A 143,460-nucleotide genomic window follows, 5' to 3' on the forward strand; every position below is an offset into this window, starting at 1 on the left:
TAATCTTTTTATTTATCAAATACAAAATAAAAAATTTATTTTTTTAAAAAATATAAATATCTCTTTGAAAAATTCTACAAAATCAAGTTTTAACGAGAGTAGATTCAATGAACTAATAAAAACATATATTGTGGAAAATAAAAAACAGTAGTAGTTTTAACTGAAATTTAATGAGGCGGAACTATTGGACACGTGTATTGTCTGATGATGGTGCGATTTGATGATCATTACTCATAAAATCCATGTACAAAGATTTATGTGAGGTAGAGGTGCAAAATTAAGAGGTTCATGATGTGTGCGTCTACCATTTTTTTTTTTTTTTTTGGTCATGGTGTGCGTCTATCTTATCCTTCAGCTCCCAATTCCACCGTTCACTCGTTTCCAAAGATTGGATGCCACAGCCCACAGCCCCACTAACACCAGCAGGTCCCCTTTACCAGGGCGCATGTGGTCCCTCTTGGACCCCTTCGTCCTTTACTCATAAATAAACAAAGATTATGTGTTCTTACCAAAAACAAAGATTATGTGTTGGTCACGTGATTTTTTCCTCACCCATTAATACGAGAAACAACCACACTTAATAATGATTAAGTGAGAGTGTTTAAATCAAAACCAACTTAAATTAAATCGTTTATTCAATTCAATTTAAATTGAAAATTGTTTAAAATTGTATTAGTTTAAATTTGATTGGATTTTATTTTTTACAAACCGTTAGATCAAATCAAATTTTGGATCTATTTTTCATAATCGATCTAATCTAATTTAAATCGCACAATGTATTATAATATTATTTTTATTATTATATTTATAATTTATAATTATATTTATAATATGTTTAATTTGTTATATGTTTTTATATTATTTATGTATTATTATTATTTAATAAATATTTTATGTTCAAAATGTTACTTATTTATTTATTTTAACTAATTTATAATTTTATTTCTATTGTTATGTTATCGTCGATTTTTTAAAATATTGTTGAGACTTATTAGGTCATGGTTGATTATTTAAAATTTGATTTTGAGACTTGTTATATGCATTTAATTTTTTTAATTTATAAAACTGCAAATCCAATCCAATCCAAACTGTTTGAAATTGAATCGAATCGGATTAATTTTTTTTTAAATCATCCAATTTAAACCACACTACAAGTAAAATTAGTATTCGAATCGAATGAATTTTTTATTTAAAACCGATTTAAACCGTATTGCAAACACCCTGTCACGGCCTTGGACACACTCCAACGCTACCGTGCCGGCACTCGGACTTACTCAACCTCTTGAGCTAAGACCAAGTCAGCCTAACCCTCAATACTTAGCAAGAAAGCTAAGAACACAAGAGAACACAAGAGAAAGGAAGCTTTGGTGGAAGAACACTTTATTGCTCAAGTGTGGTTACAAATGATTCACACACACCCAAACTCTAACTCTTACCCCTATTTATAGCCATCCACCTCCTCAATGGATGGTTAGGATTAAATCTAATCAACGGTCCAGATTAATCATCCAGAACCTTCTTTACAAATATCTATCCTACCACAACTCTCTAAATGTTTCTAGATTATTCCATACCACTCTTTATACTTCTATATACATCTACACTCTTCTAGAATATTCCATGATCTTCTAAAGTCTTCTAGAACCTTCTAGAGTATTCCAGAACCTTCTAGGACATTCTAGAACGTTCCGGAATCATCTAGAGTATTCTCAAACACTCCAGAAAACTATACAAACACTGTTAAATATAACCTTCTAAAAATTTACCGTGACAACCCGCTATAATTAAGTTTTAAGTATATGTTTGGCCGCTATTAGAAGCATGAATACCCGTTGAAAAATCTTGAAAATTGGACTAAATTAATTTAGATAATTTTTTTAATATAATTTTATTATTAAACGCTCGTCCATTTGAAGTACCATTTGGTGGTTTTTGTTTTTAATTTTTACTGTTGAAAATTAATTATAAAATTTATTTATTTAATTATTTTTTTATTTTTTTATATATACAATTATTTCTATTTTATTTTATAATTATTTATTTTATTTTTTTCATCTTTTATCTTCATTTTATTTTACTTTTTTTTGTGGCTTTTCTATTTTTTATTGTCTTTTCATAAAAAATGAACATTGTTCAAGATTTTATTCGAGATCAAATCTTAATTTACAGATCAAATCTATCAAATTTTAATATTTCTACAATTAAATTAATATTATATTTATATTCATATGATTGTAGTACATTGTTATGTTTTATGCACTTTATTGTTATTTTTATTTATTTTTATAAATTTGTTTATCTTTTATCATTATAGTTTATAATTATTAGACATGATCAATTATGTGCATATATATCTAATATTATGTATAATTCATTACAATAATAATATATTAATATTATATAAATGATAATATTAAATATTTAATATAACCTTTATCCTTTTGATAATTTCATATCTAAAAGTAATTCTAGTAATTGTTATTCAAATAATATTTTATCAATTATAATTATTTTTGAATTAAAGTAGTATTCAAACATATTAAAATAAATTCAATTTTAATCAAAATTAATTTTAATAGAATCAAATTAAACTCAATCTCAATTTACAAAAGTTAAACCAAACACATTGAAAAAATTAACTATGTTAGATATATATTAAAATTAATTACTAAAATAAAATACATGTTAAAATATAAATATACATTAAAAATAAATTAAATATACATACATTTATATATAAATATGTTGATAGCTGATTTCAATGTATAAATAACATTTTTGGAAAAGAAAATACTCCTGCTATTTAAATAGAAAAAGTTGGAAATAATGATGAGAAGGTGGGAGGGTCAGGGTATCTATGTTTCTTAGGTAGTGTTTGTTTTAAGGTACTGAGATGGAGACTGGGGCTTAATATTATATTTGTTGGTTCAGAGACTGGTACTAAAATTTCACTTTGTCTCCAAAATTTCAATATTTCAGTACTTCTAAAAAGTAGGAACACAGGGAATAAAATTTTTTAGGACGAAAATTGAAGTTTAACTAATAATTTTTTTCCGAAAACACTTTCAATCTAAATTTATAATTCCAAATTTACCCTCTCTGCAAAACTAATTAGGGCCCCTTCTCAGTTGCTCCTCTCTTCTCAAATGCTAGAACACCATTGAAGGGACTTTGCTAAAGCCTCTGTCATATCGCCGCCTCTAGGACGAACACTTCCTCCTCCTCATCGTCGTAGCCAATGTGACCAAGGTTAGTCGCCGTCACATCTTCATCTTCGTAGCTACTGTGTTTGCGTTTCTTCGTGTTATCATTTTCCATTCTTTCTTTGCTTGTCTTCTCTTCTCTTTTTTGTTTGTATTTCTATTGTCGATAATGGGTTATCTTCTCTTCGGGTTTATGGGCGCTCTCTCTTCTCATACTCTCTGTTAGAAACAAGAGACTAAACTGGATAAAGGATGGTGTATTATTGAGTGTGTCTCAAAGATACAATGTACAAGGGTATTTATAGGTGTTAGAAGAATCAAAACAATAAAAGCATACAATCCTATAATTAATATAAAGATATGCTATATAAATGTAAATGATACTAATTGATATAAATTTATTCTAACTTATACTCTAACATCCATCCTCAAACTCAAGTGGGAGTTAAGGATACCGTCTTGAGTTTGGATGCTAGAGTCCCCAAATGAGAAAGATGATGAGCCTTTGTGAAGATATCAGCAGTCTGATCCAGAGTTCAAACAGCGACGAGGCAAATAGCCTCAACAAGTAGACGTTATCAGACAAAGTGACAATCAATCTCAATGTGTTTAGTGCGTTCATGAAACACATCATTATGCGCAATCTGAATAGCATTACGGTTGTCACAAAAAATATCAGTTGGGGATGAATGAGGAGCACCTAAGTCTTCGATAAGCCAATGAATCGAGACAACCTCAGCAGTGGTGTCAACGAGAGCACGGTATTTAACTTCTGTGCTTGAGCGAGCAGTGAACGTTTGCTTCTTAGCTCGCCAAGAAATGAGAGTATCGCCAAGAAACAAACATTAACCATTAGTAGAACGACGATCAGTGGGATCACCAGCCCAATCAACATCTGAGTACGCCTAAAGAGATAAAGATGAATGGGAAGAAAAATAAAGGCTATGAAATAGGGTGCCTTTGATGTAGCAAAGAATGCGAAGAACTGCCGCATAGTGAGTAGTACGAGGAGCTGACAAGAACTAGCTAAGAACATGAACTGGATAGGTGATATCTAGTCGGGTGACAATTAAGTAGACGAGTCCTCCAACTAACTGTCAATAAAGAGTAAGATTATCCAAAACAGTGTCATCCATAGGGGATAAATCAAATATTAGGCTCAAGGGGTGTAGACTCAGTGCGACTATCTGTAATTCCGACTCGAGCAAGAAGATTCGAAGCATACTTAACTTGTGAGAGATAGATGCCGTCATCTGTGGATATGACTTCTAGATCAAGAAAATAATTGAGAGAATTAAGATTTTTCATCTCAAAAGTATGGTGAAGGGAGGCCTTGAGATCAAAGATACCATCAGCATCATCTCTAGTAATGATCATGCCATCAATATACAAGAGTAGAAGAACAACTCCTCGTTCACTTTTACGAATGAAGAGAGAATTATCATGAGAGTTGAAAGTGAAACCGAGATTGCATATAGTGGTGCTGAACTTTTCAAACTATATATTCACGAGGAGTTTGCTGAAGACCATAAAATGCTTTGCGAAGGAGACTGACTTTGTTAGAGAGACAAGGATATCATAGAGGTGGTTTCATATAGACCTTTTTTAAATCCCCATTAAAAAATGCATTCTTCACATCCATATGAGTGAGAGATATGTTTTTTACCGCAGTAATGGCAAGGAGAGCTCGAACAGATGTGAAACGAGCAACACGAGCAAAAGTTTCTTCATAATCAATACCATACTCTTGCATACAACCTTTAGCAACCAATTGTGTCTTATAACAGTCAATAGAACCATTAGAGTGAGTCTTCATCTTATACACCCATTTACTACCCACAACTTCTTGATTAGAAGGAGGATCAACTAAGTTCCAAGTGTATATTTTTTCAAGTGTCTTAATTTCTTCCTGCATTGTTTGCTGCTAACTTGAATTTGTGGAGGCTTCTTAGAATTGCTGGGGTTCATGATGATGAAGAATAGTAGAAGAACAATGATAATCTCATAATCAAGAAGATGAGGAGGTAGATTTCTTACTCTAGAAGAACGAGTGGAAGAAAGAGGCATGATAGCAGGAGCTGGAGCAACGTCCGATCCAGATTCATCGGAAGATGGAGAAAACGGAAGAGGAGAGGGCTCGAGGGATAGACTCAAGATTGAACCTGTAGTATCATCACTAGGAAAAAGATCAACATTGAGGTCAGTAAAAAACGGTGACTAAGTAGAAAGAATGGGCTCAAAAGAGGAAAAATTAGAGAACATGTGATGCTCTCGGAAGACACATAACGAGATATACGAATACGTCGAGAGATAGGATCCTAACAACGATAACCCTTTTGTTCAGTGCCATAACCAAGAAAACAATGCATACGAGTCCGAAACTAAAATTTATTATGTTCATGAGGCTAAAGAAGGACAAAACAAATACAACCAAAAACACGAAGAGAGCTGTAATTGGGAGAAGTATGATAAAAATGCTCAAAAGGAGTAGTGTTACCAAGGACAGAAGAAGGGAGTTGATTGATAACATGAACAACAGTGAGAACAGTTTCACCCCAAGTACGCTCAAGACAGGAAGAAGAAATAAGCATTGCATAAACAGAGTCAAGAATGTGACGGTGTTTGTGCTCAGCTTTGCCATTTTGGAGTCACGATATTTCATAGCATTATCGCGTCTTAAGATTTTAATGACCTTAGAAAAGTGAGTTCGAATCATAGTGGCAAAGTTAATATAAATATGAGGAAGCTTATGACGATTAGTCATCAAATAAACCACAGTAAAACGTGAATAATCATCAATAAAGACGATAAAGTATCGAGCCTCTCCCATAGAAACGGTGGGAGCGGGACTCAAAACATTAGAATATCTTTAAGATAGATCAAAAGGAGAGCAAGTAAGAGAGAAACTATTATAAAAAAGATAAGACATGTTATTTTGCAGTTTGACAAGAAATGCAATCAAAAGACTCATTTTAAATTTGACCTAAAACATCTGTAGACAAAAGAGGACGTAATTTTTCTAAAGAGCTGTGGGCAAGATAGCGGTTTTAAAAGTGAAGAGTAGATGGAGAAGAAACATCACTGAGATTTGACGTAGAGGGAATATGAAGGTTCTCGAGCTCAAATCGTTCGACCTTACATCCAGTCACCATGATCTTTTCCGTCCGACGATTCTGCACACGACAATCAGAAATAAAGAAATTTTATTCGAGTCTTTGTGAACATGAAAGAATTTATAGCAAGGAACTCATTCCAATCCTTATTTATGACCCACTCGTTATAAAAAGTAACTTCACATAAGCTTTTACATCATAAACAATAATAGAAATTTAAAGTATCTTTCTCTTCTTCATTAGGAGAAAATAAATTTAATCTTTATTATGGTCTCACTTAATTAATTAATTAAAATAATTAAAATTAATGTAGTTATTATTTTTTTATAATAATATTACTAAAATTTATAAATTAAAAAATAATTTATTATTAAAAAATATTAATATTAAAAAAATTAATAACTTTATAAATAAAAATAATATAAAATATATAATTCAACCTTAAATTGATTTATAAAATTATTTAAATTTGTTAGTATTTTTAATTTTATAAACAAAAACAAACAATTTACTTAAAAATTATTTTGTAATGTATAAAAATTAAATTTGTCTTTTTATGCAGACCAATTAAATTAATTATGATTTTTTTTGGTGACTAAACAAAAGGAAACAAAGAAAAAAAAGAGATTATCCTAAATCAACAAGTATAAGATGCTGAAGCTCATCACAAGGTTCCGACCAAATAACATGAGTTGGATTGGTCTTGACTGCATATCTCGCCAGCCAATCTGCCACAGCGTTAGCATCACGGGTAATCCATTCAAAATCCACAACCCAAGGTCTTGATAGAAACTCCTGTATCTTCTGAAGAATATCAACCACATCACAATTTAGCCCATTTGCCGAATTTTTTAAAATGTGCAAAATGTCAAGAGAATCTGTTTCGCACACAATATCTCTCAAGCCATAATCCCAAGCTAAAATCAAACCCCTCCAAACAGCAGCTACTAGAACAACCCGAAATCCAACGCCCATTAGAATCTCTAATAACACAACAAATTCCTGCTAGGTTCCAATCAGAAAATAGACTCGCATCACAATTAACTTTAAAAGTGTCACCTGTTGGAGGTTTTCACCTCCTTCGATCCTTGAAAGTTATACACTTGGTACTGGCAGACTTTCTTAAATCATTAGCAGTAATCCGAGCCATAGCAACAACTTTATAGTTTGACCACTGATCTCCATTATTGAAAATATCATTGCAACGATGTCTCCACACCCACCAAAGACCCGCCCCTACAATTGCCTCATTGCCCGGCATGACTTTCCGAATCCAAAATTCCAAGGGAATACCTTCAAATGAATCAATAAGCAAAGGATCCAACATTTGCCAAATGCATCTTGATTTCTCACAATCCCTAAGACAATGCTCCATTGTTTCCAGATCTGCATTGTATTTCGAACATCTGTCCAAATTAATTATGATTTAATATAATTAAACTTTGTTTTAAATAACTTGCACGCATGCCAAATTATTATTAGGTAATCTTAGGTTTTTGGCATTGATTAAAAATTTAAAACAACGCCCGTTGAGCTCCATTTCTTTTAAAAATAAAGCATGGCCCTGTTCGGGTTACGAAAGTTTATCAGGTCACCGACGTTTATGTAAACCGAGCCGGTTGGACCGGATTTTAACGGGTTTGATACGAAGGCGATTCGGAGGGTGACTGAATTTTTTTGTCAAACTGAATGAGTTGAGTGGAATTTGATAACAATGCAGTGTATCATTTATTAGTAACTATTCATTTATTTTAAAAGTAATGCTAGGTACTAAATTCTTAATATTAAATTTTAAATTATAAATCTAAACATTAACATTAACTAATGCTGACTAATTAAAAATTAATTTTTATATTTTTTATTTTAATCAATAAAATTAAGGTAGTATGTGATTAGATATAAAAATACTACTTGTATACTAAAATCAGTTATTAAAGTCAGCAATCAATATATTTATATATAAATACATATGTAGTTTAATTTATTTTCAATATATATTTATATTCTAACATATATTTTATACTGATAGCTAATTTTAATTATTGATTTTAGTTTACACATAGTATAACTTGATTAGGTAATACTGTAATAGGAAGTATAAATTAAACTCCCTAACACATTAGTTTCATATATATCAAATAATTATCTCATCATTATTATCCACCATTATTATCATTATTATTATTATTATTATTATTATTATTATTATTATTATTATTGTAGTACAGTAGTATACATACGAGGGGTATAAGTGTTATAATCTATTTGTTGACAAGACTGTATTTTCCACTCAATTTTGCTTTATATATACCTCCAAAGTGTCTTAAATATCGTTACAAGAAAAAGTGGGACTATTTCCTATTAAAAAATGGTGGAAGTTAGATTGCTCATTATCAGTGTTAGTTATTAAAGTTAAATTTTGATGGTATGGGATCCTTCAGATGTGAGGGTCCTGAATCCTGATTCTCTTTTTGTTTCTTTTTTTGTCTTTTTGTTTTTCTGTCTTCCCTAGTTCCAAAAAAAAAGTTATTGAAGTTAAATTTTTATTTGGATCAATAATTTAAGTTTAGCACGTTTCACCTAGTTAAATCTCTAGCTAGCCCATTATGAATGTATATATTTGGAAAGAAAATGTAATCACGGGTCCAAAGTAGAGGACAATATATATAATCAAACTTGCATATGCCGTGTGGTGGCTTTATTTCATAATAACGTTAATAATTATATTTATTTATTTATTATTTTTATTATTATTATATATATATATATAATTATATTATATGTACACTAAAATTAAATATTAAAATTAATTATTAATATTAAATATATATTAAAAATAAATTAAATTATATATATTTATATATAAATATATTGATTTCTGAATTTAGTTGTTGATTCTTCTGTACGGATAATATTTTTAATATATATTTATACAAAATTACAATGGCAAATACGAAGAGGACGGATGCAGCATGCTTGTTCCAAAAGAGTTGCTTTCAAGCGGGCTAACATTATTAATAGATGATTACATCTTATTTACAACCTCGACATCGAAAATAATCACATAGGAGAAAAAAATAATAATATATATAGACAAACAAAAATTAATTAAATATCCCTCATCATGCTGAAGATGGAAGTAATTGAATTGATAATAATGCATGTATGTCCAAACCAAATCAACGGTGCAAGGCTGGGTCAACGCCAACGGTCTTCAATGTCTCAGCTCTTCGAGGACTGCATGAACACATCAAATTAAAATTAAATAATTTCTTAATAAATAATAAAGTAACGCAGTGAAATGCAATGCAATTGATGTGATAGATACTAACGTGGTGAATGGGTTAGGGCGAACGGGATCATTGAGGGTGGTCTTGTTATCTTGAACGTGAGCGAGCTTCCTCAAGAAGGAGCCGTTGACGAACTTGTCGGCGGAGCTGATGGTGCGGTCAGGGTCAGACACTTCGGGCATTGTTTCCCTTCTGTGCTTATTCACGTGAACCGTTGGAGAACGCGCAAGCTGCTGAAACGCAGTGTGGGTTGCAATTGACACCGCCAAAACCACCATTCCCCCTACCATGTACATCGGTGCGAAATCTGCCTTCAGGGTGCTCATCCCAGAAGCCGATTGAGCACCGTGATCCACCGTAGCATGGCTGCCGGCCCCCGCCCTCAGTTTTGGAACGGTTGACGTCGCAAATGAACGACTTATCGCTGCCCTGAACAAAGCCATCTAATTTTATTTTGATGTAAACAATCAAATCAGATGCCAACAATGAAATGAAAATATGCATGCGGATATCCACTAATATACAGGGAACCATCTAGGTGCCGGAATATTTTACGGAGCTGACCTAGTTATTAAATCACAGAATAATTGTCGATAAATAATTTTAACGGTTGTTAGAGTAGTCTCGGTATAACCAGTGAATATGGATAAAAATACGCAATTCAATAGTTTGAATATCTCAATTTGTGCTAATTTCAGTACACAACTACACATCAAAGTATGGTGATCACAAATTTGCAGACTGTTATAAATATGTGTGTGTTGCGAAAGTAATTATATGTCAATAAAATATATTAAATATTATTGTTACCTACATCATGAACTTGATTGTCACATTGAGATAGCTAGGAAAAAGTTAGTTATTGAGTGTTGGAGCATTATTAAGCTAGCTAACCTGTGTGTTTATAAATTATAATTACTTCGCATATAAATTATTCATTATTTTAGGTGTATACTAAAATTAGATCACACGTATATTTATACATAAATATATTAATAGTTGATAATTATTTTGTCAATTTTTAGTAAATTAAAAGTAGTTTGATATCTAATATTGAGAGTAAAACATACTCCTTTTTGTGAGTACCAATTCTCTTAAAGTGTATTAAAGACCTTTCGATCAAACAAAAATTTAAGAAAATCTGAAAACATAAATAAAAGACTTTGAAAATAAATTCACTAAATTTAAAATGAATTGCATTGAATTTAAACAAAACAATAAAATATCTTCAATTAAATTAAAGGACTTTTAAAATTGAAAATAAAATACTGAAACATAAATTGAACAAAAAAATTAAATATTTTTTGAAAGATAAATTTATAAAAAAAAAAAGTTTACAGAAAATATAAATAAAAAAGTAAAAATAGCAAAAAAAATCTTATAAAAAGATAACTCAAATACAGATTTAAAAAATTGTTAGCTGAAATATAAGTGTGTTTGAGTATTTTTTAAAGCAAAATTCCAACTTTTATATATTCGAGCATTCTTTTATTTATAAAAATTATCGACCACTCAAATTAAAGTATAACTTTTACTTCATTAATTCATAAGTAACCGTTCTTGCTTCAATTATTTGACCAGCATAATGGCCAGAAGTAACTACTAAACATATTTGTTGACAAATCATGATAATCTGACTCTTGTTCGATATTTTTTGTCTAAGAACTCTTTTTCGATGTAGACCACTCTTTGAAGACAATCAAGACATAGACATACATTTACTGACTCTTGAATGCATTCTTTCTTTGAAATGAATTATTTTCGATTAATAATAATTTTAGTAAATTATTTTAATGTACGAAATAATATTTTTGATAAATTATATAAACAAGCTCTGAATAACGAAGCAGTGTGATTTCATTAAAAGGTTCTATGCGAATTATGGTTTGGGCGAATCCCATATGTTAATATTTGAGTATCTCCATTCATTTTCTACACGTGTCATGTTGTTAATGAACTTCCCTACATAATTTGTTCTCATTATAAGCTTCACTTTCTTATCGTTTTGAATTTAATTGATCGATCTTTTCTTCACATATATATATATATATATATATATATATATATATATATATATATATATATATAGTGACGGACCCAAAAAATTTTAAGAATGGGGATAAAAATATATCTTAAAATAAATTTCGTTAAACATTGTTAATTATATTAAAAATATAATAGAGATATAAAATTTAAAAAGAGTTAATGAACACTTTCATTCTTAAAATACTATTTATTATATATAATTTATAAAAAATATGTTTTTATTTCTAAAATTTAAACTTAAAACATTTTAATTAAATTATAAATAATTTGTCATCATAACTAATTTTATTTTTATGTATTTTTTATATACATTTAATAATAAAAAACTGAATCAATTGGCACGTTAGCGCCTATTAATACACTAGTATTTATAATTTGAAATTATAATTGTATATAAATACCATAAAAAAAACCTATATATGAAAAATATGTTTATAGCAAATAATAAAAAACCTTAATTTACAATTATTTTTCTCTCTTTCTTTTTGAAATAATTAATTTTTTATATATTTTTAATTTAATTTTAATATACTATTAGATTAAAAAATTTATACATCTATTTAATTATGTATTGTAATTTAAAAATATATTTTATATTTATCACGTAAATAATTATCTAAAGGAATAAATATAATCAAATAACTATGTAAAAAAAATATATTTTAATATATCAAAATTAACTTTCATGCTTTTAAACAATTGTTCTACTACTCATTATAATTTTCAAATATCAATTACCTCACGTTGAGTTAGGAAGTTTTTTTTTTTTATAATATTTATGATATAAGATACTTTTTAATCTAAAATAATTTTTACAAATAAGATTATTTAAAAGATAAAATTAAAAAATATTATATTATTTTAAAATAAAAGATATTAATTAAGAAATAAATACTTTTTTATCTCAACTAATTTTTTAAGACAAAAAATATTGATAATTTTACTTATATTTAAAAAATAAAGATTTAATTTGATAATTAACGAGTTGATTAGATTTAAAAAATTATATTATTACTGTTTATTAATTTTTTATTCAGTTAATATTTACTTATTTTTAATATTGATATTAAATCAAAATTAAAAATTAAATATTATTATACGTTAAATTTAATAAAAAAATATTTTTAACATGAATTTTAAAATAAAATTTTATTAATTTTTGTGGAACAAAAATAAATTACATTAAAACAAATATATTAATTTATATAGAATTGTTATTTTTTTTTCTTAAACCTAGTGGGGCAAGTGCCCCCTCCTCTAATGCCTAGGTTCGTCTCTATTATTTTGACGACGAGAGAAAACGATAGATCATTTTTTTTGTCAAGAAATATGATAAATGGTCTAATTTTTTCTTTTATTTACACTCATAAACATGTCATTATTTATTAATAGAACTGAAACGTGCTTCAATTTTTTATTTTATTTGGTTAAAAATATTATTTTGTGAAATTGATAGCCTTCATAAACACCAAAATTTGTGGCCACCGTAGACTACACCATATATATATATATATATATATATATATATATAGTCCATTATTAGAGCGAGTGGGCTATTTGATTGATAAACATAATTCATGGTAATAGTCCAATATTCCAGATTGAATACAGCAATGAGCTCCAGACCCAACAAAAGAATGATATATGTTGGGTTGACCCAACGGAAAGTGTTGCAGCATGTTCGGACAAAGCCCATGTAAATTTACCTATATAAATAAAAGAATAAATAATCATTTTCAATTATAAAAGGTTTAGATACCAATAAAATTAACTATAAAAGAATAAAATTAACGTTTTATCTGTAAAAGATGAATTATATTCGACAAAAATAAATAATTATTAATCTTGTTCAAGTTCGATCCGACCTAAAGCCCAAATCTAAATAGTTAGCCGACCCGACAGCTTCACGCAATCCGAATTGGGAGGCGACCCAAATGTCATTTCCCTCTTCACGGGGACAGCTGGGAAGGAAGTTTTTTTGAAAGTGGATCTGTCCATGTGGGACCCCTCCTAGACTATATTAGGGAAGGGCCCTACCCCTCTTCAGATGTATGACACCTATCCTTTACCTTGTTTGTCGCCTTTGTATGGATACTGACTTGAGTGTCGGAATCCTTTTGCAGGTGGTCCCCCTCATTCTAAGCCGTCAGCTCAGCGGGACCTCGCGCCTCTGCCTCACACCCTTCATGCTGGTTCGGGAGACCCTGACATGCGAAGGCGAACCGAATCCAGTTTCCCAACTACTTCCAGGCATCTAGCAAATCCGACCCGTTCAAGAGTCGAACTACCGAACAAATCTTTTATTAATTTTATTAAAAATTTAATTAAAACATCTAAATTAACTCCGCCTTATTATCTTCAACAATTTTGTTCTTTATTTTTGTAGCCACTCGCCATTGTTAACTATCTATCCTTTATCTATTTTTAATTATATTTTCACCTCTTTTATCCACATCTATCTTCTTTTTTCTTTTCCGGTCAGATTCCTTTTCTTTCTTCTCCATATCCTTTTTCTTTCTTCTTCACATACGGCGGAGATGCCGGCAATGGTGGCTTTGCCACGCTATCGCCTTTTCGTTCGTTTTTTCTCTTTTTTATTTTTCTATCTCCCTCTCTATTCGGTATGTTTTTCACTACGTTCTTTGTCGGCAACGACAACCTTTTGCCGGCAACCAGGCACGCTTAGCAATGGGGCACTTGCTCTTGCTCTCATTTTATTTTTTTAAACAAAAAAATATATACATATATAATATGTCCCAATTTTAAATTTTAAATAATCCAACTACAAATAAACTAAGTCCAATTATTAAAAGTTCCAACTTCATTTTATCTTTCTATCATTTTGACTATTAGTTAACATAATCAAATTAAGTCTTCTTCCATTCTCAAATTTCATCCGTTACTCATTTATTCTCTTAAATCCTCTTCTTAGTTTCATATTTTCAACCTTCTTTTCTATTCTTTGTCTAGTGGTCATCTTCTTTTCATCAATAGGTAAATTTTAAATTCTCTATTTTGTTTTATATAACTCTCTATGATTTTATGTATCTTTTAATTTCATTGTTTCTCTTTTTGATATTTTCAATTGAAATTTTAATTCAAACAATTATAGTTTAGGTATTAATCTATTTTTTATTCTCTTAATGAATTTATATATTTTATTTTATTCTCAATTTATTGATCCTTATTATTTATTTGTTTATTTTTTGTTCTATTCTATTAGATGTACTTATGTTGTATATAAATTTCTAAAGTAAATTGATCAATTTACTAATTTAGAAGAGAAGTACCTTCAAGATTTGAAGAGAAAAAAGTTAGCGACAAATTTATTTTTGGTTTTTTTATTCGAATAATTAATGTGCATTTTTATTTTTTAAATTTAAATTAATATATCTTTTGATAGTAATGTGTATTATTTTTGCCCCCAACATGAATTTTTTGGATCCGTCACTGCTGGCAACGCCTTCTTCTCCCTTTTCTCTTTATGTTTTTCCTTTTCCATTGATTTGGTTCAACAAGAACTAGTCCAAGTTGTGGTTTTGAACTATCGGAACGAGAAATCTGACTCTGAGAAGCTCGCTTACCTTCGATGCGCACTCAAGGAGACCCTTTGCCTCCACTCGTTGATCCCCTCCTCCTCCACGAAAAAACAAAAGAAACAACCATCAGAGGTGATTTTATCGCAAAGCGGGCGCACGTCATATCAACGTGTTGGCCATAGAAAGGGACCTGAGCAGCTTAGAAGAGCTGAGTTGTTCAAGCCTTGGCGGTTCTTGAAGGCTGGCATTCCAGACTTTAAGGGAAGCAACTTCGAGTTTATACCATTTAGACCGAGTCGAAGGTCTTGCTCAGTGATGCAGTTGAGGCTATATGCACTTGAGCTGGCGGTGGCCTATCTACTCCATTGCTTTACGTGGGAGCTTCTTGCTGGGATGAAGCTGAGCGAGATGGACTCGAGCGACGTCTTCAGACTCGCCGCTCCCAGAGCCACTCGTCTTGTTGGTGTTGTTGTTTATCTCCTTTTTTTTAAGTCTCATGTCTCTATTTGTTGTTGTGTTGTGTTGATGGTAGTGTTGGCAGTGGTGGTAGTTGTGGTATAATGATGGTGTTGGCAGTGATTGTAGTGATCATACAGTGATAGTGTTTAAAATTTGAAAAAAAAATGGATAGCAATTTTGTTATTAACAGAAAGTTTAAAAGGATGAAAATAACGAAAGAAGCGAGGATAGTTTAGATATTTTAGTTAATTTTTAATAGAATTAATAAAAAAATTAACGATTGGTCACTTTTGTCGAACATAATTCATTAAGGAATATTAGAGAGACATTAGAATTTATTGTTTTTAACTGTCAGTTAGCCATTAATATTTAAAAGTACGAGATAAAATATATTGTTAGATTACTAGACTATAGAAACTATACTAAAGAAATTGATTTGATAGCTAGGTAATGGTTAAAGACAATAAATTTTTATGGTTTCTAGTATTTCTCTAATTCATTTTTTATAAGTATAAAATTAGTTTTTCTTTTTTGATAGTTTTGTTTTTTTAAACAAAAAAACTCAACACAATAAAGTGGAGCAAATAATTATTTATTCTCAAAAAAAGAGCAAATTAATTTAAATTGATATAGCGATTAATTTATTAATTTACTTAAAGAAATATTAAAGATTTGAATTTTTTATTGTATTTACATTAATTAATTAATTTATGATAAAATTTTAAATAAAATTTTATTTTATAATAAATTAATTTTTAATCCGTAAAACTGAGAGATTTTGTGCGAAAAAAAATGATTTTCTAAGAAACAAAATAAAGAAATAAAGCACCCCTGAATTGAAGCAAGGCGATAGAGCTATCAAAGTAAATAAAGTAAACGAAATAAAACAAAGTCTAATGATTAGACACGCACCTTAGACAATCATAGTTATAATTAACTTTAAATTTCTTTGAGACAATCGATGGAGCATGTAGAATGACGGTTGCCGTTGATATACATATATATATACATATATCAAATACAGAACATATATACCCTACCCCAAGCACGACAATACTAGGGTCTCCGATATTACTATCAGTCTATCACCCACTCGTGAGTTTTGTCGCCATCTTATTAATTATTTTACCCTTCATCAAACATGTTTCGTCATATAAGCAGGTGTATGTGTACTTCGTCTAATCAATTAATATAATGTATTAAAAGGTACAAACTCAGGTCGAGTCGACTTCTCGTGAAATTGATAGTCGTTAAATAATTTGATTTATTCGACTAAATTTTCATCTAACGACTCTCAACTATCAACTTCACGTGAAATCGACTCCAATCGAATTTTCACCATTATATATATTATATGGAACATATCAAAACTAAGCTTCTTGACTTCTAAAATATATAGTTGCATCAAAGCAATGCCAAACTATTGCGTATTTATCTGCTTATTTAATTGTTTCATACAGCTAAAATTCAGCTTGATTAAACATATACAAGAGGACGATACATTTTTGTCCAAATTAAGAAAGATCCCATAGAAATTAAGATTGGTATTAGTTATCATTTCGGTTTGTAGTATAAGTTTAGTTAATTTTCTAAAGAAAAACTAGTGTTACTAGAAAATAATGATGATGTCAAAATGTCCCTTCCTTTTTTTTTTATTAAAAAAAGTCAGCAATTGGACATTCAATAACATATGAACAATGAATATATATATATACACGAGATACAGATTCATAAAATTTCATTGGATCTCCATTATATATATATTTTTCAATAATTTTAATTATTCATTTTCTATAATTGTCTTATTACTTATTAGTCAAAAAGTCTAAAAGATAACTTTTATGCTTATACGCGTTTAACCATTAATTTTAAATTTGTTTTCCACAATTTTTTTTTTTTAAATTAGTACCAACACATCATTTTTTGTAAAGAAATCTCTACCATGAATTAATAGGAGCGATGGTGATGCTGTTGTCAACCTTATGCGAGATTAATTAATAGTCTGTGTAATACTACTATTTCACTTACTTATTAATTGAGCATTATGAGAAAATTAGAAGGACATGACATATTATATAATCGAAAATCTTTGAAAGATAACAAAAACTAGTTCATTTCGATCTAAAGTTTTTTTATTTTATATTTATTAATTATTTTTGAAACAAATGTATTATATTAAATATAATAAGTATGTAATTTTGGATTTTATATACATAAAATTATAAATGTTAAGTTAAATAAGATAACTTTAGATTATTATTTCTCTATTATTATTCTATGATAGATTATTGTTTTCTTATTATTATTCTACGGTAATATTATATGATCAAGTTATTTTAGTAATTAAATTGATTCAATAACTTAAGAACTGATAACTAGAAAATTTAGTTAAAAAAAAATATCAAAAGAAAAAAGATTTAGTTAGATTTAATTACAAGAATAACTTGTTCGATCACTTAACATTTTTTATTATATATAATAATATCACAAATATAATTTAGACGAATTAAATGTAGTTATAGCATACAAGATAATAGAGAGATTGAATAAGATGTAAATTATATGATCCAAGTAAGTTGATCAAAATGGTGGAGTGCGTCTGGTTTTATATGTGACAAAAAAGTGTATTTAAAAGTTAAAGATAAATTCTATCGTACTAGTACTACTATCAGACCGGCTATGTTTTATAGTACAGAGTGTTGGACAACTAAAGGGGAGTACGAATATAAGCTAAGTGTGGCAGAGATGAAGATGTTGAGTGTAAACTCCGAGTAATTAGTGAATAATTAGTTAATAAATTAATTATTAATCAAATAAATTAAAAAATAAAATTTTATGATTTAGTGAGGTAGAACTAATTAAAACAAGAATTTTGATACTAATTTTAAAGAATTTGTCTCAAAATTGGGCCAAACGGACTGAACAAGTTGAACCGAGCCCATAATGGGCCTAAGACCCAACCATCAGCCCAACCACATATAACAAGAGCCAATTCTTTTCTTCCCCTTCAGCCAAGAACGCTGAAACCATCCAAGGTAAGGGAAGGAGAAAAAAAACCTAAGTTTCAATTCAATTCAACTTCAAATTTTTGTAACTTTTGATCTGGAACTCCGATTGACGAGCTGTTAGTGGTCACGCGTTTGGTTCGAAATTCTCTACAAAGCTCACTAACTAATTTGGTAAGAAATTCAATCTAGTACACCCAGATCTTCCCACTTCAGTTTCGAAATTCAATATGAATGCATGTTAAATTTTGTATGATTTCAGTATTTAGGTTCAAGTTAGCTTGTGAGTTTTTGTTGGATTTGACTCACTTGAGCTATGGGCAAGGTAAGAACCCTCCAACCCTTTGTGAGATGTTAATTTAGTGAACTCTATATTGATTATAGTGATAATTGTGATGTTAGATTGAAATTGGTTATCAGTTGGAGTTAATTTGAGAAATTGAAAGCTAGAGGATTAGCTTTGGAGGCCTGGTATCGTTGGTGAGGGAGCTAAAGTTGTAGAGCTTGTGGTTCGGAAACGCTTGAGGTATTCCGAGTTATCGGAAAATCGGCTAAGGTATGGTTTTGATTTCTCGTATTTAATATATAATGTCTTGTGAAAACTTAGGCTAGACGACCTAGGATAAGTTGAACTACAAGTTTGGGGCATATTTAGTGTTTTAGTTGACAATGTATGTAGAATTGATGATGCTTAATTAGATTTAATGAATCATGATGTGAATGTGGTTGTGGTTAGTGAACTAGATTGATGAATGGTGATTTTGATGGTGATGAATGAAAAAAATGAACCAAGAGTATATGAATATTGATAAAATGAGAATTATGTGTATAATTGGGATAAGTGTGATTAATTTAGGTATGCTTGGTTTTGATAGAATGTGGAGTTATGATACTGAATTGAAAGGTTGTGGTGCTGTTTGTATGTTTAGAGTATTAGTATTGAGTTGAGTTGGTGAAAGTAGAGGTTTATAAGCTTTTGTGAAGAATTTGAGTTTTAGCCGAATTTTAGCGAGACATAACTTGACTTCCTGACCCCTGAACAATTTCAAACTTATTTTATATGAAAATTGGGTCCGTGAAGTTTACGCCATTCGAAGAACGGATGAAAAATGTTTTAAAACGAAAGAGTTATGCCCGTCGAAAGTTTAGTGCAAAAAGTGAAGGATGGTCTAGAGTAACTGAATTAAGATGTTAATGATGAGATTAGGGATGATTGTGTGTCGCCAAAATGGTCGAGATGTGTGTGTGGCCAGAATGGTCGAGATGTGTGTCTGGCTAGAATGGTCGAGAGGGCAAGGTTTGGGTGCGATCCCGCTTGCTTGTTAACTTGAAAATATATTCGGATGACAAGCTGAGGACGGAAGTTCCCTCTTTTGTCGTGATGGGGATGTGGGAAAGGTGGAAAGACACTGTCCTTCTATTATTTTTCCCACATTCTTCTCTGGTTGCGAGGTGGAAAAGCACACTCATTCGATGTGGAAAGACACTCTTCTTCGTATATCCTCTAGGAGAAGATGGAAAGGCACGCTCCTTCGATGTGGAAAGGCACTCTCCTTTGTTTATGATCCTCCTGAAGATGCGCAACATAGAGACAAATGTCTGGGTTAGCTATCAGATGTATCGGGTTCTGGCGATATAATCGACACATGAGCTCACGGCCAGTAGGACAGGCATGCATCATGTTGCATTTGCTTGCTTTGTTTGGGTGTGCATAATTGTTTTGGTTTGTCTATCTGATAATTTCTGTTTAACTGATAACTGTGATACTTGCTGTAATTGTTCTTTAAATGTATTTGCCTTTTATTTGCTTGTGTTTGTGATTGTCTTTCTGTTTTGAGTATCTTGGTGGTGGACAAGTGATAATGTTGATTTGATTTGAAATGGGACAGATGTTGGGGTGAGTTTATTTGGGCCAGAGGCCGAGCTGATTTGATTTGGGCCATAGGCCGTGACTGGTTGGGTCAATGGTAAGGGTTGTTTAACAATGATCTAGTAGTAAGCGGTAAAATATATAGAATATTATGTTATTTGAAAGTGAAACCAATGGTTAGAGTTAAAGGAGACAGAAGTTAAACTGCAGAGTTAGGGTTATACTTTGACTTGGGTACCTTAGGGAGTTATAACCAAATTTATGGTTCAGTTTGTTCCTTTAGGTGTTATAATCTGAGTATCGAAATTCTAGGATTGCCTCTACTTTTCTCGGGACCTTATTTATTATACATATGGGCACCTTAACCATACTGAGAACTCCCGATTCTCATCCCATACATATTTTGTATTTTTCAGATGTAGGTTGAGAAGCACCATTCTGTATTATGGAGACTCTGATGAAGCGAAGAACTTTTGGGACTCAGAGACGTATTTTGTTTATATTTATGTATGTATATAGATTCTCCACCCTATATTTTATGATTGTCCTTCTTAGAGGTTGACTCAGAGAAATAGGCTACCTTTTCTGTTTTGGGTCATTTTGGGATTCTCTAATATATATGTATACATATACTTATATGCTTGGCCGGTTTATCTTTGCGAATCGAGTTGAAAACCTTGTTAATTGTATCTTTAACACTCCTTTTTTATTATTCCTATATATGTATCTTACGCTTCTTTTCATGCAAGTTTCCGTTTACATAAGTGTTACGACTTTTGTTTTAAATTTTTTTTAAAGGTTCCTAGATATAAAATTTTTTCAACTATTTTGTATGTATATTTTTATTTTTAGAGGTCGTAATATCTCACTATCTCAATTTTATGACTTAAGTATAAGACTCTATGTGGTAGGGTGTTATATTGAGATGGATGAGTGGTTATACGCGATTAGATAGAATAAACAATGAAGATATAAGAGAGAGAGTTGGAGTAGTATCTATTGTGGAAAAGATGGTAGAACCGCGTCTCAAGTGGTTCATAAATGTGAGAAAAAGACCGACAGAACACCCAATCAGGAGAGTGGATGAGATGGAAGATGGATAATGGGTGAAAAATAGAGGAAGACCCAAGAAGACCATCCTAAAAATGGTCAAATGAGATTTATATGTAAATGGTCTTTCTATTAACATAATACATGATAGAATTCAATAATATCGTTTGATTCATGTAATTGGTTATTCATATAATTGGCTCCATATAATATCGTTTGATTGTAATTAGTTATTCATGTAATTGACTCCACTTAGTGAGACAAAAACTTTGTTGTTGTTGTATAGGCTTCTGTAACTTAATTCCTATGAAAATAATCTGTTTTTAGTTTTTTACATTAACCTTACCATGTATAGTATAGTATAGTATAGACAATACTGCCAATACAGGGTTGAGTTTCTTTCCAACATGTTCAGACTTAAGAGTCAAAAGTGTATTCCATTTCATAAGTATGTGGGTGTCTAATAGTAATTTCTTTGCCGGAACAAGGAAAATGACAGAAACTATGTGCGATGGACATTTTTCAATGGTTGCTAGTGAAAAAATTCCAAATCCAAAGGGCAACTCCATATATATTTGTCCTTCTTTATATGGTCCCATACAATTAAGTACCCTCTGCCACAAAAATAACGACTCTCTCTCATTTATTTAAATATAACAAAAAATTGTACAGAACTTATTTATTTTATTTTTTAAACTTACTACTCAAGTTGAAAAAACAAAGTTATTGTTGGTATTTAAAAATATAAATTTAATGTTGATGTACACAAAACACACACATCCAATTATCAAACACAAAAGATGCTTGATTTGTCATGAACCAAACAAACCGTTACACTTAACAATGGTACCAATGCAAAAGCAAAGATCTTAATCTTAGCGTACATGGAAATGAAATTCATTTAATAAAATTTGTTGGACTAAGAATATACATTGGTTTTAAAAGGAAACAGAAAAACCAGGCTTTTAATATAACATAACATAACAGCCGCTCTCTCTATCTCTGTCTCTCAGAGATTGTTGTTTTGTTTTGTTCGTCCACCTCATTTTAGGGAACACCAGCGATTCCATCACCGCTGGTTTCAATTTGGGGTGGTCTGCATGCTGGCTTGGAATCGGTTTCACCCTTCAAAATCGCTCCTTTTTGCAACAATTCAGAACAAGGCAGAAACTGAACCCTCAATTTCAATGTAGCCTTCGTTCTCTTGGGCAACGTCTCTGAATTGGTGATGACAACAACTGCAAAACTTACTTTCTCTCTTGTTTCCAAACCCAAACAAACCCTTTGATTCCTCCAACACCTTAAAAGGTATCCATCTCACGCACCCTCTTTTATTTTTTGTTCAAAGAAAAAAGAAGTAAGGAAGAAAATTTTGGGTGGCCTAAAAAAAAGTCAATTTTCTCGCCTGTGGCTTCTGTTGCTATCTCTTATTTAGCGTAATTCTTAATCTGTTTTTATTTTGCTTTCTGTGGGGGTCCTTGCAAGTTTTTAGTTTTCCTTCATTGTTTGCTTGATTCTCTTAAAGGTTTGTACTTTCGAAGATACCTTTATTTATTTTCTTTTTTTTTTTTTATGTAATTTTTTCTGGATGGTTGGTCTTGGTCAGGAATAGTGCGAATTGGGTCGTTTTCTAATAAGTTTACTTTTTCTTATTCTGCTACTATTTCTTCATATTTAGAAGTCAATAGAATAAGTGGTTGGCCAGGAATGAGTTCTTGGTTTTAATCACGATGAGTCAGTTTTCTGGGCTTGAGTGTTCATACCAAAAGGGAAAAAAAATTCTAGGCCTTAAGGGTATATAAGAAGGGAGGTTCTACAATTGCCGTTATCATTTTCTCTTTAGAAAATATATGTTGTACACAAATATTTCAAATTCTTTTTTCTTTTTTGAAAATAATTCTGCTGTCTAAATAACTTAGTTGGTTGCCATCCTAGTTGTCGAAATTCGATAATTTAGGGTGTTGAAGATGGATTCGGATGGTGAGAATGGGAGGAGGAAACCAGAATGTGAAGCGGTAGGAGCTCTGAATTCAAAGATGAAGGGTACTGGAAACCAGAGCAGCAAAGACATGATCTTCAGAGCTGATAAAATTGATCTCAAGAGTTTGGATGCCCAGTTAGAAAAGCACCTGAGCAAGGTTTGGTCGAGAACGATGAGCCTCGACGTTAAAAGGCCAAAGGAGGAGTGGGAGATTGATTTGGCCAAATTGGATTTAAGGTATGCAGTTGCTCATGGCGCTTATGGAACTGTTTACAGGGGCACTTATGATTCACAAGATGTTGCAGGTATTTGCATCTCATTAACCTTTTTTTTTTTTATATGTTTTTCATTTGATGTTTTCAACATTTTTATTATTTAAACATTTGGCTAATGATATTACCTGCAAGAGAATATAGTCTCAAATCCTCAATGGAGTTTTCGAAATAACTTGTGATCTAATATCTCTTCTGGCATGTTTTCCAAGAAAAAGAAAAATGAAATTTGATTGAAAAGCCAAATTTCTTCCTTTTATCATCTTTGTGTTGGAAGGCACATCTGTTTTTTAATAATGAAGTGAAATTGCTTCTAATGGCAAGTGCTGGCTGCCTAAAACCTTGATGTTTTATATTACTTGAATTTATGTTGATTTTTATCAAACGAAAAGTAACTAATTCTAATTATAATAATACATTAATGACAAAAGAAAAGTGGCATTTGTCTTGTTTTGCTGAGAAAAGACAAAAGTGTTGGAATGGTATGCATATGTTGAATATAAAGGCATCATTCTAATTATAATATCCATTTGAGTCCGCAAGCATATTGCGGAATGAAAATATTGTTTTTATAACCACTATGCTGCCGTCTTGAATTTTTATAGTGAAAGTTTTGGACTGGGGTGAGGATGGTGTAGCTACTGCTGCTGAAACTGCCGCTTTACGTGCATCTTTTAGGCAGGAAGTCGCTGTTTGGCACAAACTTGACCATCCAAATGTCACCAAAGTAAAACCTCAAAGTCTTCTTCACTCTCACTTATTTTATTAATGATCATTATTTGACACATGACAATGTTGATAAAACATAGCATACTTCACAGAAAAGTTTGAACTTTGCTCTGATATTATCCACATGTTTAGTTTTCGTTTTTCGAGTATTTCTTTCCTTTCTCAGAGCGATATGAATTAGTTTCAAGATTATCAACTAAAATTTGCTTCTAGAAATAACTGCTCAGCTTAATAATGATGTCTGTATTAATTTCTGCAACAGTTTGTCGGAGCTTCAATGGGTACTTCAAATCTTAAGATTCCCCCGAAAAACCCTTCAAGTTTTGATAACAATCCTCCTCCCCCTTCAAGGGCATGTTGTGTCATTGTTGAGTTTCTCCCTGGCGGAACGCTAAAACAATACTTGATAAAGAATAGGAGGAGGAAACTTGCTTATAAGATTGTGGTACAGCTGGCTTTAGACCTTGCCAGGGGGTGAGTACTGTATTCTGTAATAATTCTATACTTAGAAATTTTAAATCTAATATTAAAATAAAATGCATTTTCCCCCTAAAATTTGCAGTCTTAGCTATCTACACTCAATGAGGATTGTTCATCGAGATGTTAAAACAGAGAACATGTTGCTAGATACCAGCCGGAAACTGAAAATAGCTGATTTTGGAGTTGCTCGTGTTGAAGCTTTGAATCCAAGTGACATGACGGGTGAAACCGGAACACTTGGATATATGGCGCCCGAGGTATTGAAGTGCTGATGCTTTTTTGAAAAATAATAAGCATCATATGAATCATGTTTTTCAAGATTGGAAACAAGAGGTGGCTTTAATCTTGGCATTATCATGTGTAGGTCCTGGATGGTAAACCTTACAACAGGAGATGTGATGTGTATAGCTTCGGCATCTGCTTGTGGGAAATTTATTGCTGCGACATGCCTTATCCAAATCTAAGCTTCGCTGATATATCGTCTGCAGTTGTTCGTCAGGTTAGTCATAAGACGAACTGTCTAAAGAGCAATTTACAACAGCATGTTTGCCTATGGCTATGATTCACGGATTTCCTGTTGTTTGTCAGAATTTACGACCAGATATTCCGAGATGTTGTCCAAGTGGCATGGCAAATATCATGAAAAGATGCTGGGATGCGAATCCAAACAAACGGCCGGAAATGAAGGACGTGGTGACAATGCTAGAAGCACTGGATACAAGCAGAGGTGGGGGAATGATACCTGAAGATGAGAGTCCAGGTTGCTTCTGTTTTGCACCAGCCAGAGGTCCCTAACTGAGTCCTTTTAATTATCCCATCTTTTCATGTCTTGTAAGAGATGGGGTGAGAAGCAGTGGAACTGGCAATTTGTGTTTTATGGTTGTTGCCAGTTTTCAACTCAACTTCCCTTCTTGATTGACTGAAAATAATGATGGTCAAGAGAGAAGGAAAAAAAAGGGAGGGATTTTTCGTTTTTTTTTTTTGAATTTTTGATTGAAGGGGTGAATTCATTGCTTCTTAGATATAGTCCTGAAAACTGGTTTCATCTGTGCATGGAAAAATGAAAGGGGGGTTTGATACATCTAATGAAAATTTCCCCTATTAACAATGGCGCCTTGTTACCTACACATTCATTCTTGTTTATAGTGAGAGTTGGTCAATTAATCAGAATTACATTTTTTACAAAAAGAAAATCAGAAATAACTAAGGTATTTGGATATAAAAGTATAGGAAACTTATCAGATGTTCTCCTGACAAAAAACGGAACACCATGTTCGGTAGGATCAGGTTCGGTAGGATCAGGTTGCTCAGATTTCTTTCGTCGTGTAGTGAGTCATGAAATGGCGAAGATATCCTTCATTACATGAGTGTTTTGCCGTAAATATCCGCTGAAATAAACAATTTGTAAGCTCCTGATTTAGATTTAGTTGGGTAAAATTTTTAAATTAGTTGGGTAAAATTTTTATTTTTAAAAAGTATGATATTTGTGTTGGATATATTAAATTAAAAATAATTTTAATAAACACAAACAACAATAATATTTAAATTTAAAATATTTATCATATTAATTAACCCGATGTTTATTATTATTATTATTATATATATTTAATTATAAAAAAGTATATTAATAGACACATTATATTAATATATTTATTAAGTTAATTGTAACACCTGTTACCCTTATCAAAGTTTAAATTTTAATTTTAAATAATAAACAACTTAAAAAATTGATTAAGAAAAAAAATGAGGAATTCAAATTTCAAATAAAAAAACCTAATAATAAATAAAATCATATTAATCAAATAGCGCCTTCGTTTAAATTTGAAAATTTAAAATAATCTAATCTTAGAAAAACTAGAACTATTTAGTTATTAGAGAAAAAATAAAAAATGAATTTAAAGCACATAAGCAAGTAAATTATTAATTATTTTATTAATTTTTATAATTTTTAATAAAAATTTTATAGTTTTAAAATTTGAAGTTGAATTCTTATATTAAATAAAAACGTATAATTAAATCTTTAGTAATCGTTATTTGTTTAAAAATATTAATTTTGAAATATTTATTTTGACAATTTCACAGAAATTAATTTATTTATGGAAGCTAAAAAGGTGATGTGCAACTATATTCTATCATGGTGAGTAATCCACAAATATGGAACTGCTAAAGTCAGTAACCTGCAAAACGCAGGTTACGTTTTGACTGAGCTGAAATAAAAAAAGCTGCATGCACTGCAAAACGCAGCTTGCGTTTGGCATGGGAGGAGAACGAAACTTTGAAACGTGTCCCTGCCCCTGCATGTTAACACCTCGAAACTCTAAAACGCAACATGTGTTTGGCAGGTGCACAAGCAAAACGCAACCTGCGTTTGACAGCCTCCCCACCTGCATGTGTGACACGTGTAAAGGAGAGTAGTGGAGCCGGCCTTCAAAACCAAAATGCAGGCCATGAGAGTTTCAGTTTCTCTTTCATTTTACTTGCTGTGAATGAGAGTTTTGAGAGTGAAAAGGTTGAGGTTAAGGGTGAAAGAGAATAAGTTTGTGAGGAGGAAGAATCAGTGAAGGTTTGGGGGTTCATTTAATGAAGAAGTAAAAATGGTTCGTAATTTTACTTTACCCGAAGAACACATTTAATGACACTCCGACGCTCTTGTCAGGGATCGTATAGGTGGCAGTGAAAGCAATGTGTTAGTGACGTACCTAGGGAGAGGGGTAGGGCCCTCCCTTTATATACTCTGTTAGTAGGGTGGGTCTCACGGGGTAGGCCTCTTTCTTGGAAGTTTCCTCGCCTAGCTGTCATGTGGCTGGCTTCTAGGGAGCGAGACTCCGTGCATTACCCGCAGTCCGGGCGGGCGAGCGTTGTCTGCCGGGTCGGCTACTCGGGTCGGAGCTCCTGGTCGCCTGGTCCGGGCTAGAATAGTGCCCCCTACGCGCGAGTGAGGCTCGTCGCTTTGAGGGAACGCCTTTTGTCACCTCGTTCTTCGCACCGAGCATTTAATGCTCTTAATGAGTGATTTGAACCCTGCGCGAAATGTCTACTTTGTCCTTGTCCTTCGTGCTTCCTATGCGTCAGTTACTACTCATCCCCCACCTTTTCGTTTCAGTTTTTCCAAACCATAACCACTCATCTCTCATTTCTCCTTCGCACATTCTGGAGTTTCCTGCTGCAAATCACCTATTTCGTCCAAATCTCCCTAAGGTTTTCCAGCTCTTTTCGGTCATCACCATCATTCTGGTAAGTTGCTTTTTCCTTCTCTACTCCTTTAGTTTTAGTTATGCTGCTTCTCTTCTGTTTTGGTTTTGTGCGTGTACTGTACATTTTGTTGGATTGCATGCTTGAATAATTCCAATATTAGGTAGACATTAGGGGGGTAACCATTCCAGGTTTTTGGTTTTTAGGCTTTGTTTTGACTATAGATTTAGCCCTTGCTTGATTGTAGATGTTGGATAGGCAAACTGTAGTCTTTGGTGTTAATATCGGTTTCCCGACCTCATAGACTGACTCTGAGTGGTGCCCCTACTGTAGGTATGGCCCAACGCCCCGTCGCGAGGGTTCCCGTCACGAGAGCACCCTACGACTGATATGCCTGGGTGACCTCGAATGTGAGGGACACCCCCAATCAGATGACCTTAGAGGAACTTACGGAGTTCCGACAAGCCGACTACCTCTGCGGGGGAGTCCCTGAGGAAGCTAACTCCCCGGGTTGCCGATTGGATCTTGATGTACAAGGCGATGTTCACCAACTTGGGGATACGCATTCCTTTCTCCCCCTTCCAAATGGTGCTGCTTAACCAGTGTGATGTAGCGCCGTCTCAACTGCATCCGAACAGCTGGGCCTCTATCCGCTTTTTTGAGATGGTCTGCGAGTTTTTAGAGTTACCGGCCTCAGTGGAGGTCTTCTTATTTCTTTTATCCTAACAAATCCTTCAAAGGAGGGAAGGGCCAAGAAGGGATTCATGTCGTTTTGGTCAGCCCAAGGTCGGAGGATCTTTGGTCTGTTCGAGGATTCCTATCACGACTTTAATGATAAATACTTTAAGGTTCGCCCCGTCGAAGGCCGGCATCCCTTCTGACTGACTCTGGAGGGGGAACGCTGCATCCCGACTTACTAGAGCTTAGGGGCAGGGGCCAATGCGTTCACGAAGGTGACGTATAAAGGCCTGACCCCTCAAAATAAAAAGATTGCCAACATCCTACTGGCTATTTTTGGTAGGAATAATGTCAACCCACACCTTCTCATGGGTGACCGCGAGATGGCAAGGGGTTATATATGTGAGTAGTCGTCTAGTCGCATGCTCGTTTTTGTTATTCCTTTGTTTACTTCAACTGATTTAATGACTAACGATCTTCCGTATTTTGTTTTATTATCAATGGCTGGCGAGCAAGTTGGGCTTGATGCTTTGTTCAATACTTTTCTCCTTGAGGGCAGCGACGACAGCTCTGCTACCTATACCAATGAGGCGTCGCCTTCTCCCATTGTTGAGGTACAATCCCAGCCCACCCAGGTGGTCGGGCTTAGCACTGGTCCAAGTCCCCGACCAGAGGTTGAAGTGGAGGGTGGAGGACCTGAGGTTGTCGTCGTTGACAACCTAAGGAAAAGGAAACCGACCTCCAGTGCTGAGGGGGCCCTCACGATGATGGAGAGAAACTTTGATGCTGGAAATTTTATCGATTCTCAACTCCTGCCTACGGGGGACTTCTTCCAAGGTGGGGATCTTGCTTCCCAAGCTAAGTGGGTGTACTGCACCCTTCTCCGGGAAGCAGCCATAACACAGAAGGCGGAGGCTATCTTGGTGGGGGCTCGGACCTTGGAAAATAAGCTTCAGTCATCCGTCAAAGCCAACGAGAAGTACAAGGTCAAGGTGAAGTCGCTGCAGACGCAGCTGGCCGCTGCCGAGGAGAAGGTCAAGACTTCTGACGCAGCGGTAGCGTGACTTACCGAGCGAGAACACTCCTTGGAGAGCAAACTTAGCGCTGCTCAAGGTCGGGTGAAGGAGCTCAAGAAAGAATAGGATGAAGCCTTCTCGTCGGCGACCGAAGCCAAAACTAAGGCCTCCGAGCTGAAGAAAAAGTACAAAGAAACTGTGAAGCAAGGTCGGAATACTATCATGTCAACCGAAGAGGCGATCAAGGCTCAAGTGAAGTTGTTGGCTCCCGACTTTGACATCTCAGCTGTCAGTGTTTTCAAAACCATTAAAGATGGCAAGATTGTTGATATCTCGAAGAAATGAATTCTTTGTACTCTTTTTTTTGTTGGTAGTTTGTAGGACAATATTTTCCGTTATACTGTTCTGACTTTTTGAAACCGTATTGAGGCTTTTGTGTATAATCTTTTAACTCTAAGACAATGTCATAACAAAAATGAAGCCGAGTTGTGGCTATTTTGCTTAAGCATTTGAAATTCGGCCTTATTTAGTAGCCGTTTGCTGTAGCGTTCGCAGCTTCGGTGGTTCCCGGTGTGATCAGCCCCGGGATACCGTTTTGTTATTGAACCAGTTAATTTTCCAGGTCGAACGATTTAAATAATGTGAACAGTGCATTAAAGTATAAAACGAGAAAGGAACAATTAGTGTAATCATTATATAATAATAAATTGCTATTCATGTAAACAACCAATGAGAAATAATATGAACATAAAGTAATACGAGTCTTACTAAATCGGGAGATCGCCTGCCCGCCGGGTGGGCTTCGGCTTCTAGGAGTAGAATCTTCTTAGGTTTCTCGCATTTGACGTTCTGGAAACTTCCCTCCCGTCCAGTCGTTCCAGCTTATAGGCACCACTGCCGACTACTTCCTTTACCCTGTACGGACCTTCCCAATTTGCTGTCAACTTTCCTTCCCTTGGTGTCGAGAGACCCACGTCGTTGCGTCGTAAAACTAGGTCATTTGGCTCAAAATCTCTCTTTAGCACTTTGGCGTTGTAATGCAGGGTCATTCTTTGTTTCAACGCCATCTCCGACAAGTGGGCCATTTCTCTAGTCTTGTCTACCAAGTCCTTTTCCACGGCTTCCTCAACTCCTCCCAAGAGTAGTCGTGGGCTCAGTTCCCTAATCTCTACGGGTATTATCGCGTCAACCCCATAGGTGAGTCGGAAGGGCATCTCCTCGGTAGGCGACTGATGCATCATGCGATAGGACCAGAGGACCAACGCTAGCTCGTTTGCCCAGGCTCCCTTCTTCTGGTCAAGTCACTTTTTAAGACCTTGTAGAATGACATTGTTCGCTGCTTCGACTTGGCCGTTGGTTTGGGGGTGCTCGACAGATGAGAACTTTTGCTTTATCCCTAAACTAGCGAGAAATTTCCCGAATTTATTATTGGCAAATTGTGTTCCGTTGTCCGAGATGATGATCTATGGGATTCCAAATCTGGATATTACTTACCTCCACATGAATTTTCGGCAGTTTGCCGAAGATATGCTGGCCAACAGCTCGGCCTCTACCCACTTGGTGTAGTAATCGATGGCGACAATTAGGTATTTGACCTGCCTTGGCCCGACCGGGAAGGGTCCTAACAGATCAACTCCCCATTGAGAGAATGGTTGGGTGGCGATCAATAGGCTTAGTTCAGCCGTTGGTGCTTTGTGAAGGTTGGCGTTTTCCTGGCATCTCCTACATTTCTTCATGAATTCTTTGGAATCTGACATCATTGAGGGCCAATAGTAGCCGGCCCTGACGAGCTTTCGGGCTAAGGCCTTTCCACCTATGTGATGGCCACAACACCCCTCGTGGATTTCGCTTAACACGTCGTCCGTTTGGTCGGGGTGTAGGCATTTTAATAGAGGTTGGTTCAGCTCCTTCTTAAATAGCTGGCCTTGTATTATTGTATACTTGGCCGCTTTTCTTCTCAGTGCTTTTGCCGTCTTGTAGTCATCAGAAAGTTTACCGTTTTCCAAGAAATCGATGATTGGATCCATCCATGAGGGGTAATCGGCTGCCTGTGTTATGTGCAGGGTCACTGTTGGTTCCTTCACTAATCCTTGAATCAAAGATCGGTTCCCCGTTCCTCGCTTTGTGCTTGCCAGTTTTGACAGGAGGTTGGCTCGGGCGTTCCTCTCTCTTGGAACATGTTGTACCGTGACCTCATCGAACTCCTCGCTCAGCCTTTTGACCCTCTCCAAGTATTTCTGCAACAGTGTGTCCCTGGCCTGATACGTTCCATTAATCTGTGATGTAGATCCCTTTTATTACTACGATATCTCTCCATCATCCTTTTTAATAGGTATATCGCTTTGGTTGTGGATCTTCCTAGCATAAATCCAAATTGGTTCTCTTTTACTTGTGTCTCTTTTCTCAACCTCTGTTCTATCACCATTTCTCATAACTTCATGGTATGGCTTATGAGCTTGATCCCTCTGTAGTTTTTGCAACTTTGTATATCCCCCTTATTCTTGTAGATAGGTACCAAGGTGCTTTTTCTCCACTCATCAGGCATCTTCTTTGACCTTAGAATCTCATTAAAAAGCTTGGTTAACCAGTTGATGCCTTTCCCTCCAAGGCCCTTCCCAACCTCAATCGGAATATTATCAGGTCCTACTGCCCTGCCATTTTTCATCTGCTTTAGAGCCTCTTTTACCTCGAAGTCTCGAATCCTTCGACAGTAGTGAAAGTTTTGATCTTCTTCCCTTGTGCATAACCGACCAAGGCTCGAAAGAGTCTTCTATCCTTCATTAAATAACTCGTAGAATTAGCTCTTCCACCTTTCATTAATCTTCTCCTTTTGAGCCAGCACCTCTCCATCTTTATCCTTTATGCACTTAACCTGATCCAAATCTCTCGTTCTTCTTTCACGGCTCTTTGTGATTCTATGAATACCTTTTTCTCCTTCTTTCGTGCCCAAAGATTGGTAGAGATCCTCATATGCTCTTGTTCTTGCCTCACTTACAGCCACTTTTGTCTCTTTCTTAGCCGCTTTATACTTTTCCCAATTATTTGCATTGCGACATAAAGACCACTCTTTAAAGCACTTCCTTTTTATCTTTATCTTTTCTTATACACTCACATTCCACCACTAAGACTCCTTGTCTCTTGGTCCTATTCCTTTAGATTCACCAAAGCTTTCTTTTTCTGTTCTTCTAATAACTTCTGCCATCTTCCTCCACATCTCTTCCGCGCTTCCTTTCCAATCCCAGTTTGCGTCTTCTCCTACCCGTCTTAGGAAGCTTCTTTGTTGCTCACCTTTCATCCGCCACCACCTCGTTCTTGGGTTCTTCATATGATGTCTTTTCCTCAACTTTTGCTCAATACGAAAATCCATGACGAACACCCTATGTTGTGTTGTTAAACTCTTTTCTAGGATAATTTTACAATTAATGCAAAATTTCTGGTCGATTCTCCTCAACAAGAAGAAGTCGATTTGAGAGCTTGTCATGCCACTCTTATAGCTTATAAGATGTTTATCCCTCTTTTTAAAACATGTATTTGCGATGAGAAGGTCAAAAGTTGAGAAAAAGTCCAAAATAGTTTTACCCTCGACATTGATCACCCCGAAACCGTGGCCTCCGAGAATACTTCCATACCCAGTCACTTCTCTTCCAACATGGCCATTTAAATCTTCTCCTAAGAAAATCTTATCCGATGAAGGTATGCCTTGGACCAAACTCTCTAGATCCTCCCAAAACCTTATATTGTGTTGTTCGTCCGAACCCGCTTGCGATGCTTAGGCGCTAATCACATGAAAAACACCTCCCTCCACCACAAGTTTGATAGAGATGATCCGATCTCCCACCCTCTTGACATCCACTACGTCCTTCTTCCACTGCTTATCCAATATAATACCAACCCCATTCCGATTCTTCACCTTTCCTGTATACCAAAGTTTGGAACTAGAAGTATCCAACTCCCTAGGCTTCGCACCAACCTATTTTGTTTCTTGTAGGCACATAATGTTAATCTTCCTCCTTGTCATGGTGTACACCACCTCCATGGACTTTCCTGTGAGAGTGCCTATGTTCCATGTCCCAAATCTCAACCTTCTGTCGCTCCGATCTTTACCTTTTATTTTGTAAACTAACTTATTTACCCTCGTCCGTTCATAAAAACGCGAGAATCCTTGCTCATTTATGATTGTTAGCCATTATAAAATACTGTATAATAATTATTATTATTTTCTAATAATAAATGATAAATAAATATTTATTATTTTTTAATAATTTTTATTATTTTTTAAGATAATAATAATAATATTGTTTAATTATTGTTGCTATTTTTTTTGAATAAATTATTAGTTGATATTATTTAGAATTTAATAATTATCACTTTTCTTTGCCAGGATATCAAGAATTTATAGCCCAGAAAACTCGATCCGCCAGATACCTTTAACGAGGTAGCAGCAGCGGCACTGGCATTAACTGGGTTTCAACATGTTTCGCAAGTAGGCAAAATGAGAGGTCATTCTGCACTACTGAGTGCCTTGGTGGACCGCTAGAGGTCGGAGACACACATTTCATCTTCTGGTCGGTGAAGTGACGGTGACGTTGGAAGATGTGAGCTATATTCTTGGTCTCCCGATTAATGGAGAGGCCGTTATGGGTAGATCAGACAGTAGTCACCAAATTTTGGTGGAGAACTGCATTGCGTGTTTTGGTCGGGAGCGTTTTAATTTGAATCTCCTCACTCTCGCGTTAAACAGGAAGCGTTTAATTTGAACACGAGACCTTGGTATCTTCACAGTCATTGCTTTCAACTATACTGGTAGACTCTGGTAAAAAACTTCCCAATCACCGAAAACTTTTGCGACATATTTCTACTTTGCCAACCAAGCCTTGCCGTAACTTACAGTGTAATTGAACCTGGATTGAACTTCTGCAATAATAGACTTCACCTTTATCGACGGGTCTGCTTCGAACAACGGCCTAATAGCTTCTGCAATTGTGTCTAAGTCCAACTTGTGTTTTGATCTTGTGAAATCGTGCCCATGGTGCATGTGTGTTTGCCATTATATCTTCTGATCTCCCAACAAGCTTTCTTTCGAAACAAACTAGCTCGAATAAGCCAATCACAACCTGCACCATAACCCTTGCATTTCGCATAGAATGTCTGCGACTCAGACTCATACACAGTGTAATCAACTCCTCTAGAGATAGTGTAGCTTTTGATTGCAGATATCACCGACTCTCTTGAACCAAATTTCATTCCAACACTAAACTCACCATCTTCCGCCGCAACGTTGCCTTCACCTACGACATGCGCACCACCATCAGTCAGACGAGGCAAATAAAATAAACACCGTAGGTAACTTGAATTAATAATCAAAACATACCCATGTTCGCATACTCAGGAAATTCCAGGGCATGCATGGCTTCAAGATCTAGAGTCTGCATAAAAGACGGAACACCAAACGGGTGCTGATGCGTGAGCATCTTTCTTATCTTTTTCCAGTGAATTTGCATTTTAATTGTTGAGTTTAATCAAGAATTAATTATCTTTTAGCCACTATAGATGTTATTTTGAGTCTCGTGCAATTTTGTTTAAATATTATAAAACAAAAAATGTTCGTGATTTTACTAAACTTGAAGAACATATTATTAAATACTTGGATCATCCTTCATGAATAAATAAATTTTTTTAATGTTTAATGATATTTGAATATATATATATATATATATATATATATATATATATATATTCAAATATTGTTTGTTGTGTATTATAATAGGTAATTTTATTACTATTATCGTTATTATTAACAATATTAGGGTTTATTATTGCTACTGTAATTATACTATACTATACTATTATTATTATTATTATTATTATTGTTGTTGTTGTTTAATAAATTATCGTTATCTTGTTTTTATTAATCATTATAAATATATAAGTAAATGTTATTATTAACATTTTAAGAACATAGTATTATTTAAAAAAAATGTCACGGTTCATGAACGTTTTAATTATTATTATTATTATTATTATTATTATTATTATTATTATTATTATTATTATTATTATTATTGTTGTTGTTGTTGTTATACGTAGCAGCAGTAGATAATAATAATAATAATATTATTATTATTTTCTGTTTTAGGAGAACAAGTATTGGATTAATTATGATTAGTATATTGTGACACATGTTTATAATAATGTCTCTGCTAAAAATAAACGTTTTTTTTATCATAACGTTATTTATTATTATTATTATTATTATTATTATTATTATTATTATTATTATTATTATTATTATTATTTATCGTTAATTTTTTTTGCAGGCTATCTGGAATTTGTTGTCCAGAAAATTAGAACTGTCATAGACTTTTAACGAGGTAGCTACAGCTTCACTAGCACTGACTAGGTTTCAACACGTTTTACGAGTAGGCGAACTGAGAAGTCATTATGCACTACTGAGTGCTTTGGTCGAAAGATGGAGGCCGGAGACCCATACATTTCATCTTCCGATCGGTGAGGTGACAGTGATGCTGGAAGATGTTTCATATATTCTTGGCCTCCAGGATAATGGGGAGCCCGTTACTGGTAGATCAAACAACAGTCACCAGTTTTTTGTGGAGAACTGCATCACGTGTTTTGGTCGGGAGCCCGGTCTGCAGGATCAGGTATTGGGTAAGGTTAGTATACCCTGGGTCCGCCGGTGCATAGATATCGAGCCGTGTGACACCCAGGAGTCTACTGAGCGTTACGTCCGGGCGCATATTTTCTGCGTGCTCGGAACGGTTGTGTTTCCGGATAAGTCGACCACTTCATTGAACTCGAAGTTTCTACCGCTACTTCAGGATTTTCACCGGATTTCAGCATACAGTTGGGGGAAGCCAGTCTAGCACACCTATACAGATCGTTGTGTCATGCATCACGATACAACTGCAAAGAGATGGATGGCCCACTAATACTACTTTTTTGTTTGGTATGGGAGCATATGCCGTTCCTGGCACCTATACCCCGCGATCAGCTCGGCGATGTTGGTATTCCACTTGCGCGATGGTATTGGCTGTTATTGTTATTGTTATTGTTATTGTTATTGTTATTGTTATTGTTATTATTATTATTATGTTTTTTGTTAGGTGGAGTCATTGGCGCCGACATACAAGATATATACGGCGGCTTCTTGAGCATTTTAGGCGAGCACTCGACGACATGAGATTTGACGATGTAAGTTGTAACCATTAATGTTCAATGTTTTTATTCAGAAGAATAATTTTTCTAATCGGTCTCTTGGTAACTAATGTGCAGTTTATATAGCGGCCGTATATGGGAGTGGGGGTTCCGAATGTCCTCGCTCCCCACTTGGTTATCTGTTCCACCCAGTCACCGTTAGTGTCATTCGAGTGCATAGAATGGCACCCAACATGTCGAGTTAGACGACAGTTCGGGATGCAACAGCTTCCACCAGGCCCAACATTTGACCTTTGTCGTGATCATTACAAGCGGTTGACAGGAGCACAGAACCATGACTGTGGAGAGATTTACAGTCAATGGGTTGGAGATTTGACCGCTATAACACATTGCAGTTAGGCGAGGAGATTATTGACTTCCATCCTCTCCCAGTGTACTACGAGTGGTACACACAGCAGTATGGGATGCACCTGCGACTGTCAGATAGAGTTGCAGGTGAAGAGGTTGGTGCCGATGAACCACAGCAGCAATAGGAAGAACCAGCTAACCCTCAGGAGCATGTCCCACCTCATGAGCAGCAGGAACAAGTATTATTATTATTAATTACTAGTATTATGATGATTATTATCAACGTTTAGGGTTATAAATTATTATCAGTAATTACTATTAATTGTATTTAATTGTTAATTAGGTGCCGGCATATGAGCACCACTATCAGGTCCCGGCATATGAGTACCAGGTTCAGATGCCGGCATATGCTCAGCAGTTTCAGGATCCGGCATATGTCCATCAGTTTTAGGATTCGGCATATGCCCATTAGTTTCAGGATCCGGCATATGCCCAGCAGTGGCCGGCATATCAGCAGTAGGCAGCATATATACCGGAACCATAACCACCTCAGGCACCTGAGCCCTACATACCACAGCTAGTAATTCCGGCCGAGGGTTGCTTTAGTCTGTTGGGTGGATCTAACACTATCAGCTTCTCTCAGGTCCTGAGTCATACAGATTTTCTATCCCCGCCGCCACCGCAAGAAGGGCCTGCTACATCTCAGCATTCTGGTGGTCATCGCGCCACTTCAGGTCATGCCAGTGACTTTGACTTTGATGATCCGACAGGTCATGTAGATCCGCCCGGTCCTTCCGCACCACCACGCGGCCAGTTGTTTGATTTGAATGAGTACCCGCAGCAGGAAGATGGAGACTTGGGATACGACTTGCAGCACTGGTATGATCTTGGTGGAGCGAGTGCTCCGGGGATGAGTGGCTCCGGTTTGTATGACACTGGTGGTGCGAGCATGACAGATTTCGGTGGTTCTGACATTGACAGCGGGCTGGACGCCGCAGTGTCTCAGGGTCGTCCGTATAACTTACGGATACAAACTGCGCCTCCGAACAAATACACCCCATCCTTGTATGCGAAGAAGGCGCCGAGGAAGTAGTTTGTTGCAGTTGATCTTGTATTTAGTGTTGTATTCAGTGTCATATCTTATATTTAGATGATTATGTTCAGTATTATTATTATGACATATTTAGCTTTGTTCCCGTGTAACTCTGTTTGGATCGAAAATGTTTGTTCTCTAAAAAATTAAATAACGAGGTTAAAAACTTTATTTATTATAAATTGTTAACTAGGTTAAAGTAAATGACGAGGTTACAAAAAAAGTAAAATATAATTATGAAGTAGGTCATAACAAAGTTACATTGAAAAGCTTAACCACTAATGACCTCCAGCAGAGCTTGGACCTGCGCGCTGAGGACATCGGCTGCGACTATGACCCTCGCGTCCACATATAGTGCACCGGCGAGGACCACACATATCACGCGAATCCATCTCATTCAAGTAGCGGGTTGACTTAGGTCTTCCTTTCGTCACGCGCCTCAATGTTTAGTTGGCGATCACCTTCGCTCTTTCGTATCTATCCCACGCAGAGGGGTCACCCATCGGAACAAACTCGCCTCTGTACACCTTGCAAATTTCATACGTCTTGTGCACATCGTGCACGCACACTTGCCAATCAAGATGCTGGTTGGCGCAACATGCAAGCACGTGGCGACATGGAAGTCGCTTGATCTGGAAATGGCCACAGTCGCAGTGTCGTTGTGCAAGGTTAACAGTGTAAATGGTACCATCTTGCATTTCGCGAACCTCAAACACCTCATTGCGCCTGTCGAACCGGTTGACCACAATGTTTCTTGCACGTCGGAAGCTTTCTTCAAGTCTCTTCGTTGCAAATTCTGAATACGTGAATCCATTGCGGAGACGCTCAGGAGCCTCGGTACTCTTCCGAGTGAACAACTCATTCATCCGATAGAAAGTTGACCGGACAAGGGCAGTCACAGGAAGGTTGCGTGCACCCTTCAGGATAGAATTTATGCACTCTACCAAGTTTGTCGTCATATGTGCCCAACGATGACCACCATCGAATGCCAACACCCATCTCTCAATACCGATCTCATTGCACCATTGAGTATATGCCTTACCCCGTTCTTTAAGCCTTTTGTAGTTTTTGTTGTACTCCTACAACGTCCTAGAATAGCTTGTTGAACAAACCATTTAATCATAAGCAGATGCCACAAATTTACTATGAATAGAACCATAACAGCGAGTTGAAATACCTGTGTTCACCACGAGTTTATGCAAATATGGAGCCTTTAACCTCCTTAAGAAGTTGGACCCGATGTGCCTGATGCAGTACATGAGTCACGCCCTTGGTGGTGACCATGCACCGTTACTGCGAGCTATTGCAGCGTCGATGGAGGTATGGTGGTAAAAATAATACCCACACTATCAATGGTAACAACATATCTCCGCAAATTGGTTAGAAAAAACTCCCACGTGTCTGCCGTCTCGCCCTCGACAATTGCAAATGCAATAGGCACAATATTTTGATTCCCATCTTGTGCAACCGCTACCAGAAGTGCACTTTTATATTTTCCGTACAGGTGCGTGCCATCAACCTGAACCAGTGGCTTGCAGTGTCTGAATGCTACAATACACGGATAGAAGCTCCAAAAAATGCAGTGCAGAACTCTTACACCTTGAACTCCTCATTCTCACGGTAAACGGAGAGCGTTTTAATTTGAACACGAGACCTTGGCTTCTTCACTGTCATTGCTTTCAACCATACTGGCAGAGTCTGGTAAGAAACTTTCCAATCACTGAAAACTTTTGCGACAGCTTTCAGCTTTGCCAACCAAGCCTTGCGGTAACTCACAGTGTAGTTGAACCTGCCTTGAACTTCTACAATAACAGACTTCACCTTTATCGAGGGATCTGCTTCGACCAACGACCTAATGGCATCTGCAATTGTGTCTGAATCCAACTTGGCATGATCTTGTGAAATCGTGCCCATGGTGCACGTGTGCTTGCCATTGTATCTCCTGATCTCCCAACAAGCTTTTTTTCGAATCAAGCTAGCTCAGATAAGCCAGTCGCACCCTGCACCATACCCCTTGCATTTTGCATAGAATGTCTGTGGCTCAGACTCAGACACAGTGTAATCAACTTCTCTAGAGATGGTGTAGCTTTTGATTGTAGATATCACCGACTCTCTTGAACCAAATTCCATTCCGACACTAAACTCGCCATCATCTGCCGCAACGTTGCCTTCACCTATGACATGCGCACCACCATCAGTCAGACAAGGCAAATAATTTAAGCACTACAGGAAACTTGAGTTACTAATCATAACATACCTGTATCGCATACTCAGGAAATTCCGGGGCATGCATGGCTTCAAGATCTAGAGTCCGAATAAAAGATGGAACACCAAACGGGTGTTAGCTTACAATGGCATTCGCTTCATTTTGTACCGCCGGATTGCCTGCCAAGTCTCCGTCATCGTTTTCGTCATCGACTTCATAGTTAGCTTCGAATTCCTCTTCGCTGTCATTATTATCTTCTTCCCAATCTATATCCCCAAGCTCATCAACATTGACCTTGTCACCGACCGTACCCATCCCCGAATGCTGTTCAAACTCAACGTACAACTCTATCATCAGCACGTGAGATCGGGTTTGTTGATAAATATACAACATCTGCTGCATACTATAATCGTCAGTGATGGGCATTATTTGAAACTGTATTAGCCCACCAAATACTTGCATAGGACTTCTGTATAAAAGATTGCTCACCCTTTTCAAAATGTGGCTTTGAATGTTATTACAAAGACCATTTTGAAACTTGACAAAATTCATGGTACATGGAATAGCAAACGACAACGGACATTCACAAACAAAAGTCACTCCTTCATGTGTGTTTGTTATAACCTCACCGTTATAATATACTTGCAAGTTTGCAACACCTTCCATAACTTCAGCCTCAACTAACTCTATTTTTTGACACAGTTATCTGTCAAAAAAACACCCCATTAAGGACTTTATGCAAGAAAGAGTAAGAGGAGAAGTGAAGATGAAGATGAATGAAACCGGACTTCGTATTTATAAGCAAACTTGTGAATTTAAATATTATTTTGTGTACAAAATGCTACCTGCGTTTTGGGGCTTCCAAGAACAAGTTTCTGACACTATGGGCTTCAAAAAATTTTGAATTTTCTGGCTTAATAAAACGCAACCTGCGTTTAGCCTAAAACAAAATAAAAAAATCGAAATGCCAAAACGTAGCCTACGTTTAGTGTATTTCAAAATTTTAAAAAAATAAACAAGTACAAAACTCACCTTGCGTTTTATCTCTGATCCATAGCAGTGCAATTTTTTTGATTCCCTCCATTTCATGGTGTTACACATTAACACTTTTCATAATGAAAAAAAAACAGCCGTTTCAAGGTTTCAACCTGCTTCTCTACCAAACGCATGTTGCGTTTTGGCGCCTGCATGCAGCTCTACCATTTTCAGATGCACTCAAAACCTAATCTGTGTTTTGCAGGTTACTGAAATTTACAGATCCACGTTTATGAATTACACTCCATACAACAATGAGTAAATACCCATAGTAGTTCCTGAGATTCACGCAATTACTCATAGTAATCCCTAAGATCTCGATTTCCCTATTGTAGTCCTCCAGATAGAGCTCTGAGCACTCAAACTAGTCCCTGGCCATATTTTAGGTGATGACTCATCACCGGAGCACTGACGTGGCCTAGGATTGCCACGTGAGACGTGTCCAAAACGACGTCGTTTTGGGTTTGGCGCCCTTGAAAGCCAAAAACGACGCCGTATAGTTGTTACTTATTATGAAAAACAGTTTTTTCCACCAAGACAAACACTTCGTCTCTTCTTCTTCCACCCTCTGAGTTCTTCTTCATCTCCCCATCAATGGCGTAGCCGTAGGGTTGTATTTGCTGGGTTTACAAAAATTTGAGAGAAGAAGTCATCTGATGAGAAGTTGTTGTCGCTCTTCCCTTCCCTTCCTTTACCTCAAAGACGAGGTTCTGACGTTGTGATCGGACTCAAGGTAACCTTTTTTTTTTTACTTTGCATTTTGAATACAGTGTTGGTTGATGATAGCATTGGTCAGTGTTGTTGAGGTTCTAGAGTTTTGGTGTCATTGTAGTGTCTAGGATTTGAATCTTGGTTGGAGTTTGTGGGGTTGCTGTAATACCCGAATGAAACAGGGAAGAAACAAGGAGAAGTATGGAGGTTTGGAAAAAATGTTTTCTTTTGGTGATTATTTTTCCTTTTTAATGCATGAGTAGGCTTTCAAATTCTCCCTATATATTGTAAAAATTTTAAATTTCTTGCAGATGGAGGAGAAGTTGGACATCATGTTTCATCATGGGGGTGATTTAAAAAAAATGCAGAAGGAATTATGATATATTCTCCGGACAACAAGGCCTGTTTAGGTGATCTAGATACTGATACTCTAGATGTGTTCTACATACGGAACTACCATAAGGATCTTGGGTACAATGACATTAAACAATGCTGGTGGCATGTTCCTGGAAAATGTTTGGAGAAGGGCTTGAGAAATTTAAACAGTGATAAAGAGATAAGAGAGATGGTGAATTGTGCTAGGACAAATGAGGGATTGATTGATATATATTTCGAGCATACATTGTCAGTGCCAGAGGTGTTAGAGGGAGATAACACAGTTGTGTACTTGGATGATCATGGTGGAGAGGGATGTAATGCAGGTACAGATACTGATGTGAGTCCCCCAGTTACAGAGACTCATGCAATCATAGTTGCTCCTCCTATCCCTAAGGTTGTACCCAATAGTTCTTGCAAATCTAGTCCCAAAAAAAACAAAACATCTCCACGACAATCACAACCATCACACTCCAAAACTGCCAATCCATCCAAGACAACCAAACCTCTGAAGAAGACCAACTCCGCCAAGCCCACCAAGCCCACCAAAATCAGCCAGCCCACGAAATCCAGTCAGAACACCAAATCAGATAAGAGGAAGAAGCAGAAACTGTCCAAGAGACCAAGTATTTCCAGGAGACCCTGTACACGGTTTGCTGCTAGAGGATTTACTAGCAAAGTGTTTAACAATGAAGTTCTCTTTGATGTATCTTCTGACTCCTCTGATAGTGAAAAGGGTAGCATGTTCAAGCCAGGTCCGGATGAGGGTAGTTCCTCTGATTCTGAGGCTACAGGGAATGATCCTAAAACTGGGAGTAGGATTAGGAGAAACATGACACATGCTACGGTGGGTAAGAGAAATATTAGTCCACTAGGTAAAGGGAAGGAGAAGATATTACATGAAGACGATGGTTTGGTGGAGGAGGTGAGTGATGCTGAGGTTGACCTTGGGTTTGTAGGTTGTGTTCATGAAGGGGTAGAGGATGGACTAGACCCAGGTGTTGACTCAGATGGCACCAATTCTTGGCACTCGGAGGAGATGAAGACACCTCCAAACTCAGAAGATGAGCTGGAGGAAGGAAATGAATCTGAAGAGGCAAGTCCGCTGTTTAGGGAGGGTGCAAGGTTTGAAGAGCTGCACCTTGAGGTAGGCATGAAGTTCGGAATTAAATGGGAATTTAGAGAAGCTGTGAGAGAATATACAATCCAAGAGGGTAGATGCATAAAGATAGTGAAAAATGATAACATTAGGTGCAGGGCGGTGTGTAAGGTGAAAGAGTGCCCATGGGCGGCTTATGCATCAAGAGACCATGAAGACACATGTTGGCAAATTAAGACATTCAATGATGACCACACTTGCCCAAAAGAGGACAAGAATAGGGCTGCCAACAGGAATTGGGTATGCAGCAAGCTTGTGAAGAAGGTGAGAAAGTATCCAAATTTTAGACACTGCGAGGCTACAACTTACTTCAAGACACGGTTTGACTTGACACTGAATAAAAACTCAATATCCAGGGAATTAATGGATGCAAGAAGTGTAGTGTATGGGGATGAGAAAGAGCAATATAGGATGGTTAGGGATTATGGTATGACGCTGTTGAAGACTAATCCCGGTTCTACTATACAAATATGCACCACCCCCCAACCAGATGGTGAAGTTACCTTTGATAGAATGTAGATATGCTTAAGTGGCTGCAAAAATGGGTTCAAGGCTGGTTGCCGTCCTTTGATAGGTCTGGATGGTGCTTTCCTGAAGACCCGGTTTGGTGGACAGATTTTGTCAGCCGTGGGGTAAGATGCAAATCATCATATCTACGTCATAGCCTGGGCTATTGTCAGAGTGGAGAATACAGAGACATGGAGATGGTTTCTTGAGCTACTTCATCAGGACTTGGGGCATTATAAAGAGCATGACTGGTGCTTCATATCGGATATGCAAAAGGTGTGATTTAATTTGAACGTCTTGCTTTGATTTTATGTGATCCTATTTTAAGAATTGTGTTGTTATGCTTACTGTGAATAATTGTGCTTTCATTGGATTTTGATGGTTAGTTTTTAGGGTAAGACCTTTGATGTTATGCTTGTCTGAATTAATTGTGAGATCATTGGAATTTCATGGTTAGTTATTATGGAAACAATTCTGTTGTTATGCTTACTTGAAGAACTGTAGCTTCCATTCGAGTATGATGGTTAGTTATTTTGTTAAGAATTTTGCTGTTTTGCTTATCTGCATTAATTGTGAGATGATTGGATCTTCATGGTTAGTTATTAGGAAAACCATTGTGCTGTTATGCTTACTTGAAGAATTGTGCTTTCATTATACTTGTAATGCATTTTATGGAGAACTTGTAATTATTGGTTTTCTCATTAATCTGGCTGTCCTATTAAACGTTAGGGACTTTTATGGGTCACGACCTTCAATTGTAGGGACTATTATGGGGATAATAATCAAATGTAAGGGACTATTATGTGTTACGATTATAATGTCAGGGACCATTATGTGTGTAACATTTACTGAATCTGGCAGGGACTGATATCAGCAGTGAAAGCGGTGATGCCTGATGTGCATCACCGTTTCTGCGTCTGGCATTTATGGAAAAATTTTAACAAGAACTGGAAGGACTTACAGCTAAGGGGACTTCTGTGGGAATGTGCAAGGGCAACAACATACCAAGAATTCAGGGATGGAATGGAGAAGATCAAAAGGTTAAATGAGGATGCCTGGGCATACTTAGAGAAGTGGCCGATGGATGCTTGGACCAGAAGCTTATTCAGCGATAAGCCAAAATTGGATAGCATCTGTAACAACGCCTGCGAAGTGTTCAATGCTAAGATCAAGGATGCACGAGCCAAACCCATCATAACATTGCTGGAGGAGGTAAGGATGTTTGTTATGCGAACCATAGCGAAAAACAAGGTAAAGCTGCAGAATCACACTGGGAAGCTCACACCTGTTATAAAGAGCAGCCTGGAAAAGGTGAGGAAAGAATCCAAGCATTGGAAGCCTATTTGGACTGGGGATAACGGATACGAAAAATTTGAGGTGCACGGACATCCAACCAACCATGTTGTGGACATAGGAAAGAGATTGTGCACATGCCAATTTTGGATGCTAACGGGTAAGTTAATTGTGTTTATGCATTTTACTTTCTTCAACCATAACTATTATCATGGTTCATCTCACTGTTTGGCACCTGCAGGTATCCCGTGTGTGCACACTTGTGCTGCCCTGTCTTGTGTGAATAAACAGCCAAAAGACTTCTGTCACAGATGGCTGACCATGGACTCATACAAGGAAACTTATAACCACCACATTAATCCAATTCCGGGTCAACCAATGTGGGAAAAAGCAGCGGACTGTAACAGGCCACATGCCCCTAAAATCAAGACAAAACCTGGAAAACTAAAGATGAAGAGGAGGATGGATGCGGACGAGAAGAGTGATTTTGAAACTAAGAAGCCTAAAGTTGACCCAAAACTCTCAGGCAACACTGCAGATGGTGTACACCTAAAGAGACAGTTGGGTGCCTTTACATGCAGTTACTGTGGTGATAAGGGGCATACAAAGAGAGGCTGCAAAAAGAAAAGAAATGCTGATGCTGCTACTGCTGCTGCTGCTGCAGCAGCCGCTGCCGCTGCCACCGAGGCGGCTGAGAAGAAGAAAAATGATGAAGTTCATACTGTGCCTGAAAAGCCTGTTCAGCAGCCCTAAGACGTTTCTGGCCAAGCAGATTTGGGAAGCAATCCCCAGGAGATCGAATTAACTCAGCCTTTTGCTTTTGAGCAAGAGGATTCTGAAAAGGTAACTAAAATTTTACATTTGAGTATGTTGTTATTTCCATGCATAAATAATACTTAATGACACTTATTTCTCCTATAGGATCCTGCACGAAAAAACCTTCGAAGCTATCACCACGAAGACGATCCTCTAATAAGCCAACCGCACCAACAGTGAATCCCTTGCAGGGTGCATCTTCAGCAACATCTTCAAAGTTTGCCAACTTGATGCAGTTCATCCCAACGCCAGGATTTAAGCTCCCAAGAAAGAAGAATTGAATACTTTAGATATATGTACTTAGGAGTTTCTGTTTTGTGGAGTTTCTGTTTTGTGTTTTGTTATTAGTCTTTTCCATCGTATAATGACTAGATGGTGAACTGTGATGCAAATGCTTTTTGGTATGCCTTGGCCTTGCTTTTGATGAAACTACAGATAGTAGCAACATGGTTTCTAGGCTGCCTTTTACAGTCAACTTTTGTTGTTTTTTGATAAACAATGGAATTTATGTTACTATACTATGCTATGTAGTTTATCATTCAAGAAGCAGTTTCTTTATTTTTTTCATACACAATGGAATTTAAATTAACAACAATTTCATAGTTAATAGCACTTTTCATTCTTACAAATGTTGATAACAAGGAACCCAAAACCACCAATTCATTCATCATTTACAATACAGGATCACCAACAACACTGTCAATACACACTCAGCTAACACTAACAACTGGGTCATCACTTTTTGCATCTGGACATCATCCTCCAACCTTCGAAGCCTCCAATCAACGTTGATCTTCACTTCATCACCACACGATTCTAACTTTTCAACCTGTTCCTCATTCACAGAATCTGCCCACACAAAAAGTCCGCACCATCTTTTTCCACTTGTCTGTAACCAATAAAGGATCAAAGTTTAGAGAGGAACAGCACAAGAACAGTCAAGGGAGGAGAATCATAACAACACAAGAACAGTCAGGGGAGGAGAATAACAGCAACACAAGTGATTATTCTAACCTACATTATAATTGGGGCAGCCATAGAACGGTTTATTCGGATTCGAATCTGTGCCAGACCATCTGAGAACTGGCCTACAGCCACAGCCGCACCATTCTGGCGGGGCCGATCTTCTGCTCTTCGTTTGCGTTCTAGTCCGGTTCCAACTAGATGGGGAACGAACAGAGCTTCCACCTGCAGTGCTACCTCCACCCATCATCGACATGAGTAGCAGCCCCCGGATGAGAGTGCATGAACAGGAACAAGTGTATGGAAGAAAAAGAAGAAGAGGTGAACAAGACGAAGAGGGGAGGTGTATGAGAATTTGGGGATTTAGGGTTAATTATACTAGGAGGGACCAATCTGGGTAAAAATTGGAACTTATCCAGTTCAGCTAGCCGTTGGCAGCACTCCAGCGTGGTAATCCTAGGCCACGTCAGCGCTCCGGTGATGAGTCATCACCTGAAATATGGCCATGGACTAGTTTGAGTGCTCGGAGCTCTATTAGAGGACTACAATAAAAAAATCGGGATCTTAAAGATTACTATGAGTAATTGCGTGAATCTCAAAGACTACTATAAATATTTACTCATACAACAATATACAAAAACAACACCATTTTTACTTCCATTCTTTAAATAATTTCCGACAATTTTTTCCATTCAACTTATACACACACAAATATTTTTTAACAAAAATATGTGAAAGCCGGTATAGGAAGGAAATAAAAAACATCGCGAAAATCACAATTATCATGGCCGCGACGGCCCTTCCTCCCTCTTGTGTGGGCATTTCCCCAGCTACCCAGCCTCCGAAACCCATCACCAGCACGTCATCGCTAAAGCTTATTGGAAGTTGCCACACCCTCACGGAGCTCAAGCAGTTACACTGCCACTTCATCAAGAATGGCCTTTCTCACAGCGCTTCTTACCTCAACAACCTCATCGCCGCGTACGTCGACGTGGCAACCCACCACAGCCTCGACTACGCTCGAAAATCTTTCGATTATTTCTATGAAGAAACAGCCGCTGTTTCCTTGTTCGCCTGCAACTCTCTCCTCAGAGGTTACGCTTCAACTGGCCTTTGCGACCAAGCTATCTTGCTCTACATTCACATGGCGGAGATGGGCATTTTACCCGATAAGTTCACCTTCCCGTCCTTGCTGAGTGCGTGCTCCAAAGTTATGGCTTTTGCTGAGGGTCTTCAAGTTCATGGCGCTCTTCTTAAGATGGGTTTCCAGGGAAATATCTTCGTCAGAAACTCTCTCATACATTTCTACGCGGAATGTGGCAGAGTTGACTTGGGACGCAAGGTGTTTGATGGAATGCTTGAGAGAAATGTTGTGTCTTGGACTAGTTTGATCAATGGGTATGTTGGGAGGGACTTGCCCAAGGAAGCTGTTTCTCTGTTCTTTGAGATGGTTGACACTGGGATTCAACCCAATCCGGTTACCATGGTTTGTGTTATATCTGCTTGTGCCAAGTTGAAGGATCTTGATTTGGGGAAAAAAGTTTCTTCTTATATTGGTAAGTTGGGGGTGAAGCTTAATGCTGTCATGGGGAATGCACTCGTTGATATGTACATGAAATGTGGAGATATAGATAATGCAAGCAAAATTTTTTATGAATGTGTTGATAGGAATTTGGTTATGTACAATACGATCATGTCGAATTATGCCCAACATGGGCTGTCAGGTGAAGTGCTAGTAGTTTTGCGTGAAATGCTGCAACGGGGACCTTGCCCAGATAAGGTAACAATGCTATCTACAATTGCGGCCTGCGCGCAGTTAGGTGATCTATTTGTTGGGAAGTCGTCTCATGCTTATGTCTTAAGAAATGGACTTGAAGGCTGGGAAAACATTTCCAATGCCATCATAGACATGTACATGAAATGTGGTGAGAGAGAATCTGGGTGCAAAGTATTTGAGCAGATGCCAAACAAGACAGTGGTGACGTGGAATTCGCTAATTGCTGGTTTGATTAGGGATGGTGATGTGGAATTAGCTTGGAAAATCTTTGATGAGATGCCAGAGAGTGATCTTGTGTCTTGGAATACTATGATTGGTGCTTTGGTTCAAGTAAGCATGTTTCAGGAAGCAATTGAGCTATTCAGGGAGATGCAAAACCAGGGAATTGAAGCAGACAGAGTGACCATGGTTGGTGTTGCTTCTGCTTGTGGATATCTAGGAGCTCTTGATCTTGCTAAGTGGGTCTATACCTACATTGAGAGAAATGACATTCAGATTGACAAGCAGCTCGGCACAGCTTTGGTTGATATGTTTTCTAGGTGTGGTGATCCCCAGAGTGCTTTGCGTATTTTCACGAAAATGGACAAACGGGATGTGTCAGCTTGGACTGCTGCCATCGGTGTTATGGCAATGGAAGGAAATACAAAGGGCGCTATTGAGCTTTTCAATGAGATGCTCAAACAAGGGGTTAGACCTGACGATGTTGTTTTTGTGGCATTATTGACTTCATGTAGCCATGGTGGTTCTGTGGACCAAGGTAGGCAACTTTTCAGGTCAATGAAGACTACTCATGGAATTAGTCCTCAGATTGTTCACTATGGATGTATGGTTGATTTGCTTGGTCGAGCTGGGTTGTTGGAAGAAGCTCTTGATCTTATACAAAGTATGCCTATGGAACCTAATGATGTTATATGGGGCTCTCTTGTAGCTGCTTGTCGAAAACATAATAATGTCGAAATGGCACAATATGCAGCTGAGAAGATAACTCAACTGGACCCTGGAAAGGTTGGCATTCATGTGTTGTTATCCAACATATATGCATCAGCTGGAAAATGGAATGAAGTTGCAAGAGTGAGGCTGCAGATGAAAGAAAAAGGGATCCAGAAAGTGCCTGGATCAAGCTCAATAGAGGTTCATGGACTGATACACGAGTTTACCTCAGGCGATCAATCGCACGCAGAGTATACTCAAATTGGATTAATGCTACAGGAGATAAACTGCAGGCTAAGCGAGGCTGGATACATCCCTGATACAACCAATGTCTTACTTGATGTTGATGAGCAGGAGAAAGAGCATTTGCTCAGCAGGCACAGTGAAAAACTAGCCATGGCTTATGGACTCATCACTACTGATCAAGGTGCACCCATAAGGGTTGTCAAAAATCTTAGAATGTGTTCCGATTGTCACTCATTTGCTGAATTAGTGTCAAAATTATACAGTAGGGAAATCATTGTTAGAGATAATAATAGGTACCATTTTTTCAGGGATGGAATTTGTTCTTGTAGAGGTTATTGGTAATCGGTTAATATAAAGTGGGATTTCTCACATCTGATTGACAAATCAATTTACTCTTGACAATTGAACTTGAATATTCACATACAACAGAAAAAAGAAGCCCCAAAACAAATGACTAGTCAAACAAAAGAATTGGGACGAGATGATCAAGAGAGCTGTTCAAGTTTTCTTTGCCAAACCTAGCAAGTAAACATTTTGCAGGATACTTAACAAAGCCTTTAAACTAACTGGTTTCACAATACATTCTCTGAAGTTGGAAAAATGGCATCAACAGAACAATTGTACATTGGATCCAGCTTCCAAAGTTCGGCAATCTGAAAATGTGATGACGTCTGTCGATGGACTTCTTCCATGAGCCAAATGGTGGCTTCGGCTTTGGTTGGATGAATCAAGTTGTCTAAGGGTTTGTATTCATCCTTGCTGTTAAGTCTCAACTGATCCCATTGCTTAAGGATAACATTTGTGAGGTAATGGAGAGGCTGCCCATAGAGTTGCTTTATTGATTTGCCTAATCCCATCCATGAATTAAACGGGATGACAGAGCCTCGTTGACTTGGTATTGGTATCTGCTTCATGTACTCCTGATACATTTCTGCCCGTCTAATGAGTATATCTGCATTCAAGCATGAGCTTATGAATAATTATATTCATAAGAATGCAAAGCAGCATATGGTCTAGATAATAAGAAAGGCATGCACAATTTATCTCCAAACCACTCATCGAAAGAGTTTTATGTGTGTTTTCTGAGCTGATATTGTTGTAGTTGAAGCAATCATCAAAACAAATAATTCGGAGAATGTGTAAAATACCAAAACATAGCACATCACTTGTTGACTATTTGGTTACACATGTTATGGGCATTGAAAGCTACATAATTGTATTACAACAAAAATTAACTTTGCATCAGTAATAAGAAACAAAAAAATTGAGAGTAAATAACATGTCACATGAATCAAACGGAAAGAATAGAGTGGTGGCATAAATACTTTTGATTTACTATTCTTGGAATGGGTTGATTCAAGTTTGTAAAAGTTAAATACGACGTGGTGAATTTCATTGATTGTTGAAATTTTAATTACTCCAGGAAAGCACAAAAATCTATGCATGTAACCCTAGAAGTCATAGGAGTAGCAGTAAATAAGAGTTGAATAAGAATAACAAGATGATCTATGGGTGGAGTGAAATTGAAACTTGAAAGGCATTAATAACAATAATGGAGGAAAAAATGGCGGAGAAGAAGACCTTGGGAGGTGAGGTCAATGGAGGGAATTGGGAGAGGAATGTTGTTGGAAGAAGAATCAGGATTCTGACCAGGCTCATCCCATGGAAAACTCCTCTTCATTGCTAAACCCTTTCTGGGTCTGGAATCAGTGAAAGAGAGACTGATTCTGCACGCACTTCCCGCTTACACCCACAGCTGCTTCTATACCTTTAATTCTTTAAATGCATCGTTGCACCAATACAGGCATACAGCTGTGGTACCACTAAAAATTAAAATTGGTGACTGACTAAATGTAAAGTCAGAATAATATGATTGCATTATATTTTTCAAAATAAAATAAGAGAATATAGAGTTTAATTCAATTAGTATTATATACCCAAAATACTAGTTAAAATAAACATTAAATATCACTTGATAAATAGAAACCCAATAACCTTTACATTTCTTAAAAAGAAAACTCCATGATTTGTAAGAAAAGAACTTAAAAGAATCACCTGCAATCAAGGTCGTCAGGTCACCAGTACATCAAACAGCATCCATGATTCAATAAAAGTTAGAACAAAAGATTAAACATAGTTTCTTTATCGCCAATAGTTGTCAGAACCAAATTGGTAATCGAACTGATCAGACTACTGAGTCATTAGTTCAATCGGTAAATAACCGGTCCTACTTAAATAAAAATAAAAAATAGTCAATTAACAAGTATTAAACCTACATTAATAGAAAATACATATCTTCACTAACACAATAACAAACAATTATCAATTTTTAAAAGTAACTAATAGGAAAATTTCAATTAGCATTACACCTACATTAAAACAATTAAATAAGAGTAACAATCAAATATTAAACCTAAATTAAAACAGCATCAATTAAGTATTAAACTTACATTAAAACAGCAATAATCCCAATAATCAAGGATTACAACAGCAACAATCAAGTATCAAGTATTCTATACAAATTCCAATTAGCATCAAATTTCTATTTTAAACTTACATTAAAACAGAAACAATTTATATACAAATTCCAATTGCTTTCAAATTTGCCATCAAGTGTCATTCTATACAAATTCCAATTAACATCAATTTATATATGCTACGCTGCATTGAAAAAAATAAAAATAAAAGCTCACCTCTGCAGAAGTTCAGAAGCAGAACCAAAGCCTCAGTGTTCCAATAAAATGTCACAGTATTCCGATCACAGAACCAAAGCCAGAGGAAGCACATGGCAGAGAGGGTCAGAAACTGAGAATCAGCAAAAAATAACCATTGCAGCTACATTAAAACAGGATCAACAGCTACAATCACCCAAATGGCGAAATCATTAAAAATTAATAATTGAATAACTAAAAAAAATAGAAAAAAAAAACTCACTTTGGCCGCACGCAGAAAAGAGGGAGACAGAGAACCAAGCCACGGCGAAGCACAGCGGAATATGCGAGCGGCGCGGCGACGAGATGAGGGCCGGCGAGAGGCTGCGACAGAGAAGGTTGAGGCTTTGAGCTCTGCCTCTGCCGTGTTTTAGTGCCGGGAGTGTGAGAGAGTAGGTTGGAGGGGGGCTTCTCTGAACATTAGGGGTTTTTTTTTTTCAAAAAATTTTAATTTCGAACCGGTTTTCAATACAGGGCCGGTCAAACCGGTTTTCATCGGATTTTATTATTCTCCGATTCTATGCTCAACTCGGACTGATCTTGAGATCGGTTCCCCGGTTTTTCAATCCGACTCCCATCATCAATCCGGTTTTTATATCTATGCTCTCAACTGTCATCATTGATGTTGATATCAATTTTTTCATAAGCTTAAAACAAAAATAGTTATGTATGTGTGGCTTAAAATAAAATTAATATACATAGGAGAAACATTAATCAAGTAACATTAAATAAATAAATAATCTGAGGCATAAGCTTAATCTCTTCATTGAAAAAAATCATCCAGCACTTTGTTTGCCTCCAACATAACCATAGAGAATATATAAGAAACCAAGCAAAAGAAAAACTAATCAAATTAGCAGCTTTTTTTTTTATTAGATTAGGTAAAATATGCAAATAAAATATGCTAAACTCCAGACAAAAATTTAGGGTAATTTACATAGATAAATTAGAGGAGAAAAAAAATTTACACAGTGTCCTGAACTGAATTTGGTTACATGTATATCTCGTTTGACTTTCTATGTAAATCGAATCAAATAAATTTGATTTACACTTTTTCAATATAAATCGAATCAAGTTAATTCGATCAAGCATTGTTTGTTTTATTTGAAAAAATCTTGTGTCTGTGTGTGTCTTTTGCAAGATTCTGAAAACTGGACAGTATTCGAACTATTCTAGTCACTGATTTACTAATCTAACCGATTCAACCGTGATTTAATCAAAAAAACCGTTATAATAAAATAATAAATAAATTATAAATAAAGATCTTAAAATATAATTTTAGTCTAATATAAATTTTAAGATGTCTTCTAAATTTAAAACACTACATAAAATGTCATCAACCAAAGGCTTATGAACTTGTTTAAGCACAAACTCAAAATTTAAACACAAAAAAGTAAAAAACAAAACAGCCGCAATTCAATCTTCAGCAGCACATCACTATGCAAAGAAATCACAAAACACTATATAACTAAAATCAATAAATCATGAAGACAGTCACTATCTAAGAATACTTAAGTCACAAAACAGTAAAACACAAACACAAAATAGCAGCAATTCAGTCTCCAACAGCACATCACTAAGCAAAAAAATCACAAAATCCTATATAATTGAAATTAATAAATCATGAAGACAATCACCATCTAGGTATAATTAAGTCATAAAACAGTAAAACACAAACACAAAACAGCAACAATTCAATCTCCAGCAGCACATCACTATGCAAATTGCAAAGAAATCACAAAATCCTACATAACTAAAATAAATAAATCATGACGACAGTCACCATCCAAGCATAATTAAGTCAGAAAATAGTAAAACACAACACAAACACACACACACACAAAACAGCAATAGTTCAGTTTCTAGCAGCACATCACTACGTAAAAAAATCACAAAACACAAAACATCATCACAACAACAGCACAACAAAACAGCCAGAACTAATCAATTTTAATCATTCAATAAAATCACAAAACATTCAATAATCAATTAATCATCCTGTAATTTGATTTTCAAATAGAGAATTAAAAAATAAAAAAAACAAGTGAGTAGTGAGCATTGACCTTCGGTCTGAGACGGCGAGCACGACGACGAGTAGAGTCAGCAGACAAAGACGACTGTAAATAGAGAGATGATGAAGACGACGACGAGTAGAGATCAGACGAACACGAAAACGAGCAGAGATTAGACGAAGATGATGGCAAGCAGAGAGCAGACGAAGACGATAGCTAGCACGACGGTGAGCAGACAAAGATGACGGATGCTTGAGGAAGAAGCTGCATGCCTGCGATTGGTGAGTCTAAGAGCGAACATGGGTTGGAAACTTAGAGAACGCCGACAGGATGAGGAGAGAAGCCCAGGTGCGATGGATGGCAGCAATGGCTCACTCATCATGGCAGCAGTGGTGGAGGCTATAGGCAACTTATATTTGTTGTTTTCTGAAATCTCAAATCTGAAGGAAGGGGTGGTGTTGTGTAACATCCTACCACACTGAGCTTTACACTTAGGATGTAAAATAGAGGTGGCGAGGTACTATGACCTCTAAAAATAAAATCTTATATATAGTATAGTTAAAATGAAGATTTATCCAGGAGCCTTTGTAAGAAAGTTAAAACAAAACGTTAAATGGAAAAGCGCAACACTCCTTGAATCTCTTTATCCTTCTAACTAAGCGTTATTGACCTTTACTCCAACTGCACGAGTTCTAATCCCTTGGTTTCTTTCATCACCAAGTCTATTACTGCCTCTATCACTGCTTCTAGCTTGTTCTCTCAACCCGTCAGCAATTGCCTGTGCAGCCGCCCTATCGCCAACTGTATCACCTCACTCGCGTCCACGAGACGCCCTTTGCCTCTTGCCCACACTGAACAATCGATATTAAGGTGATCAGTCTTAATATTTCAAGTCTAGTGCTTCGATATCCAAAAGTAATGCTCATGAACTTTTATGCTATGTATATCAAGCAAACATCCTAAATAGCATATACACACAGCCAAAGTATTCTTAGAAGCATAGTCAGTCCATTATCCATGCTCTACGGGAACGAACACCTCTGAAACCATAATGTAACACCCTACTACACAGAGTCTTATACTTAAGTCATAAAACTGAGGTGGCAAGGTATTACGACCTTTAAAAGTAAAAATATATATAATAATAGTTGAAAGAAATTTTATAACGAGGAGCCTTTGAAGGAAAGTCTAAAACAAAAGTCGTAACGCTCACGTAAATGGAAAACTTGCATATATATATATATATATATACAAAATATTCAAACGCTCCTAGCTCAACTTGCGAACTCAAGGTTGGCCGGAGAATATTTACATAAGTATACATAACCCAAAATATCCCAAAACAGATAAAACAACAACCTATTTCTCCACACTGACCTCTAAGAGGGACAAAAAACATAAAGTTAAATATACAGAGGAGAATCTAAATACATAATAATAAACATATAAGCTCAAAACATGGAGTCCCAAGATATAACACTTCGCTTGCAAAATGAACTCCAGACGCTTACTGAGGTGCCTCTCGACCTACATTTGAAAAACAGCAATATCATATGGGATGAGAACCTGGGGTTCTCAGTATGGTTAAGGTACCCACATATATAATAAATAAGGTACCGAAAAAGTCACAGACAATCCTAGAACTCCAATGCTCTTGATTATAAAACTTAAAAAGATTTAAAGACGAAAGTCATAATCAGGATGGTCCTCTAAGGTTCTTAATTCTAACTAAACTCTAACTAAAACTCTCAAATATTCCCCCTTTTTCCATAATCCTCCCAAACACCAGTAGAATTACACAGATAAACAAAATAGACAAAGCAAACACAGGTAGTTTACGGATACAGCAAATAGGACACATAGCGAGTAAACATGAATATCAATTAGGCAAACCCAAGAATGCAAACCAAAGCAAACAAACAAATGCACATGATGTATGCCAGTCCTATGGCTGTTGATATCAACTGTCGGTTACTTAGCCAACCCAACATGTCCTGGTAGCTAAACGTGGACAGAACACCAAACACGGAGCAAGTGAAACCATGCCGCAACCCTTGTATCTTACCCACGTACCCGGAGTAGGGGACAACTTCACCCTGCCTCTTACCCAGGTGGTGTTACAGTTCTAAACCCGGAGCAAGCGGCGATAAAATTCCACCATTGCATCTTACCCGACAATCTCGCCTCTTACCCGGAGCAAGTGGATAACACCACTGCATCTTACTCGGAGGCATATCACAATCAAATTCAAGTTCATTTATAATCATTCAATCATTAATTCATTTTCCATACATCTTCAACATCTCTACACTTCTTTAACATGTAGTCGGAGCGAGTGGTCATTGCCACGGCCTCTTACCCGGTCACCTCTGTCTCATTCAATTCATTCAAATTCAATCACCATCATACCTTAATGTCCTTATCCTCATCAATCCATTTCTATCTCAATTGAAATTCATTATTATCATCATCATAATTACATTAGTTAAATCAATGCTTCACAAGCTCAAAATCACCACCACACAATCATAATTCAATACTCCGCAAATTGCTTCATTCTTAAGTTACTATCCCTTCCTAGCTTCACCTCATCACTAAGTATCCAACTAAGGTTTAGGGGCTAAAAGAGTAAAAATAGAGATTTAGAGGTTCGAAATTAGGTTTTAAAAACATAAAATCCACTTTGCTAAAAAATGGGGTCACACGTACGCATGGACGTGCATTTTTCCATGCTCGCGTATGCAAGCACCTTGCTCACGTACGCGAGATGCCCAACCCAAATAGGTTGATCGCGTACGCAACTCCTCAAAAACCACTGCTCGTATACGCAAGTGCCTTGTTTGCGTACACAAGCTATGCAGAATAGCAAAAGTGCTTAATGCTGCAAAATTTTCAATTTTGCACTCCAAACTTTTGACGCGCATAACTTTTTCGTTTTAAAATATTTTTCACCAGTTCTTTGAACGGCATAAACTTCATAGACCCAATTTTCATGTGAAATAAGTTTAAAACAATTTGGAGGTCCAGAAACTGAGTTATGGCTCGCCGAAGTTTAGCCAAAAACTAATTTTTTCCTCTATTTTCACAAAACATCAATCACTAACCATATCCACTCAACAATACCCTGCACCAAAACATACAAAAACTATAGCAACACAGTCCCACACCCCACCATAACTAATTATACCTCAATTTCATATAATCTCATACGTAAATTTCTCAATTAACCTACAAGATCATCAACACTTCATCACCTATACATATTCATTATTATCACTTTGACAATCATCATTAAACCATCATTTAGCATTGTATTTCCATTGCCAACACAAATCACCAAGCCAATAATCAACATATTTCAACAATTATCAATTATCATCAAGGGTACTAAGAACTTAACATCTTCATGCATTCACACCTAACCTATGGTCATCTAGCCTAAATTTTCACAAGACATTATATATTGAATATGAGAAACTAAAATCATACCTTGGTCGATTTCTCGTTAATGCACGGAACACCTTACAATTAACTGCACCGCAAGCTTCCAAGATTCCAAAACCTCAACAACGAAACCTAGCCTCCGAAACTTGATCTCAAGCTTCCAAATTCTCAAATTGGCTCCATCCAACACTCAATTTCAATCTATTATCATGATTACCACTATAATCAAAATAGAGCTCACTAATTTAACATATATACTAAGGGTTTAAGGGTGCTTACCCGACCCATTGCTCAAGCGAGCTAAACCCGACAATACCCACAAGTTAATTCGGTCCTAAACACCAAAATTAAACAATTTTTAACATCATTGTTAATCAATTTTCGAAATTTAGGGAGGAATAAACTGAAAATTAAAAGTGGATTCCACACCTAATCAATGACTGGCCTTTGTAGAGCTTGACGATGCGGTCGCGTGGCCGCAAACGGTGCAGCAATCGAAGCTCTGGATTAAAAGTTATATGAGATTTGGTAAAGGGCTAGGGTTTGGAACTTACCCTCTTCTTCCCTCTTGTGTTTCTGCGTTCATCACATGCATTGGAAAGAAAATAAGCTGAAACTCATTGTATAAGTAAGTTGGGTTGAGTCTGTGGGTCCGGTTTGACTGGTTTGGCCGTCGGTCCAATCTTGAGCCAAATTCTTTAAAATTAGTGCCAAAATTCTTATCTTAATTAGTTCTATCTCATTAAACTATAAAATTTTATTTTCTAATTTTCTTGATTAATAATTAACTTATTAGCTAATTATTTACTAATTTCTCGGGTTTTACATGGCGGGGACACAAGGCTGGCATCTTTCTTTTCCTTTTTTTAAAGCTTATCGAAACGTCATAGTTTCAATAAAACCCGTCGATTCAACGGTTCACATCCAATTTCTAATTGAATGGTTTCAGGTGATGAACCAAACCGTTGATGCCATCGGTTCAAGGTTAGATTGGTCCAACTAATCAGTCTAGTCTGACTTTCAGAACTATGATCTTCTATTATGCTAGGACATAATATAATTGTGTGTGTAATGGGTATCGTTGTTATTATGTATTGTTAGGGATGAAACAAAACATTTCTCGCTTCGAAACAATGCCGCTTTGAATGATGGAAACCAAGTTGTCCCATTACCTTTTTAAAACAGACAATGTCAGCTCCATATCAGAGACATAAGTGATACATGAGCATCCGGCCTGCCACATCAACCGACTCTATTACGTTTGGCTAAGAAAATTATACGAGAGGACTCAAATGTCATGCAATTTAAATGACGAGAGATGGTTTTGTATTTTTCAATTTTGAGTAACGCATTTGTTCTTGAATTAAAAGGTTATATATCTATATGTCACTTTTTCAAAAATAAAAGACAAATAAAAGTTACCTATGTTTTAAACCTAAACTAGTCAGCTATCAATAAAAGGCCAGCTTCAGCCACTGAGTAAAACCTGTGACCATAGTTATAAAAGCTGGAACGATTCGGACAATTGGATCGAAAAATCGGTGAACCTACCTCAAAACCGATTCAAGTTAAGCATAGGATCAAAAAAGGATTAGAACCAATAAAAACCGATTTGATCTGACCGATTTTATTAAAAACCGATAAATCGATGAGTTTTTGAATGAGAACTGGTTCAAAATTAAAATTCTTTGAAAAAAAACTACTCTTCAGAGAAGCCACCCTCCAAGGTTCCTACCTACTCTTCAAAGCCTCAAGCTCTGTTTTGGTCTTCTGTCTCCCTCTTCTATGTGTGCAGCCAAGGTGAGTTTTTTTTAGTTATTTAATTATTAATTTTTAATGATTTAGCCATTTAGATGATTGTTGCTGTTAATTCTGTTTTAATGTAGCTACAATGGTAATTTTTTGTTGATTTTGACCCTTTCTGCCTCGTGCTTCTTCTGGCTTTGGTTCTGTGATCAGAATACTGTGACATTTTATTAAAACACTGAGGCTTTGGTTTTGCTTCTGAATCTCTACAGAGGTAAACTTTTATTTATTTACTTTTTCAATATAGTGTAGCATAGATAAATTGATGTTAATTGAAATTTGTATAACATGATACTTTCATAAATTTAAAAGTAATTGGAATTCGTATATGAATTGTTGCCGTTTTAATATAAGTTTAAAATAGAAATTTAATGCTAATTGAAATTTGTATAGACTATTTTATTGTTGTTGTTTTAATATTGTAATTATTATTGTTTTAATGTAAGTTTAATATTTAATTGATGTTCTTTTAATGTAGATTTAATATTTGATTGTTATTCTTATTTAATTATTTTAATGTACATTTAATGTTAATTGGAATTTTTTTATTAGTTATTTTTAAAAATTGATAATTGATTGTTGTTAGTATGTTAGTGAAAATATATATTTTCTATTAATATACGTTTTTTTTACCAAAGGAAGGGAGACTCGAACCCGTAATCTCTTAAATGAGTATGAAAAGAATATATCATTTGAATTATAACTTATTAGCCTGTTAATATAAGTTTAATGCTTGTTAAGTGATTATTTTATATTTTTATTTAAACATGATCGAATTAATTAATTTAATTTACAATCTACCAATGATACCAATTAATTTCCCGACTGGTGCACACAGTGATTTTTTTCTATGAAACTAAAAACCAATCTCAAAATGTTGAACGGAAAATTAGATCTTGTGGATATTCAAATTTCACCATTGTAGACCCAAGTGGATTAGCAGGGGGCATTGCATTAGCATGGAAGGATTATATGGAGGTGAGAATACTCTCAACAACTTCTTACTCTATTGTTGCTACAATAAAGGACGAGGGTAAGAATCTGGTTTGGGGGCTGGTCGGGGTGTATATCAGCACTAATGAACAAATCCGTGTTCGACAATATGAGGAGCTATCAGGCCAACTTTCACAATTTGAGGATAACCTCATTATTATGGGTGATTTCAACGCGATACGTAATCAAAATGAGAAGGAAGGGGGCAATCTTCGCACGTCGAGTTCCATGGATAACTTCAATGGTTTCATTAATGATAACAAATTGATGGATCTTGGGATGATGGGTCAACCGTTTACCTGGACCAATAGGAGTCGTGGAGAGCATTTATCAGGGAGAGAATTGACCGTTTCTTGACAAGACAAGTGTGGAGAAGTGCTTATACTTCGGTAGTGGTAAGAAGGTTGACTGAAAATGGTTATGACCACGCCCCATTATTGCTAGAATCTGATCCACCAACCTGGACCACTAAGAGAATATTGAAATTCCAAGCTCGTTGGTGCGAATTGGAGGAGGTTCGACAGATTATTACCGAAGCCTGGAAAACAGAAATTTACGGCTCTCCTATGTTTTCTTTGGCTCAGAAACTAAAGATATGTTGCCACTGATTAGTCCTATGGCAGCAGCAAGGTAGAAACAATTCAAGGAAAGAAATTGCTGAAATTTTGGCCAAACTAGACCAACTTCGGGATGAAGGCATTCATGGGAGTATAGAGTTGAGTGAACTAGAAAAAAATTAGAGGATGAACTTAACAAGGAGAAGAGTTATTGGAGGGAGAAGTCCGGGTGTAAATGGTTGAAAGAAGGGGATAAAAATACGAGGTATTTTTACCAAAAGTGTTAAGTCAGGAACCGGAAAAAGAAAATCTAGGGATTGACCACCACTAATGGTGAGATGGATTCAGACCCTGAGAGCATAGCCAAGGTAGCTAAATTTTATTTTAAAGATATTTTTTCATCTTTGAATTCTGTAGAACCGAGTTACCTGTTTGATGAGTTCACCCCTTCGGTTACAGCTTCCATGAACTGAAGATTGGTAAGGCCAGTTACTATTGAGGAAACAAAGAGAGCTACCTTCTCTGTTTGTGCTCAAAGTGTCCCTGGAGAGGATGGTTTCACAGCAAAATTTTTTCAATCCTACTGGGATATTATCGATGGAGATATATTCAGAGCAGTGGGTAGATTCTTTGGTGGTGGACGGATGCTTAAAGACTTCAATCATACTCAAATATGCTTAGTTCCTAAGATACCAGATGCTAGAGAAATGACACAGGTTAGACCTATTAGCATATCTTCAGTTTTCTGCAAGATTCTCTCAAAAATTCTGGTTCATGGACTTCAAAACTTCGTTAATAAAATAGTGAGTTCAAATCAGAGTGCTTTTTTTAAGGGTAGGCTTATTTCTGATAATATTCTCATTGCTCATGAATATATGCACTATTTGAAAACTAAGAAGACAGGATTGGAATGTGAAATGGTGCTCAAATTGGATATGAGCAAAGCTTATGATAGGGTAGAATGGAAGTTTTTATGGTTTATCATGGAAAAAATAGGCTTTGCCTTTAGGTGGATTTCTTGGATCCAAGAATTAGTCACTACTATTTCTTACTCTATTCTGGTGGAAGGTCAACCATTTGGCTTCTTTAGGCCAACAAGGGGTATTCGTCAAGGAGATCCCTTGTTACCGTATCTTTTTCTTCTTTTCCCAGAGGGTTTTTCCTATCTGCTACACAAGGCAGAGCAAAACAGGACTATTCAGGAGATTCAGATTCATAGGAGGATTCCAAGGGTTAATCACCTACTGTTTGTCGACGACTCTATCCTTTTTCGTAAAGCTTCAGAGGAGACATGTTCTAACATTTTGGCTCTTCTCCATGACTATGAAATAACCAGTGGTCAGAAAGTTAATCTCGATAAGTCTGCTATTTTCTTCAGTCATAACACTCCTACCAATACTCGTCAAGAATTTGCAACTTCTCTTAATATTAGACATGTGGGTGCCCAGGATAAATACCTGGGACTGCCATCAGTGGTCCAACGATCGAAGAGAGTGACTTTTGGAGCCATTAAAGTTAAAGTTCAGAAGCGAGTCCAAGAGTGGAAAAGAAATCTCCTTTCAGCAGGTGGAAGGCATGTACTCATTAAAGCAGTTGGTGAAGCGATTCCGGTGTATACTCTATCTTGCTTCCGTTTACCAGATTCATTATTGGAGGAGATTCATCAGATCTTGATGCAATTCTGGTGAGGTCAAAAGGGTTCAGAGCGCAAGATAGCTTGGGTTAGCTGGGATATGATGTCGAGGCCTAAGAAAGAAGGAGGGCTGGATTTTAAAGACCTAAGAGCACATAATTTGGCACTTCTCGGAAAGCAATTTTGGAGAGTCACCATCAACCCAAATTTTCTGCTGTCCAGAATGCTAAAAGGAAAATATTTTCGTTATGCAACCACACTCACAGCTGATAAGGATCACAGCCTTCTTGGGTTGGCAAAGTATTTTAGAAGGAAGAAAAGTTGCGGAAAAGGATATTAGCTAGAGCATAGGTTTGGGTTATAATGTTCGTATATGGTATGACCCTTGGTTACCCCCCCATACCCATTTATTTCTAATTGCAGCAACAACACAGATATAAAAGTCTACTGGGTCAAGGATTTACTTACAGTGGATCGGCAATGGAAGCAAGAGCAGATAGAAAATTTTTTTTCTCCGGAGACAGCAACCCGTATCCTCTCCACTCCGTTGAATGTTGATGGTGTTGACAAGCTACAGTGGATCTGGAACAAAAGAAAGCAATATGATGTCTCTACTGGGTATACGATAGCCTACAATTTCTATCATGTTCCAACAGCACAGCTTCCCCCTTTGTTGCAAAATCAGGTAATTTGGAAGCAGATTTGGGAATTAAAGATTCAAACTAAGCTACAGATATTTCTATAGAGGACTATTCATGAGAGGTTACCTGTGATGCATGTCATCCACCGCAGATTTGAAAACACCTTGCCCCTTTGCCTAAGATGCAGAGTGGAAGATGAAACAATCACCCACTGCCTCCATCGATGTGGCCCTGCTGTAGCGACCTGGAACGCCCTGTTCCCTGCTAAGACTGTTGCTCGAAATGGGTATCTTGATTTCGCGTCGTGGTGGCTGCGGATCACCACCAAAAACCAGGGCGGCGTCGAGACACTTGCTCGAGTTGTGGTTGTCTGCTGGAAACTCTGAAAAGCTCGGAATAGAGAAGTATTTGAAAGAAAGAAGACGACGGTGGAGGAGATAACTGAGGCAGTGTCGTGGTACCGATGAGAATTAAAGGTTTAGCACATATCTTCATGTTTCGTTCCTTTCCTCATTAGCCATCTGTTTTTGTTGTATCATCTCTAGTGGGAATTCCCAATTGCTTTCTGTTTGTCCCTCGACACTGTTGTTTCTTTTCTAAAGAAATAAAATTTAACTTACCTTTGGAAAAAAAATAATAACTTGGTAATCCCACTAGTTCAATCACCGATTCACTTCTGACTTCTATTCTTGTGACTTCAACCAAAGCCAAAATGCTCTCCAAATTACGATTCCTGAACCACTTCGTCCGCAAAAATCTTTCTACACGAATCACCGCTTTCAGTGGCTTCTACCGCTTCTCCAACAGCGTGGCTGATTCAACCACGCAGCCAACCCCCAAGTCGTACAAACTCCCTGATTGGGTCAAATCCTCTGAAAATCCAACCTCTCCCAATGGCGACTACGACGAAGACTTCGTTATCCCTTCACTTGCTCCTTGGGTCGACGACCACCTCATTCATCCCACTCCCAAATTTATCATCACTCCAACTTCCCAACCAAACAACCTTGGAGAGGTCGAAGCAATCACCACCCTTCTAAAGGAAAAAGAGAATAGATCCTTTTAATATTTTTTTAACAATTGAGGGAATGAAGTGTGATCTCTCATCGTTAGTTTTATAAGTGGGACCAAAAATAAATATAAGAGTGAGAGCAATGAAGGGTTAAAGATCACATTTTACACTCTCAATTTCTTTTAATAATTGAGAGGATCCATTCCCAAAAGAAAAGCACCCAATTCTGAAGAGATTCAGTAATGATTGGGTCTCAGCTTTTGGGTTTTTCACATGGGCAAAACAAACAGGTTATGAGCATTCTCCTCAACTATACATTTTCATGGTCGATATCCTGGCAAAGTCGAAGAATGTCGATCTCATGTGGGAGTTAGTGGAGGAAATGGCTCATCTTCAACAAGGGTACGTTACCTCGGACACATTGGTTAAGGTTATGAGGAGGCTTGCAAAGGCTGGCAAGCCTGAATATGCCATTGAAGTGTTTCGCAGAATGGGGAAGTTTGGTGTCAAACAGGAGTCAGCAATATTGAATGCTCTCATGGATGCATTGATGAAAGGGAATAGTGTTGAGCATGCCCATGATGCTCTTTTGGAGTTCAAGGGTTCGGTTCCTTTGAATTCCCATTCTTTCAATGTTTTGATACATGGGTGGTGCAAAGTTAGGAAATTTGAATGGGCCAAGAAAGCAATGGAGGACATGAAGGAACATGGGTTTCACCCTGATGCGTTCTCATACACTACTTTCGTCGAATCATATTGCCGCGAGAAGGATTTTCGCAAAGTGGACCGAGTTATGGAGGAGATGAGGGAAAATGGTTGCACCCCTAATGCTGTGACTTACACAATTGTGATGCTTGCTCTTGGGAAGGCAGGGCAGCTCAAAGAAGCTTTGGAGTTGTATGAAAAGGTGAAGGTTGATGGGTGTGTACCTGACACTGCATTTTATAGCTCATTGATATTCATTCTTGGCAAAGCTGGTAGGATTAAAGATGCTCGTGATGTGTTTGAGGATATGCCAAAGCAAGGTGTTGTGAGGGATGTGATGACTTACAATACTATTAGTATTGCTTGTACTCACCAGAGGGAAGAGACTGCCCTGAGGTTGCTCAAGGAGATGGAAGATAGCTGATGTAAGCCTGAACTTGAGACATATCATCCATTGTTGAAGATGTGCTGCGGGAAAAAGAGGATGAAGGTGCTCAGGTTTCTGTTGGATCACATGTACTTAAGCCCTGAAGTGGGAACTTACACGCTTTTGGTGCATGGTATGTGTAGAAGCGGAAAGCTTGAGAGTGCTTCCTCATTCTGAGTAGATGGTGTTGCAGGGATTAACTCCAAAAGAAGTCACGCTGAAGCTACTGCTGGGAGAACTCGACTCCAAGAACATGATCAAGGAGAAGCAACACATCGAGGATTTGATGGCACAGATCCAACGCAACAATCTCGTTACTAGTTAGTGGTGTTTCCGGAAGTAGGATTCGATTCCAAGAAAGCAAATTTTCCTAGTGATTAGATTCCCTCATTTCACCCCGTCACCCCCTTCCCATGAGAAAAAGGAACCTACATATTCTAAAAATGATACCAGTAACGGTGGTTCCTAACTTTTGCAAAGTTGGATTCATGATTTTGTATGCTATAAACACCCATTTTGTAATTTTAAGGCAAGTGCGTTTTATAATACTCATGGTATAAAATTCCATGAAAGCTCTAAATAAACAATGGAAGGAAATCACCCAAAGAGGGGACGGGAAAAGAAAATCCCCAAGATTGACAAGCATTTTCTGTTGGATCTGTTATTCTATTTAAAGTGAAAAAAGAATCATACGAATTAATTTCTAATTTTCTTTCATTTTTCTTTGATGAAACAATGTAAACAGTATAAATACATGTAAAAAAAAAAAGAAAAGGGGGGGGGGGGTGTTGTTAAAAAATAATACATGTGTAGTGAAGGACTACGGGTGTAAGTAGCTACAAAGATCGCCTGGTATGATGATGAGCTGACAGAGAAGTCGACATTTTACGCGAAGGCAACCTTCTGGTCATTGGCATCTGCCACCCTAGTCTTTCCAGGAATTCTTCAATCAACCTTATAAATTCAAATTCATAAATATATCGTCAGGAGTAAAATGGGCAACACCCACATTAAGTCATTAACACAAGGCAAGAGACTCACATGCTACAAATGGCCTTTTGGGATGCAGCCAGCTCCCGGTCTGGAAAAGATTCTTCCAATCGAAAACTCAACCAAACATAGAGATCAAGAACCTACCATTTAGGCACCATTTATAATATCAGTTGAAAAATGGACGTAAAAATATTTCACCAACCTAATGAAAGAAAATATTGCCCGTTCCGTAAAGCACGAGATTATTAAAATGGTCATTGAAGTGATGGAAATTATGCATGACCATCACCTTTCACGTGAACCCAAAAAGAATTTTAAAGGTTATTTTTGAAAAAAAAAAAAAAAAAACCCTCACCTTGTGGATTGATTCAAGCTCCTTAAGAGCAGCCGGTGTTTTGGGCACAGTAAGTGTCCCTGGTGTAAATATTTCTCGAAGCCGAACAAGGCCTCTCTTTGCATAGTTCTCTGCAAACTGGTTCATCATAAGTTGTGTCATATTTATGACCACTCAAAGTAACGACAACATACTTTATGAAAAAATATTGTTACTACCTGTGTCAGGCCTTGAGCTGAGATCTCATCGTCCATGTCAGCTGGACTGAAAATTGGATTTGGTTAACAAGGAGACTTGTTAAGGAAGATTTCATTGAAAATTCAAGTTTTTAAAATTTTCAATACACTTTCAATGTATTGAATGCTTCAAAAACTTCCAAGTTACTATTCTTATCTACTTAAAGGCATTTGTTATCTAATTCCTTGAAAGTTTTAAGTGATACAAAGTTCGGGCACCCTAATTTGTTCATTCCATTGGGTTTTCAATTCATCTAACAATCCTATAAACTAGGCCTTACATTCTGAAAATTTGTTATTTTCTGAAAACATAATGTACCTGATACAAAAAAGGTATTTATCATGCAATGATAGGGGGAATTCATCAATAACAGCAGCCACTTTCTAGTGCCACCATGTACCCACATAATAATTAAAAGAGAAGTCAATAAACGATAATCAAATAATGGAAATATTTGGTAATTGATATTTCTGCTGAATAAAAAGGAAATACTTTTGGAAGAATTTCAAATGTACCTAGAATATCGATGTTCCAATGGTTTTAACCGTTGATTTCAATTATCAAAAATAGATATAATATATATTATTTGAAACCAACAGTTAAAATTACTGGAACACCTACATTTGAAAATTTTCCGATACTTTTATGCAATGGTGGCAATTAAATGGGTCTATAAAAAAGACATACCAATAATTGTTCACAATTAACAATGAAATAATTTGAGGATAATTTGGCATTGCCAAGGAAATGGTCCTGCAACATAAAAGAAATTTTAATCAACATTTAGTTTTGGGAATTACAAGATAAAAACATTTACAAGTTAACAGGTCTAGTGATCTTCAAGGTTGATAGTTTTGATGGATAGAGCGGACAAATCATCATGTTCTCTTAGCAAGTAATTACCAATCACCAAACTTGATACTTGCATTTACATAGGGTAAACAATTTGACTGTTATACCAATAGATAAAAGATTGGAAGATAGGGCTGGCAGTAACAGGAAGATATACCATACCAGTATTTGACAGAAACCATATTCGGGATGCAGACGTGAATACATATACATTAGATCAAAAGTAGGAAGTAATCCAGCACACTGCATCAGATTAAGCGTTAAACATAAATCATCAAAATAGAAGTCTTGAAATAAAGAAATTTATTCATATCAAGTTATCAACAAAAGGCTTGACATAAAGTGTTTCATATTTAAAGTGAGCCTTCTTGTTCATTTTTTCTTCTTCATCAACTTTTTTGGTCCAGGAACACATACATATACGGTGATCGAAGTCAAGTTACCTTTAAAGTGGGTGATGGGGAGTTTAAAGATGAATGAAGCAAGGGTAGATCCCCTGCATTTATGCATGTTACTTCTCCAACAGGAAACTTTGACCCATATCTACCAGCTCTCCCTGCAATAATATGCATTCAAAAACCCCGGAATAAAATAAGATTCAAATATCCAAGTCTCCAAATTTGAATAGAATATAAAAATATAATTTGATTAATTTCTAATAACATAACAAAAAGTACAATTCTTGACTTTATTTTTTTTTCTTTTTTTCAAAAAGGTGTCTATCTACTTAGTTGAATCTTGTGTTACCTGCAATCTGTTTTATTTCAGGCACAGTCAGGTCCCGAAATTCAAAACCATCAAACTTCTTCAAGGTTGAAAATATGATCCTAGATATGTTTAAATTAAGACCCATTCCGATGGCATCACTGGCCACTAGAACATCAAACTCGCTTGTTGCATCATTGAACATGCTTGCCTGAAGTCCTAATTAAAACTTCAACTCAGAAAATCCTTAAAGGGTTGCCATCCAAATACAATCCATTATAAATAACACTGAAGCACAACTGATTTTGGCTAGCATGATATTTATTGTCAATTGTTGGCACACGTGAAGTTTTCTAAATAAGGAAACAAATAGCATAAATTTTTGTATGGAAAGAGTAAAACTTGAAATTCAAATATCAGATTTCCATGAAACAAGTGAAAGTCAACAGGGAAATAAAAACTTAGGTAAGAGTCCACACCTGCCTTGTTCGAGTTTCTGGTGGCAGCGAACCATATACTACTGAACAAAGATGCTTTCCTTGATTCTCAATTTTCTTCTGAACAATGTGAATGCCAACTTTTACTAGTTAGTCCATTGTGTATATAAGACAAGCGAATGAAATATGCAAGTAAATTCACAAAAAAAAATTCTGATATAAAAATTGTAAGATCTCACCTTTAATTTGTAAATGTCTCGACGTGAAAAGGTTACAATGCAATCACCATTTCTTATATTAGAATAGGATCCAAGAGGGACCTTCAATGGCACTAAGGGTGATAACCTCTCATAATAGTGAGCCTGCAGCACACATGAGGGAGAGAATTTTATGGATCAGTAATTACCAAAATGGAAAATCCACAGGAATGAAAATAGCAATAACTATAATCAGTCTACTCTACTGGCTTGGCCCTCATTGCTTACTGCCACCACCACCAAAATAAAAGAAGAAAAGGAAATAATTGCTTGTTTGGTCTAGGCGATGTTTTTCTGATACCTCAACATCATCACCAGTAACTTTCAATATCTCTTGAATAAGGGGAACAGAAGCTGGATCACCACAGAGATGAAGTTCATCAGCAGCTATTCCTAATAAAGCACGTGTAAATGAATGACCTCTGCTAGTACATCCTAACATCTGGATGCAGAAAGATAGATGAAGATTAGTAGTGGAAATAAGTCACAACTAGTAGACCAATGAAAAACCTATTATTTTCATTAAAAAAAAAAAATCTCACTGAGTTACCTATGCCTCCTCACATGTAGACACTTTACTGAAATAGATACTCTTTTAATTATAAATTAATAACAGTTTTGAAACTGAAAAACTTACATGACACAATCAAGATGAGACTTGAACCTGAAACTTATAATCTAGCCTCATATGAAACCAAATGTTCCTACAAGCTACACAGAACACAATTTGAAAAAAGGATTCACAATGAAAAATTGACTTGCCTGAATTTCATCAACGACGGCACACTGATAATCAAATGATACATCGGCCATTTCTACTGTAACAGACTTATGTTTGGCACCATCAACCTCCTCTCTCTCCTGACCAGTAATAAGGTCACAAGGAACATTTGCCTTGTTCAGCCGTTTTGCTATCTCCCATGCCAACAATCTTAAAGGACCACAATATAAACCTGCATAGCGCAAAAATACTTAACCCATTTACAAAGCTCTTATCCTCCCTCTTTCTTGGCTATCCTACACTGTGTAAAAATGGAGTTACCAGAATCACTTGACTCAAGTTGCTTCAAAGCCTGATGCGTTTTACCACTATTTGTGGGACCAACATGCAGGATAATCCTGCGATGTTTCCTTCTGGCCTGTGGATACCAAGTATGAGGGGAGCTAAAACAACCAAAAATCAATCATGAGGCTTCAGAACCATAAAATGATAAAATCAATATCAATGCCAGTGCAGCTTTTAACTTAATTATCAAATAATAAATAGCAATTAAGAATTTCAGTAACGAATACAAAAGAGCATTATCACAAACAGGTTTCGTGCAATGTTCCGAAACTAATGTAAAGAGAGCAGATTGAAAAGCAATGCAATGTAAGCTTACGTCAAGTCAGTGAAATCGTTTCTGATGGCACCATGAGTAGAAGTGGTGTATGGATGCACCTTGGTGGAAGAAGCACTACTTAAGCAATCAAATTTGAATTGGAAGTAGGCACGAAGAGGATCCTTACTACCTGGACATATTTGCACGGAGAATGAATAATTGGACGGAAATGATAGCCGGAAGAAGAGAGTAACGAGAGCGAACCTAGTAGAGAGCGAGAGAATATTTTGCGGCGAAGGAAGAAGGAAGCCATTAATATTGGAAGAGAAGAAAGTGAGTTGAAGAGAGAAGAAGAAAGTCAAAAGAGGAAGAAATGGAAGAAGGGGATAAACATTAACATTAACAGCACGCAATTGGCGTTTGGATGGATGATCGAAACACAACAGAAGCAGCGAACCTCGCTCTCCGCCTCACTCCCCTCTCTCTCTCTCTCTCTCTCTCTCTCTCTCTCTCACCGCCAAAAAACTATTTTAGTAAGGAACAGCCGAACAGAAAAGTGATTCAATTCAATTCAAGCTGCGAATATGCTTTTCCTTTTTTTTTTTTTTTTGATACCTAGCTCGATATACGTAAAATTTTTATAAGTATCACTTTATTGCGTGTAGGATAATGCGTAGATTATCAGTTATACAGTTATGCAATAATACAATTATATTTATCGAATTCCGATCCTCTAAAATTATATTATCACTTTAAAAAAATTATTATTAATTATTATTAAATTAAGATATCATAAAAAATAAATATTATAAATTTAAAAATATTAAAATATCATTTTATTATTTTATTAATATTATTATTTTAAAAGATCTTTTTTTATATTTATATTTATATCCATCCATGCTATTAGAGTATTAGGTTTAGCATTTTAAAATCGTGACATTATGCTTGTTAGTTTCTATATTCATCATGAATTTAGAGACAAATATGTATACCTTTTTTTATGTCTTCAACTTATTTATTAGTTACCATTTATTTCTCATGTTTTTAATTCCTTGTCGTATGCTCCACTCTTCATAAATATTAAGTATTAATTGTAGAAAAAAATTATTAGTTTCAAAACATTGTACCGCATACTGAATATGATGACTAGCCTCTTGGCTAAGGTATGAATGCAAATGATTCAGTGGGTAGGTTTAGGGCTGGTAATGATTAGAATAGGTTAGGATTTAAATTTTATGCATGACTTGAAAATTTTTTTAAAATTTTATCATATCTTATTTTGAGAAATTTTTAACTCTAATTCTATTCGTATTCTAAAATTTTAAATTCTATACTATTCATAGAAAAATAAAAAATTTTTAAACAAATAAAAGATTTAACCATTCCAAATTTCATAAATATTAACAAAATAGAAAATAAAAAATTAAGTTTAAATTAAAATTAAAAATAATTAAATCTTAAAAAAATCTAATATAAAATTACAAATAATATAATCATCAACTAGTTTAGTAGTTATTTCAAATTTTTATAAGAGAAAGATTGTGGGTTCAACACTCACTTTCTTTACGACATACATGACTTTTACATATATATTATATAATATATTAAGAGTGCGAATAGAGTATAATAGGGTATACCCTGAACCCATACTCTACCCTATCCATAAGCGATTCACACCGTACCCTGCGGGTAGGGTAGACAATCCTATCCAAACGAATTTGCTCGGATTGAGTACCCGCGGTAGGATATAGATTGCCAACCCTAGGTAGGTTGCTTAAGACTATCTCTGGTAAGAAATTTAGTATAGTCTTTATTTATGGTGTATCTATCATAAAAAATAACTTCACATCAGTTTTGTGTCATGAATAGTAAATAGGAATTTAAAGTGTCTTTCTTTTTTTTATTAGGAGAAACTAATTTTATTCTCTATTGTGGTTTTACTTAATTAATTAGTTAAAGTAATTAAAACTAATGTAGTTATTATTTTTTTACAATAATATTATTTAAATTTATAAATTCAAAAATAATTCATTATTAAAAATATTAATATTCAGAAAAAAATTCATATATCACAATAATACATAATATATAATTCAAAATTAAATTAATTTGTAAAATTATTTAATATAAAAAAATATAGTTAAATTTTACAGTTGACAACAAATTACTTAGTTTTATAACATGATTAGTATTTTAAATTTTATAAATAAAAATAAGCAACTTAACTAAAAATTATTTTGTAAAATATAAAAATTAAATTTATATTTTTGTGTAAACAGATTTAATTAATTATAATTTAATATAACAATATAAACAATATTTAATATAATTTAAATAATTAATATAAATTATTAATATAAATAAAAATATAATTATTTAATATAATTAATTATTATAATTATTAATAAATTAATTATAATTTAGTTATTATTTTAATATATATATATATATTATATATTTTAATTTATTTTTTTAATAAATTTGTCGTGTGTCAGGACTCTATTAGATTAGAAGAGTTCCTCTGAGGAGGATCTCCCTCCTTGATCCGCATGAAGAAATTCAATGCTTTTCTACTTCAATACTTCAAAATTTCTTTATGTTAAAAAAGGAACTCTACATCCCTCGCTCATACTTTTTGAAAAACAAAAAAAAAAGCAAAAATTTAAATAGCTTCCAGTATCACTTTTAATAAACGTTCTTTTTCATAGTCTTACATCCCTCCAGCAGGTGCAGTCGTGCATCCATTTAAGTTCGACCCAAAAACCAAATAAATTCAGAGTCCAATAAGATATCGACCTGGCTAACCTATTTATGCTGTCATTTCCAAACTCTAAAAAAAGAGCTGGATTCTAAATGTCTAGGAGGCTAGGACTAAAAGGAAACATTCAACCGTTATGAATCGATGCAAGGATCAATCGGTCATTGTTAATATTTTTTACGTTAAATCTGAATGATTAAAACAATATAACCAAAAAATTTCCAGATTCGTGCGATGAACTACCTGATAATAAGTCACCTTGTAGAATTATAAAATCTGAATAGCAAAAAGTTTGAGAGTTACCTATTAATCTAAGTATGATGAATATAATTTTTGCGTCCCTCATAACTGGTTTTGTATCATTGACTGGTTTTGTATCATTGACATTTGACAACAAATGATAGAACCCTGTAGTAGTTAGTTAAGCTTTCCACTTTTGTGGTGGCGTGAGGAGTTTGATGAGAAAAAAATTGGACCGTATCAATCTCACCTTTTATTATTTTTTTTGGTGACTCTTTTATTATTTTTTTCTTTTATTTAATTTTAGTCTTATTTATAAAATTAAAAGTGAGATATTATACTTTATTTTTTGTAAGTGTTAAAAAAAATGGAAAGCATCTTTTCCAAGAATAGTCCAATCATAGAGTACGAACCTGGAATGGAAAATGGTAAAGGACTAATATAGACGTTTTAGCGGCCAGGTACATTTGTAATTGTGTTGTAAATTGGTTGCTAGCCCCATTATGCGATGACGGTAGTGTCGTCATACGGACCCATTGTCAAAGCTGATGGTTAATGGTTGATTAATGTAATTAAGGAAAATGCTATGTGTCCTTTAAAATTCAGCATTTATTCAGCCTTTAAATTTAAATAATATTATTTAAATAAATTTTAGTTAAAAGACATTCCTAATTTGTAGCTAAACATGTTGTAATTAAAATTAATTTAAATTTCAAATACTAGAATTTCTCTAACTTCCTACCTACTTCATAAAATAGTTATTTTATTAGTTTTTTATTTATTTGGACGTTCCCCTCCCCTCTCTCGTGTACGTTCTTTTTTTTTTCTTCTCTCTTCTTTACAAAAATTTTCATAGAAGAGTATTATTTCTCTACAGGTAAATTTATTATTTCATATTTAACATTTTATTATTATTATTATTATTATTATTATTATTATTATTATTATTATTATTATTATTATTATTAGATGAGTCGTGTTATTTTGTTTCTATTTCGAGTGACTTACATACTAACTCAAAACTCATTCATCATTATTTTAATAAGATTATATTAATATTTGAATTAAATAATAAATAATCAGTGTATATATCAATATTCTTTTCTTCTTCTTTATTTTTTTCTTTCTTTCTTTCTTTCTTTTATTTTTTTTGAATTTTTTCATTGCTTATTTAAATATTAACGCTTTTAAAATTATTAAAATGTATGTTCGTAAAAATTAATTTTTTTCAATCGTAACACATCTAAAATTATTAAATTATACATAAAATATTTTTAAAACACATCAAAAATTATAAATCTAAAATTTAAATTTAAACATTAAAAATAAAATTAATTTTTTATATCTTATTCGAGAAAAACTCATCTAATATTTCTCTTTTTTTAATACTTAGATTTTTTCGTTACTTATTTTAATATTAATGCTTTTAAAAGTATTAAAATGCTTGTTTGTAAAAATTCGATTTTGTTTTCAATTGTAACACATCTAAAATTATTAAGTGATACAAAAAATATTTCTAAAACACATCCAAAATCATAAATCAAAAATTTAAATTTAAACATTAAATATAAAATTAATTTTTTTTATATCTTATTCGATAAAATTCATCTAATATTTCTCATTTTTTTATTATTTGTTGAATTTTATCGTTACTTATTTGAACATTAATGCTTTTAAAATTATTAAAATGTATGTTTGTAAATATTGGTTATTTTTCATTTATTACACATCTAAAATTATTGACTTATATACAAAACATGTTTGAAACACATCCAAAATTTTAAAACGGTTTAAGATTTATTTTAAAATTTTAAATTCAAAATTTTGAATTATAACTAATTTGATTTTTGGATGTGTATTTAAATTGTAATTATAATATATTAATAATTAAGTATATTAAATTTAAAATAGAAATTTAAAATTTAAATTTAAATTTTAAATTTCAGTTTTATTTAGTTTGTATTTTGAATGTGTATTTAATTTTAAAAAGACACTAAATCTATTTAAAATTTTTAGATATGTTTGTTTTATTTTTTTTAAATTATTGTAATAAAAGGCTGAATATTGTACAACTTTTAAAGGATACCTAGTTGAACTGTGTAATTAAATAGCACCTTGAGATAATTAAATATCTTCGTTTAAGCCGGGTTTGTTTTTTTGAGACTAGGGTTGTATTTAGGGATACAAAATTTGAATCCCTAGGAACTGAAATTTTAATAGTTTAATAACATTTTTTCATAAATTTTTTATTAATTTTTTAAATTCTAAATTTATATTTAATTTTTATATTTATCTTAATTCAGTATATTTTATATCAAATATAATACAAAAATTTAATTTAATTTCTATTTTTCAAGTAAGATTTATATTCAGAAATTAAAACTGAAACTAAAAGACTAACAGTGAATATTGTGTTTAGTAGTTAAAGGATAAAATTAAAATTTTAATTTTTTTAATATTTTCAGAAAGTAAAGATAAAAAAGACTAAAATTTTTATGAAAAACTAAATTTTAATAACATTCTTTTCAAAAATACTCTTATTTAATTTTTTAAATTTTAAATTTATTCATCAATCTTTATATTTATATTAAATCAAACATGATATTTAGACATAACTCAATTCAATATATTTAATATGAGAAAACATAAGGTAGTGTTTGGTTGATATCCATAATGAGACATGAACACGGTGACACATGTCTGCTGGTTTAGTTTGGTGAGACACAGATTTTTGATGAACACGAGAAGACACACATGGACACGGAGACACTAAATTAGTGTACCTCCAATTTAATGAGGCACTGCGACAACTTGTGAGACACTATTTTTTTACTCTTTTATCCTTATTCAATTTTTAAATTTTTAAAATTTATCCTCTTATCTCCTCAAATATTTCTTTTTTTTTACTTCCTCTTTTAAATTCTACAACCAAATTTATTTTTCTATTTTCTTAAAAAATTATACATTTAATTTTTTATTTATTTGAATTTTAATTAATCTTTGATAAATTTCGGACTTTGATTTTCTATTTTTTTCCAAAAAAAATTATATATTTAATATTTAAATGATAATTTGAGATGATATTAGAAGAAAAAAATACAGAAAGAAATAAAAATTTAATGGTTATGACATGTAGCCTTTGAGGTGATGGGTCAGCAGGGACGGATCCAGAAATGTTATCATGGGGGCAATAATATATATAATATAAAAAAATATATGCAAATAAATTATAATGTAAGATATATTATAAAAATATACAGATAGAGAATATATATTTAAAGTATAAAAAAATGTGTACTTTTTACTAACGAAGTGGTACACGTCGATTCTTCATATCATAAAATTCATCGATAATAGAATCTGTGTCAAATTTTTCAGCAATCTTCTTCTCAATGTAAATCAAAAGACAATTAGCAAGCAATTCATCTTCCATTTTGTTTCTGAGTCTATTCTTCACAATATTCATAGCTGAAAAAGATCTCTCAGTTGTAGCAGTTGAAACAGGAAGAGTTAATACCAAGCGAATCAAACGATCAATCAAAGGATATGTTAAAGACTTTCCTGTCTTCGTTAATCCTTGACATGACTCCGAAATTGTACACAAGTTAGTTAATTCAACATGATTAGGAACATCAAGTTCATAATGTTGAGCTTGCATTCTAATGTGAAATTTCTCTTGGTCACTGAAGTCACCTGGATAAAATCGTTCTACTAATTTACATACTTTGTTGACACTGAAGAACTTATAATTATCTCTGGGATCTAAAGTTGAACTTAAAGTAAGCAATTCCACCATATTATCGTTGAATCTTCCATTAAGCTCTTGCAATTGTGTATCAATTACAGCCAGAAATAAATTAACACGGTAATGATGCTCCACTGAAATTTGATCAACAATTTTGCGAGTTCGGCCTCTTCTAGGAATATGCAATGCATTCATATCAGGAACTTCAACTTCATGTTTCTCACAAAATAATATAACTTCTTTTATGAAAGCCTCCCAACTTGATTCTCTCATTCTTTGGATTAAAGTCTTGGTAGTAGAAACTAGAGTTAAAGCATTCAATATGTCTTGATTTTTTCGTTGCAAAACTTGACAAAGATCATGACTAACTTCCAAAATATTTCTCATCAAATGCAAAACAAAGACAAATTCAAAGGATGTAATAGCATCATAAGCAGCACTAGCATCACCACGAGTGGAGAAATTACCTTCTTCGGTGCTTTTTTCAAGAACTTCACAAGTAGCATCAAACATGCATAACAAGCTACGTACAGAATTCAAATGAGACCCCATCTAGTATCTCCAGATCTTTGCAAAGTACTAATTTGATTAAGTCCACTACCTGTCACAATTTGATCATTGGCAATTAAGTTTGCAACATTATTTTCTTGAGCAACCCTTAACTAATCATGACGTTTAGGAGAAATAGTCACAACATTCACAATTAGTGTAAGTTTTGAAAAGAATTGATAAACATAACAAACTTCTTTGGCTGCAGAAACAAGTGCTAATTGTAATCGATGAGCAAGACAATGAATGTAATAAGCAAAAGGACAATCTTTCAGAAATAGAGCTTGCAATCTATTCCATTCACTGCGCATATTACTAGCTCCATCGTACCCTTGTCCCCTAAGATTTTGGACATCAAGATTATGACGAGAAATAACTGATGAAATTTCTGTTTTCAATGTCAAAGAACATGTATCAGAAACATGTATAAGATCAAAGAATCTTTCTTGAACACAACCGTGCTTGTCTACAAATCTCAAAACCACAGACATTTGTTCTCGCTTTGACTCATCTCTTGCTTCATCAATAATTATACAAAATTTAAAATCACCAATTTCTTCTCGAATTGTTGCACGCACTTTTCTAGCAAAGATATGCAATATATCTTTCTGAACACCGGGAGATATATATTGAGCATTTCCAGGAACATTTTCAAGAACAACATTATTAACATTCTGATTACAGGAAGCTAAAAGCTTAATTAACTCAATAAAATTTCCCCTATTCAAAGATCCAGGACTTTCATCATCGCCTCTAAATGCACATGCTTGAAATGCAAGCCATCGAATAGCATTAATAGATGTCTTCAACCTTAAACGGTTATTTGCAATAGTTTCATCACTATGCCTATCAAGAACTTTGTCTATATGCTTAGATTGAGCCATTAAATCATCACAAGATTTCACACATAAATTATGGGGAGAATTAGGAATAGAACCCTCGTGACATACAAATGCACAATTTACCCCATTGTTTACTTTCTTCCAATTATTAAATCCTAACTCTGAAAATGCATTTTTTCCATCATTACGAGCACCATAATGTTTACCAAACAAGTAGCAAGGCAAACAATAAGCAGCATTTTTTTCTGGTGAATTTTCTAACCAACTTGAAAATATCGACAGTAATTGTTATTACCAGAAGCTAAATAACTAATATTTGTTGGTTGGTATGGCCCAGCTATTATGTATGCTCTACGAATTTTATCACGTTCATTGATATTATACTGCCAAATTGGACGTCGCTTTCCTGGATCCCTTTCTAGTAAAGAGATATCAACATCTCTTTCTAATCTTGGTACTTTGGTTTCATGGTGATGTGTATTTTGAGTAAGATTAGAGAGCTCACTTACTTGAACTTCTTGTGAAATAAGATTAGAGGGTTGACTTGTTTGAACTCCAACATTATCAGTAGCTTTTCTCTTAAAAATTGCATCAATTTTACTTTATTTTTCATCATAAAATGTTCTAATTTCTTTTTACCTGAAAAAAATAAGAACTCAAAAAATTATATACTTACATAAATAAATAAAATCTAAGTATTTTTTATTAATTAAATATCAATAATAATAATTTTTTTACTAAATTACTATTAATTTCATTAAAAAATAAAATAAGAGAAAATAAGAGAAAATAAATCTCAAAAATAAAATAAATACCTTACGAGTTGCATCCTTGCTTTAATTGATATGATTATATGAATATATTATATATTATTGAAATTTGAAAATAACACTAAATACTTACCTAGTTACTTTGGGAATGGCAGTGACTTAGTGAGCGTCGCGTGATTCGTGAGTCGTGAGGAAACAGCACAGGAGAATTAGGAGATAGAATAGAAAACGAAGAATTAGTTTTAGGGATTTGAAAAATTTTAAAAGCTATTATGTTTTATTTGGATTGGATTAAGGTTTCTACTATTTTTTCTTTAAACCTGGGGTCAGGCCTTCACTCTCCCCCCATACATCCGTCCCTGGATAGGTGTGTAGCGGTGTTGGTAAAATTTGTGGTTGAATGAAAGGCAATTCAAACTTTTTCAAATATTTATGTCTTATTCATTATTTTTACCAAACATAGTATATAGACACAAATATTTTATGTCTATGTCTTTAGTGTTTGTGCCTTTGTGTCTATGTCTCATTCTATACATCAACCAAACGGAGCCTAAAGGAACAATGCATATAATAAACAACACAAACAACGAATTAAAAAAATTAAAATTAAAATTCTTAATTAATTAATTAATTATTATCTGAATACTGAACTTAAAAACACGACTCATTATTCACGCTATTCACAACTCTCATTATTCACCTAACAAAATTAATTTTATATCAAATATAATACAAAAATTTAATTTAGTCTTTATTTTAATTTATACTTTTTGTCTCTCATCCTCAATCTATTCTAAAAATATTTATGTCTAACTTCGTGTCTCTGAAACGCAATTTTAGTAATATTAGGAGTTCCTATAGTTATTCATAACATGATATTTAGATATAACTCAATTCAATATATTTTATATAAAAAAGTATAGAAAAATAATGCATATAGTAAACAACACAAATAATAAATTAAAAAATTTAAATTTAAATTTAAATTCAAATTCTTAATTAATTAATTATTATCTAAATATTAAACTTAAAAATACGACTCGTTGTTAATATTATTCGCGTTATTCAATTAGTGAGATTAATTCAAACATATTACAAAAACTTAATTGAATCCAGATCTCAATTTATAATTTTTGCCTCTCAGCCTCAATCTACCCTCAAATATTTTTGTCTATCTCCCTGTCTCCAAAACGCAGCCTTGGTAATATATTATTAGCCGCACCTGTAGCCGTCCATAAACACATATGAAGGAAATTAGAGGAGTTGGTAGTCAAAGTTGACCTCCTGTCGGTCCTGCAAACGCCATTGCACACGTCACCTCACTCTTTATGCCCCCCCCCCCCCTCTTCCTTTCCTTCAACCTTCTATAAATACCCAATAACTAATCTTTTGTATCCTTACAATTTTGCCTTTACTTATTTGTTCATATTCCACTATTCTTTGGCTTCGACAATGGCAGCTCTGGATTCCTCAGCCATTAATCCTCTCCTTACTCCATACAAGATGGGGAAGTTCAATTTATCACACAGGGTTGTGTTGGCGCCACTCACCAGACAGAGGTCCTACAACAATGTTCCACAGCCCCACGCTGTTTTGTACTACTCCCAAAGAACCACCAGGGGCGGCCTTCTCATTGCGGAGGCCACCGGCGTCTCTGACACTGCTCAGGGGTGCGCATCTTCTAACAAACCTTCTTTTCTCCTCGTTTTCTTTACATGGATCTGATCTCATACTAATTATTTGCAGCTATCCCCACACACCCGGAATATGGACTAAGGAGCAAGTGGAAGCATGGAAACCCATCGTCGATGCTGTTCATGCCAAGGGCGGCATCTTCTTCTGCCAGATTTGGCATGTTGGAAGAGTTTCTGATTCAAGTACTCTACTCGCTCTCTCCCACTTCATCTTATTCTTTTTTCACTGTTTTATCAATTAACTTTTAGGTTAAAATTTATGGTTAACTGTAGCGCGATATGCATTGAATAGGTTATCAGCCGAATGGGGAAGCTCCAATATCTTCCACTGACAAGCCACTCACACCACAAATCAGAAGCAATGGCATTGATGTAGCACAGTTCACACCACCTAGGAGGCTAAAAACGGAAGAAATTCCTCTTATTGTCAATGACTTCAGACTTGCTGCAAGAAATGCTATAGAAGCTGGTGAGTGACCTCATTCATAATCCGATTCACTTTCATAAACTACCCTGCTTCCTGTGTTCGAATAATTCACATACTTTTTGGGGATGCAAATTGTAGGTTTTGATGGGGTTGAGATCCATGGAGCTCATGGCTACTTACTCGAACAATTTATGAAAGACAAAGTGAATGATCGAACAGATAAATATGGTGGATCCCTTGAGAACCGTTGTCGATTTCCGTTGGAAGTTGTTGAAGCAGTTGTGAATGAGGTAGGAGCTGAAAGAGTTGGAATTAGGCTATCACCTTATGCAGAGTATGCAGAGTCTGGAGACTCCAACCCTGAAGCATTGGGGCTTTACATGGTTAATTCACTCAACAAATATGGTATTCTCTACTGTCACATGGTTGAACCGAGGATGAAAACTGTTGGAGAAAAGGTGGAATGCCCTCACAGTTTGGTGCCAATGAGAAAGGCCTTCAATGGCACTTTCATTGTTGCTGGAGGGTATGACAGAGAGGATGGGATCAAAGCCATAGCTGAACACAGGGCAGATCTTGTTGCTTATGGTCGTTGGTTCTTGGCTAATCCTGATTTACCAAAGAGATTTGCACTTAATGCCCCTCTTAACAAGTACAATCGCCAAACGTTCTATATTCCTGATCCGGTTATTGGTTACACTGATTATCCATTTCTAGAATAAAAGAAACCAATAATTTAAAGACAATAGGCTTGTCTTTCCCTTAGCTTGCACATTAAGAATGATGATGCTTAATATAATTTTTATCACAGCTTAGAATCTAGTTCATTTTGTGCAAGGTTCATGATTGTTTAAATGTGATATGTACTCTATTATTTGGCTTGTAATAATATCAGTAATATCAGTATACAGCAATGACAAGAAAATGTTGGCAAATGAATATCATGGGATGATTGCCATGAGTTGTTTGACCACACGTTTGACCTCTGTTTCTGGTTTCTGCTTCCTCTTTCAATCCACAAGTAACAGTTAAATGTTAGATGGATTATATTTGTAAATTTGGACACTCAACAATGCTGCATGTGATGTAGTGGAAAATGTGAAAGTTTAGGTCAATAAAACAAAAACATTGCACGGAAATAGCCAGAGTAAGCTCCGGTTGGACTCAATGATGTCTCCTCTCCTCACAAAAACATAGGATCCCCCTCCCAATCCTTTTCGATCTTAATCCTTTTGAAATGGTATTAAGAATAATTGTTTGTGTGAGAATTCATTATAATAATTCAAAAATAAATTGGATACTCAAATATCATTGTTGTATGAATCACAATAAAGATGTAAGGATATAATCTAATTATAAATGATAAAATTAATATAATATTAAATTAAATAAACATAAAATTAATACAAAATATATCTATATACTATATTAATATATGGTATGTTAAATATATTTTAACAATAAGTCAAGAATAAATTTGATATTCAGATGCTGTTGTTATATGAGAGTACAATAAGAAGTGCTTATTATAAGTCAAGAATATAATATAATTATGTTGGCAAAATCAACTAAATATCAAACTAAATAAACATAAATTAATATGAGATATACCTATATGATATGTTAATATATAATATCCTAAAAGTATTCAAATAATTTGTATTATGTTAAATATTATTTATTTATTTTATTAGGATAGAATCACCTCTGTTATCTCGTTGTTATTGAAAATAAAATGGGTATAAAACTACATCCTCAAGTAGAAATAGACACAAGAAAAAAAAGTTAGCTCCTAAATTTGGACTCAACAAGGAAATTATTAGTTGTAGTATATTGGCCTATTACATATTTACATTTTGCCATTTTGCTAAAGTTAGGAGACAATAATTAAAAGTTATTTTGTTTAATTTACATATTTATTAAAAGTTATTTTGTTTAATTACATATATAATATCATAATTATATATTTATTACATCCAAAAAAATATTAAAAAGTCAATACTTTTGGTTAACACTTTATTTATACTAATAAAATTTATGATTTAGAATTTAGTCTTTAGTAGTTAGAGTTAGTAAAATATTAACAAAAAAATAAAATTTAAAAAGATAATCTATCTATTAGTAATATATTAAAATAGAGCCTAAAATAATTTTTAAATGCATTGTTAGTCTTCTAATTTTTAATATTATAGCACGTCAATTTAAGTGGCTAATTAGTATATATATATATATATATATATATATATATATATATATATATATATATATATATATATATATATATATATATATATAATCTAAGTAATTTAGCTTTTAATCCTTCTACTTTTATTTGAAATACTTTTTAATCCATTCACAAAATAAAAAGATCCACTTATATTTATACGTAATAAAAAGATCCACTATTCTATGTTTTCGGTGTTAATATTAATTTTTTAATAGGTATAAATTAAATTAAATTTTAATTCATTTTGACCTCTAATTTTATATTTATTTTTTTAATATTTATTATATAAATTAACATTCATTTTAAATATTTTTTTATTTTTTCTCACATAATCTTATATTTTTTTATTGCTTTCTATTTTTGCTAAATATATGTATCAAGTAGTGATTATGTAATTATACTTATTAGGAAGAAGATAAAGAAAAAAAGACTTGAATTAAAATAATTACTTAATCAAGTCAGACAATTTTTTTTAAGTGTTGTTTGACGAGCTATCTTAATATTAATTCTCATATATTTTTTTATAATTAAATTGGGTGTGAGACTTATAACGTGAATCACCTATCTTTTACAATAATAAAAGATGCACTTTAAGATGTATCAAATAAAAATGAGTACAAACAATATATTTCAACCTTAAAACTATTTTAACTTTTAGTATATGACTAACATATATAGTAGTTCATAAAATTTGTTTGCAAGATTCTATGGGATTTAAAATGAAGCAAGAGGACGAGTGGATTTCAAAAATAAAAAAATATAAATTATACTAGGTAATTAATGATTTTTTTGAACAATATGAATATAATGGGTCTTAAAATTAGTTTAAATCAAGTAAAACACACTACATTTCCAAATTATTTACCTAGATCTTAATATTAGAATAATTATCCGCATACTTAGTGAATTGAATATCCGATATATTCATTATTCACATTATTTAATATTTTCATTATCTACCTATACTTTTTCAAATTTTTTTTTTCTATTAGTGTATTGTGATGAATAAATTTCATATTTTTTTACAAGAAGAAGCGTGAATAACTTTCAAGTGACATAAATGTGCTTTATGGATAAAGTTGTATATTATGTGTTTATTTTTAGAATATGTGAGTGGATATTTGTATGATTTTTCAAGTTGTTGAATGTTTTTATATATAAAAGTGATATGTAATTTTATTAGAGTGTGTTTTTGTGTTTAAGTTATAAGTGTATGTTGTAAGATCAAAATTTACCATAAAAAATAGATGCATAAGATTTTCTATGAATAAAGTTAATCTATATTTCCATAGAAAGACGTGTGATTTTTAAAAATTATATATAGTTTTTTCTCTGTCAATAAACTTTCATTTATTCCTTATCAAATAAAATAATCTCTTTAAAACAGAAAAACTTACATAATAAAACATAAAAAATACTTCATTCAAAAATAATATTTGTCTATGTAGTTTTTAATTTCAACATAATATTTTTAACTACTACAAATGTATGCTTTTTTCAATTTTCATTCTTACAAAACATATGAGCTTATTTATAAGGATACGATAATTATATTAACCGAAATCCAAATAAACATGATTAAAGTTTGATTTGGTTAAACACATTTGCTTAATTTATATTTGGGTGTTAAGTCATAACCAGTAAACTTTGCTTCTTCTGTTTTTAATCATAGAAAAAATATATTTGTCATTTTAATGAAATTATCATTTTATAGTTTTTCTATCATTATATTATTATTTAATTTCATTTTACTTTTTATTTTTACATAGGTTACCCCATACTTAATAGTAATGTTATTTTTTTAATAAATATAAATTGGTTAATAAAATCTAATTCATTTTCTATTTCTATTCTCACATATATTTATATTTATTATATAAATCAACATTTAATTCACACACTTTTTATCTCCTCTCACATAATTTTATACCATTCACTCTTTCTTTTTTATTATTACTAATATTTTGCACAATTATTTAAAAAATTTTGTTGATGATCATGATTTTTTATTTTAATTTACTAAATAATTTGCTCATTATATGCTAGATGATGAACTCCTAAAATATTATAACGTATAAAATTTTTATTATAATGTTTTTAAGTTTTCTTTTGTTATTTTTGATCTAATTGTGTTTATTAATTATATATTATTTTTGTCATTTATATATCACTTTTATTTTTAATCATTTATATTTTTTAATATTATTTAATATTATTTTTTATAATAATAATGTTAAAAAAAGTATGATGTCATAATTCATGGATGTTATTTTTAATAATTAAAACATTATACTCATATTTGCATTACATCTTAAAGCTTCATTCTTACACTATAATATTTGACTTTGTTAAATATTTATATATTAGGTGATGAACTTTTTCAAACACTAAAATATATAATGTCTTTACAATTTTATTTAAATTTAATATTAATTTTTAAAAGAATTTATTAAATAATCTTTTATGTATAAAAATTAATTAATTTTAGTTATACACAACGCACGAGTTTAACTTAGTTATTCAATTATTTGTGAGCTGGAAGCGAGGGTAACTAAGGAAAGGAAAGGAGAGGAAATCCAAAATTGAGAAAGAAAAAGGAGGAACCTAGACGATCTATTGCTAATTGTTATCATACAGTTGACGGTTGTGGTCGATGTATCCTGCATGATGGCCTCGTCATAGCTTATGATTATTTGACTAAATCAAGTAATTAAATAATAATAGTTTCTTCTTATTTTTTTTCCCGACTCATATTATTGAATAATTTATTTATGAATAAAATAATAATTAAATTTTTGAAAATTTTAATTTTAAACTAATTAATCATTAAAAAAAATTAATTTAGTCCTTAATGATAGTCAATAATAGATAAATCATGTCTTTTTATTAATTCATCACATAAAATTTAATAGCTATGCTTATATATATTGTTAACTATTGTAATGTGTCTATCTTAAAAGATTGTCACGTATATAACAATTTTTTGAATAAAATTTCACCTATTTTGTAAAATTCATAATAAATAGAGAACAACTAATAAAGATTACATGAAAATTCAAAAAATAATGAATTTTTTTTTATCTAAAATTATAGTGTTGGCATATTCATGTGACAATAACGACCCACACATCATTGTAGATAATAAAATATATGAGCAATTTAATTTTGTTTGCCACTTAACAAAATAATATATATATCTACTACTATCATAGAAAACTTAATTAATATTTTTTTAATAATTAATTACTCCAAAAATAAAATCCTATAAGAATCTGATTGTCACGTTACTCTTTATTTATTCATTTGTTTTGTTCCCTTAAATCTTGTATGATTTGACTTTATAAGATAAATGAATGGAGACTACTGTAACAACCAATAATGAAACGCAATGGTAGACGTCATCATCCGCACACCACACTTGAAAGTAGTTCAAACTTTGATATCTGATTCTCTTTTATTCTTCCTTGCATCCTCCTTCTATAAATAGTAATACCCCCTTATTAGTTTTCACTTGACTCACTTAATAATACATAACAGTTAACACAATCTGATCTGATTCCCACAAATGGTTGCCATGGAGAATCCTCTTGTTAGCCCTTATAAGATGGGCAAGTTCAATTTATCCCACAGGGTGGTGTTGGCACCACTCACCAGACAAAGATCCTACAACCATGTTCCTCAGTCCCATGCTGCCTTGTACTACTCTCAGAGAGCTTCCAAGGGAGGCCTTCTCATATCTGAAGCTACTGTCATCTCTCTATCTTCTCAATGGTACACACCCTTCCACAACTTGTTCCTATAAATAAACTCTTCTTTTCATATCATATCTTACAAGCTAGTTGCTATGCAGGTATCCCAACATACCGGCAATATGGACTAAGGAGCAGGTCCAAGCATGGAAGCCTATTGTAGATGCTGTCCATGCCAAAGGTGCCATCTTCTTTTGTCAGATTGGCCACGTTGGAAGGGTTTATGATCCAGGTATATATTCTTATTCTCCACCTTACCAATTAAACTTTATTACCATATGCATGTACCTATTTTTCATGTATGTTGTTTTCAACAGAGTATCATCCAGAGGGGCAAGAGCTAATATCTTCCACGGACAAGCCACTCACACAGTTCACACCACCTAGGAGGCTAAGAACAGAAGAAATTTCACATGTTATCAATGACTTTCGACTTGCTGCTAGGAATGCTATAGAAGCTGGTAATTAAGCTTATTCAAAATATTACAAATTTACAATCCACTAAGAATTTATAAAGAATGAACTTATCTATGGAATGTAGGTTTTGATGGGGTTGAGATCCATGGGGCTCACGGCTTTTTACTGGAGCAATTTATGAAAGACAAGGTGAATGATCGAACGGATGAGTACGGTGGATCGCTTGAGAATCGTTGTCGTTTCACTTTGGAAGTTGTTGAAGCTATTGTGAATGAGATAGGAGCAGAAAGAGTTGGAATTAGACTATCACCTTATGCAGATTATGCAGAATCTGGAGACTCCAATCCAGAAGCATTGGGGCTTTATTTGGTTAATGCACTCAACAAATATGGTATTCTATACTGTCACATGGTTGAACCAAGAATGAAAACTGTTGGAGAAAAGGTTGAAAGCCCTCACAGCCTTGTGCAGATGAGAAAAGCCTTCAATGGCACTTTTATTGTTGCTGGAGGATATGACAGAGAAGATGGGATCAAAGCTATAAGAGAAAACAGGACAGATCTTGTTGCATATGGTCGTTTGTTCTTGGCTAATCCAGATTTGCCAAAGAGATTTGCACTTGATCATGCTCCTCTCAACAAATACAATCGCCAAACATTCTACACTTCTGATCCTGTTGTTGGTTATACTGATTATCCATTTCTTGAATGAAGTCAATGAACTCATGTGTCATAGTTTTTGTTTAGTAGTTCGATAAGGACGATGATGCTACATAATTTTCTGGGTCATTGCTTAGAGTCAAGTTGATATTATACTGTGCAAGGTTCAAGATTTAGCACATAGCATGTAACTACTATGTATTTGTAATTTGTTTGCAATAATCTTAATATGGCCCAACAATTACGCAACAATATGGTGCAATTCAACAATAAAACAAGGCTTGCATTATGCACTTATACAATTGTGGGGAAGGAAAATCAAAGCTTTTAAACTAAGCGAGAGACTTTTCAAATTACATTGACTAAATAAAGAAAAAGATGGTTCCAGTATAAAGAGGTGGGCTTTTTACTTAGACAAAAAGACAAAACCAACATTTTATGGATATAGAAAATATAAAACTCTTGCGGTTCTTATTGTAGCTTGAGTCTGATGGGTACCTACTACCTACCTGATTAAAGGAAAAAAATATCTGGTTTGGAAACCGAAATGGTGACTATGTGTTCCTGCGTTTGAGAGTCCACCAGGCAACGAAGCTGATGACAGATATTTATGCCATGGGTAGCGTTACTCCTCTCCTTACTCCATACAAGATTGGGAATTTAGATTTATCACACAGGGTTGTGTTGGCGCCACTAACAAGGCAGAGGTCCTACAACAATGTTCCACAGCCCCATGCAGTTTTATACTACTCCCAGAGAACCACCAATGGCGGCCTTCTCATTGCGGAAGCCACTTGTATATCCCCCACTGCTCGCGGCTATGGGGATATTCCCGGGTTGTGGAGCGAGGAGCATGTTCATGCATGGAAGCCCATCGTGGACGCTGTTCATGCCAAGGGCGGCATCTTCTTCTGTCAGATTTGGCATGCTGGAAGAGTCTCCAACACATGTATGTACTCTCTTTCTCTCTCAATAGAAATAGTAATGTCGTTTATGTGAACATAACTAAGTGTTGTATGTTTACGCTACAAAAAGGTTATCAGCCAAACGGTGAAGCCCCTGTATCTTCTACGGACAAGCAACTCTCACCACAACCTCGAGGAAGTGGCACCGAAGTCAATACCTTCGCAAAACCAAGGCCGCTAAGCATCCACGAAATTCCTCAACTTATCAACGACTTCAGACTTGCTGCTAGAAATGCTATTCGAGCTGGTAACTTAATTAATTGCATGGAAACATCTTCATGTGTGAAATTTTAATTTTGTGAATATATATCCAAATAAATCTTTAAAAAATTTTGCATAATGTTTTTGTCTCTCAAATTTTTTTATTATATTGAGGTTATTGAACTTTAAAAAATAAGATATAAATTTTTACGTTTGTTAGAACTGTTATTTTTATTCAGACAAATAAATCCTATTTGGATATACTCTTTTTAGGTTTTGATGGAGTGGAGATCCATGGGGCTTACGGCTACCTACTTGAGCAGTTTATGAAAGACAAAGTGAATGACCGAACAGATGAATACGGTGGATCTCTTGAGAACCGTTGTCGATTTCCATTAGAAGTTGTTGAGGCAGTTGTGAATGAGATAGGAGCTGAAAGAGTTGGAATCAGACTATCACCTTATGCGGAGTATCTAGATTGTGGAGACTCCAACCCTGAAGCATTGGGGCTTTACATGGTTAATGCACTCAATAAATATGGTATTCTCTACTGTCACATGGTTGAACCGAGAATGATAACCGTTGGAGAAAAAGGTGAATGCCCTCACAGTTTGGTTCCAATGAGAAAGGCCTTCAATGGCACTTTTATAGTTGCTGGAGGGTACGATAGAGAAGATGGGAACAAAGCCATAGGTGAGGACAGGGCAGATCTTGTTGCTTATGGTCGTTGGTTCTTGTCTAATCCGGATTTGCCAAAGAGATTCGCACTTAATGCACCTCTCAACGAGTATAACTGCCAAACGTTTTATACATCTGATCCTGTTATTGGTTATACTGACTATCCATTTCTTGATGATGCTGCTGCTTCCCCTATGTAATGCAAAGTCGATTATTCTCACTAGATTCAAAGTATTGTGTAACAAACTTGGTTTTCTAATGCCATATGAGCATTGTGTTAAGTGTTAACATTAATAGATTATATTATACTTCCTGTGTAAAAATAGTGTTATTATATTTCGGAAAATGCTATGTGTCCTTTAAAATTCAGCCTTTATTCAGCCTTTAAATTTAAATAATATTATTTAAATAAATTTTAGGTAAAAGATATTCCTAATTTGTAGCTAAACATGTTGGTAATTAAAATTAATTTAAATTTCAAATACTAGAATTTCTCTAACTTCCTACCTACTTCATAAAATAGTTATTTTATTAGTTTTTTATTTATTTGCACGTCCCCCTCCCCTCTCTCGTGTACGTTCTTTTTTTTTTCTTTTTTTTCTTCTCTCTCACTGTTCTTTACAAAAATTTTCATAGAAGAGTATTATTTCTCTACAGGTAAATTTATTATTTCATATTTAACATTTTATTATTATTATTATTATTGTTATTAGATGAGTCGTGCTATTTTGTTTCTATTTCGAGTGACTTACATACTAACTCAAAATTCATTCATCATTATTTGAATAAGATTATATTAACATTTGAATTAAATAATAAATAATCAGTGTATATATCAATATTCTTTTCTTCTTCTTTATTTTTTTCTTTCTTTCTTTCTTTCTTTTATTTTTTTGAATTTTTTCATTTCTTATTTGAATATTAACGCTTTTAAAATTATTAAAATGTATGTTCGTAAAAATTAATTTTTTTCAATTGTAACACATCTAAAATTATTAAATTATACATAAAATATTTTTAAAACACATCCAAAATTATAAATCTAAAATTTAAATTTAAGCATTAAAAATAAAATTAATTTTTTATATCTTATTCGAGAAAAACTCATCTAATATTTCTCTTTTTTTAATAGTTAGATTTTTTCGTTACTTATTTTAATATTAATGCTTTTAAAAGTATTAAAATGCTTGTTTGTAAAAATTCAATTTTGTTTTCAATTGTAACACATCTAAAATTATTAAGTGATACAAAAAATATTTCTAAAACACATCCAAAATCATAAATCAAAAATTTAAATTTAAACATTAAATATAAAATTAATTTTTTTTATATCTTATTCGATAAAATTCATCTAATATTTCTCATTTTTTTTATTATTTGTTGAATTTTATCGTTACTTATTTGAACATTAATGCTTTTAAAATTATTAAAATGTATGTTTGTAAATATTGGTTATTTTTCATTTATTACACATCTAAAATTATTGACTTATATACAAAACATGTTTGAAACACATCCAAAATTTTAAGACGGTTTAAGATTTATTTTAAAATTTTAAATTCAAAATTTTGAATTATAACTAATTTGATTTTTGGATGTGTATTTAAATTGTAATTATAATATATTAATAATTAAATATATTAAATTTGAAATAGAAATTTAAAATTTAAATTTAAATTTTAAATTTCAGTTTTATTTAGTTTGTATTTTGAATGTGTATTTAATTTTAAAAAGACACTAAATCTATTTAAAATTTTTAGATATGTTTGTTTTATTTTTTAAAATTATTATAATAAAAAGCTGAATATTGTACAACTTTTAAAGAATACCTAGTTGAACTGTTATATTTCACCTGCTTTAAGCCCCAACGCAAAAAAAAATCGGTTGAAGTAAATCTGCTTTGCTGATTTTTCGATATAGCTTGCTAGACTAGAAAGAACTAATAATAATTCCTTTCCAAAAAAAAAATTAATAATTCATCTCTGATTTTGTTTGTCTTCTTATAAAAGTTTGGAAAACTACAATGTCTTCTTATTATTGTTGACCTAAAATAATAAGTATTATCCACGTATTGGCGAACCCATTTGAGAATTAGGAGAGACATGATCTTTGGTGGTACCGAAACATGATTTTTGGTGGTACTACTACCGATATCTAGGGATGACAACAATGGGTAGAGCGGGTTTTAAATCCATCTCTAACTCTATTCGCGAGATAAGATTTTTATATAAACTCAATCTTATCTTACCTCAAGTTGAGAATATTTCAATCCTGATTCTACATGTTTTTAACCTGTGGATATCCAACTCTATCCATAGGTTACAAAAAATATGCAACATTATTATATAACTTGATGATAATTTAAATAGAAAATTTCACTCTCCTCTCCTCTATTTATAAAATGTACACTCCCCTCTCTTATAACTTTTAAAAAAATCTCCTCTTTAATCCATTTAAAATTTTGTGTTAACTAACATTAATTTTGCCCTTTTTTAAGAAAAAATAAAGAACAATGCTAGGGACCAGCAACTTTTGTAATTGTTAGCCATCAACTAGCCATCAATGATAATTTGATGGTGTAAGATTAGTATGAGATTTCATCCAATGGCTCATCTTTCTCTGCTGGTTACATGCTGGTCAAAATTCAATAGAATTGCTGGCTCCCTAGACTTTCACAAAAATAAATTATGTTTTACAAAAATACTCTTTAACAAAAATTTTATTTATTTATTTATTAAATTTTGTTTACCAAAATACCATTTAACAAATTATTTTTTATTGATTAAATTTTTTAAATATTTTTTAAAAAATTTTAATGATTAAAATTTTTTTAAAATATTCTTCAATAATATTTTAATTATTAAGAAACTTATTTTTTAAAAATATAAAGAAATGAGATGTAAAATTTTTTAAATTTAAAATTTATCTATCTCAACTTATTTTTAAGTTTTGATAAAGTTGTTAATAATTTTTAATAATTCTATAAAATAAATTATTTATTAATATTAATTGTCATACATATTAACAGTGGTAAGATTTTTTAATTTAATGTTAAAATAATATATATTGACATCAAAAAATTAATAATAAAGTATAAAAATAATTATTAACAAAAATTTTGGTAAAATCATAATTTAATAATTAAAAAATTATTGAAAGATATCTTAGGAAAAAAAATTTAATTATTAAAAAAATTTTAAAAGAATATTTTAGTAAAAATACAATTTAATCAGTAAAAAAATAATTTGGTAAAGGTTATTTTAGTAAATAAAATTTAATAAAAAAATAAAATTTTTGCTAAAGAGTACTTTTGTAAAAATTAATTTATTTTTTCTTAAAAATGGATAAAGTTAACAATTAGTTAACATAAAAAAATTAAAAATTAATTAAATAAGAGATTTTTTAAAAGTTATAAAGGAGAAGAGTGTATATGTTACAAATAAAGGGGAGAAAAGTGTTATTTTAACATCTCTTAGATGCGAGGAGTTTTCTCTAATTTAAAATAAAACTGATTTTATGTAAAAAAAAATTAAATTTTTAATTAATGATCTTATCTTAATGGTTAAAAATGTTTTGTATTTAGTAAGAAGTATTTGATTTAATGTTCGTTTAAAACATATTTTTATATAAGTATATAACATATCAATCTTCCTATATATAATAGGAGACTAGTGGTTGATTTGGTGCTCGACAAGTGGTGGATCTATTCACCCGACACGTGTTGAGTCATATGATAAAGAAAAAAAATAATATTTACTAACAAATTTCAACAAAAAATAAAAAACAAGGATCCAGTAAAGGTCTTTATTTTTCTCTTTTTGTACTCTCTTTCCATCTGTATCATATAAAATCCCATCTGGAAGAAGAATTACATGCACAAATTATTCTCACAAGTAAACAAAAAAAAGAAGGGAAAATGTCTCAAACCTTTGATTACCTGGCTGATTTAAATGCAAGAAAACTGCAATGGAATTTCAAAGTATATGTAATACGTGTGTGGCAACTCCCTAACAGATACAATGAAGGAGAAGTTGGCACCATTGAAGTGATTATTGAAGATAGTCAGGTAAATATATTTACTCTATTCAAAAGTTTCAAAATTTTGCGTGATATAAGCAAGTTCTAAATATATTCAAAAAACTGCAGGGCACAAGGTTGCAAGTCTCGATCCCTAAATCCCTGGTGAGCAAGTGGCGGGGTGTCTTGGTTCAGTTTCAAATGTACATTATGACCAACTTCATTGTTGTTGACAACCAAAAGGGTAACATATCAAGGGGAAAGTATTTATTATTCTTCAGTCATAGGACAATCGTCAGTCATGTTGAGAATCCCAGTTTTTCGCTAAATGCTTTTCGATTTAGAACCATCCGTGAGTTACTAAATGCTGAGAAGATCGATGACTCTGCATTGTTTGGTAAGTTGGTTTTATTAAATAGTTGTTCAACTTCTTTCATATTCAAATGCAATGCCTAGCTATGGTTCTCTCAAATGTGTGTACTATTTATTTTTTTTTTAGACATGATTGGTGAAGTAGTTGGTAAAGAAGATCCAAAAGAGTTGATCACCAGCAAAGGAAAGGAGACTAAACGACTGGCTGTTATCTTGGAGGACCTAGAGTATGTACATTCAACACTATAACAACTATATTTCTGTGCGTATGTAGAAATTTCTATTTTCAAAGAGTTAATGTGATGTCTTTTATATTTATAATGTTTCAGAAACAATAGGATTGGGTGCACTATATTTGGTGAAATGGTTGACCAGCTACTTCGTCACATGCAAGATGGAAGGGTTGAGCCACTAATAGTTGTGGTCCAGTATTTTAAGGCAACCAGATGGAATGGCAAGACATCTGTCCAAAGCCATTTTGACATTTCACAGCTGCACATAGACTCCAACCTTAAAGATGTTGCTGAATTTAGGAGCAGGTTAGTTGAGTCTATCTTATATAATCACTAAAGTGGCTTGCTTTTATACTTTGTATGAAAAATTTTGTGGTCTATATGTATATTTGTTGATGAAGTTGATGATCCTTTTGAACCAATGTGTAGGCTACTTGGCGGTGAACCATCATCCTCTGTGAGGATTAGTCAAGTTCCATCAAAAACAGCTTGGTCAGGGGTTGAGGAGCTTAAACAAGGTGCTGTGTCAGTGAAAACAATTGAAGAAGTCCTTATCCAACATGAGGTAATCACAACTATGTTTTTTCAAATTTTTGTTGCCCAATGTCTATTTAGATTGGTTGCTGATGCAAAAATACTTGACATTTTAATATGGCTTAATAGGAAGGTCCAGCTTGGATTGCTGCAAGTATTGTTGCGATTAATGTTACGAAGGATGATTGGTTCTATAAATCATGTAGAAAATGTCCAAAGAAAGTAGAAACTCCTATTGGAAACAGATATGAATGTGGGAAGTGTGGCCATACACATGGATCTGCAGCCCTAAGATTCTTTTGTATAATATTTGTATGGAACTTTTTAAATAAATACATGTTCATTTGTATTTTGTTTGTATTATAGGTTCAAAGTCGAGGTGATGGTTTTTGATGGAACCGGTAGCATCCGATTGCTACTATGGGACAAGGAAACAAGTATGCTATGTGGGAAAAGAGCTGAACAGATTATGGAGGACGATGTAAGCACCTATTGTTATTCTTAAAAATTGCTATCTATAAGCTATATAGCAAGAGTGAAGTGTTTTATTTGTGTACAGGTTATAGTGGGAGATGAATATCCCAAAACACTTGATAACATGATGGAAAAAAGAGTCCTTTTCAAGATAAATATCAAAGAAGCCAACATTAATCAATTTGATCATGTGTACACGGTTATGAAAATCTGTGATGATGAGGATATCATTGACAAAAATCTTTCCAAAGAGTTGTCTACTAATCTTCCGAGTAATGTCAGTGTAAGTTCTTTAGGCCAAGTTCAAATACCCCATTTACAAGATGCTCCAAAGGAACTATACAATTTGTTGTATGAAGATAGTCCTAAAAGCAAGCACTTTCGTGACAACATTAGAGCTTATAATAACATGTTCCAATTCACTTCAATGGGTGCAAAGATAGACCGAAGCATCAATCGCAGCAAAGGACCGGCTACCTTCATTCTCTGTGGAGAAAATTATCACTTGATGGGTAGCCTCATACCACCAGAAGGCAATGTCGCCAAGTTTGCTCAGCTATATGTGTATGATACACAGAATGAAATCCAGAATCGTATGAACATTTTCAGGTTTGTAACAAAATACTAAAATTTAACGACAAATTCCTGTTAGGATTCTATAATGGAGAGTATAGAGACTTCTTATTTAGAAAATGTTAAATATCTTATGTACATTGTTGTTGGTGTACAGCAGAGCAGAAAACCAGTTAATTCATGAAGATATTGTAAAGGATTTAAAGAAGATGCTAGACGAGCACAATGTCCTGGTAAAGGCCTTTCGTATGGTTAGGGAGTCGATGAGAGTTGACTCACGTAATTCTGTGAAGCTTAGGCTCTTGGGTAAAAGGGGTAAGGATGGTAGACGCTATAATCTTCCGTCAACAAATGAGATTGCTGCATTAATAGTGGGTGATTTTGATATTGATAACAATGACAGAGACATTGTCGTAGAGACACAGACTGGGAAATTACAACGGATTAATCAACTTAATCCAGCTTATCTTGGATTACAATACCCTCTTTTATTTCCTTATGGTGAGGATGGTTTCAAGGAAGATATCTCTCTCAGCAAACCTACATCTAATGATGGAAAAGGGAGACAACACATGTCTATGAGAGAATTTTTTGCTTTTAGAATACAAGAGAGACTAGCAGATGGATCTCCATTGTTGTATTCAAGGAGGCTCTTCCAACAGTTCTTGGTGGATGCTTATTCAATGATTGAATCATCTAGATTGAATTATATACGTCATAATCAAGACAAATTTAGATGTGAAATGTACAAACAAATAAAAGATGCTGTTTTGAATGGTGAAACTACACCCTCATGTAAAGGGAAGCGAATTATACTACCTTCTTCATTTACTGGTGGTCCTAGGTATATGATACAGAATTATCAAGATGCAATGGCAATTTGCAAAGTTGTGGGTTATCCAGACCTATTTATTACATTTACATGTAATCCTAAATGGCCAGAGCTTGAAGATTTTTTTGACAATAGAGAACTACGTGCAGAAGATAGACCAGACATGGTTTGCAGGGCTTTTAAGGTGAAGTTGGATTGTCTCATCAAGGACATCAAAGCAAATCGCATTTTTGGGAGGGTTAGTGCAGGTGACTCACTGACTATACTCCAAATTATATTTTTTTAGCAACTTTATTTTACACCTGTTTATAAATATAGGGTTAATTTTGATATGCAGAACCTGAAAAATAGAGATATTTTTCTATGAATATAAACCTTTTATTTGAGCAAGTTATATGTCTTTTGCATTAAAATGTGATCATATTGAAAGTGAATAGAGTGCTTTAGAGCAGTTTAGATGCAGTCACATGTTAATTTATTAATGAGTGATGATTTTTATCCATTTCATAACTTATAATAATGAGTCATTAGCTATTAGATAAACAATCATTATACCAAGTAAAGGCTGACATAATAAATTTTTATATTTTTAGTGGTGTACACGATTGAATTCCAAAAACGCGGATTGCCTCATGCCCACATACTAATTTTCCTACACCCAGATGATAAGTATCCCACTGGAGAAGAGATAGACCAGATTATTTCAGCTGAGATTCCAGATAGAGAAAAAGATCCTGTTTATTTTGATGCCGTTGAAAAACATATGATGCATGGTCCATGTGGCAATTTTAGAAAACAATCACCGTGCATGGAAAATGGAAAATGCATAAGGCACTTTCCAAAAAGATTTGTTGATGAGACAACAGTTGATGAAGATGGCTATCCATTATACAGGCGCAGAGATGATGGGAGAATTATTAATAAAAGTGGTGTTGATCTCGATAACCGTTACGTAGTCCCACATAATAGGTTTTTGCTGCTGAGGTATGGTGCACACATTAATGTTGAGTGGTGTAATCAATCGAGATCAATTAAATATTTGTTTAAGTATGTGAATAAAGGGAATGATCGTGTAACTACTGCATTTTACAAAAGTGTTGGTGAAGACGTAGAAAGTGATGAAATCGATGAGATTAGTATGTACTATGATTGTAGATACATATCTCCATGTGAAGCAGTTTGGAGGATTTTCGGTTATAGCATTCACTATAGAGATCCTTCAGTCGTTAGGTTGGGGTTTCATTTGCCGGATGAGCAAAATGTGATATTCAAAGACCATGACAACTTAGATGAGGTAGCTAGAGAGGCTTCGGTAAAGGAATCTATGTTTCTTGGTTGGTTTGAAGCAAATAAAGAATATCGAGAGGCTAGGTCCCTAACATTTGCTGAGCTTCCTACTAAGTTTGTATGGAAAGCCCAACAACGGATATGGGTTCCACGAAAATCGCATGCAGTCATTGGAAGAATTTTTTTTGTGCCTCCTGGATCTGGTGAAATTTACTATTTAAGACTACTGTTGAATTTAGTCAAAGGCCCTACTTGCTATGAAGATATCAGAACTGTTGACGGAACTGTGTACTCAACTTTCAGAGATGCATGTTATGCACGTGGCCTTTTAGATGATGACAGAGAATATATTGATGCAATACAAGAAGCAAATAATTGGGGTTCCGGAGAATATTTGAGAAAATTGTTTGCAACACTTTTGTTTTCAAATTCTATGACAAGGCCAGAATATGTATGGGACAACACGTGGCATATTTTATCTGATGATATTCTACATAGGCAAAAGAGAATTCTTGACAATCCAGGTATTCTAAAGTTGATTTACCCCTAAGTTATCTGACATACTATTAATTTGTACATAATACAACTGGCCAATACATATTAATAGGTCAGATTAGGTTTATAATGTTGTTTTGGTTGGTTTATTACATTAGTGTTTGGTTAAAAAAATGTACTATAGAATAAAAGAATGGTAATAGAGAATAAAAAGTTCTCATGATATAAAAATTTAGTTGAACAAAGTCTAATTTTTTTTTGTAAATTAGGCATTAACAATGACTACTTCATACGAGACAGTAAGATTTTATGATCGAAAAGAAATTATTATCAACAATGTTTGTTCATATTTAGAATGTATACAATCAATATTAATGTAAAGAAATAGAAGGAAAAAGATATTTTACTCTGTATAACTACTCAAAAAGTTAAATTACCATTTAATGTGTTTATGAATATGAAATCATGTATATTGTAAAATTATAATAATTTGAAAAGTGATCTTGATAGTAGTTTCTTCTATGTGTTTTTACACATTTAACTTTCTCCATTACGTTGGTGTCTTTCACAGATTTAAGTTTAACAGAGCAGGAATTGAAGGATCTAACTCTTATAGATATTGAGAATAAATTGAAGACTTACAACAAGAGTCTAAAAGAGTTCTCTTCCATGCCATTTCCAGATATGGAAATGTGTTCCTCTCATTTGGTTTCAAGCGGCATCAATCGGTTAATTTCTGATGAGCAACAATATGATAGACACAGATTAGCTGATGAACATAGCCTTTATTTACAACAGCTGACAGATGAACAACACCATGTTTATGATAGGATTATACAATCTGTCAATGATGGAGTAGGTGGTGTTTACTTTTTATATGGATATGGTGGAACAGGAAAAACTTTTGTTTGGAAGACATTGGCATCAGGGTTAAGATCAAGAGGTCAAATTGTCTTGACGGTGGCTTCAAGTGGCATAGCTGCTTTGTTATTACCGGGTGGTAGAACAGCTCATTCAAGATTTGCAATACCACTTAATGTTGATGAGTTTTCCACTTGCAATATAAAACAGGGCAGTGCATTGGCAGAATTGATTATAAAAACAAAACTTATTATTTGGGATGAAGCTCCCATGGTCAATAAGCATTGTATAGAAGCACTTGATAGGACAATGCGAGATTTATTGAGATTCAAGAATGTTCATAGTGAAGAGCAACCTTTTGGAGGGAAAACAATTGTGTTTGGTGGTGACTTTAGACAGATACTCCCTGTTATACCCAAAGGAAGCAGGCAGGATATTATGAATGCGACTATCAATTCATCCTACATTTGGAATAGTTGCAACATGTTGAAACTAACAAGAAATATGCGGCTACAAGCGGATGATGCTAATGTACATTCGTCTGAGTTAAAGGATTTTGCAGAATGGATACTAAGCATTGGCGATGGTAAATGCGGGGAGTCTAAAGATGGAATTGATACAATTCAAATTCCCAATGACATTCTGATAAAAGAATGGGAGGATCCTATAGCTGCTATATGTAGAGCAATTTATCCCGAGATGTTCTGGCCTTCAAATTCTGTCTATGAAGTCGAAGATCGAGCTATCCTTGCCCCAACATTGCAAATAGTAGATGAGATTAATCGATACATGATGAGTTTAAATCCATGTGAATCACAAACATACTATAGTTCTGACAAAGCATGTCCAACAGAGCCATCTAATGAGTTAATTGCATCAATACACACTCCAGAATTTCTAAACACAATTAGGTGTTCGGGGATTCCAAACCATGAGTTGACAGTCAAGGTAGGAACACCTATCATGTTACTATGGAATATTGATCACTCGGCTGGATTATGCAATGGAACCCGATTGGTGATAACAAAGCTAGGAAAACACATTATTGAAGCTAAAAGCATGACAGGAAAGAATGCTGGTCAGAAAGTTTTTATTCCAAGGATGACCCTTAGTCCATCTGACCATAGAATACCATTTAAGTTTCAACGCAGACAGTTCCCTATAATGGTATCCTATGCCATGACAATTAATAAGAGTCAAGGACAATCCTTATCAAAAGTTGGATTGATTTTAAAGAAGCCTGTTTTTACCCACGGACAATTGTATGTGGCTATTTCGAGAGTTACAAATAAAAAAGGTCTTAAGATACTCTTATGTCATGAAGAAGAAAGGAGCAATGAGACAGATAATGTTGTTTTCAAAGAAGTGTTTAGGAATGTTTGACAAAGGCTATATGTCTGCCACATTTTATATCAAAGTTCATCTCAGGTAATTTATAGATTTGAAGAGTTTTATTTAAGCATTCTATATTATTTTGGATAGACTCGCCCAAATCACCACAAATTTTATATTGAACCACGCTATCGTTATATATTCAATTATTGATGTGCACTAATGAACATTTTTATCTTTAGGTGCCTGGTGTAAACAAATTAATCGAGTTCACTTACTATTGTGTCAGGAGACAATTCAAAAAAAAGAGACGGAGAATGTTATGTCACGAGAGGTATTCTCCATTAGTTTTTAGAGATTGCAGTGGATAATTCTCAACATATTTTTGCTCTCAGCTTATATTTTAATAAGCTGAAAGATCAATTATTTTTTCATTATTTAAAAATTTCTGGAATTCGACATATTTTTTTGTTCTAATCATGATTATGATTTTCATGTTATTTGTAGCAAGTTTTTATTTGAATAGTGCATATACATATATACTAAAACAGTAACAATGTGATCAACTATAATAAGAAAAACACTACTCACAAATCAATTATTAGTCAGACTAAAACAAAATTATCACCTAAATCTGAAATCAATTATTAGTCAGACTAAAACAAAATTATCACCTAAATCTGAACTAATTATTGTCCACAATACACAACAAAGATAACCCAATCCAATGCTCAAATAATATTATGAAACATCAAGACATGAAAAATACAAGTTAAAAGATGAATATTATGAATCAGTAACATACCTGGTGTGCCAGTATAGTTCTCACCATGAGAGAAATGTAGTTAATGACAGCACCTTCTATCAAAATAACAATGTATTCCCATTGTTCCTCTTAATTATGTTGTAAAACAACACTATACACGCAAAGAAAATTTCAATTAGGCCTAAAAAATACACTCACACATGGATGTAACAACATCTAAAGAGAATTAGCAATAGAATCGTTATCCAGCGAGTTGCATTGATTAGTTGGCTGAAATCAATTTATTTAAAAATCATCTACCTTAAAACAAGCAATGACTATTTAAATATCAACATTTATAAATATGATAAATAAACATTTCAAATTTAAAAGTGATTATTTACACTTCAAAGTTACAATAAATTTATCCAGATGATAAGTTTTGGCAAAATATCATTACAAAACCATCTCTATGTAAAATTGTATTATTTTACATGGAAGCAATATCCCTAAAAAATCTCTTACATTATCAGTTGTTCGAACATATGAGATTTCACAAATTGGATGAAGCTAAATAGAAACATAGAAGCATATAAAAAGGCAAATAGATAAAAGTATGCAAAACAATTAAGCCAACTGCCATTATCATGTATAACAGATAAAAAGGCAAATCAATAAACATATAATCATACAATTGTAATAAAAACTATCAACTATACTCACAAAAAAACATCATGTTCTTATATTGTTTACTTTTTTAATTACCTCATAGTATGAAGCTTCTGTCATGAGTGGTCACCACTTTGTTAACAAAACTTTATCTACAATCTTGCCAATTTTCATCTAAATATCATCCTATCCACCATTGTCAGGAACAGGACTCTCCACACAAATTAAGAGGGAAACACGTAATAAAAGTAAAAAAAAATTATATAAAATTTACAGAAACATTAACAATAGATTTAATTTAATTTGTTAAATTTAAAGATGGAGGCATAATCTATTAATTTAAACAGATCAAGTTATGCAGGCACATTTTGAGAATCTCACTAACTTACTTATAATCTGGTGAAGAAGTAGATCGACGCAAATCCCATAACCAACCCGTCAAATTCATCAGTATGATCTATAAATCTGCAATATCTCTGCATCAGATAAACTATGTTAGTGAAAACCAACATGTGTAAAACTAAATCTATTCAACAGAAACCCAATTTGAAAAATCAAAAACAAAAATAATATAATTTGGTGATCTCCAAAAAAAAGATACACCTGTTATTATTAGAAATAGAACGCTCTTATAATCGGAGACTCTCAAATCAGATCTCATAAGTACCTTTATATTTCAGATGGCTGCTCATGGGGTAAGCTACAAATCTCCTGTAGAATTATGGCGGATGGCATGGTAAAATAATTGTAGAAATTGCATCATCAGCTGCACCGTTATTAGCACCGTTAACACCATCAACGGTAATCCTTTCCTTGACAAGGTCAACAACTCCAAAAAGGAGAAGACCACTGGTGACAAGAAAGTGATTTATTTCTCTTGATTTTTCTTAATGCGTGTAATTAGTGAGGAGAACTTCTGATCTAAATCCACTAAGACTCAAGAACTATAGTTCCTGATCTGATCCAGCTTTCTAACTCTTGAGCATCCCAAGTTCCCAACTCTCCTGACTGTTTAATATTCTAACCTATTAAAAGTTGCATCTTTTTCTTAATTGGTGAAAAATTAGGTGCCAATTTAAATTTGAATAGTAGTAATAGTAAATGTGTGTATATCTGTATATACAAGTGGGAATGGAAAAGAAAAAGATACGTTTTTTTATTATTATTAAAATATTTTATTCATGACAATAAGTTTCAAAATGATTTTTAAGCGTTATGATCTTCTCTAATTCAATTAGTATATATAGTATTATAATAAATTTAAATATTTAGTTGACCAATTATTAGAAAGTTATAATATAGTTATCAAACAAAAAAATAAATTAAAAAAATTAAAATATATTTTTTATTTTTAAAATATGTAAATTTTTTTAAAAAGATTTTATTTTATTTTAATTTATTTTTATCTCAACAATTTTTAATTTACATTAAATATATTCTTAATTACTATTTTTTTATTAAATTTTGAACTAATTTAACAAAAAGTTAACAAAAATAATTCTTAACACAAGTTAATCAAATATGGTTGTCATATATTATTATTGGATAGATCATAATTTTTTTAAAAATTTTAATTGTCAAGTCTATACTTTTAAGATAAAATTAAAATAAATTAAAATTTTAAATATTTGATTAACTTTTAAAAAATTTTAAAAATAAAAAATACATTTTACTCTTATTAAAATATATCAACTTAAAAATTATTTTTTTTAGTTGACGTAACGAAAAGCTTATAATTCTTTTGAATAATTATTTCTTATTAAATATTAAAATTATTTCAAATACAAAAATCTACTGTCCTTTAATTTTTTTTCAAATGATACATGTGCAATAACGTTAACTAATATTTTCAAATTGTTAATTATTTTATTAATATACTTTATATAAATTAGACCATTTACTTGAATGAATTTTCTATGAATCGAAATCATCGATCTAACGAATATTTTAATGTATACATTATACCAATTATTAACTTATACGAAATAATATTTAATTTGGAGTCAATTTTGAGTCATTGTTTTTAAAATTTATTCTTATTAAATCATATCATTCCATTTCACAATTTATTTATATATTTATATATATAATAATTCAATTATATAATACGATGAATAGTTAAATACATAAACCGCGCATAGCGCGGGCACTAAATCATTAGCAACAAGAAAAGTGTAAAAAAGAAGTAAAAATAAAATCCATCAAGAATGTGAATTACAATTAAATTTGTATTTATCCAACTCAATCATATATTATGATGAGAGTTTCTTACTTGATAACTAAGATTAGTCCTTAGTTCACATAGAACAATATTCTGATAATTGTTATATCAAATTAGAATCAATTAAAGAGAGACTTCTTTGTCATTAGTCTTTTCTTTGACATGCATCAAAAAAGAAATATTTATTTAGTTATACTATAGAAATTGAAATCCTCTATCAACCTTTATGCACTTATTTATCAACAACTAATTGCTTAGTCATATCAAATTTTAATTCGATTGTTATGAAAAAAAATCTCAACGGTTAGAACTTAATTAAAAAAATAAAAATCATTTTCACTAATAAGCTTTGAGAATAAAAATACTCACCTTTATTTTGCTCCCATTCACCACCATTATCATGTATATTGGCATGAAGAGCTACCTAAAAAATAAAAAATAATTCAATTGAACAAAAGAGTATAACAAACTTTATTAAAACAAAATTATAAATTCTGACAAATAAATTTTCAGACTTTAGCCTTCTATTTTTCATTTGCAAACCACTTCTGTCGTTGATGGTGGAATGCAGAAGAAAATTTTTTGTAGATAACCGTATCCACTCCACAACAACAAATTCATTCAGCGACAAATTTCATACATTTTTGTTCGAATAGAAAAATGGATTGAGACCATTTTCTAATACAGAATAGAAAAGTATTATCAGAAGTTGTAGAGATTCAATAGAATTCAATGCAAATTGCCCACTTTAAGTGTGCGAAGATATGGCTATTAAATGTTGGTGATTTGGTAAAGGTGGAGTTTGATACTCTAATTTTTATATGCACAGATATTAAATGGATACATATGTGCCATCAAATTTTAATTAAAGAATTGTGTTTAGTGTGTATACAAACACGTGTATTTTAGTTTCTTAAGTGATCAACACGTATCATATTAGGTGGCTTCAATAGAGTTTTTTTAGTCAAATTTAATTATTTTTATTACATCAATTAGTCTTTCTTTAAAATTTTATTCTTGAATTAATCTGACATTTTGATACATTTAATATTTTAAATTGGTCAGGCCCAAACTAAAGCACATGACTGAATGTAACAAAAGATTGGATCGGATATAAATAAATGTTGATATTTTTTAATTACTGATACTTAAAACACATATTATTAGATTTTTTTACATATTTAGTTAAAATGTATTCTAAATATTACTAACTAAATAACAAAAGTGTAAATTAATAATATTACTTAAAATCTTAAAAGATATTAACTACTTTACATTTTATATATTTATCTTTTTAATCACTCATATGTTTAACAAATTTTTTTAATCAATATATATATTATTTTTTTGATAAATTAACTATTTATATACATTACTATAATAAAATAAATTAAAAAGTTTTTAAACATATCTAAATCATTAGTATACTAATAATTTTAACTGCTATTTTTAATTTATATATTATAGATTTTTTTAATTAAAATTAATAATTAAAAGTATTAATTTATTAATGTATCAATACACTTAAATCTTTTTAAATAAATTAACTACATGACTCGCGCGCAGCGCGGCCCATACTCTAGTTACTTGTATAATGATCATGGCTCCTGAAGCTATGTGTCACTCTCACATTAATTTGTAATAAAAAATTGAAAACGGCAAAAGCGTTTCGTTCTCGCCTTCATTTTCTTTCTCCATTCTCTATCTTTTGTTTGACGATGTCCCTCTCCTCTCTGTCTCTCCTGAAAATCCTAATCCCCTATTTCCGTCGTTCTCTCCTGGATTGGCTATTCTCTTCTTCTGACCTGGATCATTTCTCTCAATGCTGTGACCTCGATCCTTCTCTCTTCTCTGTGTGACACTCTCTTTCTCTCTCATTTTTTCAATTTCTCTCTCACGGTGTCGCTCTCACTATCAAACCTAGTTCTCTATTTGTCGATCGTTTTTTGCATTCTACTAGTTTCCGGAGGCATTGTGGAGGCCACGGAGGAAATCATTATGGCCAGTTCGCGATTGAAATGGGAAACCTCGGATGAAGGGCTGAAAAAGTGGGCGAAACACAGCAGAGGTCCTTTAATTCTAAATGTTCGCTCAGTAGAACAAGTTAGATATCAGATGTTTAGCCATCGTGTTTTTTAGGAATTTGTTGATATTATTTCAAATAAATGTTAATTACTATTATGTATACTCTGATCTGTTGGTATATGAAATGAGAATAAATGTTATTATTTGACACCTATTTCTGCTAATGCTCTACCGTGCTATTAGGTTAGGGTTTAGATAGATAAGAACCGATTTCTGGGAGAAATTTGGAGGAGTAACCAAAAGATATTTAGCTTTACAAGTTCGATTTCTCTCTTATTTCTGATTCTCGGATCTGATGATGTAGGCGGTGAAGATCTTCGATTAGATCTCGGAGGTTAGTTGGGTTTATCTTAATTTAGGATTTCTCATGTATCCTAGAAATTGTAAGTATTAGATTGAATTTGGATTTTTAATATGTAATTCATAGCAGTTTTGAACAATTTTAATTAATTTTTTGAACTCCATTTGCATGAAGAGAGATTGTTTTTCGATTTTCTATTATATGGAAAGGAGAAACAAGAGAATAAACTGAAGAGGGTGCAACAACAGGAGGAACGTGTTTAGCGTGTTAAGGTAAGAATCATTGTGTTTCTTTCTCAGAGAATATATTCAGTTAAAGTTTATTTATCTTCAGAAGATGAGAAGAATTTGATGAATAATATTCTCTTACCATTATAAATAAGATCTTTGGATGATCATGAACTCTAGAACAGCTTTTAATAAAATTTTTAACTTATAAGTGTTATAGATTCTGCTCCTAATTGATTAATTTTTCTTTGGAGATTAAAGAAATATACCTTTGTTGTACATAGATGCATACTTCTTTTAGCTTTGTTAGTTAAAACGTGGCTAATTTTTTGGTTCTAGCAGCAACTAAAACAGAAGCATGTGGAAAAAAACACAATAAAAGTGAGACACATAATAAAGAGTTATATACAATCCATATGAAAACACATCAATTGCTCTCCGAATATCCTAGAAATTGTAGGCATCAGATTGAATTTGGTTTTCTAATATGTAATTCATAGTAGCTTTGAATAATTTTAATTCTTTTCCTGAACTCTGTCTTCATGAAGAGAGATTCTATTTCGATTTTTTGTTAGGTTTTTCGTTTTCATTATGCAGTGATTTTATTAGGGTTTGCAATTGTGTTCCTGATTTTTCACTGGGGTTCCCGTGTTTTAAATATGAGTTTTGTAATTTTTCGTTGATTTTAATACTCAATTTTCTATAATGTACACTGAACTATTGAGCTATTAATACTCATACACACTTGATTTAGGGTAGGGTTTAGGGAGAGGGATGATTTGTGGGAGTGATTGCTGATTGGAATATGGGTCAAATTGAAAAGCTGGATTTGTGGTCATGGAGCTGTTTTTTCGCTTTCATGATGGCAATTGTGAGGTGATCCAATAGCTTCGACAGGTTAGTAAGCATTAGATTGATTTAAGTTTTCTAATGATATATTCATTCATTGGGACCCTTGCTCTATTGGGTCTTCCTTTATTTTTTTCAATTTGTTGTTGGAAAAAGCTATAGCAATAATAGAAGTATAATGTCTAAAATTAGTTTTAGTATTTAAAGTATATAACTATAAGTTCTGGAATCAATTTGGAAATATGGAAGTTTATTACAGTGCACAAAATGAGTTAAATAAACATTATTATTAGAAAACTGTCTCTTTTATATATGGTTAAAGGTTTTTTTCTTTATTATCTTTGTGTAATTTCTTTTTTCGTAGGAATCTGATATTGTCAATTATGAGTGTTTTTTTATTGATTTTTTAAAATGTATACATCATACTTTGCTTTACTTTTTTTTATTTATTTATTTTCTTTTAAAAGTTACCGGTATAAGCACATGAGTTCTTGATTTATCAATGTGCTCGAAGCCTACACCCGCCTTGAAAAAGTCGCGAAGTAACCCTTCTTTACCTATTTCCTTCATTTATTTATTCTAATTCTTATCTCATTGAATTAATTTATTGATATGTGTTTCGGTGCGTTGATATGGGGCTTTTGAAATTGGGAATTTACCTGGGCTATAAATACTTTGTGTGCCATTGTTTAAGAAATACGGTTAGAATTCAGAGACAGGAACATTTCACTTGGATGGTTCAAACCTTACTTTGTTCTTCGGAAAGATCTTAGGATAGATGCTACTGGTGTAAATTTTTCTTTTGTACGTCTTCTGAAACTCCTTTTTTTATCTTTGGTTTGCCTTAGTCACTAAACAAGAAGATGAAGAATATTTTGGAATTTAAAATTTAGTCCATGAAGGTGATATCTTTTTAAAGGAAAATTCAGCTACTTTGTTTATAATAATAGCTTTTTTGTGTAAAGAAATTAGAAATAAATTTGCAGTGAATTTCAATTCTGAATTAACAGAGGCTATAATGTTACTTTAGTTGTTTCAATCTGAAATTTCTGGTATTATACTATCCAATAAATATTGAATTATTGAAATATTAATAGTGTTGACATCTAAATGTATGTAGTTTGTGAATTTATTCTTGTGCTATATCTGAATTCAGCCATTGCTTCTTATCTGTATTTTTTTGCATGCCTATTGGTTAAAAAGGTCCCTATTTTTTTTAAGTTTTTATCTTTTCTAGATATTTATTTTATTTTGACTGTTGATACTATATCAGTTTTTAATCTCTTTATTATGAATGGCATGTTTTTTTATCTTGAAACTTATTTTTCTCAATCTTAAATGATATAATTTTATGCAATTAAATAATAAAAAAATTTGGGTGGATATCTACTATTTGTCTTCAATACTCATGTTATTCTTTATCTTTTTTGTCACCAGTAGTTATTTATTTAAATTTGTGTTCACTTAAAAAGTTAAATCAAGTGTTATGTTATTTCTTTGCAAAACTAATGTGATTCACTTCTATATGAATGGTATTAACGGATGAAAATATTTTTGTATCTGTCTCTTGAGTGTTGATATTCTTGAATCTGACTATTGTTGACACTTAGCTACTATGTAATTAGTCATTTTATTACCTTGGTTGGGGGCATTGATAGATTCTTGCTTTTGCTATCTTCTATAATATTGTATCCTGCTGTCTTTTAAAATCTGTTGTTTATTCATACTACTTCTCTTTGTGGTTTGTGTTATATTTTTGTCCTGCTACTGCAGATTACCACATACTCCAGATATGGAGATTTACTCTATGAATGGGGTCAGGATCCCAATATAAAGAGCCTATGTTTATAAGTCAATTTTTCAATCGGAATACTACATTCCGTTTCAAATTGACACATCAGCAAATGGTGGAGATGAGGACCCTTCTTTAAAAGATGGAGTTTATAGTGCCAAGAGGGATGAAACCGTTCCTGTTTTAAGCGCTGATTTCATGTGTGCAAAAGGTTGGCGGGGAAAAACCCGCTTTAATCCTTCAGGCATCCGAACATTCATAAAGGAGTATGAACACGCTGCTCCGGCTAATCTTCTCGGAGGAAAGGGAACCAAAGTGGTGCTCATGTTGATATATTGGGAAACTTTGTACTTATTGAAGATATTATACAAGTAGCAGCAGGAGCCTTTGGTGAGGACTTAGGTGGAGATAGAGTTCACTCAGAGATTTTCAAAGGGTCTGAAAATATTAACTCTCATTGTAATAAATGTTTCGGCTGGCAGCTCTTCCTTTGTTAAATTATTTTTTACTTTTTGGATTATAAATACTCATTGTTATCTTAGTTTAACATAAGTATTACCCATGATGTTATAAAAAACTGTTGTTAGGAATTAAATGGAAATGTGCACTAATCTTTGATCATTTTAGCATTGATATTGTGACACCGAACCAATCATTTCTATGTGTTGTGAGTTTTCTGAAATGTTACCTGTTCTATATGTTTGTGTTAGCAATAATTTTAAGACACTTCTCAATTGTATCATAACATTAATAATTTCCTTTTTTGGTGCATGCGTTTATCTTCTTTTGTTAGTGCTGCTAATAACGCATATATTTAAAATGATGACAAGGCTATGTGTACACCACAAAATCAGTCATGATTTTCTATTCGATTGTTTATTTTTTTTATTAGATAAAGTAATTTCAAAAACATTTGGATCTTATTACTCTTTTTCATGTCAATTTGAGAGTGAAATACGCAATTCTATTAATACACAATTTTGACATTGATGGCACAAAATTATAAATAACAATTTTTAACAAAAAAAATTAGGACATCATATATTATTAAGGTATATCAGAATAGCATCAATTTATAGATATTTGCTTGAATCTACATAACAATATAATTTTGTTATTTTAAAATACAAGGAGTTGTATTAACATTATACGCATACCCAAATTATTAGTTAATAAGTTGTCATCGAGTGGGTTAATAAGTTCGTTCACTTACCATATTTTCCAGGCTCTTGTGACTCAACTCGAACAGTTTACTTATGATTAGTTTATTTATTGTAAAGTAAGTTTAACTATATATTTTATAATAATAACTATATTCTCATTGTCACTGTTTACGGAAACACTAAGTTTTTTGCTGAATCCATTTTTGCAATATATGTTGAATATGTAAACTGTAAATAGGTAACAAAATTTTGCATAATGTCATAATGAAAAGATCAGCAACAGCAGGCACTAGACCATTCAATCCATGAAGTTCTCTATACTCAGAAAGACCAGCAAATTTTTTATGAAGCTTATACATACAAAATTAGTCACTTCATAATAACATAAACATTGAAAACACTATAATATTAACAATACACTTCATGAGTTCAAAATATGGTGACTGTAAATTTTAGTATCCCAATCACCCACATGCTTTAAAATCTTTCGATTGTCAAATCTATCTGGCGGTTCTGCAAGGAGTCCATCTTCAGAATAATGGTGTCATTTTCCTTCGAGTTATAAGTTTGACAAAATTCGGCCCAATCCATCCCGAATTTTCGCTCTGTGTTTCTTCCTTGACTTTTAAGTAAATGAAAAAAAAAGACATTGTTGCCTCCGCTAGATGATGGACCAGCGATTTGCCAAATTGAACCATGTCCAAATGGAGTGAGATTTGCAGCAAAACTAGCACCTAGGTACTGCAAAAAATGAAGCATTGTTAGTGTTTTGGGAGAAATTATTAAAGTTATGTATCGTAAATGGATAATCAGAATTTGATGTGTTTACGTAAAGTTGATATGAATTATTTAGAATCAACTTACCAATCTACTTCCGGTCACGTAAGCACGTGTCAATGTCTTCCTATAGAAAACATGTGGATTGTACTTGCTTGAGGATAGTTTAAATTGTTAGTCGTCATCCTAAAATTTATCTCGATATTATTTAGATATAAAATTTATGGATAAATACATAAATTAAGTGTCACATTACCTATTGTCATGTATTTCTTCTCTTTCAGAACTGTCTTCACTCAACTTAATGGTTGAATTGCTTTCATCACACATAATTATTGGATTGTTAGGGTTATTACCCTCCATTGTTGAATCATCATCCTTATCTGATGAGTCTTGAAGCTCTGATGGTTTAGACCCAGATAGTATCATAACATCAGGTGAGGAGGTGTCACTGTTGTAATCTAGATGAAATGCTCTTTTTATATTGTGCAGTGTATTTTGGTCCAATCGGTCCCCCACATAAAAGTTTCACTACAAGGTTTTTATTTATTTGTAGTAATTTTTTTCTTATTTGTGGAGGTTTATAACCCCCACCAAATAGTTTGTGGAGGTTTGTAAAACTCCCAAAATTTGAGGTGCCACGAGGTCATTTGTGGAAGTTTTTAAAAACTTCCACAATTTATTCAGTGAGGGGTTTTGTGTGTATTTAGTGGGGGTTTTATATTAAACTTTTGTGGCAATTTTAAATTACTTTTGTGGCAGTTTAAAACCCCCACAAATTGATTTTTTAATTTAACAAAAATTAACTATTTTGTGAGATTTTCAAACCTCCACAAACTCTATAATTATTTATTTATTTTTAATTTTAAATCATTCATTAATATTATCTCATTTACATATTCTCAAATTATAAATTTATTTTTTAATATTAAAATTTAAAAACTAAATTTTTTATAACACAAATAAAAGATATAACTCTGTATATAAAATTATTCTCTGAATGCCAATTTCTATCACAAAACAAAGCTAACCTCTTTATTTGAATCTGTAATAATTAATGAAAAAAGTACAGAATCCAGCTATGATATATTACACAATGATCACCACTGTCAAGCATTATTATGTACAATATATTATGAGTCTACATCATTCTAAAGCAACTCAGATCAGAAACAACAAAGATGCAATAGTGATACAAACAACAGCTATGGTGGCAACAATTGAACCTTGATCAAGTGATTTCTGTAAACTTGTTCTTGAGAAATGCTGGTAAGTCAAATACACTGCAATTAATAATGAAATGATAGCACCTTCTTTTGTGTTCCTGACAAAGACAATAACATTGAATCGTTTTATGAAAAAAGGCAATGGTTTGATAAACTTAAAACCCAAAAGGATGGATTTGCTTACCTAAATCTCATGACCTCATAATGGGAAAGGATGACCAAGAGAAGTGCTAGAAATGGCAACTCAAGTTCACCTTGAAATAAAGATCTAGCAGAAAATTCTTCATTCAATTAGTTTTTGAAAGTATGAAGAACAAAATAAACAGAAATTATTTGCCTTATTTACAGCAAAAATAAGATATTAAGCCCATCCAAAGGTTCCAAAAATAATGCTTATACCTAGTGGCAGAACTTAGCTTTGCCAAGTTAGTAGCTACATCATCTTCAATAGCATCACTATCTAATAAATTGGTAGCTATAATAGACTAGACCCTGTGTACTACTAAAAAATATATGAGACTTCTAGCATAATAAACTACAAAGTTATAATAGACTTCTAACATATTTAAAACAAAACAGGATATAATTGTTATCTTACCTCAACAAGCGCTTGTCTGAAAGCAATAGCAAGAAACTGATAAGAAAAATCAGTATCCACTTCAATTATAATTATTATCTGTCGAGAAATTAAAGGATAATATGATCAATGAAATTAAACAAAAGAAGAAGACACTAAAACAGGAATAAGAGGATAGGAAATAAGGTAGAAACTCAACATTTATTACGAAATTCAGAAGTCAACTGTTGTTATATTGAACTGGAACAAACAAAATCCAAGCCTCTGTTTGTGCGACAAGAAAAAAAACTTTATTGAACTGGAACAAATGAAATCCAAGCCAAATGAAAAGTGGTGAAATTGAATTATAAGAGCATGCATATGTATACCTTGGCTGGCTTCCATCTTGGTTGATCTGAGGAACAAACTTTATGCTGCAAAAGCTAAGAACATCAGAAATTGAATTATATGAACTAACTTGACTTTTAAGGAAGGCTGATATAGATCAAAATACAATCATATTTGAATTTGAGATTTTTCTTTGGTAATAGAAGTCCCATAAGATCAACTACAGAAATCTATATATATAATAAAAGTTACTAATTTTAAAGTGAATCAAAGAAATAGGGCACTAAAGATATATGATATTGTAAATCAGTGCAGAGTTATGTAAACAAGAAGGATAAAATTAGAGCTCTTAATAGGTTATTACCTCTTGATTGTTGCATGGCCCATCTGGTAAATTTAATTTTCAGTGCTTCAAATTGAACAAAAATGACTACTGAACAGGAAAGTTATCCAAAGCCACTATCAATAATCTGGTTTATTTATCTAATCAAACATGTTTTATTGTTCCTTATATATGTTTGTGTATATTAAGTAGTTTCATCAAGAAGAAGAAACACTTTGAATTGTAAATAGCTGAGAGATGACATGATGAAATGCATATATATTGTTACAATCATGTGGATCAATAATCAAATTATTAGTGTTAACCGGTTAACTAACTATGTCATCGTAATTATGGGCATGGATGAAGCCTCTAAGCATTAAAGCTATAGCTGTAATTGAGATTTACCAACTGAAACACACTACCGAGTAGAAGAGTAGAGTATGTCACGCCATATATTTATTCAGAAATTAAAGTGTTACTCTTGAGTCTTACCAAATATGGTATGAGATGAAAGTTATAATGACAGATAGATGTCTTTAGTCCTTACCCTCATCAATTTGTGTGTCCAACTAATTATTATTACATGACATAATATTGCATCTTATATTATGGTACGTCTTATATTACATGACATAATTTGTATCTCTTTTATTAATGATCTAAATTATGATCTCTATTTATCAATCTAGTCTCAGAAAGACGGAACTAGTTGGCAAAGCTTTAAGGCATGCAAAAACAATTAGACATGTGGTGTATTGGGAAATTCCTAATGCACCTCATGAGAAAGTGTTGCTGTCCAACTTACTATGTCATAATAACTAATTCTAGGAAAACCATCAAATCATTGACCAAATGCAAAAGGACAAACTATAATATGGATGATGGATATAAAAAACAAATCTAAAAGCTAGATATAGAAGTAAGCCCTTTTTCAATTTATCAGGGCTTCAAAAGTGTTCAAATAAATATTAACATAACAAGTACCTGCAAGTCATCCAATTCGCCAAACGAGAATTCTGGGACATCTATATGGCCTCCAACCGACTTCTCTCCTCTCAAATTCAATTCCCCTGTTTCAATTTTGCAAATCAGTGTGCAATTCAAAAAAGGCAAGTAGTTGAAATCACACTAAAAATTAACAATTAGATTGAAGTCCTGAACCAAAAATGATTGATAGTGACTTACCTTTGACCTTTAAAGTCAACTCATATGTGTAACCAACTCGTTTTTTATTCCAAACTATCACCAAGAATGCCTAACAACAATCACAAAGTACTAACTCAACAGTTAGAATGACAAAGTACTAAATCAGCAGATAGAATCACAAATATATTTTCCACTCAACACGTAATGCATTACGTTGTAGTAATCGACAACTCACTAGTCAAGGTCCTCCTAACACTATAACTTAATTACCTCCACCATAAGTACCTGCAACTATGATATACCTATACCTAATTAGTAATTAGCGTTAATGCAACTAGATAGATAACTAATAATAATGAACTATAGAGGCAGATTTTTTAGGATGATTATTATTATTATTGTTTAGGATGTTATCGGTGGAGGTATCTTACAACAAATGCCCTGTTCTTATTTAGAATCGGTGAAAGCTCAATTGTCAAAAACCTCATACAAATAAAGATCCTAGTTCAGTTCATGGAAACCTTTACAAAGTAGGAACAAATCCTCACCTCAATGGCTCGAAACGACATGAGAATTAGTTTCACGAGATTTAATAGCTTCGATCGCACTATCGCAGCTTCAATCGAAGCTTCCAGAATCTTTCGCTCACTCGCCTTCTAGATCTACTCATCCAGAGCCACCGAGTTCGCGTCCAAAGTGCGCTCTGAGTGCTTTAAGCCGCTGGGGCAAAAGTAGAACCAGCGGCAGCACCAGCCGTGGAAGATGACGCCAAAGCGGAAGATCTAAAGCATTACTATCCCAAGAGGCGAGAGCTCCACGATCACCTCGTCCTCCATTCATAACTCCACCGGCGACGCTTTGATGGAGGAGATATGGCGGCAACGGCGGTGAGGAGATGAATGGCAGTGGTTGGAATCGAGATTTTAGGGTTCACACTCTTCTCGTTCTCTCTCTCAGAACTCTGCTGATTTTTTTTGTATGCTCAGTTAATATTTGTTTGGATTGGGCTTTTAATAATTAATTGGGTTAAGACTATTATAATAGTGGGAGTGTGTTATATTATTTAAAATTATCACAAATAAAATATACTATGGAGGTTTTAATAACTCCGACTAAAAAACTTCCAAAAACAAACAAAAATTTTGTAGTGTTTTTATCAGGAAAAAATTTAATTGGTTGGTTCATTTCATTGAAAAGTGAAATGAAAAATATCCCAAAATTCGCATAGGTAAACTGTATAGTATTTCTTCTCCCGACAAAATAAAAATCCCTAATCAGCTCGAATGAACCCTTAGTTATGGCCTTCTATTTATTTTTACTTTTTATATCCAACACTAAACAATTATTCCACTCATCAATTGCATAGCATGAGGACCCTAATTTGTGACTATAAATTACTTCAAAATACGGTGGTAGAGTTCTGTCTCCCTATATTACATGTTACAGTTCAAATTAAATGTTGCAACTCATGCTATTTACGATACATGACATAATATTACATATATTTGATTACCTACCCGTCATATAGTCGAAACCTCAGAGTTGCTTCTTTTCCTTTGATCCAGTATTTTTGGGTTGCCATAAACCTCCATAGAGTATATAACAGCACCATCATAAGTTAGTAAGATTTCGATTATTTACATTGTAAGAAATGGACCCATGCTGACTTAAGTAAATAGTAATCTTTCATTGATATATTTAAGCTGTATAAGAACAAAAAAAAATGTTGGCTATCATAGTAACATATAGACTACAAACATCATTAATGGAATATGATTGTCCGATGATTATTTTGAAGCCATATACAAATTGTAGAAACCATAGTTAATTTCAGTTCCCGTGATAAATGAATAGAGTGGTAAAGAAATCTAAACTGAAAAATCTACAGTTAGCCAATGACATAAATTACTTCAACCCAAGCCAAGCTTGATAAAATATGACATATCAAAAATGGTTATCTAAACAATAATTATAATTAATGAGATTAAAAAATTAAAAAAACTTTTGGTACATAATAACTTATTAATGAGTACGATTATTTCATGAATCTTATGCTAATATATCTTTTATTTGATTCCGAAGAATTTAATTTCAAAACAATTATATAAAAAATTATATAAAACTACTAAAATAATGAAATTATTAAGAATTATTTTTTTGTTGAGTTGGGTTAAATATCAACTATTCTTTTGATGGGTATTTATTTTTAATTACTTAAAATAATTTTTGTTTGTCAATATCTCTACGAAGTTAGCTTTCTTTTTATACTGATCTCAAAACAGAGTTTGGCCATTTAATTTGAAGGATTTGTTCCAAAATGTGGGGTAAGAGGACTCGCAATTTTACTAATCTAGAATAATAAGTTTCTATGTCATGTACCAACTGAGTGTTACTTGATGTTCAATTTTTTTATACACATGCAAATCAGGTATCAATCAGGATTCAGATTTTTACCTGTTGGCATCATTTCTATCTGCATGCACCGCCATCCAATTTTATGATGTTGCTAATTGTGTTCTCAACACTGAAGAATAGACCAACAATTTTTTCTTTTAGTACAAAATATTGTATTAGAATAAAAAATAAAACAGGAATTTTTTTTTGTTTCTTTTTATGTTAAGAGAAACGGTTAAAAGTTAGAGAGAGAGGAACATTTCACATGGATGGTGCAAACCTTGCTTTGTTCTTCGGAAAGATCTTTGATAGATGATGCTGGTCTAGATTCTTCTTTTGTACTTCTACTGAAACTCCTTGCTTTCTAATCTTTGGTTTGCCTTGCTCACTAAAAACAGAGGAGTTACGCTCTTTCATTCTCATATTTCTTTTGTTTTGTTTTGGATCATAAAATTCAACAAATTGTAGGATCCTTGTGTTCTGTTGGCTGGTACAATTACATCTATCTTTAATGATAGAAATTGGTGGTACTCAGTTTGTTTGTGTGGTAAAACATAGATGCAGACCAAGCTAATCTCTTTTGTCACCTTTGCTTGACACATTGACCTGATAGAGTTTTGAGGTTATCTTTTGAACTATGTTTATTTCTATTTATATATTGTTTAATTAGTAGATTTTCGTGTTAGTTTAGGACTTTTAGATTATTTTAAAATATTGTAGATACAAAGTAAAAGTTTTTGTTAATAATCATGCTACGTTACCAACTTTTTATCTGCCAAGATCTGCCAACTTTAGTTGGGCTGGACATCAAGCCCATTCACTCACTAAAGCCACATCTAAATTAACCATGGTTTAAACATAATTTACTACGTTAACCTAAATTACCATACCCCGAAACTAAATTGACTAACGGTGGACCATCTCTCCCAACCCCCCTTATCCGCATCCAACGCCAAATAGAATCCTTTGTTGCCGTCTCCGCCGGTCTCTGGCGCCAAAGGAAAGTCAACGAACATCGAGAGTACGATCCGATAGTTGCGGTGAAGCCGCTTGGTTTGTTGCATGTGCTCATCGGAGGTGTCTCGAAGACGCATCTGACTGTCCGGCCTTGTACAAGATGCAGCAATCCAGCGTGGACTCTCCACAAGCCGCAGATGAATTCGTAGGGCTGTGTGGGTTCGCTAGAAACCCCGTGGCTTTTTGGATTCACTCCTGCCACCAAGCGCCACTTGTTCACTGGCGGACTAGCCTGAGTAGAAGCGTGTCTTCCCTTGGGCACCACCGCGACACTACGAGATTAGTGGGTATTTGAGATTTAAATTAGGTGCTTGTGTAGGTTTCTAATTTTGAGTATTACTTTTTTGACCCTATACTTCCCGTGAGAGATAAAGCCATCATACGCAACTATATTGCATCCCACCATAGGTGTTTTCGTTGACGTGGATGCACATTGAGCCATAGCCATAGCCTTCCAACACCATAAGATCAAGGTGAACAGCCCTCAAAGGTCACTGGTAACGTGAACAGCCACTCTCATTGACAAATAGTTTTTAAAATCTGTCGGAGTAAGGTGTATGTGTTTCCGTTGGAGGTGAGTGGACCAAATTACGTCGATGGATCAATCAATTTATGAAGAAGTATTGTACGACACTACATGTGATGTGAGTGATCATCCTAATTCCACCGACGTTAATCTCCCATCCCTGAGTGAAGATGACACACAACGTGTGGACATTGTAATTTGTGTTAGTGGTAATTTGATTATGTCTATTTGCAACTTTTTTTTAATCTTTGAGTTATTAACAGTAATAAGCTTTGTTAGAAGGATTGTGATTTCATTTGTTTAATTACAATTGGTTTGGATATTTTTTCTTTCAATTATGCTAGAATGATTCTTTTTTTTTTACATTTGATGTGGTTTATTATTCTTTTTGCTCACCAGTTTTAATTGATGTTAGCAACTTTGATGAATTTTTGTTTCATAGATATGAAAATGGATAGTGTTGTATTATATAAGTTTATTTTTAGTTGTTTATTATTTGGTGTTATCAATGGATAAGTGGTTGTTGGAAGAGTTTTGTTGAGTGTCGAATGATTTATGGTTATCTTTGCTGGTGATATGTCCTCGGTTATCAATTTCATGAAATTAGACACAACCTTCGAAAGGCACATCCGCTATTACATGAAAACACGAAAGACACATTCGCATAAGACACCTCCAGCTAAAGACGCATCCAACATAGGATGCATCCAAAGAAGTCATTGGAAGAAGACACTTTTCTCGGAAGACACATCCGTAGGTTAACAAAATCTGAAAAAAAACATTGACAAGACACTTCCATCATAAGACACATCTGTGAAAAGACACACCTGTCAATATTACACGACTAACATAGACACATAATGTAGAAGACACATCCACATGAGGATGCCTCCAAAGAAGTCACGGGAGGAAGACACTTCCCTCGAAAGACACATCCTTAGTTAAACAAATTTCTAATGTCACATCGGCAAAAGACACTTCCATCATAAGCCACATCTTTGAGAAGACACACCTGCCAACATTACACGACTAACATATACGCATAATGCAGAAGACACATCCATATGAAGACATTTCAATCAGAAAATAGTTCTATTTTCAGTCACCTGCAAACAATACAAAACTAACAACACATGAATAACATATGTAGAGACATCCAAGGTCAACATACTGGAACCTCAACAAGATTAGTCACTAGCAATAAAAATACTTCAAAACGCATAAGGTGTTGAACCTATGCACAAAATTACTACAAATTAGAGTGTAAAAGACAAGATTCACATCCACATTACATGCATTATTGTTGAATTAACCAATAAAGATCGTCAAAAGACACAATCACCTTGTGTACAACAAGGAAAATAAATAGTCTCAATAGTATATAACACATAATATGTGGATATCCCTGCCCTAGGTAAACAAGGAAGTAACATGAAGCCTTTAGACTTTATCTTCCCATGTTTAGCTCCTTTTGATGGTCTTTTTCTTCAATTTTCCTTTAGCTCGCTGAAGCATGCTCTTGGTGTCAGGTGCTGTGAATGGTGTCCTAACCTCCTTATATTTGTTCCTGGGTTGGTTGCGGCGCACAAGAGGTCGAGCATGACTGTCAAGAGCATTCAAAGAATCTCTAATGGCTGAATTTTTGTAACATTAGGATGATGTTAAGCATTATTTTCAACCTATATAACTTAATGGTGTCCTGCATGTGAAAGTCACTGTCAAATGGATATAAATGTGCAACAAAGAATGCAAGTTCATTTGTATATTATATAAATAAACACCAGTAAATAGACTAATTACAAAACACCATGTGAGGGTGTCACATTTGTTACAACCTTGAAATTTTGTAAGTGAATTCAAATAGACACACATTCAAACAATTAGAACAAGGATCAAGCTTCATGTTTTGTATTTTCTATACCTACATAAACACACGTTCAATAATAACAAGCCAAGGAGTAATTTAACTATCAAATTCTGTTAATCAAAGAATAAAAAAAATACTGAAGACAACACTCATATATGCGTGCACACTTTTTTAATTATATGAATGTTTACTTCCATCACAATCAAATTATTCAAAACCAACTAAATGAGGACAACTAGAATCCAACTATATATATATATATATATATATATATATATATATATATATATATATATATATATATATATATATATATATATATATATATATATATATATATATATATATAACAGAATAGATATTGATGTGAATGTTACATAGTTCATGATGCAGAACTTTTTCAGTTCATCCTATTGGCTTGGCTCATACGAAAAAAGTATTGTTCAAAATTTACAATCTCAATGAATCCTTACCCAAATCTTTTTTGCAATACCCACATTATCAAGATCCTTATTTTTAGCCAAAACGTTACTATCAACTTATTCCGACCTAGGATAATAAGCTCATGAGCTTAGTCTTACTTCACCTCCGAGAAATGAAAGAAAACTTCCATCTCCAAATTTAACTCAGACGTAGCTCGCTTCTTTTGGGGTGTGAAGTCGTGTCAAACCAAACTACCCAACAAGCATTAGCTCTCCCTGAAAAGGAGGTGATCCAGCCGCACCTTCCATATGGTAATAGAATCAATTTTGAGTAGGTAAAACCTTTTAGGAACATTCCTTAAAAGCTAAATTTGATCACAAGACACACCAATTTAAAATTGAAAATGCATCATTGCATTTGTCACTCCTTGGATCATAAACCAAACAATTATATAAAAAAAATTCATCATAAAATTCAATGTATTTATGACTCCGATTTTGACCACATTAATTAATTAACAAGATTTTATGATCCATGTTGTTAATATTTATTTTTTCGATTTCTTAAAATGGTACTTTAAGCAGTAATTGAACACACAGGTCATAAACCAATTATTTTTCTAAGCCACTTAATTAACCTATATATATAATAATATAATCAATTTGAGTACGGAAAATTCTTTTTGAAACATTCCATATAAACTAAATTTATTTTACTCCTTTACAATGGTCGCTCATTGGCCCGTAAAGCAATCAATTATTTAAAAATATCGATATAAACCTAAGTGTAAATTTAAAAAAAATTAGCACAAGAATTACTTCATAGGATTCAATCATCCATGTTGTAACCATTTATTTTTTCAATTAGGCTTCGTTAGCAAATACTCTAAGTAGTAACTGAATATACTTGTCTTAAAACTTATACTTTTCATAAACCAAAACATAACCCATTTCAAACAAATTAAAACAATTCAACTAATTATTTTTTGTTTACTCAACAACAATCAACTATGTATATTCAATTTTAAAATCAAGCAATAAACCAAATTTTTTTAAGATACATCTAAGGTAACATTCATTAAGTACTTCTAATTTTTTACTCATCATCACAAGACATGGCTCCTACTCTACAGAATTAGCACCGGACATATCCAAAAACAAATTATACGTTGACTCATTTCAAAATCTTTTACAACTCTATATAAACCTAAGTGTAAATTAAAAAAAAGAAAAGAATTAAGCACAAGAATTACTTCAAATATTCAATTATCCATGTTTAACCATTTATTTTTTCAATTAGGCTTCATTAGCAAGTACTCTAAGTAGTAACTGAATATATTTTTTTTAAATCTATACTTTTCATAAACCAAAACACAATCCATTAAAAATAAATTAAAATGATCTAACTAATTTTTTTTGTTTACTCAACAACAATCAACTATGCATATTCAATTTAAAGATCAAGCAACAAACCAAACTTTTTATTAAGACACATCCAATGTAATATTCAGTTAATGGGAATACTTCTAATTTTTTACTCATCATCACAAGACATGGCTCCTATTCTTTAGGAATCAGAACTGGACATAACCAAAAACAAATTATACGTTGACACATTTCGAAACCTTCTACAACAGGAAAAATTATACATTGACTAATAATAAAAAGACACAAAGGATATATTCAATTTTTTCCTATAAAAACACAAATAGAAAAATCAACATGTATTTATATATCTCATACCAGTAAGAATCCATGTTCATAAAAAATATTTATAACCACTAACTATATATGGCATGGCGACTAGGTGACGAGGTTGTAAGCAGCGATGGCATGGGCTCCACGAGCAGAACAGGGGCCGCGCTTGCTACTTATTTCTCCGCACTAGGATGGGTCTTCAACTCCTCCGTGCACTGTGGCGAAAAAGATGAGGTGTGAAGAACCGGTGGCGCAGAGATGGGTCTCCAAGAGTGGCGTGAGTTGTTGAGTCAATGCATTTTTGTGGCGCAGTTGTGAACTCGAAGCGCGCTGTTTGGGTCAACGACCGGCGTTTTAGCGGCGGTGATCTTGGTTGATGACGGCGTGACCACGTCCAGGAGGGAGGGGAAGAAGTTGGGGAAAGAGACTGGAAATTTTGGACAATAGTACGAGATACGTTCGCGATGAGAATTAGGATTAAGGTTGCGTGAAAAGGTTGGGATATTGGGTTTCTCTATCAAGTTTCTACTCACTTGATGTACGATTACTATTTTTTCACTTTTTCAAAAAAAAATTCATGGACTCCACATTAAATCTAATTAAGCCATACAAATTTATTTTAATTTTTTTAATTTGTGTTGGTAATAGTTGGCAAACTCTCTCTTGGTAACGTACACTTTTCCTTTTGTTAATCATGCTGGTGGTTGCAATGCATTAATTCTCCATGATGGAGATGTGCAACACTTAATGGGGCGAAAATGTTCTGAGGTTTTAAGAGATGATGGCTCCTTTATCTTGGTTAGCTTCTTCACGAGTTACTTCTAAATGAGATTAATTTATTATTTATTTGTTACATTGATGCGTATAATTTATCTAAAATTGTAAATTATTTAGATGTGGGTTTGATAATAACTCATTTATTTCATATGATGCTATAAGTAATACTGAAAATTTGTATTTTTTACAACTAATATTGAAATAAAATTAGTGAGGAGTTTGTCCTTAGCTGTGTTATTATACACCACTTAAATTTTATTTGGATATGTTTAACATTTAGTTATTTATTATTTGTAATCTAAAACTGATGATTGAGTTGTTTCTCTTAGAATCGGTAATGTATTTAGGAGTTAGTTGTGTGTGTGTGTGTGTCTGTGTTTTTTTTGTTAGTGATATTTTTATTTTAAAAATATTTTTATGTCTTGTAGGTCACATTCTTAACTTTATTAGAAAACAAGACATTATTTTAATTTCATTTATGATGCTAAGTTAGTTTCTAATCTTTGAATTATTGATGTTGTATTTCTTATTGGGAATTTAATTGAATAAATTAATAATGTTGCTATTCTGCCTTTTTTTCACCATGTGCTCTAGACTGGAACTCTTTATCTCTTGTATTTCTACCTGTTAAATGATATATCTTTATTCATTTAATGTAAAAAAACTGTTATGGTCAAAAGTGAAAAATTCTGTAAAATTCTCTCTGGTATGATATCAATTGATGGTTTCCTTAATTTGTATCTTAAAGATACGTCATGTGTATCATTACTACTCTTTATTTTGTTCTCTTTCTGTGTCTCTGATTTTTTGGGTTTGATATTGTATTCTTTTTTTCCTCTGTATATTTAGATACTGATTTCTCTATTCTTCTATTATCAGTATGAATAATTTCACTTGGATGCATCCAATTTTTTGTACAAATTAATAGGAAAAAATTGGTAGTCGTGGTTGATCCTCCGCCCGTTGAGAGTGACAAAATATGCCCTCCGTATTTCAAATTTTCTACACATGAGTTTATGTTAAAGTTGATTGAATGTGTTGAGAATCATGTTTTGAATGCGGTTAGTTTAGTTTTCACTATTGACTTGCAAGTTATTTTTTAATAAGTGTTTATTCACTTTTTTAGTATTATGCGTAACAATGATATTGTTCTTTCTATCAAAATATGTATAATTAGCGTGCTATTGTTTCGGCTTCAAATGTGGCTTCTATTGAAGACCCTGTTTCACATATTTCCGGTTCAGTATTACCTGCTGTAAGTTTTCATCTTTATGTTGTATTTTCGACCATTATTCCTTGATATTGCGTTTTTGTAGATCTGGTTCTTTATTGCTTAAGTATATCAGAATATATTATTATATCAACTATGTCTTACTAATTTTTTTGTATTATATTTTACTCGTTCTTTATTGTCTTTAAAACATCATATATTATTAAGGTATATTAGAATAGCATCAATTTATAGATATTTGCTTGAATCTACATAACAATATAATTTTGTTATCTTAAAACACAAGGAGTTGTATTAACATTATACGCATAACCAATTTATTAGTTAATAAGTTGTCTTCGAGTGGGTTAATATGTTCGTTGACTTACCATATTTTTCATGTTCTTTTGACTTAACTCGAATAGTTTACTTATGATTAGTTTATTTACTGTAGAGTAAGTTTAACTATATATTTTATAATAATAACTCTGTTCTTATTGTCACTGTTTACGGAAACAATAAGTTTTTTTTGAATATAATGAATGGTGTATTCACTATATTTTATCCAATTACTACTGAATCTATTTTTCAAATATATGTTGAATATCTACACTGTAAATAAGTAACAAAGTTTTGCATCATGTCATAATGAAAAGATCAGCAACAGGCACTAGACCATTCAATTCATGAAGTTCTCTATACTCAAAAAGACCAGCAAATTTTTTATGAAGCTTATACATACAAATTTAGTCACTTCATAATAACATAGACATTGAAAATACTATAATATTAACAATACACTTCATGAGTTCAAAATATGGTGAATGTAAATTTTAGGATCCCAATCACCCACAAGCTTTAAAATCTTTCAATTGTCAGATATATCTGGCAGTTCTGCAAGGAGTCCATCTTCAGGATAATGGTGTCATTTTCCTTCAAGTTATAAGTTTGACAACATTCGGCCCAATCTACCCCGAATTTTCACTCTGTGTTTCTTCCTTGACTTTTGAGTAGATGAAAAAAAAAGACGTTGTTGCCTCTGCTAGATGATGAACCAACAATTTGCCAAATTAAACCACAAAATGGAGTCAGATTTGCGGCAAAACTAGCACACAGGTATTACAAAAAAAGAAGCATTGTTAATGTTTTAGGAGAAATTATTAAGGTTATGTATTGTAAATGGGTAATCAGAATTTGATGTGTTTGCATAAAATTGATATGAATTATTTAGAATCAACTTACCAATCTACTTCTGGTCACGTCAGCATGTGTCAATGTCTTTCTATAGGAAACCTGTGGATTGTACCTGCTTGAGGATAGTTTAAATTGTTAGTCTCCATCCTAAAATTTATCTCAATGTTATCTAGAAATAAAATTTATGGATAAATACATAAATTAAGTGTCACATTACCTATTGTCATGTATTTCTTCTCTTTCAGAACTGTCTTCGCTCAACTCAATGGTTGAATTGCTTTCATCACACATAATTATTGGATTGTTAGGGTTTTTACTCTCCATTGTTGAATCCTCATCCTCATCTGATGAGTCTCTTGAAGCTCTGATGGTTCAGACTCAGACAGTATTATAACATCAGGTGAGGAGGCGTCATTGTTGCTGTTGTAATCTAGATGAAAACCTCTTTTTACATTGTGCAGTGTATTTTGGTCCAATCGATCTCCCACATAAAAGTTTTTATCAGGAAAAATTTTAATTAGTTGGTTCATTTCATTGAAAAGTGAAATGAAAAATATCCCAAAACCCACATAGGTAAACTGTATAGAATTTCCTCTCCCGACAATATAGAAATTCCTAATCAGCTCGAATGAACCCTTAGTTATGACCTTCTGTTTATTTTTACTTTTTATATCCAACACTAAGCAATTATCCCAATCATCGATTGCATAGCATGAGGATCCTAATTCATGACAGTAAATTGCTTCAAAACACGGTAGTAGAGCTCTGTCTTCTTATATTACATGTTACAGTTTAAATTAAATATTGCAACTCATGCTATTTACGATACATGACATAATCTATTCTATTATATAAAAATCGGATGTCTGCACTTAATGATGAAGCTGACGTGGCATGCTTCGAAGAGTGTTTCCCAATTTAATTGTTTTAACTCATTCAATACCATTTATTGCACTGAATTAATTATATTAACTAATTGATTTGATTAGATATTTAAATATTTTTTAATATAATTTATTATAATTTATATTACTTAATTAATTATACTACATTAATTATAATTCGTTATATTAGTGAATTAGTCTTTTCATTTATAAAGTCTAAAATAAAATAAATAAATTCTTATTTATTCTAATTAAATTTATTTATATACTATATATGAATTAACGTCTATTCGATTTTATTATATAAAAATCGGATTTCTACACTTAATGATAGAGCTGACGTGGCATGCTTCTGAGAGTGTTTCTCGATTTATTTCTTTTAACTTATTAAATACAATTTATTATGAGATTAATTATATCAACTAATTGATTTGATTAGATATTTAAATATTACATAATAATTATAATTTATATGAATTTGTTTTAATAGTATTTCCTAATTTATTTCTTTTAATATTCTGGTAGTATTTTTTAATTTATTAAATCAAATTAGGTATAAATTATGTATATTAATTAATTGATTTGATTAAATTATTAATAATTAAAATAATAAATCTATAAATAAAATAAGCAATTGAGATATTTTTAACTAATAATTAAATCAAATTCAAATCATGTGAATTAAATACTAAACTAAAATATGATAATTTCTTGCTTATTCAAATTAAATGCAATAAATACAAATTAATTTTGTTAGATAATGATGATTTTCTGGTCTTCTGTATATAGACGGCCAAACAAAATGATAAGAATCATCATTTTTATCGCTCTTGCTGTTTTAACTCTTCTTTTTTTCTTTTTTTTTTATGTAAAATTTTTTTTATGGATAAATGAGAAGGTATGGATAAATAGTATTTTGTTGATTGTTTGTTTATAACTCGAAAATGTCTTAATTTAGGTATTACCGTTGCTAATGAAATTAGACGACAATGTGCTCGGCATACTTGCAGCTTAAAAAATCAGGTCATGTGTTCGAGGTGCACCGATGCAAACTTTTGGAGTTGCTGCTGCCGCTGAATTCATTGTATAGCTGGAGCAAATTATGATATAATGAAAAAACGTTTATGCATGCATGCTATTCTTCTTTATATATGTATCCTTCTATTTTTACAATTCACATCTTTATATATTAGATTCTTTTTGACATTATTTAAATTTGATATTTTTTTTCAATTTTTACGCTTCTAATAATTTTTTGTCTTAATATTTTGTTCTCATCAATTTCTATATTTTATTTTAGGTTAACTTTGTAGTTCAAATATAATCATTTATGTTATTATTGAATGTTATGAAATTGACATGATATTAACAATAAATAATTCGAAAAATGTGTTTTTTGGAACAATTCTCCTAAATTTAAATTGTTACGTTAAACAAATGATGATAAATATTTTTGTATTAAATCTCTTATAAAAGAAACTTATAGAAATGTTATGTTATATGATATAATTTGATTATATATATTTTTTATCTTCAATCTAAATCATTTAAATTGGCATACCATTTATTTTTAAATTTAATAAATATATAAATATCTTACAATTTAATATAATTTAATTTATATAAAGACATAATTTTTAATATATTTATGTAATAAATTTTAGAGATATTTTTGCAAGTTATAATTTTTTATCTGTATATTTAACTTTTAATAATATTTTTTATTTATTAATATATTATTTCTATTATTTGAGTATCAATAATGCGTTAAGAATTTTTTATTGTATAAGTTACTTCGAGAAAAAAATGATAAAACTTGATTTATAAAAATTTAAATTTGAACATTTACTATGATTAAACTCAAATTTTAATTAATTTTTTATATTATACAAATATTAAATTCTTTGATTAAACACTTATTTGTTTGTGATAGGATATTATATATAATTTTTATATTGACAATTAAATTCAATTGCTCCATAAAAATAATATATTTTAAGTAATTGTACATTTTTTGTTATTTTAAAAATCATTACATATTTTTAAAATTATTTAATTATGTTTATTCTTTTAAAAGGATTACTATTATTAGAGAACAATGAATATTTATAATAGTTTAAAATTAAAAAAAAATAAAAAATACAAAATATTAATATTCTGAATTTTCAAAGTATAAATCTTAAAATAAATATATATGATTATGATTAATGGTTATAATTGGAGTTTTTATTTTATTTTAATTTTTTTCAGAACAAAGTTGTCTTATTTAAGTTTTATTTTTGTATTGATTACTTTTTTTTGATAAAATATCAATTAAAATTTATACCTTGAATAAAATAGTTATGTGTTCTAAAAAATGAACAAAAAAATATTTTTATTTTTAGTAAACATTTATGTTGCTTTAGCTTTTTTTTTATATCACATCTTATATTTTTACTATATTTATAAGAGAGTTTTTATTCAAATTAAAAAAAAAATATTTTTAGTTATTTTTTTCTTTTAGTTTTAAATATTATTTATTAATATAATAAAAAATTAAAAATAACAATAATTACTCACATAATTAAAATAGATATCCTAATATATACATGATCCAATCCTATGTATACCAAGAATTATTATATATAATAAATAATTATTTGTTTTTTATAATTACTATTTATAAAATTTATTACATAATTTTCTCATCTTAATATCAATATTTAATGAATATAAGATACAAAATATTATTTATATTATTTAACATACAAAATAAATATCTTAAGTCATCATGTAGAACAAGAAGTATAATAGTGCAAATACTTACTTATTTATTTATTCTATTATATAAATATTGAGTTTCTGTACTTAATGATGGAATTGACGTAGCATGCTCCAGAGAATGTTTCTCAATTTAATTATTTTAACTCATTAAATACAATTTATTACAATGACTTAATTATATTAACTAATTGATTTGATTGGATATTTAAATATTAATATAATTTATTAAAATTTATATTACTTAATTAATTAGACTACATTAATTGTAATTCATTATATCAGTGAATTGGTTTTTTTCATTTATGAAATCTAAAATAAAATAAATAATTTATTATTTATTCTAATTAAATTCATTAAATTGGATGACACATAGCAATGCACACGGCGACAGAACAGACACGACAACAGTAGTGACTGGACGGGTGGAATAACGGCGACAAGATGGAAGTTGCATATTCTTCTCTATTGCATTCGAAAGCAAGTCAAGCAATATTCTACTCTCCTAGGGTTTTGGGAGTGAGATAATAGAATTGAGGGCAAGAAAAGTTAGGTGGCTATTTAGTTTTTCAAGGCTTTTTTTTTTCAGATTTCTAAATACCTAAAAGAGCACCGTGTTAAAGGTTATATATCTTTCATTTTTTTCTTTTTTTTTAATGTAGATGAATATAAAATATATTAGGAATTGTCTACGAGAAAATTAAATTAAGTTAGACAAATATATTTTTATTTTTATTTTTATTATTATTATTATTATTATTATTATTATTATTATTATTATTATTGAATAAATTAAAAAAATTAATTAAAAAACACCGTTATTCTTGAATTTAACTCTACCTATTATACAAAATCTCTATTTATATGATTTATTTCTCATTATATCTAGATTATATCTTATTAATAATTATAAATAAAAAATTTGTATTAATTGTATTTTAAGTTTTCAATTATATGTTAGAATTAATTTTTTTATCTAAAGTTAATGTAAAATATAAAAAAATTCACATCAAGTTATCTAGACTCTAGAGTCATTAATAAGTTTTTTGACCAATAAGATGTCATTAATAATCTTCTCAAAAAGTTTAAGTTGTATAAATATAATTAGATAATTTTAATAAGAATAATATTACGCATTTAAATTTATCTATTCTATTATATAAAAATCAAATTTTTGTACTTAATGATGAACCTGACGTAGCATGCTTTTGAGAATATTTTTTATTTATTTCTTTTAACTCATTAACTATAAGTTATTACGATAAATTAACTATATCAACTAATTATTTGTATTAAATATTTAAATATTGTATAATTTATTATAATTTATATCAATTTGATTTGGTAGTATTTTCTAATTTATTTATTTTAATATTTTATTAGTATTTTTAATTTATTTTTTAAAATTTATTAACCCAAATTTATTGTGTGTACTAATTAATTAATTTGATTAATTTATTAGTCATTAAAATATTAAAATATTAAATCTATGAATAAAATAGGCAATTGAGATATTTTCAACTAATAATTAAATCAAATCAAATCAAATTATATATATTGAGCTAAATTCAAATCATGTGAATTATGGACCAAATTAAAATAAAATAATTTCTTACTTATTCAATACACTTTTTATATTTACAAATAAATTATTGTCTACTTCAATATATGAAATTTTTATGAATTTTTTATTGCACAATTCACTTTAACACAAATAAATTAATTTATAAAAATTTAAACTTGAACGCTTGCTATAATTAAACTCAAACTTTAATTAATTTTGTCATATTATTATATAAATATTAAATTCTTCGATTAAACACTTATTTGATTATGAAATAATATTATATATTATTTTATATTGACAATTAAATTTCAGTTACTACACAAATATTATATTTTAGATAATTGTATATTTTTTTGTTATGTTGAAAATTATTATATAATTCTAAGATAATTTAGTCATGTTTATTTTTTTAAAAAGTATTGTCATTATTGGAGAGTAACTAATGTTTGTAATAGTATAAAATTAAAAAATAAAAATACAAAATATTAATATACTGTGTTTTCGAAGTATAAATCTTGAAGTAAATATATGTAATTATAATTAGTGATCACAATTAAAAGTCTTTATTTTATTTCAATTTGTTCAGGACATGTTTATCTTAAATTTTATTTCTTTATTAATTAGTATTTTTTACATTTAATTATCATTAATTTATATAAATCAAAATGTATAACTTAAAAAGATAGATACGTGTCTAAAAAATAAAAAAAAAATATTTTTTTGTTAGTAAAAAATTTATGACGCTTTAGTTTTTTTGGCATTGTATCTTACATTTTTACCATAAGTTAGAGGTAAATTATTAAATATAAATTAGATTTATTACTTATTATCCTAATACGAATTCATTAAATTCGATTTAAATAGAGACAACTAGGCAATATTATTGGATTTAGGGGATTCAGGTAATTTTAGGGTGACTTTGATTTATCAACATAAATTAGCCTAATATGTGATATTAGTTATTGTTATATGTATAAAAAATGTGACATATTTATGCATTGTTTAGATTAGAAGAATTTGTAGAGAAATAACATGCTGGGGAAGAAAATGGATGGAAAAATTAATTTTTCATTATTTGGTTCAACAAAGAAATTGAATAAAAAAAACATAAAAGTGTATATGAAGCTCACGTAAATTTTTTCTCTTCAAAATTGCGAAGAAAACTGATTCAAAAGTGCAAAGATAGATAAAAATACAGAGTTACCATTTAAAATATAATTTATATATAACAACAACAACAACAACAACAACAAAGCCTTGTCCCACTAAGTGGGGTCGGCTACATGAATCAAACGACGCCATTGTGCTCTGTCATGTATCATGTCTACAGAGAGACCGTTTACATGTAGATCTCGTTTGACCACCTCATGGATGGTCTTCTTAGGTCTTCCTCTGCCTTTCGCCCTTTGTCCATCTTCCATCTCATCCACCCTCCTGACTGGATGTTCTATCGGTCTTCTTCTCACATGTCCAAACCACCTGAGACGCGATTCAACCATCTTTTCCACAATGGGTGTTACTCCAACTCTCTCCCTTATATCTTCATTTCTTATTTTATCCAATCGCGTGTGACTACTCATCCATCTCAACATCTTCATCTCTGCCACACTCAACTTATGTTCGTGCTCTCCTTACTTTATATATAATATAATTTATATATAATATATAAAAATATTAATATAATTTTTCTCTATTATAATTTTTTCTCTTCTTACTTTTCCTTCCATTCAAGTAAAAGAATTTTTTTTCTCTATTTTCTTTTCATTCATTTTTTTTTATCTAAACAACACAAAATATATATATATATACTTTTCTTTCTATTTTCTTTCCTCTTATTTTTTTATCTTATATCCAAACAATAATTTAGTGTTTATCCATTTATCTTTTATTAATATTGTTATAACAAGGATACATGTAACTTTATAAAAATGAGATAACCTAAACTTTGATTATCTAAGAATTTATTGAGTGGCTAGAATAGCTCCACGTCACGAACCAATGAATGCTAGCAATAAGGATGATCACAAAAACAACCGAAACAGGTATTTGCAGGAATTACTTGCGTTTTGGAGCTAGATGGGAACTCCTGAAATCCTCACGACCTGCCATGTGAAAATGAATGGGGACTAGGGGTGACAAACGAGTCGAAATCTGTCGAGCTGGTCGTATAACCCGCTAAAAAATGCGGGTTGGGCCAGAAATTTATGGCCACCAAACTTATAAATCCCGCCTACCCTGCACCGCCTAATCCACGGGATTTGGCGGGTTTCGGCGGGGCGGGGCAGGCTTTCCTGCTGGGCTAAACTTTTATTTTGGTAGAGTCATTTTTTTACAAATTTCTATGATGTTATTGATCTACAAAATGATGAAGATGATAATTGAAGAAGTTTTAAGTTATATTTTAGATAATATTTGTTTTGCTTTGAACAATGCTGGTTTTATTATTTTGTTTCAAAAAAAATTATTTATAATTATATTTACTACACATTTATAATTATAAAGACGTTAATGTACATGAATTCAAAAATTATAATTTTTTATGTTTTTAGAAATTATAAATTTATTGAAATTGTTGTGAAATTATATATATTGTTTAATATTTAATGCCTTATAAAAAAAAGGAGATCCCGCCAGCCTACCATTAGGCGGGTGGGGAGAAAATTCAAGACCGTCTTACTAGGCGGGACGGGCTTTTGGCGAGACAGGACGGACTTTCCCATTTGCCACTCCTAATAGGGGAACAGACATAAGTACCCGCTCTACGAAACTTATTAAATATACGCGGATATAAAATTATTAATTTATTCTAATTTATATATACGTAAATCCATTTCTTGAATTTAGTAATCCTAATTTCTGCCTCCAATTCGAATTCTTTCTTTTTCTTCCAGACTCATTCTCAGCTTTGATCCGTATCTCTCTCTAACTCACTTTCTCTACCTCTCATCAAGTCCGTCACTATGTCGCTCAGTATCGTCCAAAAAAATTATGTTATGTTATTATGTTGGATTATTTTTTTATGTTTTCTCCTTTTGAAATGTTATTTTTCATAACGAATATGTTATAAATTGTGTTGAATTATATTGAATTGATTATTTTATGATTTATTATATTATGTCTTTTTGTGTTAATTTTTTTAAAAATTTTCAAATAATATTCGTAGATACCCGAAGAGATCTATGTTCTCTAAGGGGTAATTAAACAGGAACTTGCAATGATGGAGAAAGAAAGGGGACATTTTTTTAAAATAAAAATGAGAGATGGAAAGTGGGTTTCTCACGCTCCCCTGAGTCCTCATTACCATATTAATTTATTTTTCAATAAAATAAATTATATATTGAATAACAAAAGTTGCTATCGGTTTCTTTTCACACTAACTAATACTCAACGATGGTGTTTCGATACACCATATTACCAAAAAATATTAATCGATCTAATAACTTTTGTAATGACATAAGTTTATGAATTTAAAAATTTAAAAATTATTTCATAAAATGTGAAGTTTTAACAAGTAATAATGTTGATCATATTATTTTGATTTCAAGAATGAATACCATAGCAATAAATAAAATTGTCCCAAATAAATTTTAACAAAGACAAAAATTCATAAGTATTTTTGTTAATGAAAAATTAATCTATTTTAAAGACAAATACAATTTTTTTCTATGGATTTCCTAACTTGGCAAGTCGAGAATTAATCCACCACATATTAATACTCTATTTATTAAGGGCATGTCGCTAACTAATGGATTATGATACACACAAGGCGAGATTCAAACTCCAAATACTTACTTAAACAGGCAAATGAGATGACCATTCAATAAATTTAAATTAATTAAAATAAATATTAATTATTTTTAATATTTTTAAATTGTAAAATATTTATAATAATAATTACTATGTATATTTTTATTTAAATTTAATAAAAAATTTTATATAATTTTGTATATTATCCCGTGTAAGACACGGGAACATACACTAGTATTACATATATTTGATTACCTGCCCGTCATATAGTCGAAACCTCAGAGTTGCTTCTTTTCCTTTGATCCAGTATTCTTGGGTTGCCATAAACCTCCATAGAGTATATAACAGCACCATCATAAGTTAGTAAGATTTCGATTATTTACATTGTAAGAAATGGACCCATGCTGACTTAAGTAAATAGTAATCTTTCATTGATATATTTAAGCTGTATAAGAACAAAAAAAAAAACAAAAAATGCAGGCTATGATAGTAACATATAGACTACAAACATCATTAATGGAATATGATTGTCCGATGATTATTTTGAAGCCATATACAAATTGTAGAAACCATAGTTAATTCTAGTTCCTATGATAAATGAATAGAATGGTAAAGAAATCTGAACTGAAAAATCTATAGTTAGCCAATGACATAAGTTATTTCAACTCTAGCCAAGCTTGATAAAATATGACATATCAAAAATGGTTATCTAAACAATAATTATAATTAATGAGATTAAAAAATTATGAAAACTTTTGGTACATAATAACTTATTAATGAGTACAATTATTTCATGAATATTATGCTAATATATCTTTTATTTGATTTCGAAGAATTTATTTTCAAAATAATTACATAAAAAGTTATATAAAAACTATTAAAATAATGAAATTATTAAGAATTGTTTTTTTTTTGAGTTGGGTTAAATATCAACTATTTTTTTATGGGTATTTATTTTTAATTACTTAAAATAATTTTTGTTTGTCAATATCTCTACAAAATTAGCTTTCTTGTTATACTGATCTCAAAACAGAATTTGGTCATTTAATTTGAAGGATTTGTTTCAAAATGTGGGGTAAGAAGACTCGCAATTTTACTAATCTAGAATAATAAGTTTCTATGTCATGTACCAACTAAGTGTTACTTGATGTTCAATTTTTTTATACACATGCAAATTAAGTATCAATCAGGATTCAGATTTTTACATGTTTGCATCATTTTTACCTGCATGCACCGCCATCCAATTTTATGATGTTGCTAATTGCGTTCTCAGTATTGAAGAATAGACCAACAATTTTTTTTCTTAGTACAAAATATTATATTAGAATAAAAAATAAAATAGGAATTTTTTTGGTTTCTTTTTGTGTTAAGAGAGATGGTTAGAAGTTAGAGAGAAAGGAACATTTCACATAGATGGTGCAAACCTTGCTTTGTTCTTCGGAAGGATCTTGCTTAGATGTTGCTGGTCTAGATTCTTCTTTTGTACTTTTGCTAAAACTCTTTACTTTCTAATCTTTGGTTTGCCTTGCTCACTAAAGACAGAGGAGTTACACTCTTTTTTCTCATATTTCTTTTGAATCATAAAATTCAACAAATTGTAAGATTTTTGTGTTCTGTTGGCTGGTACAATTACATCTATCTCTAATGATAGAAATTAATGGTTCTCAGTTTGTTTGTGTGGTGAAAAAATAGATGCAGACCAATCTAATCTCTTTTGTCACATTTGCTGGACACATTGTTCTAATGGAGTTTTGAGGTTATCTTTTGAACTATGTTCATTTCTATTTATATATTGTTTAATTAGTAGATTTTCGTGTTAGTTTAGGACTTTTGGATTATTTTAAATTATTTTTACTATTATTTTGTTATTGTAGATACAAAGTAAAAGTTTTTGTTAATCACGCTGATGGTTGCAATGCATTAATTCTCCATGATGGAGATGTGCAACACTTAATAGGGCAAAAATGTTCTGAGGTTTTAAGAGATGATGACTCCTTCATCTTGGTTAGCTTCTTCACGAATTATTTCTAAACGAGATTAATTTATTATTTATTTGATACATTGATGCGTATAATTTATCTAAAAATTGTGAACTATTTAGATGTGGGTTTGATAACAACTCATTTATTTCATATAGTGCTATAAGTAATACTGAAAATCTGTATTTTTTATAACAAATATTGAAATAAAATTAGTGACGAGTTTATCCTTAGCTGTGTTATTACACCACTTGAATTTTATTTGGATATGTGTAACATTTAGTTATTTATTGTTTGTAATCTAAAATTGATGATTGAGTTGTTTCTCTCGGAATCGGTAATGTATTTAGGAGTTGGTTGTGTGTATGTGTGTGTGTTATTTTTTGTTGGTGGTATTTTTATTTTAAAAATATTTTTATGTCTTGCAGGTCACATTCTTAACTTTATTAGAAAACAAGACATTTATTTTAATTTTATTTATGATGCTAAGTTAGTTTCTAATCTTTGAATTATTGATGTTGTATTTTTTATTGGGGATTTAATTGAATAAATTAATAATGTTGTTGTTCTGTCTCTTTTTTTTACCATGTGCTTTAAACTGGAACTTTTTATCTCTTATATTTCTATCTATTAAATGATATATCTTTATTCATTTAATGTAAAAAAAATTGTTGTGGTCAAAAGCGAAAATTCTGTAAAATTCTCTCTGGTGTGATATCAATTGATGGTTTCCTTAATTTGTATCTTGAAGATACATCATGTGTATCGTTACTACTCTTTATTTTGTTCTCTTTTTGTGTTTTTGATTTTTTAGGTTTGATATTCTATTCTTTTTTTCTCTGTATATTCAGATACTGATTTCTCTATTCTTCTATTATCAAAATGAACAATTTCATTTGGATGCATCCAATTTTTTGTACAAACTGATAGGAAAAAAATTAGTATTCATGGTTGATCCTCAACCCATTGAGAGTGATACAATATGCCATCCGTATAATATTTTTAAAGTTTCTACACATGAGTTTATGTTAAAGCTGATTAAACGTGTTGAGAATCAAGTTTTGAATACGGTTAGTTTAATTTCCTCTTTTGACTTCCAAGTTCTTTTTTAAAAGTATTTATTCACTTTTTTTAGTCTTATGCATAACAATGATATTGTCCTTTCTATCAAAACATGTATAATTAGCGTGCTATTGTTTCGGTTTCAAATGTGGCTTCTATTGATGACCTTGTTTCACATATTTTTGGTTTAGTATTACCTATTGTAAGTTTTTATCTTTATGTTGTATTTTCGACCATTATTCCTTGATATTGCATTTTTATAGAACTGGTTCTTTATTGCTTAAGTATATCAGAATATATTATTATATCAACTATGTCTTACTAAATTTTTTTGTATTATGTCTTACTGGTTCTTTATTGTCTTTAGAATATCATATATTATTAAGGTATATCAGAATAGCATCAATTTATAGATATTTGTTTGAATTTACATAACAATATAATTTTGTTATTTTAAAACAAAAGGAGTTGTATTAACATTATAGCATAACCAAATTGTTAGTTAATAAGTTGTCTTCGAGTGGGTTAATATGTTCGTTCACTTACCATATTTTTCAGGTTCTTGTGACTCAACATGAACAGCTTACTTATGATTAGTTTATTTACTGTAGAATAAGTTTAACTATATATTTTATAATAATAACTCTGTTCTCATTGTCACTGTTAACGGAAACACTTTTTTTTAATATAATGAATGGTGTATTCACTATATTTTATCCAATTACTAATGAATCAATTTTTCAAATATATGTTGAATATGTAAACTGTAAATATGTAACAAAGTTTTGCATTATGTCATAATAAAAAGATCAGCAGCAATAGGCACTATTCCATTCAATCCATGAAATTTTCTATACTCAGAAAGAACAGCAAATTTTTTATGATGCTTATACATACAAACTTAGTCACTTCATAATAACATAGACACTATAATATTAACAATACACTTCATGAGTTCAAAATATGGTGAATATAAATTTTAGGATCCGAATCACCCACAGACTTTAAAATCTTTCAATTGTCAGATCTATCCAGCAGTTCTGCAAGGAGTCCATCTTCAGGATAATTGTGTCATTTTCCTTCAAGTTATAAGTTTGACAACATTCAGCGCAATCCACCCCAAATTTTCACTCTGTATTTCTCCCTTGATTTTTGAGTAGATGAAAAAAAAGACGTTGCCTCCGCTAGATGGTGGACCAACAATTTGCCAAATTGAACCATGTCCAAATGGAGTGAGGTGTGCAGCAAAACTAACACCCAAGTACTGTAAAAAATGAGGCATTGTTAGTGTTTTGGGAGAAATTATTAAGGTTATGTATCGTAAATGGATAATCAGAATTTGATGTGTTTGGAACGAATACGTTTATTTTTCAAATGATTCATATCATCAAGTGTACCCATTCAATTGACAACTAATGCATAAACAAAGATTGAATGTGCCCCTTTATCATTCTGTACAAATAGAAGCTACTGAGTCATTTATAGAATAAGAAATATTCTTCTTATTAAGAACTCAACGGGACCCCCTCGAATTCAAATCATAATAACATATTTATTATAAATCGTCGAGATTGAAAGAATAAAAGTGTATTAGGAATTTGAATTTGTTTATTCGACCTTTTTTAGTACTTTGAAATACAAATATTAAAAAAGATTTGTGCCAAAATAATCGATGCCAAGAAGAACAAAAGACCTTGGACACGTAACAGATCTTGCTAGCTCACCAAGAACATCAGGAGAGGTTGGGGAAGACTTGGCTGCGGCAAGTCTTTTAAAATTGATATGAATTATTTAGAATTATCTTACCAATCTACTTCCGGTCACGTCAGCACGTGTCAATGTCTTCCTATAGGAAACCTGTGGATTGTACTTGCTTGAGGATAGTTTAAATTGTTAGTCTCCATCCTAAAATTTATCTCAATGTTATCTAGAAATAAAATTTATGGATAAATACATAAATGAAGTGTCACATTACCTATTGTCAGGTATTTCTTCTCTTTTAGAACGGTCTTCGCTCAACTCAATGAATGAATTACTTTCATCACACATAATTATTGGGTTGTTAGGGTTATTATCCTCTATTGTTGAATCTTCATTCTCAACTGATGAGTCTTGAAGCTCTGATGGTTCAGACCCGGATAGTATCATAACATCAGGTGAGGTGGCGTCACTGTTGCTGTTGTAATCTAGATGAAATGCTCTTTTTATATTGTGCAGTGTATTTTAGTCCAATCGGTCCCCTACATAAAAGTTTTTATCAGGAAAAATTTTAATTTGGTTGGTTCATTTAATTGAAAAGTGAAATGAAAAATATCCCAAAACCTGCATAGGTAAACTGTATAGTATTTCTAGGGGTGGCAATATGTACCCTATCTGCGGGTACCCAACCCGACCCTACCCGGTCGAGTAGGGTTGCCATCCCAATCCGCAGCGGGTAGGGTAGGATGCGGGTAGGGTTCTTGTGCAGGTAGAGTAGGGTGCGGGTTGAGCCTCAACTCTACCCGACCAACCCGCACTCTATATATGTATATATTATATAATTATATATAAATATGTTTTTTAAGTGGATGTTGAACCAAAGACCTCTCATTCAATGCAAAAGATCTTTAGCCACTAAAAAAATCATTAATTGCTAATTTAATTTTTTTTACATAAAAGTCAGCTCTATTTTGAATTGTCATCAAGTTATATAATAATAGTATATCTTTTCTATAACCCGCGGGTAGGATCGGGTACCCGCGGGTTAAGAACGGATAGGGTTAGGGTTGAGATATTTTCAACCCGTGGGTAGGATTGGGTTGAGTTTATATAAAAATCTCAACCCGCGGGTAGGGTTAGGATTGGATCCAAACCCTACCCATTGCCACCCCTAGCTCTCCCGACAAAATAAAAATCCCTAATTAGCTCGAATGAACCTTAGTTATGACCTTCTATTTATTTTTACTTTCTATATCCAACATTAAGCAATTATCCACTCATCAGTTGCGTAGCATGAGGACCTTAATCCGTGACCATAAATTGCTTCAAAACACGGTGGTAGAGCTCTGTCTCCCTATATTTCATGTTATAGTTCAAATTAAATACTACAGCTCACATGCTATTTACGATACATGACATAATATTACATATATTTGGTTACCTGTCCGTTGTATAGTTAAAACCTCAGAGTTGCTTCTTTTCCTTTGATCCAGTGTTCTTTAGTTGCCATAAACTTTCTGAGAGCATATAACAGCACCATCATAAGTTAGTGAGACTTCGATTTTTTGCATTGTAAGAAATGGACCCATGCCGACTTAAGTAAATAGTCATCTTTCATTGTTATATTTAATTTTTGTCATTATATTTGCTATTTGGAGTAT

General features: G+C 32.7%; 16 protein-coding genes, 2 long non-coding RNA genes and 1 other non-coding gene across 31 annotated transcripts; 9 read left to right on the forward strand and 10 right to left on the reverse strand.

Annotated features, from left to right (window-relative positions):
• Positions 1–9,292: 9,292 nt before the first annotated feature.
• LOC112799662 (uncharacterized) lies at positions 9,293–10,226 on the reverse strand. Its single transcript, XM_025841729.3, has 2 exons — positions 9,649–10,226; positions 9,293–9,553 (listed from the first exon to the last, which is right to left on the reverse strand). Exons 1-2 carry the CDS (start codon positions 10,047–10,049, stop codon positions 9,496–9,498), a joined length of 459 nt encoding a protein of 152 aa, XP_025697514.1. The 5' UTR covers positions 10,050–10,226; the 3' UTR covers positions 9,293–9,495.
• A 12,112-nt stretch (positions 10,227–22,338) lies between these two features.
• Positions 22,339–26,145, forward strand: LOC112801286 (serine/threonine-protein kinase 54). Of its 3 annotated transcripts, none has more exons than XM_025843931.3 (7): positions 22,339–22,883; positions 23,511–23,861; positions 24,434–24,555; positions 24,820–25,031; positions 25,120–25,294; positions 25,402–25,536; positions 25,626–26,145. In XM_025843931.3, exons 2-7 carry the CDS (start codon positions 23,543–23,545, stop codon positions 25,830–25,832), a joined length of 1,170 nt encoding a protein of 389 aa, XP_025699716.1. In that variant the 5' UTR covers positions 22,339–22,883; positions 23,511–23,542; the 3' UTR covers positions 25,833–26,145. The 3 variants fall into 3 exon arrangements, with proteins under 3 accessions (XP_025699716.1, XP_025699717.1, XP_025699718.1); XM_025843932.3 differs by having other exon boundaries at positions 22,464–22,883; positions 23,495–23,861; XM_025843933.3 differs by lacking the exon at positions 22,339–22,883 and adding an exon at positions 23,000–23,100.
• A 4,587-nt stretch (positions 26,146–30,732) lies between these two features.
• Positions 30,733–31,161, reverse strand: LOC140184897 (uncharacterized). Its single transcript, XM_072238094.1, has one exon. The coding sequence runs from the start codon at positions 31,159–31,161 to the stop codon at positions 30,733–30,735; it is 429 nt and encodes a 142-aa protein (XP_072094195.1).
• Positions 31,162–31,224: 63 nt separating this feature from the next.
• On the reverse strand, positions 31,225–34,958 carry LOC140184898 (uncharacterized). The gene is made up of 3 exons (XM_072238095.1): positions 34,812–34,958; positions 31,418–32,199; positions 31,225–31,324 (listed from the first exon to the last, which is right to left on the reverse strand). Exons 1-3 carry the CDS (start codon positions 34,956–34,958, stop codon positions 31,225–31,227), a joined length of 1,029 nt encoding a protein of 342 aa, XP_072094196.1.
• Positions 34,959–45,418: 10,460 nt separating this feature from the next.
• Positions 45,419–46,576, forward strand: LOC112803468 (uncharacterized). The gene is made up of 2 exons (XM_029298707.2): positions 45,419–45,983; positions 46,065–46,576. The coding sequence occupies exons 1-2, from the start codon at positions 45,419–45,421 to the stop codon at positions 46,574–46,576; spliced, it is 1,077 nt and encodes a 358-aa protein (XP_029154540.2).
• A 1,731-nt stretch (positions 46,577–48,307) lies between these two features.
• Positions 48,308–50,943, forward strand: LOC112801287 (pentatricopeptide repeat-containing protein At3g22690). The gene has a single exon (XM_025843934.3). It carries the CDS (start codon positions 48,387–48,389, stop codon positions 50,895–50,897), a length of 2,511 nt encoding a protein of 836 aa, XP_025699719.1. The 5' UTR covers positions 48,308–48,386; the 3' UTR covers positions 50,898–50,943.
• A 184-nt stretch (positions 50,944–51,127) lies between these two features.
• On the reverse strand, positions 51,128–51,484 carry LOC140173015 (protein RDM1-like). The gene has a single exon (XM_072238096.1). It carries the CDS (start codon positions 51,482–51,484, stop codon positions 51,128–51,130), a length of 357 nt encoding a protein of 118 aa, XP_072094197.1.
• A 747-nt stretch (positions 51,485–52,231) lies between these two features.
• LOC112801288 (uncharacterized) lies at positions 52,232–53,697 on the reverse strand. 4 transcript variants are annotated; one of them, XR_011882077.1, is made up of 4 exons: positions 53,490–53,697; positions 53,249–53,413; positions 52,611–52,782; positions 52,232–52,378 (listed from the first exon to the last, which is right to left on the reverse strand). It is a non-coding gene; the product is annotated as an uncharacterized protein (transcript). The 4 variants fall into 4 exon arrangements; XR_011882074.1 differs by having other exon boundaries at positions 53,249–53,360; positions 53,490–53,679; XR_011882076.1 differs by having other exon boundaries at positions 52,611–52,785; positions 53,249–53,360; positions 53,490–53,679.
• Positions 53,698–67,186: 13,489 nt separating this feature from the next.
• On the reverse strand, positions 67,187–72,316 carry LOC112801290 (DExH-box ATP-dependent RNA helicase DExH16, mitochondrial). The gene is made up of 16 exons (XM_025843944.3): positions 71,898–72,316; positions 71,694–71,823; positions 71,354–71,475; positions 71,074–71,264; positions 70,613–70,753; positions 70,294–70,416; positions 70,097–70,174; positions 69,660–69,828; positions 69,356–69,468; positions 69,075–69,155; positions 68,748–68,813; positions 68,379–68,443; positions 68,042–68,087; positions 67,845–67,961; positions 67,538–67,629; positions 67,187–67,450 (listed from the first exon to the last, which is right to left on the reverse strand). Exons 1-16 carry the CDS (start codon positions 71,944–71,946, stop codon positions 67,333–67,335), a joined length of 1,701 nt encoding a protein of 566 aa, XP_025699729.1. The 5' UTR covers positions 71,947–72,316; the 3' UTR covers positions 67,187–67,332.
• Positions 72,317–75,032: 2,716 nt separating this feature from the next.
• Positions 75,033–78,931, reverse strand: LOC112803470 (uncharacterized). Its single transcript, XM_025846962.1, has 2 exons — positions 78,152–78,931; positions 75,033–75,047 (listed from the first exon to the last, which is right to left on the reverse strand). Exons 1-2 carry the CDS (start codon positions 78,929–78,931, stop codon positions 75,033–75,035), a joined length of 795 nt encoding a protein of 264 aa, XP_025702747.1.
• A 110-nt stretch (positions 78,932–79,041) lies between these two features.
• On the reverse strand, positions 79,042–79,812 carry LOC114927764 (uncharacterized). Its single transcript, XM_029298709.1, has one exon. It carries the CDS (start codon positions 79,810–79,812, stop codon positions 79,042–79,044), a length of 771 nt encoding a protein of 256 aa, XP_029154542.1.
• Positions 79,813–81,923: 2,111 nt separating this feature from the next.
• LOC112801291 (putative 12-oxophytodienoate reductase 11) lies at positions 81,924–83,647 on the forward strand. Its single transcript, XM_025843945.2, has 4 exons — positions 81,924–82,210; positions 82,287–82,417; positions 82,527–82,703; positions 82,800–83,647. Exons 1-4 carry the CDS (start codon positions 81,993–81,995, stop codon positions 83,381–83,383), a joined length of 1,110 nt encoding a protein of 369 aa, XP_025699730.1. The 5' UTR covers positions 81,924–81,992; the 3' UTR covers positions 83,384–83,647.
• A 4,667-nt stretch (positions 83,648–88,314) lies between these two features.
• LOC112801293 (12-oxophytodienoate reductase 2) lies at positions 88,315–89,965 on the forward strand. The gene is made up of 4 exons (XM_025843947.3): positions 88,315–88,659; positions 88,739–88,869; positions 88,955–89,098; positions 89,179–89,965. The coding sequence occupies exons 1-4, from the start codon at positions 88,454–88,456 to the stop codon at positions 89,763–89,765; spliced, it is 1,068 nt and encodes a 355-aa protein (XP_025699732.1). The 5' UTR covers positions 88,315–88,453; the 3' UTR covers positions 89,766–89,965.
• A 108-nt stretch (positions 89,966–90,073) lies between these two features.
• LOC112801292 (putative 12-oxophytodienoate reductase 11) lies at positions 90,074–91,880 on the forward strand. Its single transcript, XM_025843946.2, has 3 exons — positions 90,074–90,662; positions 90,749–90,925; positions 91,153–91,880. Exons 1-3 carry the CDS (start codon positions 90,311–90,313, stop codon positions 91,755–91,757), a joined length of 1,134 nt encoding a protein of 377 aa, XP_025699731.1. The 5' UTR covers positions 90,074–90,310; the 3' UTR covers positions 91,758–91,880.
• A 3,348-nt stretch (positions 91,881–95,228) lies between these two features.
• Positions 95,229–96,516, forward strand: LOC140173042 (replication protein A 70 kDa DNA-binding subunit A-like). Its single transcript, XM_072238097.1, has 4 exons — positions 95,229–95,623; positions 95,704–95,971; positions 96,074–96,173; positions 96,276–96,516. Exons 1-4 carry the CDS (start codon positions 95,474–95,476, stop codon positions 96,514–96,516), a joined length of 759 nt encoding a protein of 252 aa, XP_072094198.1. The 5' UTR covers positions 95,229–95,473.
• A 44-nt stretch (positions 96,517–96,560) lies between these two features.
• LOC140184581 (uncharacterized) lies at positions 96,561–97,426 on the forward strand. Its single transcript, XR_011881655.1, has 3 exons — positions 96,561–96,744; positions 96,843–97,194; positions 97,273–97,426. It is a non-coding gene; the product is annotated as an uncharacterized lncRNA (long non-coding RNA).
• A 188-nt stretch (positions 97,427–97,614) lies between these two features.
• Positions 97,615–102,618, forward strand: LOC112803472 (uncharacterized). The gene is made up of 4 exons (XM_025846964.3): positions 97,615–97,796; positions 97,918–98,840; positions 99,255–100,403; positions 100,946–102,618. The coding sequence occupies exons 1-4, from the start codon at positions 97,615–97,617 to the stop codon at positions 102,616–102,618; spliced, it is 3,927 nt and encodes a 1,308-aa protein (XP_025702749.3).
• A 685-nt stretch (positions 102,619–103,303) lies between these two features.
• LOC112799663 (uncharacterized) lies at positions 103,304–105,033 on the reverse strand. Its single transcript, XR_011881656.1, has 3 exons — positions 104,649–105,033; positions 104,078–104,457; positions 103,304–103,484 (listed from the first exon to the last, which is right to left on the reverse strand). It is a non-coding gene; the product is annotated as an uncharacterized lncRNA (long non-coding RNA).
• Positions 105,034–114,403: 9,370 nt separating this feature from the next.
• On the reverse strand, positions 114,404–118,030 carry LOC112801294 (uncharacterized). 8 transcript variants are annotated; one of them, XM_072237147.1, is made up of 9 exons: positions 117,546–118,005; positions 117,037–117,106; positions 116,836–116,921; positions 115,568–115,621; positions 115,399–115,463; positions 115,221–115,298; positions 115,022–115,124; positions 114,807–114,890; positions 114,404–114,720 (listed from the first exon to the last, which is right to left on the reverse strand). In XM_072237147.1, the coding sequence occupies exons 1-5, from the start codon at positions 117,564–117,566 to the stop codon at positions 115,413–115,415; spliced, it is 282 nt and encodes a 93-aa protein (XP_072093248.1). In that variant the 5' UTR covers positions 117,567–118,005; the 3' UTR covers positions 114,404–114,720; positions 114,807–114,890; positions 115,022–115,124; positions 115,221–115,298; positions 115,399–115,412. The 8 variants fall into 8 exon arrangements, with proteins under 8 accessions (XP_072093248.1, XP_072093252.1, XP_072093250.1 ...); XM_072237151.1 differs by having other exon boundaries at positions 115,568–115,612; positions 117,546–118,001; XM_072237149.1 differs by lacking the exon at positions 115,022–115,124 and having other exon boundaries at positions 115,568–115,612.
• Positions 118,031–143,460: the final 25,430 nt, after the last annotated feature.

Source organism: Arachis hypogaea, chromosome 5, assembly GCF_003086295.3.
Source record: "Arachis hypogaea cultivar Tifrunner chromosome 5, arahy.Tifrunner.gnm2.J5K5, whole genome shotgun sequence".
Lineage (NCBI taxonomy): Eukaryota > Viridiplantae > Streptophyta > Magnoliopsida > Fabales > Fabaceae > Arachis > Arachis hypogaea.

Coding starts and splice junctions, on each gene's coding strand:
- LOC112801286 (XM_025843931.3), top strand. CDS start 23,543: ATGGATTCGGATGGTGAGAATGGGAGGAGGAAACCAGAATGTGAAGCG. Junction 23,862..24,433: donor TGATTCACAAGATGTTGCAG/GTATTTGCATCT, acceptor GAATTTTTATAG/TGAAAGTTTTGGACTGGGGT. Junction 25,537..25,625: donor CGTCTGCAGTTGTTCGTCAG/GTTAGTCATAAG, acceptor GTTGTTTGTCAG/AATTTACGACCAGATATTCC.
- LOC140173015 (XM_072238096.1), bottom strand. CDS start 51,484: ATGTATCAGGAGTACATGAAGCAGATACCAATACCAAGTCAACGAGGC.
- LOC112803470 (XM_025846962.1), bottom strand. CDS start 78,931: ATGGGGTCTCATTTGAATTCTGTACGTAGCTTGTTATGCATGTTTGAT.
- LOC114927764 (XM_029298709.1), bottom strand. CDS start 79,812: ATGGCTCAATCTAAGCATATAGACAAAGTTCTTGATAGGCATAGTGAT.
- LOC140184898 (XM_072238095.1), bottom strand. CDS start 34,958: ATGCACCATGGGCACGATTTCACAAGATCAAAACACAAGTTGGACTTA. Junction 32,200..34,811: donor AATCCAGGTTCAATTACACT/GTAAGTTACGGC, acceptor TCTACATCACAG/ATTAATGGAACGTATCAGGC. Junction 31,325..31,417: donor TGCCGAAAATTCATGTGGAG/GTAAGTAATATC, acceptor ATTTCTCGCTAG/TTTAGGGATAAAGCAAAAGT.
- LOC112801292 (XM_025843946.2), top strand. CDS start 90,311: ATGACAGATATTTATGCCATGGGTAGCGTTACTCCTCTCCTTACTCCA. Junction 90,663..90,748: donor TGGAAGAGTCTCCAACACAT/GTATGTACTCTC, acceptor CGCTACAAAAAG/GTTATCAGCCAAACGGTGAA. Junction 90,926..91,152: donor TAGAAATGCTATTCGAGCTG/GTAACTTAATTA, acceptor TACTCTTTTTAG/GTTTTGATGGAGTGGAGATC.
- LOC112801291 (XM_025843945.2), top strand. CDS start 81,993: ATGGCAGCTCTGGATTCCTCAGCCATTAATCCTCTCCTTACTCCATAC. Junction 82,211..82,286: donor GTCTCTGACACTGCTCAGGG/GTGCGCATCTTC, acceptor AATTATTTGCAG/CTATCCCCACACACCCGGAA. Junction 82,418..82,526: donor TGGAAGAGTTTCTGATTCAA/GTACTCTACTCG, acceptor TGCATTGAATAG/GTTATCAGCCGAATGGGGAA.
- LOC112799662 (XM_025841729.3), bottom strand. CDS start 10,049: ATGGCTTTGTTCAGGGCAGCGATAAGTCGTTCATTTGCGACGTCAACC. Junction 9,554..9,648: donor CGCCCTAACCCATTCACCAC/GTTAGTATCTAT, acceptor GTGTTCATGCAG/TCCTCGAAGAGCTGAGACAT.
- LOC140184897 (XM_072238094.1), bottom strand. CDS start 31,161: ATGCATCAGTCGCCTACCGAGGAGATGCCCTTCCGACTCACCTATGGG.
- LOC140173042 (XM_072238097.1), top strand. CDS start 95,474: ATGTCTCAAACCTTTGATTACCTGGCTGATTTAAATGCAAGAAAACTG. Junction 95,624..95,703: donor TGATTATTGAAGATAGTCAG/GTAAATATATTT, acceptor AAAAAACTGCAG/GGCACAAGGTTGCAAGTCTC. Junction 96,174..96,275: donor GTTATCTTGGAGGACCTAGA/GTATGTACATTC, acceptor ATAATGTTTCAG/AAACAATAGGATTGGGTGCA.
- LOC112803468 (XM_029298707.2), top strand. CDS start 45,419: ATGCCTGATGTGCATCACCGTTTCTGCGTCTGGCATTTATGGAAAAAT. Junction 45,984..46,064: donor CCAATTTTGGATGCTAACGG/GTAAGTTAATTG, acceptor TGGCACCTGCAG/GTATCCCGTGTGTGCACACT.
- LOC112801287 (XM_025843934.3), top strand. CDS start 48,387: ATGGCCGCGACGGCCCTTCCTCCCTCTTGTGTGGGCATTTCCCCAGCT.
- LOC112803472 (XM_025846964.3), top strand. CDS start 97,615: ATGGGTGCAAAGATAGACCGAAGCATCAATCGCAGCAAAGGACCGGCT. Junction 97,797..97,917: donor AATCGTATGAACATTTTCAG/GTTTGTAACAAA, acceptor GTTGGTGTACAG/CAGAGCAGAAAACCAGTTAA. Junction 100,404..100,945: donor GAGAATTCTTGACAATCCAG/GTATTCTAAAGT, acceptor TGTCTTTCACAG/ATTTAAGTTTAACAGAGCAG.
- LOC112801290 (XM_025843944.3), bottom strand. CDS start 71,946: ATGGCTTCCTTCTTCCTTCGCCGCAAAATATTCTCTCGCTCTCTACTA. Junction 71,824..71,897: donor ATTCTCTCGCTCTCTACTAG/GTTCGCTCTCGT, acceptor AAATATGTCCAG/GTAGTAAGGATCCTCTTCGT. Junction 67,962..68,041: donor CAGCTCAAGGCCTGACACAG/GTAGTAACAATA, acceptor ATGATGAACCAG/TTTGCAGAGAACTATGCAAA.
- LOC112801293 (XM_025843947.3), top strand. CDS start 88,454: ATGGTTGCCATGGAGAATCCTCTTGTTAGCCCTTATAAGATGGGCAAG. Junction 88,660..88,738: donor ATCTCTCTATCTTCTCAATG/GTACACACCCTT, acceptor GTTGCTATGCAG/GTATCCCAACATACCGGCAA. Junction 89,099..89,178: donor TAGGAATGCTATAGAAGCTG/GTAATTAAGCTT, acceptor TATGGAATGTAG/GTTTTGATGGGGTTGAGATC.
- LOC112801294 (XM_072237145.1), bottom strand. CDS start 117,566: ATGTCGTTTCGAGCCATTGAG. Junction 117,107..117,545: donor TGTCGTTTCGAGCCATTGAG/GTGAGGATTTGT, acceptor GATTGTTGTTAG/GCATTCTTGGTGATAGTTTG. Junction 116,922..117,036: donor GTTGACTTTAAAGGTCAAAG/GTAAGTCACTAT, acceptor AAATTGAAACAG/GGGAATTGAATTTGAGAGGA.